The sequence below is a fragment of the Pelobates fuscus genome, chromosome 5 (assembly GCF_036172605.1).
Source record: "Pelobates fuscus isolate aPelFus1 chromosome 5, aPelFus1.pri, whole genome shotgun sequence".
NCBI classification, from domain to species: domain Eukaryota; kingdom Metazoa; phylum Chordata; class Amphibia; order Anura; family Pelobatidae; genus Pelobates; species Pelobates fuscus.
Window position 1 is genome coordinate 13,698,349 of NC_086321.1, and position 144,179 is coordinate 13,842,527.

Below are 144,179 nucleotides of genomic sequence, written 5' to 3' on the forward strand. Positions count from 1 at the left end.
CTTGTGTGGGGTGGGCGACTTGGGGACAGACAGTAGATAAAGACATGATAGTGACTAAGTTGCCGACTAGCCCTTATTGTAAGTCTATGGAATGCAACCCAGTCCATATACTTATTAATAACCCCGACAAGTTCCTAGATAAGTATGGAAATTTATTTGGGTTTCAGATATACGGGACGGGTTTAGATCCTGGGACATTATTGTTTATAGGAATAGAGACTGATACGGTATCCTCCCAGACTCATCAAGTATACCATTCCTTTTATGAAGAGATGAGTATAGATAATAAGATCCCCCATAACGCTAAAAACCTGTTCATTGACCTAGCTGAAAGTATTGCCGGTAGTCTTAATGTTACCAACTGCTATGTGTGTGGAGGTACTAACATGGGAGACCAATGGCCTTGGGAAGCAAAGGAGGTAATGTCCGGTTCTGAGGCAGTTGACCAACTAATATCTACACAAGCCGATTATCATTTGAGTGTTAGAGGTAAATCTGAGTGGAGATTAAAGACCTCCATCATAGGTTATGTTTGCATAGCAAGGAAAGGAATAATGTATAATACTTCTGTAGGAGAATTAACTTGTCTAGGGCAAAAAGCTTATGATGATGATACTAAAAATACAACTTGGTGGTCGGCTTCAAATGTCTCAGAACCATCTAACCCGTTTGCTAGATATGCCAGTTTAAAGGATGTGTGGTTTGATTTATCCATCACATCTACCTGGAGAGCCCCAGCAAATTTGTACTGGATCTGTGGTAAGAAAGCCTATTCGGAGTTGCCACAGGACTGGGAAGGGGCATGTGTGTTGGGTATGCTCAAACCATCCTTCTTCTTGTTACCGATTGAAACAGGTGAGACTTTAGGTGTTAAAGTGTATGATGTGAATCATAGGAAGAAAAGGGGACCCTTAGAGATAGGCACCTGGGAAGATAATGAATGGCCTCCCCAGCGTATCATAGATTATTATGGGCCAGCCACGTGGGCAGAAGATGGTACCTTTGGTTATAGAACCCCAATTTATATGCTCAACCGTATTATAAGATTACAGGCGGTGGTTGAGATTATTACTAATGAGACCTCACAAGCACTCAATCTTCTAGCGAAGCATAATACCAGGATGAGGACAGCAGTGTACCAAAATAGATTAGCCTTGGATTACCTTTTGGCAGTAGAGGGAGGTGTATGTGGGAAGTTTAACCTGAGCAATTGCTGTCTTCAAATAGATGACGAAGGGCAAGCAATAGCTGAGCTTACTAGCCATATGGTTAAACTAGTGCATGTGCCTACTCAGGTATGGAAAGGGTACAATCCAAGTAGTTGGTTTGGTAGCTGGTATGAGTGGTTTGGAGGGCTTAAGGCAGTGGTAGGTGGAGTCCTACTGATTTTACTGTTGTGTCTACTCCTACCGTGTCTTATACCCTTAGTAGTTAGGTCTGTGCAAAGCCTGATAGGAAGTATAGCAGAGAGGAAGGCTGCTGCACAGATAATGGCGATATATAAGTATAAGGCTCTAGATCAAGGAGAACCAATGCAGGAAGATGAGTGTTAAAAGATTCACATCATAAGATAAGTCTGGTCTGGTTCATGGTAACCTGAGGTATATGCAAACCAAGGTTAAGTGATGCCTCAAGTAATTGTGAAATATCAGAGGCATCAAAGGGGGGAATGTGATGTAATTCCAGTAAAATACAAGTTTAGCAGGCTAAGATTGCCACAAGGCATATGTATGTATATGTGTTTGTAGTATCAGTTAGTTAATTACACGTAGCTAAGATACTGTTATCACTGTACTGACCAGGTGCAGGAATGTAAGAACTGGAATTACGCGTCCCTCTCCTTTGTATCAGATGAGCCACGTGGTTAGACCGGATGGATGAGTTTAGACTCTATTTATTAAATAGGTTAAGGGTATGTGTGGGTGTAGTTAATTGTGGGAGGAGCTACAGTGCTATATAAGGAATGTACTCTATGTATTCAGTACTCAGACTTTGCTGTATTTTGGTGACGCTAGTCCCTCTGAGTCCCGATCGGTGATCCAATAAAGAATCTCTTCCTTCCTGAAGAAACCTGTGTCCATCTCTCTGTGCTTGGCTTCCGTCAGTTTCTCCGGTATCACTACAATGGACCTATCGCATTAATGGGCGCGATATTTAAACTAAAAACCCGGGACATGGGTTTCCCCTTGAAGAGCCGCTTACCGGCGAAACGCGCGTCGGGGCTCAAACCATTTTCCTGGCACTGCAGGTCCCCTCTCCCTCCCACCCCCTATCCCAAGTTGCTGAAGGGTTAAAACCCCTTCAGTGACTTACCTGTATCCAGCGCCGATGTCCCTCGGAGCTGGGTCAGAGTCCGCCCACGCTCCTCCCCCGCCGACGTCATCCGGCAGGGGAGACCTATTGAGCATGCGCGGCCGCCGGCGTGGGAGACTTAATGCGCATGTGAGGCAATGCCATGCACGCGCATAAGACCTCCCCATAGAAAAGCATTGAAAAATGCTTTCAATGCTTTCCTATGGGGATTGCAGCGACGCTGGAGGTCCTCACATAGCATGAGGACGTCCAGCGACTCTACAGCCCACAGAATGTGTGCCATCAATACGGAAGTGCCCTCTAGTGGCTGTGTAGTAGACAGCCACTAGAGGAGGAGTTAACCCTGCAAGGTAATTATTGCAGTTTATGAAAACTGCAATAATTACACTTCCAGGGTTAAGGGTAGTGGGAGTTGGCACCCAGACGACTCCAATGGGCAGAAGTGGTCGGGGTGCCTGGAGTGTTCCTTTAAAGCCTTATTTGTAAGTGGATCAAACTCGGATTTAAGACGGAATTTCTCTTTCATTTCCATTGGTGTCTGTGTTTTAGTTGTGTCTGGTCGGTCACCAATGTTCCATTTAAATTGGTTAGGACTGGCCGCAGGAACAAACGATAATCCCCGGCTCAATAAATCGGATTCTTCTGCACTTAATGGCCTATGGGACAAATTGAAAATAGGTATTACTTCTTGTGAGGTGGTCTGCCCCTCGGCACGCTTTGTGTTCTGCGTTTTCTCTTCCTCTTCCTCAGCTCCTGGTAGTGGTACCCATTTCTGGAGCCCTTAAAGGAGGATGGAGTAGGTTCATTGTTTATATCATTGTCAGAGGCAGACTTGCCTGACGTGATGTCAGTAGTTCTTATTTTAGGGTGTATTATTCTTCCGCGTTGTCGTCTTGATTTTCTCATATTGTCCCCCGTTAACCACTTGTAGACTCTATGGTCTTGGTAATCCTGTTGTACTCTCTCAAACTTTTAACCTTATATTAATGGCACCTGGAAGGAGTGCATGTTAGAGAGCACCTATTCTGTGCACTGCAACTCCCATCAATAGTAATGATTTAAAATGGATGGATGCCAGAAAAAGTCTATTCTTGTGTGCTGCTACTCCCATCAGGCAGGACATGAGCTGCATGCCAGAGGGTACCTGTCCTTACCTGTGTACTGCAACTCCTATCAGCCAGGACATGAGCTTCATGCCAGGTGACTTGTCCCTCCCTGTGTACTCCTACTCCCATCAGGCAGGACATGAGCTGCATGCCAGAGGGTACCTGTCCTTACCTGTGTACTGCAACTCCTATCAGCCAGGACATGAGCTTCATGCCAGGTGACTTGTCCCTCCCTGTGTACTCCTACTCCCATCAGCCAGGACATGAGATGCATGCCAGGTGACCTGTCCCTCCCTGTGTACTCCTACTCCCATCAGCCAGGACATGAGCTGCATGCCAGGTGACCTGTCCCTCCCTGTGTACTCCTACTCCCATCAGCCAGGACATGAGCTGCATGCCAGGTGACCTGTCCCTCCCTGTGTACTCCTACTCCCATCAGCCAGGACATGAGCTGCATGCCAGGTGACCTGTCCCTCCCTGTGTACTCCTACTCCCATCAGCCAGGACATGAGCTGCATGCCAGGTGACCTGTCCCTCCCTGTGTACTCCTACTCCCATCAGCCAGGACATGAGCTGCATGCCAGGTGACCTGTCCCTCCCTGTGTACTCCTACTCCCATCAGCCAGGACATGAGATGCATGCCCCAGGTCACTTGTACCTTTGCACTTCTACTCCCATCAGACAGGGCTGGAGTAGGATGCCAGTCTTGTTACTATGCCTGGCAGTGATAGGGTTACATTAATTACCGAGCTCTATATTATATTTATATATAATGAACATTAACAGCGACTCTGCCACCCCTTCCTGTACGAGCGGTACATGGAGTGAGGAGGCGGGGGAGGGATCATCTATGTACTAATACAGACCGGGAACAGTGCTCTGCAGAAAGTTATAGGAGCAGGGGGCTCTGCAGAAAGTTATAGGAGCAGGGGGATCTGCAGACCGTTATAGGAGCAGGAGGCTCTGCAGACAGTTATAGGAGCAGGGGGCTCTGCAGAAAGTTATAGGAGCAGGTAGCAGGAGGCTCTGCAGAAAGTTATAGGAGCAGGGGGCTCTGCAGAAAGTTATAGGAGCAGGTAGCAGGAGGCTCTGCAGAAAGTTATAGGAGCAGGGGGCTCTGCAGAAAGTTATAGGAGCAGGTAGCAGGAGGCTCTGCAGAAAGTTATAGGAGCAGGAGGCTCTGCAGAAAGTTATAGGAGCAGGAGGCTCTGCAGACAGTTATAGGAGCAGGGGGCTCTGCAGACAGTTATAGGAGCAGGGGGCTCTGCAGACAGTTATAGGAGCAGGGGGCTCTGCAGACAGTTATAGGAGCAGGGGGCTCTGCAGACAGTTATAGGAGCAGGGGGCTCTGCAGACAGGTATTACAGGGGCAGAGGGCTCTGCACGCAGGTATTACAGGGGCAGGGGGCTCTGCAGACAGTTTCCCCTCACAGCCAGCATGCCAGGACTGAGCTCTGCCTTGGGCATTGTGCTGTGCTGGCTCTACCTGGTGCTCCCCCATTTTGCTGGGGCCAGCTCGGGCCCCCCTAACATGGTGTTTGTCCTGGCCGATGACCTGGGATTTAATGATGTGGGCTTTCATGGCTCCGAGATCCGAACCCCGAACTTGGACTCCCTGTCTGCCCAGGGGGTGCGGCTGGAGGGTTATTACACCCAGCCCCTGTGCACCCCATCCCGGAGCCAGCTCCTGAGCGGCCGATACCAGGTGAGCACCCTCATAATACATATACTACCGGTTTATTTCATGGATGTGATCAATTCTGGGATTATTGTGTTCAAATGAGATCAATGCTGGGATTATTGGGTTTATCAATGAGATCAATGCTGGGATTATTGGGTTTATCAATGAGATCAATGCTGGGATTATTGTGTTCAATGATGAGATCAATGCTGGGATTAATGGGTTTAATAATGAGATCAATGCTGGGAATATTGTGTTCAATAATGAGATCAATGCTGGGATTATTGTGTTCAATAATGAGATCAATGCTGGGATTATTGGGTTCAATAATGAGATCAATGCTGGGGTTATTGGGTTTATCAATGAGATCAATGCTGGGAATATTGGGTTTATCAATGAGATCAATGCTGGGAATATTGGGTTCAATAATGAGATCAATGCTGGGATTATTAGGTTTAATAATGAGATCAACGCTGGGATTATTGGGATTATTAATTAGATCAACATTGGGATTATTAATGAGATCAATGCTGGGAATATTGAGTTTAATAATGAGATAAATGAAGGGATTATTGGGTTTAATAATGATCAATGCTGGGATTATTAATGAGATCAATGAAGGGATTATTGGGATTATTAATGAGATCAATGCTGGGAATATTGAGTTTAATAATGACATCAACATTGGGATTATTAATGAGATCAACGCTGGGATTGTTGGGTTTGATGAGTTGATGGGAATTGATACTTTGTATCCGCACTAGTTCAGTCTGACCATAGAATACCGTTTACCGGTCACATGACCGCGCATCACGTGACTGCCACTCTCTGCAAATCATGTGATCTTCCTTATATAAACACAACGTTATTCACTAAAGGGAGAATTCAAAGTAGTTGAACTGGAAGCAGAGCCACCTTGAATTGGATTTTTTTTTTTTCTTATAGGGGCTCTGCAGTGCCAGGAAAACAAATCTGTTTTATTGGCATTAGAGAATCCTATAGTCCTCCTCCTCCCTCCCCCCACCTCCCCATCCCATGTGGCTGAAGGGGTTAAAGACTGCAATATTTACAGTTGCAGGGTTAAGGGTGATGGGACTTGGCACCCAGCCCACTCCAATGGGCAGAAGTGGTCTGGGTGCCTGGAGTGTCCCTTTAAATGTGAAATTCCCTTTGAATGTCTGACAGTTCTCCATTTAGTAAATAACTCCTGATAGTGAATTGATATCCAGAATGGAAAAACTGAAGCTAAATATCCAAACTGCGACTGGAGCTTAGTTTTTCCAGAGCTGCTATTTCAGGCCCAGCATTGTAATTTGGGTTTTAATTTACTACAAACTGGAGTTTAGCTTGTAGGCCTGTGTGAGCATCCAGTAAATGTTCCCTCAGAGTACACCCTGCTAAATGATCCCTCACAATAACTGTATAAACATGTTTCTGAGTACAGAAAACATTACACAAGTAGGGTCAGCCCAGTCTAAATCAGCAGAACATTTTAACCATGAATTGACTCTGTTTAATAAAATGGCAGTCTGTCTGCAGGCCAGTTACACCTGTTTAAGGATGTGCTGTATGGGATTTAAGACATAAATTCAGTATTAAAAACGGGTTCTAGAGATGATGTGCAGACAGTAGCCGTGTACCCCTAGCTCTTCCACTGATTTGACTACAAGTCCCATAATGCTGCACAAGAGGTTTTTTATACATACCGAGTCAAAGGTAAGTGCTGCTGAGTGCTTACGGCTGTCACCTAGGTCAATTTAAGCACCATCATCACTACTTCTTGTCCTGGCGCCTCCACATTGTGAGTAGTTAAACCATTTTAGAACACTTTGACTTCGTCCTGGGGTCCACTGGGCTCCACTTTCTGACGATGTAGAGGCAGAATCCCTCAGTGTAGAGCAGGGCTCAGCCTATTGGCTGAGAGCAATCAACTCTGTAGTGGAGGTGTGGAGTGACACCCGGTTGACTCGAGGTGTCAAGTTTCAGAGCCAGTGAAGTCACGTCCAGATTGTTTGAGCACTCCTGTCAGTAAAACCGTTGGTTATAGTGCTTAGAGTGTGTGTGTTTTTTGTTGTTTTTTTTTTAACTCCTTAACCTCTTAAAGGACCACTATAGTGCCAGGAAAACACTCTCTTTTTCCTGGCATTATAGTGCCCTGAGGGTGCCTTCCCTCAGGGACCCCCTCCCGCCGGGCTGGATGGTGAGGAAGGGGTTAAAACTTACCTTTATTCCAGCGCCGGGCGGGGAGCTCTCCTCCTCCTCTCCGCCTCCGATCCTCCCTTTCGGCTGAATGCGCATGCGCGTCAAGAGCTGCGCGCGCATTCAGTTGGTCTCATAGGAAAGCATTTACAATGCTTTACTATGGACGCTTGCGTGCTCTCACTGTGATTTTCACGATTTTCACTGAGAATCACGCATGCGCCTCTAGCGGCTGTCAGTAAGACAGCCACTAGAGGATTTGGAGGCTGGCTTAACCCTCAGTATAAACATAGCAGTTTCTCTGAAACTGCTATGTTTATTTAAAAAAGGGTTAATCCTAGAGGGACCTGGCACCCAGACCACTTCATTAAGCTGAAGTGGTCTGGGTGCCTAGAGTGGTCCTTTAAGGACGGTGGGCGTTCTATGTCGTCCTTAAGGGGCCAGTCCTAAACACCAGAGTGCGGCATAGAATGACCCTGCCGTCATTTGTACTTACCCGGTTCCCCCCTGCCAGTGGTCGCAATAATGGAGACTGCCTGGGAGCCCAGGCCGTTCCCCAACTATTAGACACTTAAGGATTAACGTTTGTCTGATGTCTGAATGACAGCTGGCAGGGGGAGGAACACAGTTCAATTATAAAAGTTAAACGTGCCAGTTTCTATTGAAATCTGAAAGATTGAAACATTGAAAGAGGACACACTCTACACAGACAAAGCTAAACTGCTTTATGGGTATAGACTATCCCTTTAAAAGTAAACTAAAAACAGTAACCTTTATCTCCATTAGGTGGTCTGGGTGCAGTGGTCCTATCCTTTTAACCCTGAATTGTAAAACGTTGTTGTTTTTTTTTACAAACTGTCATTTTTACATTGCTAGGTTAAATCCACCTCTAGTGTCTGCCTTCCAGATAAGGAAACTTGATGTGCATCAGGTCCCCAGTGCTCCCCTGTGATAAGAAATGGTTTGGGCCAGATGTGGAGGAGACCATGCCTCCTTACTGACATCACAGGAGGTGGAGCCTCTGGCTCTGAAACGGTCAATTTCTTAATTTTTATGGCACATGGCATGAGGGACCAACAGATAATTAATACCGGGGGCACTATAAATTTAGTAATCCAGGTTTGTGTTTCTAACTCTAGCGTTCCTTTAAGGTTAACTATGGTTGATCTGCTAAACAGTGTATTGGTGGTATCACTGCTACTTTATAGGATTAGGATTAGAAGTCAAAGTCTAAATGGTTACTCCAACCGAAAATCATTGTTTTCATAAAAGTCCCCCATTCTGAGGTCTTCCACACCTCCTCCTTACAAATTTGCAAAGTCCAAGTTCTCACTGAAGTGAGATCCTCCTTGCCTTAACATTTTTTCGTTCACCAGAGAAGGAGAGCTGGGGCGAGGCAGGGGTGGTGCAAAGTGTGAGGGATCATGCCGCCATGAACTGTCTGGCACGAGCATGCTGTGCATGCTCACGTCCAATGCCGGTTTTACACAGAAGGCATTGACAGCACAGTATCTATCTCACCAAACCAAATTTGTGAAGAGTTATGGCAAGAGCTAGGTTTGAGACTAAGGCCCATTTTTACTTTGTTTGTAAATTGTTGGCCAGAAGAATATAACTAGAGGAACAGGAATGTTAAAAACAAAGTCTATATTTTCTATCAGAATAATCAGTTTTACAGATTAAATATATCTAAAGGAGCAAAGCGGGTTGGACTTTTGCTGTCTCTCCATTCTCAAAGGGACATGTAGCCCCAGGTAATGATGTATAAGTTGTAAAAGGCTACCTACAATCACCATAGCATCGTGCATGGTTGTATTTCAGACATGCCTATAGGGCGGGATTTAATTGTTTGCCAGTTTTGTTTAGCTAAATATTTATCAAACTAGAAATTATTAATTTTATGTATACTTGGTTAGTACTAGATTAATTCCATTTCCTCACACCCACATTCTAATAAACTGTGCACACGTAAGTCATCACAATCCATGGTAATATAACATGTACCATTGTCTGTGTGCAGTGTGTGTGATGGGGTGCGCCGGTGCCAACGCTGTAACAAGATAGTTTATAATGAATCCGTTAGTATTGAAATGTTTTTCTTTATCGTGACACGTAATCTACAAGATTATTGCATAGTTGGGAAATTCGATACTTCTCTTTTTACATTATCAGGGTTTATCTGAACTGAGCAGCTGGTTCTGTGTTTTCCTGAACACGTTATTCAGATCCTTAAACCCTTCACATGCTGGGGTTCACATATTGGGGTTGTATACATGGTCTGTGTTCTAGTTTTGCTGCTACCTTTATACAGAATATTGAGATATTAAAGGATTGAGTCTCTTTGAGTACATCACCATGATCCGAGAGTAATAATATAGTCTGCTATCATAGAGACTCTAGAGGGGTGCTGTATAGCTCTCTAATTAATCCCTGACCATTAGTACACTCTAACTTTAATTAACCCCAATCCATAAATTCAATCTCTGACCTTAAGTACCCTCTGTGATGGTCCGCCTGGAACCCCAACCGGGTACCTCCGTCAATCGCTGCTTTCTAGTAATCCTTGAGTACCAAATGCACCGCACCGGACACCATAACCACTGTAAACCCCACAAACCGCCGCAGCTTGGTTGGGGTCTCGCTGTCCTCCACCCACCCTGGACCCAAGACCAGGATCCAGCTTCCAGTGGGTAGACCTCTCCTAGTCCAGAGAGTGAAGCAGGCTGCTCTTACAAGAGCAATCGTTGTAAGCCAAGGGAGTGTAGTGATTATAGTAATCCCCAGAGTGAATATAGCTCTCCAATCCCCCAAACCTGAGCCTAGACTTCATGAAGGATAAAATGAATCTCTTTAATGGCAGCCACAACTGGCCTTATATGCAGGTCACCATGCAAGTGGCACTTCCCCCTGGAACTGAGAGTAGACTACAGTAAAAACATACACACAATTACATTGGTTCTCTGGTCCAGGTCACTCCCATACAAAACAAGATAATCCCTCCCCTGTGCCTGGGAGATAATTTAGTTAGCCACTGTATTAAACTCAATTATCTCCAGGCACAGAAAACATACATTTTTACAAAACCCCAAAAATGCCTTTAAACACACAACATCCCAACAAAGTTACATCTCGTGACAGCCCCGATCTCGGTGACCAACATATCCAAAAATCACCCAGAGGGGTTCAGGAATTTCCTGGAAGTCATAATTTGACCGACCGCACACATGGTCCCCTAAGGAAAATAGTTACATAGAATCACGGCTAAGTGCCGCTGGGGACTGACCAGTACCCGCAAAGTCTTCATGCCGAAAATAGTTCCAGGGCATTTGCGGCTAAGTCTCCCTGAAGTCTATTCGCAGTTTTGGTCCATGCGAACGGCCGCCAGGGAGCTAGCGTTTGTTCTATGCGCATGAATGGAAAGTGTCGAATCAGGGGACCTGGGGGAATAAAATATGGGTCTTTACAGTCACTGACCTGGCCCATAGTCGTTTGGTAAGAGGCTGGCCAGCAGGCCCCTCCAAGCACCCGTGACGAGCTTCAGTTCGTCACACCCTCTAACCTTAATTAACCCCAATCCATAGGTACAATCTCTGACACAAAGTACCCTCCAGCCTTAAGTACCCCATAACTATGTGTACCCTATAACTTTAGCAGCAATGCATTGCTCACACTTCAGTTCAGAAAATCAGGTTTTATAACAGTTTCTATCAATCAATCATTACATGAGTTAAACATTTAAAGTCTACGTTCGGATTGAATAATAGGATTCGGAAGCTGTTGTTTAAATAGTGGTATATCCAGATTTCATTGCTATTTTTGTCCTGTTTCCCCCCCCCCCCCCCCCTTTGGGATGGAACTCTGCGATTCTAGGTTCCCTTCCTGGAGATTGTCTCATAGCTTCGGAGGGGTCCTATCTTGTCGCATATTAAATACTATAAAACACGCATTAATAACTTACATGTGCAGAATAGGTTTAAGAAAAATAAAAAATTGGCAGGCAGATTTTTTAAAACATGATTACCTTTTGTTTTCCCTAGATACACACCGGGTTACAGCATCAGATAATATGGCCGTGTCAACCTCACTGCTTACCACTTGACGAAAAATTGCTGCCAGAACTCCTGAAAGAAGCTGGGTATATCACCCACATGGTGGGGAAATGGCACCTTGGCATGTATAGGAAGGAGTGCCTGCCAACACGCCGGGGATTTGACTCGTATTTTGGTAATATAAAAACTTTCCTGCCTCCCTGCTAGTAATGATATTTATAGACAAAGGTGTAATCACAATGGTATTAAAGGGTTAATCCAGCCGCCATGACCACTTCAGTGATTGGAAGTGGTCATGGTGGTGGAATCACTATGTGCTTTCTGCTTGAAACGCTGCACGTACATAGTAATCTGCGCTTGTGTTCGGGGCTAGTTACGTGTCTAGCCCTCTGTTCCGGGCTGCCTAATGTCCATTCTGGCATACTTTACTGCTTGCTGGCAACGGACGCATTGAGCTTCTCCCTTTCAGGCAGAGCATGAAAGGGGACGGGTTGATGTCCCTTCCCTCCCTCACCAAGATGAGTACTCACCGCCTTTCTATAATGTCACTATTGCTTGGGTTTTTTAAATTCTATATCCCTCCGTACCTCTCCTCATCGGCTCACATTGTGCGCAACCTCTCCTAAATCTGAGCCGGCGAAACGAGGTGGACCATGTGATGCCCTAGTTGACGTCCGGTGGAGGCGCAAAAGGCAGCGCCGGTACCTTTGACCAGCACTGGACTCCAGGTAATTAGAACAAAAACCTTTTTTGAAGGTTTAATGTAAAATTTAGGGTGGGGGGGACCTATTTAATAATGCCCAATGTGGCATGTTAAATGGAAAACCGCTGTTCCACTCCCCCCCCACAAGGATTGGGGCAACTCTTTCAGTATTGCAGAAAGAATTGCACGTTTATTGTTCATTTCAGTGTTCTTTGAATTCGATTTGGGAGACTTATCAAATTCCTGTGTTCAGTCTGAGGGGGCGGAGCCATGCACAGATCACGGTGTTCCGTCTGAGGGGGCGGGGCCATGCACAGATCACGGTGTTCCGTCTGAGGGGGCGGGGCCATGCACAGATCGCGATGTTTAGTCTGAGGGGGCGGGCCATGCACAGATCACTGTGTTCAGTCTGAGGGGCGGGCCATGCACAGATCACGGTGTTCCGTCTGAGGGGGCGGGGCCATGCACAGATCACGGTGTTCCGTCTGAGGGGGCTGGGCCATGCACAGATCACTGTGTTCAGTCTGAGGGGGCGGGGCCATGCACAGATCACGGTGTTCCGTCTGAGGGGGCGGGGCCATGCACAGATCACGATGTTCCGTCTGAGGGGGTGGGCCATGCACAGATCACGGTGTTCCGTCTGAGGGGGCTGGGCCATGCACAGATCACTGTGTTCAATCTGAGGGGGCTGGGCCATGCACAGATCACTGTGTTCAGTCTGAGGTGGCGGGGCCATACACAGATCGCGGTGTTCAGTCTGAGGGGGCGGGGCCATGCACAGATCACTGTGTTCAGTCTGAGGGGGCGGGGCCATGCACAGATCACTGTGTTCAGTCTGAGGGGGCGGGGCCATGCACAGATCACTGTGTTCAGTCTGAGGGGGCGGGGCCATGCACAGATCGCGGTGTTCAGTCTGAGGGGGCGGGGCCATGCACAGATCACGATGTTCAGTCTGAGGGGGCGGGGCCATGCACAGATCGCGGTGTTCAGTCTGAGGGGGCGGGGCCATGCACAGATCGCGGTGTTCAGTCTGAGGGGGCGGGGCCATGCACAGATTATGGTGTTCAGTCTAAGGGAGGAGGAGGGGGGGAACATGCACAGAACTGCGACCAAAGACTGGGAGCAGTTAGCTGACACTCTCAGCCAATGAATGAGCGGCAGGATCGACATCTTTAGAAGCCAGATATTGTAAACCTGCCTACAGAGGGGACCCACTGGGACCCATGTAAGAGGGCAAACCATGACATAGCAGGGGGCCTCATTACCTACAGCACTGGGGTACTCCTGTCACCATAACCACTACAGCAGGCTGCACTGTATGAAACACATGGACTGGCAAAACGCAGAAGAAAACGTCAGCCCTGATGAATCTGTTCATAACACGGTTATCCATTGTTAGATAGAATAGATTAGTAACATTTGTTGCAATTAATGTTCATTGTCTGCAATGTGTGACCAGGAACAATGAGATTATTTGGCCGGCAAGCTCACATTGCAGTCACTGCTTCCTCTTTCTGATCGCTCATTTTATCTCCGTTTTAGGGTATTTGACGGGCGGTGAAGATTACTATAGTCATCAAAGATGTTATGAAAATAAAACTTTAAATATATCAAGATGTGCTCTCGACCTCCGAGATGGAGAAGCTGCGGCTACTGGTTACTTGAATAAATATTCCACGCACCTATTTACAGAACGAGCCGTGGATCTTATCGCTAACCATCAGATCGAAAAGGTAAGCGCTTATTTAATGGCTATTACTGCACATTGATGATCTGTTTGGACATCTTGTAAAAATGACCTTTCTCTATAAGATGGAAACCTCTGGTTATAAATTACGATCCTAATTTTTCTTTGATGTTTCAAAATAATACAAAATAGACTAAACAGAATCAATAGAGTCAACTGCTTGCTGGTCGAAAATGGCGACCCTCTCAGGAAAATATGGTATCACACAGGAAAAGTCTTAGATGCACTTTTTGTGTTTTTAATAGAACATTGTATGCACAATATCCGCTATAACGTAGTAGTTATGGTGCAAAGATTCTTTGGTGCATTCCAGACAATTTCTGTAAAACAGTTTCAGAGCGATTTGACAAAAAGGCCTGGTTTCTTCCAGCACCGAAGCCCTTTGGCTGTAGTTTAGGTAATGGGTTTCACTTCCTTATTACTAGTCCAAGGCTGTCCAGACTTGAACAGCAATGACTGGGTGTGAGCGCTGGGGGCCGGTTTGCAGCTGGAAGTTGCACGCACTGGGACCTCCATGCTTGAGAGACTACGAGAGTATGGGGGTACAGGTTGCTCATTCTGGCTGTTCTTCCCCTTATAGTGACGGTGTGTGAGCATATTGCGGCAGCTGCCCAAACACCACCACAAAGTCACCAAAAAACAGTGCGCCGTGTCTGGGGCACCATTGCTGATTTTTAGATTCCTCCCCCATGTTTTGCAGCCTTTATTCCTCTACCTGGCTTACCAGGCGGTCCATGCTCCCCTGGAAGTTCCGGAGCCATACACACAACCCTACGCTTTCATCAAAGACAAGAACCGGCGTCTCTATGCTGGGATGGTGTCCGCTTTGGATGAAGCTGTGGGAAATGTCACCGATGCCTTGAAGAAGAAGGGAATCTGGGACAACACGGTTTTTATATTCTCTACCGGTAAGTTTGCAATATTTATTTATTAATGATAGGTATGTGATACTTGGATTCTGTTTAATAACCGTATTTTGTAATTCTTCTTTAGTTCTTCTACATAATACAGTTGCAATCGAAATTATCCAACCCCATTGAAAATCAGGTTTATTGTCAAAATGTACAGATTTTCAGCGGTTTGCATTGAACAAACCAAACAAAAGCAATTGAAATAGCGAAATAGCTCAACACAACGAATGCTTTAAGCGATTTCCCCAAATTCAAGTGAAAATACGACTTATAACGACTCTGTACTAAAGCATTCAAGCCTATATATAGATTTATATACTAATCGTACTCTTCACTCATCTCTTACCTATCGCTTTCACACACTGCGCTCTCACCCTGCACACTACATTCACACACTGCACACTACATTCACACACTGCACTCACACCGCACACTACATTCACACACTGCACTCACACCGCACACTACATTCACACAGTGCACACTGCACTCACACTGCACACTACATTCACACACTACACTCACACACTGCACACTGCACTCACACCGCACACTACATTCACACACTGTACATTGCACTAACACCCTGCACACTACATTCACACACTGCACATTGCACTAACACCCTGCACACTACATTCACACACTGCACTCACCTTGCACACTGCGCTCACACCCTGCACACTACATTCACACCCTGCACACTACATTCACACACTGCATTCACCCTGCACACTGCATTCACCCTGCACACTGCACTCACACACCGCACACTACATTCACACATCGCACTAACACTATGCACACTACATTCACACACTGCACACTGCGCTCACACACTGCACACTACATTCACACCCTGCACACTACATTCACACACTGCAGTCTGTGTGTTTCTCCCAAGCAATCTTTTCACTTACTAGTTAGAAAATTGGTGAAATAAGAACGTGTGTGTAGTTCTATGTAAAAGTTTTTTATATCGGGGGCGGAGCTTCGCGGCGAAACGAGCCGGACGCCATTACAGGCAGCTCCGTGCAAACAGCACACAATCCGCGGCATATCTGCCAAACCACACGCCATCCAGGCGAAAAACTACCGGCACACAATAGGGGAGACCATCCTGCACAACCCGATGCCATTTCGGTACACACCGAGGCAGGCAAAGCCCAAATCCAAAAACCGGGCCTACCTCACACCAAACTACCGCGGCCTGGAGTACCTGTGGGGCGGAGAAAGCCTGGGAGACTACAGCGACGATCCACTGCAGGACCTCGATCACATCCACAAGGAGATGGGGCGCAGATCGCAAAAACCACAGCAAGGTACAGCACAGCCAGACATAGGGGTAATGCTGCAAAAACACACCCCAGCCAAAATGGCGGCCGAACAGGGCCCTGACCTTCCACAGGCAGATCCCCCTCCAGCCCAAAACACCCAAGGGGAAACAGGGGAAACAGAGAAAACCCAGCAACCCACCCAGGCTATGACCCTCAAACCCACACCCCTGCTAGGAGCTGCAAACCCAGCCACCAAACAGGATCTGCAGCAGATGCAGACCATGCTGCAAGATATCCAAAGCCTGCTGGCAGCAGACTTACCAGCGCTCAAAATGAGCATGCAGCAGATCACAGAAAAAGTGACCAACACAGAGGGACAAGTCAAAACAATCCAGGGAGAAATCTCCACACTGCAAAACTCACTCCACCAACTACAACAAGACCACCAGCACATGGCAATCCAACTAGCAGTACAGGAGGACAAAAGCCGGCGTAACCATATCAAAATAAGAGGAATCCCGGCCTCGGTTAGCAATGACGACCTACCGCACTACGTGAGGCGACTCACACAATCTCTACTCCCTTTGGCAGTAACGAAGAAGCTCACCTTCGCAGGGATCTACCGACTGCCTACCCCACCCAGAGCAGCAGCAACACTAGCTGGAGACGTCATCATTCGCTGCGTCCTACCCCAAGATAAAGGGCACATCATGAGCGCGCTCAAGGGCAAAACCCCGCTTGATTTTGAAGAAGCCCAACTGACCTTTTACCAGGACTTATCCAAGGCCACTCTCCAATGGAGGAAATCGCTAACTGAACTCACCAGCCTATTACGCACGGCGGGAATACCATACAGGTGGGGAAACCCGCGCTCCTTACTTGTCACCCATCAGGGGGCAACACATAAACTCACCTCTGGGACTGAGGCTTCTGAACTTCTCACACAGTTGGGCCTACAGAACCTGCCTGCCCGGGGCACAACCCACGACTGGAACCCAGCGACCTCAGAAACATTTGTACCAAGAAGACAGAGAACCAATGCACAAGCCACCTGACGGACAGGGGGGGAGAAGTCTCCTGCTCCTGTCCGCTCAACGGCGACACTACTTTGCCATGTTTAAGGCTTCATGTATTATGTTTTCTCCCTACCCTCCACGCCCTATAACCACAAAGTTTAATGCACCTGGTTAGCACATACTAGCGGTAACGGCCGACGCAGACACACAACCGCAATACCAGCATATGGTATCCGCAGCTCCGGACGACACACCCCCCCCCCGACAGCCCCACGGTTAGGGCCGCCACCCCTCACGAGTAGTCTACACCGACACTGACCCACTAAACCCCCAAGGGGCATAGAAACACTCACTAGGACTACTCATGTGACTCACCAACCGACGACACAACTCTCACTGAACCAAGCCAGGCCCCCGAAACGCGCTACAACCTCACTCAATAAGTTAACAGCTTAGTTGGGCCCAGATATCCACTACAACCCAACACCTAGGTAACAAACCCGCGAAATACTAACTCATCTGCACTCCTACAAAACCACACACTATACCTAGGAGTACACACCAGTAACAAAAAATTGTGCTGAATCCGACTGAATGCATCAAACAACTACAATTGTAACCTGTTATATTCTCATGTGATGCATTTGCTGTACCATATTTATATCTCTCATGCACGCAAAAATAAAGAATTTAAAAAAAAAAAAAAAAAGTTTTTTATATCAATTAGTACCTGAACCATGTTTCTTTGAGACACTCAGTTTGTCTTCCCCAATGTTCTGTCCTCTGTACCTCACTGTCAGTCTATCATGCCTTCCTAGGTAAACTTATCAGCTCCCTTGGCTTGCGATGTAATTTCTCTGCAGATGACACAAATCTATCTGATCTCTCACCTTCCCTCTGTATTCGTGTTTTGGACAATTTCTAACTGGATGGCTGCTCACTTCCTGAAACTCGATCTCTCCAAAACAGAAATTCTGGTCTTTCCTCCCTCGAGCGTTGCTACCCCAGCATCTGTTTCCCTCCAAGTCAACCGCACTACCATCAGTTCTACCTCGCAGGCTCACTGACTGTATATTCTCTTTGATTCCACCCTCTCCTACACCCATCATGCCAGGACAATCTCCAAATCCTGACACTTCCATCTTAAAATCATAGCACGCATCCGCCCCTATCTAAGTCGCTACAGTGCTGGTCCATGCCGTTTTCATCTCTCATCTTGACTACTGCTATAGACTTCTCAGTAGTCCTATGTGTTCCCAACATTCCCCGCTATAGTCTATTTATAAATAATTATAATGAGTGCGACAGCGAGGCTCGTCTTCCTGCCCGCCTATGCCTCCCCCCTCTGTTGGTCTTTACACTGGCTTCCCATAAGAATATAGGGCTCAAATTAAAAGTCTCGTCTTTGCTTATGAATCTCTACATAACACTGCTCCTCACCTATCCTCATACACCAGTATTTCCTATCCAGGCCCCTACGCTTTGCCGAAGATCTGCGTCTATTCTCTGTTCATACTCTCACGTCCGCCTTCAAGGCTTCTCTAGGGCTGCACCGTTCCTATGGAACTCTGTTCCCTGCTTTATCAGGCTTTCACCCAGTCTCCAATCCAACAACTCATTGAAATCTCACATCATCAGGAAGGAATATCAATTAAACTGTTACTAGCTTTCCCTCCTGCACCTTGGTAACCCACCCTGCTTCCTCTCCTGCTACTGTGTTACTAATCTAATAATCTACTTTCACCATACATGAAATATCTTACCATTACCTCAATTTACCCCACTCCCCCTAGAGTGTAAGCTTGTTTGAGCAGCACCTTCAGCCCTTTCCCTATATGTCCAGCTTGTCTTACTGCACATTAGCGTCTGTTAGTCCACCTACTGAATAGCGTGATAGCTTTCCTATGTCATTCCACCCTGGGCACTCCCATCACACTCAGTCTGTCCTTGGTGTATATTTATATTTATGTATTTATGAACCTACCATATATTCCTTTATCAGATATTCAAGTTGGAGAAGGTCCGTATGTCAAATACGACCTAAAAACTAAACTAAACTGTCAAATACGACCTAAAAACTAAACTGTTGCAATATCTCCTTTATCATCCACCCTCTGGCTTTATGTAAATATGGTGATATGGGATTCCTAATTTCCTATGAATATCTTCACTTCCTCATGGGAACGACTAATTCTGAATAAGCTCAGGTTCATCACACAGCCTTAATGAAAATAGCCATAGGAGCTGTGACCTCTTCTAACCTTTTACTTTATAAAATATGGAACCAACATACTTTGACTATTCAATAACTACCCTCACTCTCCCTGTTCAGAGCCAGATCGCCCTCAAACCAGCCACTATTTACGGCCTGGTGGGGGTTTCTCAATTTCCTTGTCTCGCAGTTTTGCTTAAATGCAGCAGAATTTGCTGAATCTTTCTTAAAAACCTTAATTTTCACATAAAAAAAATGTTTCTGAAACATGAGAATTCTATGATGTGGTTCCTGTGGTTTAGTTAAAATATTACTTTTATTTGTTCATATATCATAAGAAAGAGTCCACTGCGTTAGTGTGAATTAGCCGTGTTGTCTGAATAATCCACCAGATTTCACCAGGACTGTATTCCTGTTACAATATTGGTTAGAAAAATAAACCCGGTCTATTTTCAATTCAGCGCTTAAATTGATGACTTCACACACATAGAGCTCTTCAGCTTGCTGTGTACGGAGTATCCCATCTTAGCACTTTAACACTTTATAAAAATAACTATTTCACTTTTATGATTTACAAAAATAAAAGTAAACAAACACACAATGATAAGTGATAAAATAATAAGCACAACGCGTTTCGACCGTAGCTGGTCTTCCTCAGGTGCATATTGTGCTTATTATTTTACCACTTATTGTGTGTTTGTTTACTTTTATTATTGTAATAAAATATATTACTTCCTTCCTGATCTTTATCATAACAACGGGGCCCATCGACTTAACAACACACTGAGTGGATATACAACACCTACCGAGTTCAGAGCCGACCTTAAGGGTTCTAAAATATGTGAGTGTTCTCCATATTTTGTTTTTAAGGAAACCATTTTTATACAGTCTGTGTATGTCGCTTTTATGTTTGTATTAATAAGTTTTATCCTGTATGTTGATGCCGAAGTGAAGTACGCTTACCATTTTGTGCGCTATCACCCTATTTTTTTCTCCAACATCTGCAGCTTTTGCAAACTGTTTTAGATGTACCCCCAATGAAAAAAGGGATAATTAAATGCATGCCTGTTTTCATTGTGGGTATATCTACTAAACAGTGATTTTTTTGAGCAGTGCAGTGTCCCTTTAATTTCACTCACAATAATTCTATGTTAATGTTACCCTCACACATACATAACAAACTATCCACACTCTGCATGCACATACTCTTCCTCCCACTAGCTGCATGCACTACCTACTCACATACATATTCACATTACTAGCCACTGACACATTCACATCATTCACATAACTACCCACTGACACATTCACATCATTCACATAACTATCCACTGACACACATTCATATCATTCACGTAACTAGCTACTGATATACTTAGCCAATCACTGACATAGATAACTAATCACACACATATACCTCGATATATAGGCACCCTGTGGGGATATTTATGGGATAATAATAGTAAACAGTTGAGAATTGCCCACTATTTCAATTCTCAGATCCCAAAGATCGTTATCGTGTAAGTGAAATGTATGCCATATAAATAAAATCACAATTTGTTATAAAAATAGATACAATTTATTGTGACATTTTAAATAATTATAATAAGTAACATGCGTGACAATAATCAATAAATATTTAGTATAACAGAGTATGCAATACAATATGGTAATGTAAAAACATCTCCCAATGGCTAACACAGTCTTAATTGTCAAGAAGTATTATGACAGTATTTCACAGAAAGAAAGTGAAAGTTTCACACAGAGAAAGCTTCCAGCGAATAGCCATAAAAACTTTAGCTGACAGTTAGAATAACCCTTTCAATGCTGGCTAGACCTCCTAAGTAATTAAGACCTATTCTCATGTAATTTTAAATAAAATAACAATTAAACCAGTTCATTAGTCATTTCTTGGAACCATCCAATAAGAGTAATCTACTATGTTCTATAACCAGAATTTTAACTTGCCTAAACAGATATTTTATCTTATTTTAGAGCAAATCAATACACCTGGATAAATATCACGATATGCTAACATGTGATATGTCACATTAAATACATAATTAATCTTTTCCCATCTGCAGATTGGGATGTCATAATTATATATTCTTTAGTAACTAAGATTTCTAAATATCGAAATCTGATCGTGATTTATCCAGTCATATATCATGCTATTAGAACATTTTAATTAATTTAGATTAATTAAATGAAGCCAGTATAATTACCAGTTGAGTAGATATTTTCATCAGATTAGTAGGTATTCTCAGGAATTTGAATGTCATGGGTCTCTTTCTCTGTCTCCTGACTTAGCCTGCTTCCAACTCTTTGCCCCTGACTGCTCACTCTCTTGCTTTCTCTGCATACCTCTCTCTTCCCTTTGTCTTAACTTTTAAGCACAAAGGAAAAATTCACTAGGTGATAGACCAATAGAAACACTGGAGGTGTGGTTACCTTCTAGATAACAATTTAAGTATTTGGTCTATAGAGGGCAGTTAACTTTTCCTGGTGGCTATTTTGACGTCATTTACCTTATCTTTATAGTTGTCTATAACTCAAGTTTTCTGTCAGTTCAAGAGTTTCTTCGAATTTTCTTCAGACTATGTGTCTGTTAAATTCGGCTATAATTTCTAATATGACAGTTATAATACTAAATATGACCCTTAAATTACAATAGGACTCTTATACATTATCGAAAGTAAAATTAAATTATTTAATCTTCTCTGTCACAAATGTCTGGGTTTTAGAATTAATTATATTCCATTAGCATTTAGCTAACAGTCTGTCCATCCCCCGTTCTCATTTCTTATCACTCGATTTGTATATACAAGCATTCCTTAGCTCTGGCAAAGTGGTTAGTTACAGAAAGGATAGCAATTTCGTGTCTCTTTGTTAGCTTGAAAATAACAAAATGGAGTCTGTTCTGTTCAGAGTGACTCAGAATATACACTTTTAATTTCTATCATAGCACAAAATGTCTGCCGATATAAATACCCTGACAACCCAATCATTCACACACATAGACAACTACACAACTCCCCAATCACTGAAGGTCCGTTACATCCAAACACATAGCTACCCGGTCACTCACACACATACACATTCAGACACTGTCACACATACTGTCAGTGTAATGAGTTCTCTCCTTCCTTGCAGGAGATCAGGGTACAGGGGTAGGACAGACAGGGGCTCAGGAGACACACCATTCTCTCCCTAATATCTAGAGTAATGATTTCTCAAGGAGAAGCGACTGCTTTAGGGCTTCCCTTGCCCTCCTGCGCAGCGTCCTGAATCACAGCTTTCAAAGGAAATAAAGACATAACATCTAGCTGTGAATCAGGGAGGGAAGGTAAGGGAGGTACCCGCTCCCCTGCATGGAATAGGGGTCAGCCATGGGAGAGCTTCTAATATCTTCAAAGTGACGGAGATATAAACTGTATGTTGGTGTGTTATGCAGAATGAAGCTGTTATACTCCGTTTCTGCCACAAGAGGTCACATGGCATCCATTGATTCCACATTATTATTATTATTATTATTATTATCGCATTTATGTAGCGCCAACAGATTCCGTAGCGCTTTACAATATTATGAGAAGGGGGATTTAACTATAAATAGGACAATGACAAGAAAACTTACAGGAACGATAGGTTGAAGAGGACCCTGCTCAAACGAGCTTACATTCTATAGGAGGTGGGGTATAAAACACAATAGGACAGGAAATATCAATCAAATAGGGTGGGAGTGAAGCAGAGCTGGAGGAGAGAGTAGAGTGCTGCCCTTTAGGAGAGAGCAAGAGACAGGTATGTGAGGTAGAGGTTACTCTGGGAGGCCATAAGCTTTCCTAAAGAGATCAGCTTTAAGGCACTTCTTAAACGATTGAAGATTAGAGGAGAGTCTGATGGCGGTAGACAGGCTATTCCATAGGAAGGGAGCTGCCCGCAAGAAGTCCTGCAAACGCGAGTTGGCCATACTGGTGCGAGCAGTGGACAGGAGAAGGTCACAGGCAGAGTGTAGAGACTGAGAAGGGGCATACCTATGGATCTGTGAAGAGAAATAAGAGGGGCTAGAATTGTTCAGTGCTTTATAGGTATGGGTTAGCACTTTGAAGCCAATGTAAGGACTGACAGAGGGGTGAGGTGTGAGAGAACCAACCAGAGAGGAAAATCAGTCTGGCGGCAGCATTCATTAAGGACTGTAGAGGGGCAATACGGCTTTTGAGAAGACCAATTAGGAGAGGGTTACAATAATCCATGCAGGAAACTACTAGAGCATGGACAAGCTCCTTGGTAGCATCTTGCGTAAGAAAGGGGTGTGTAACGGAACCGCTGGCACCCCGATCGGGTACCCTCCGCTGATGGATGCTCCTAGTGCTTTCCGAGGACTCCAAGCACTCTGCCCGACACCATAACCACTGCAGACCCCACGAAACGCCGCAGCTTGGTTGGGGTCTCACCGTCTCCACCCACTCTGGGCCCAAGACCAGGGTCCTCTCCGAATTCCAGAGAGCAGGAACAAAACCAAGCTCTTAGCAGAGCTTAGTGATTATACCCTGGGGAGTAGTCCCCAGAGTGTAGTTCTCCAATCCCCCAAACATGAGCCGAAACTTCATGAAGGTCCAAGATGATCTCAGGTGCTAGCACACCCAGTCTGGCTTTTATTACAGTTGTTGCAAATACAGGACCGCCCACAGGGAGGGATAAAATAACCAATCATATCACAGTTACATCCCACATATTCCCTCCCCTTATCCTGAGAGGAAACCCAATTATACATACAGTTAAAACATACTTTTTACCCAACTTTCATAACTCTAAAACCATACATCCAATCTCCATAAAGAGATTACATATTCAGACTCCGCATACTTTAAACATAAACATTCTCAAAAATCATACAAATCCCTCCAGTAGATAAAAAGTTACACGGAAGTCCTTTTATGACCGACCGCAAGCACATTTTCTTGCCCAAAACAGTTCCATGGGTTTGGGCTGTGCAATCGGTCAATTTCCTGCATAAAAAACGGCTAAGTCCCGTTCGAAGTGTTGCCGGTACTTCGACTTTAGTCGAAGTGTCAAAGCGGAGGCGATGGTAAGGGTCGGCGGTGTTCGACGTTAAAATGGCTGCCGCCACGTGGTCCTTTGTCCGATGCCGGTCACTTCGACTTCGACAACTTCGGTAACTTCGGCTTTAGTCGAAGTGTCGAAGTGGAGGCGATGGTAAGGGTCTGCGGTGTTCGACGTTAAAATGGCCGCCGCCACGTGGTCCTTTGTCCGATGACGGTCACTTCGACAACTTCGGTAACTTCGGCAACTTCGGCACTTCGGCTGCATCCGACGTGCTATATAAAAAGTGCCAATCCTTCTCCCACAGTAATTCAAGGGCCAGAATGAGTGACATACACTCTGTTAGGGCCGAACACTGTTTTTAAAGGGCCCAATCTCCCAGGGCCATAGTCCAAAGGCAGCATGCGGGCAACCAGGCTTCTCCAATGCCCAGTGGCGAGGTTGGTTTCGTCACAGGGTGGATGCGGGCTATGTTTTTAAGATGGAATCTACAGGATTTGGCAACATACTGGATGTGAGCCTCAAAGGTGAGGTCAGAGTCAAGTATGACGCCAGGACAGTGCGCTTGCATGGATGGACTACTAACTTGAAGGGAGAGCAAAAGAGGAGGATCAGCATTAGGAGGAGGAAAGACCAGGAGCTCAGTTTTAGAGAGATTGAGTTTCAGTAAGCAGGAGGACATCCAGTCAGAGATGGAAGATAGGCAAGCAGTAACACGTTGCAGGACGGCAGGGTGAGGTCCGGGGAGGAGAGATGTATCTGGGTGTCATCAGCGTACTGGTGGTACGAATCCAAAAGAGGGAATAAGTTTGCCAAGAGAGGCAGTATAAAGAGAAAATAGAAGGGGACCAAGGACAGAGCCTTGGGGGACTACAACCGAGGCAGGAAGAGGAATGAGCGTTGGGAGAGGTACGAGGAAAACCACGAGAGGTCAGCATCACAGAGACCAAGTGATTGAAGAGTTTGAAGAAGGAGAGCATGATCAAAGGTGTCAAAGGCAGGTCAAGAATAATTAGTATGGAGTAGTGGACTTTGGGTTTAGCTGCGATTTGGTCGTTAGTAACTTTGATAAGAGCAGTCTCAGTAGAGTAGAGAGGGCGGAAGCCAGATTGAAGAGGGTCAAGGAAAGAGTTGGAATTGAGAAAGTGAGACACACGGGTAAAGACAAGTCTTTCCAGAAGCTTTGAGGAAAAAGGGAGCAGGGATATGGGACGATAGTTAGAGGGGGAGGACGGATCAATAGATGTTTTTTTTTCTGGATAAGTACTATAGTGGCATGTTCAAGGACAATTCCAGAAAAGAGAGAAAAGTTGAAGATGTGTGTTAGGGAAGGCACAAGACTAGGGGAGAGAGATCTGATAAGGTGAGATGGGACAGGATCGAGCGGGCTAGTGGTGGGGCGAGAGGAAATGAGAAGCGCAGCCACCTCCTCTAGGTAGCATTGAGGCGTTAAAACAAAATCAGGAAAAAGCGGATGAAAGGGAATTTAAATTTAAGGCTATGAGGGAATGGCAGAGATCAGATAGGTAAAAGTCATAAATAGGGAACATCATAAATTAACAAGGCTTAGAGTGCAAGAACTAACACTAGCAAAACAAATATTTAACTAAACAAGAGTTAAGGATGGAGGGTGCAATAGTCCTCAGTTAAGCAGTAATAATGTCTACAATTTTCACTTGCAATTCAAATTCATTGATGTAATAAGAATGATCGACTTAAAATAATATAAGGAAAACTTGCTTTCTGGAAACTGGAAATGTTTGCAAATGGGAATTTGTGTATTGATCCTGAGTATATAAAGTGCAAATTACGCTTAATCAATTAACAACTATTTGTGTAAAACAAATGTCAAATGTGTGCGTGCGTACATGTGTTTGTGTATATGTATGTGTATGTATATATATACACACACTAATTCTGTATCTTTTTTGCAAGCATACTTTACATATTTTTCATTACACCTTAAGGGGACCTTCCGGGAACCCATACATTTTAGGTTCCCATACTAGGTTTGCCCCAAGCTATGCCAATTTATTCATGGCCGACAGGGAGTCCACAGCCATTTTCAATTTGCATACTTGGAGGGCAAACCTGGTCTCATATTTTAGATACATTGATGACCTCTTTTTTTTTTTTTTTTTGGGATGGATCCGAGGAAAACCTCATCTCTTTTATTGATAATCTTAACGTTAATAATAGAGGTATAATTTTAACATATGAATTTAGCAGAGAACAAATCAATTGTTTAGATTTAAATATACTTATTAAAAATGGGCAACTACATACAAAGACGTGTTTTTTTTTAAAGTTTGTGTAAATACGGCCATTGACAAATCAAGCATAACAAAACTGTATCTTTTTTCCCCACAAACTAAAGGTTTTTACAAATGTAAATCATGTATAGTATGCAAAACCACTGTACCATCCAAATTAACTCAATTCACTTCAAACATAACAAAAAAGACTTACAAAATCAATGAGTTTATTAACTGCAGTACTAAAAATTTTATTTATCTGCTTGAATGCCCATGTGGCTTCCAGTACGTCGGAATGACCACAAGGAGCTTATAAATAAGACTAAGCGAACACGGCAGAAATATAAAAAATGGATATCCAAATCATTCAGAATCCAAACATTTTATTAACCATAATAAATATCCCAAACTGTTAAAATGTACAGGTATCAAAAAATGCACTTTACCCTGGAGAGGAGGTGATCTAAAAAATGTTTTAGGGAAAAATAAAATGGACTGGGTCTATAAGTTACAGACTCTGATGCCCCAAGGGTTAAATGCAGAATTTGATTTATTCCATTTTTTATAAACATTTCATGTGTGTTTTTAATTTTATTTTTAATTTTTATTTTTACCTCCAATAAGATTATAACATATACATATATATACTCATATGTGTAACATATATATGCCAATATGATCTTTGCATTTACATCCGTGTTCCAGTTCATACAGAATTCATTTTAATTAAGTGTTTTTACTTTCATCTTACATATATTTACCTACCTAAATCTATTTCTATTTGCATATGTGTTTGATTTTCATTAGGATCCATGTTATGTATTTTTATTCTTATCGTATATGTTAATTAATTTATTTATTCTCTGCCAATTTTCTTTTATTCTGCCCCTCCCCCCTCCCCCCCCAATATGGCGGTCGCTTATTCCCCTACTAATATGTCTCCTATCCTATGCTTTAATGCTATCCTATGCTTTAACCCTCCCCCCTATTCTATTTCACTACATTTCCCATATCCCCTATTCTATGTTCTAACAACTCCTCCATGTCGGCTGCAGCTTCGTGCCCGCGTCAAACTCTATGTTTTACCACTCACTCCTTATCCCAAGTGTCGGCTGCAGCTTCGTGCACTCTTGCTACATTCCGCACAACACCCCCGGTATGACGCTTACACGTGTCTTCATTTTGATCCGTCTGCTTACATTTTCGCCGACTATACTAATAGCCTCAATAGCCCCAGTAGCCCTTGCGGCATATACATCACGTGAGTAAACTTTTCAGTGTATATCAGGCTCCCTACACCGCGTTTTTAAATATCTATTTACATGAATAAGCTCATACCCCATTAGATTTTCTGTAAATACCAACTACAATATGTTTTAAAGTGGTAAATAACGTTTTTTTATTTTATGCTTTCTGATTGACTGACGTTATTTTGGCGCCAATTTTAATTATCTGTACTCCTATTTAAACCCACATTGCCAGCTAATCTATTCTATTCCAGGGCTTCCCAAACTTTTATGGCCCGAGACCCACTTTTCAAAATGGTAATTTTTCGAGACCCACTTGCTTTTTTTAATGCATATTTTAAAAAGTGAACACCATGACATCCGCTTTAGAGGCATACAATTGGCACACCATAGCAATCCGCTTTAGATGTACACCATGGCAATTGCTTTTAGAGGCATAAATCTGGCACACCATGGCAAACAGCTTAAGAGGCATACAATTGGCACACTATAGCAATCCGCTTTAGATGTACACCATGGCAATTGCTTTTAGAGGCATAAATCTGGCACACCATAGCAAACAGCTTAAGAGGCATACAATTGGCACACTATAGCAATCCGCTTTAGAGGCATACAGTTGGCATACCATGGCAATCAGTTTTATAGGCTTACAATTGGCACACCATGGCAATCAGTTTTACAGGCATACAATTGGAACATTATGGCAGCTTTAGATGCATAAAATAGGCATACCGTGGCAATCAGTTTTAGAGGCATACAGTTGGCATACCATGGCAATCAGCTTTATAGGCTTACAATTGGCACACCATGGCAATCAGTTTTACAGGCATACAATTGGAACATTATGGCAGCTTTAGATGCATAAAATAGGCATACCGTGGCAATCAGTTTTAGAGGCATACAGTTGGGCATACCATGGCAATCAGCTTTACAGGCTTACAATTGGCACACCATGGCAATCAGCTTTACAGGCATACAATTGGAACATTATGGCAGCTTTAGATGCATAAAATTGCTACATTATGGCAATCAGTTTTACATGTATAAACTTGGCACATCATGGCAACTTTAGGTGCATAAAATTGGCACACCAGTGCAATCAGTTTTAGAGGCTTACAAATGGCACACTATGGCATCCAGGTTTAGAGGCATACAATTGGAACATCAGGGCAGCTTTAAATACATAAACTTGGCACACCATGGCAATCAGCTTTAGATGCATAAACTTGGCACACCATGGCAATCAGCTTTAGATGCATAAACTTGGCATATCATGGCAATCACTTTTAGATGCATAAACTTGGCATATCATGGCAATCACTTTTAGATGCATAAACTTGGTACATCATGGCAATCAGCTTTAGATGCATAAACTTGGCATATCATGGCAATCACTTTTAGATGCATAAACTTGGCACATCATGGCAATCAGCTTCAGAGGCATACAATTGGCAAACAGTCAGATGCATTAAATTGGCACTCCATGGCAATCAGCTTTAAAAGCATACAATTGGCACACCATGGCAATCAGCTTTAGATGCATAAAATTGGCATATCATGGCAGTTTTAGAGGCATAATTTGGCATATCATGGCAGTTTTAGATGCATAATGTTGATATATCATGGAGTTTTAGAGGCAGAAACTTTACATATCATGGCAATCAGTTTTAGAGGCATACAACTGCTTACTCACAGACTCAGTCAGAATCAGACGTTGTGTCCTGCTCATCCAGGCCCCTCACATTGATTATCCCAGTGGTGGAACTAATGTAGAGAGAGCCCTGGTGCAAGTATGCTTTCTGGGGCCCCCTCTAGTGCAAGTGTGGCCAAAAGGTAGATCTCCATCTGTCGGAGAACTTCAACAATGCTATGCCTGCTGGGAATCTACCATTTGCCCATCGTTGCAGGGTTATATTTGTGAGCAGTGTTTGAGCGTTTAAATGTAAGCATGTTTGTGTATTAAAGGACCACTATAGTGCCAGGAAAACAAACTCGTTTTCCTGGCACTAAAGTGCCCTGAGGGTGCCCCCACCCTCAGGGTCCCATTCCCGCCAGGCTGAAGGGAGAGAAAGGGGGTTAAAAACTCACCTTTCTCCAGCGCCGGGCTCTCTCCTCCTTTAGCCGTCATCGGCTGAATGCGCATGCGCAGCAAGTGCCGTGCGCGCATATAGCCAGTCCATAGGAAAGCATTCTCAATGCTTTCCTATGGACTCTGGCGTCTTCTCACTGAAAATCACAGTAAGAAGCGCTGAAGCGCCTCTAGCAGCTGTCAATGAGTCAGCCACTAGAGGCTGGATTAACCCATTTGTAAACATAGCAATTTATCTGAAACTGCTATGTTTACAGCAGGCAGGGTTAATCCTAGATGGACCTGGCACCCAGACCACTTCATTAAGCTGAAGTGGTCCTTTAAGTATGTGTGTGCAAGTATGGGAGTGTTTGTATGTACTGTTGCCATTGGAATGTAGTGGTGTACTTGTTTGTAATGTTTGCGTCTGAACGCAGGGGTGTTTGAATGTAGAGCTGGACTTTAAATGCAGGTGTGCTTTTTGTGTGTAGTGTCGGTGTTTGAATGAAGGGGTGTTTGTATATCATTTTAGTGTTTTAATACATGGGTGTTTTGTATGTAATGTTTGAGTTTGATTGCAGTGCGTGTGTAATGGATGCAGTGTGTGTATATTGTGAATATAAAATATACATATACACAATGTGTGTTTGGATGTAAGCATGTTTTTTGCATGGAGTATGTGTGCAGTGTATACACATACAGAGACACAAATACACACATACAGAGACACACACATACACATACTGACACAGCGATACACACACAATGACACTTATTTTCCTACACAAAGATACACATACACTCATGTAAACAGATACACACTGACACACAAATACACACACACTGACACAAAAGGAGACTCAGATACACATACATGCAGAGACAGGTGAGGGTGACCGTGTGGTAGGGAGTGTGTGTGCAGGTAACAGTGTAGGGGGGCAGGGTGAAAAAGGGTTACAGTGGGTGGGCAGGGGGAGAAAGTGTTACAGTGGGTGGGCAGGGGAGAGAAAGGGCTACAGTGTAGGGGGCAGGGGGAGAAAGGGCTACAGTGTAGGGGGCAGGGGGAGAAAGGGCTACAGTGTAGGGGGCAGGGGGAGAAAGGGCTACAGTGTAGGGGGCAGGGGGAGAGAGGGCTACAGTGGGGGGGCAGAGGGAGAGAGGGCTACAGTGGGGGGGCAGGGGGAGAGAGGGCTACAGTGGGGGGGCAGGGGGAGAGAAGGCTACAGTGGGGGGCAGGAAGAAAATGGGTTACAGAGGGGGAGCAGGGAGAGCAGGCGTTACCGTGTGGGGGGGCAGGGAGAGCAGGGGTTACAGTGGGGAGAGGGGGGCAGGGAGTGAAGGGGTTACAGTGTGGGGAGGGGGCAGGGAGTGAAGGGGTTACAGTGTGCGGAGGGGGGCAGGGAGTGAAGGGGTTACAGTGTAGGGAGGGGGGCAGGGAGTGAAGGGGTTACAGTGTGGGGAGGGGGGCAGGGAGTGAAGGGGTTACAGTGTGGGGAGGGGGCAGGGAGTGAAGGGGTTACAGGGTGGGGAGGGGGCAGTGAGTGAAGGGGTTACAGGGTGGGGAGGGGGCAGGGAGTGAAGGGGTTACAGGGTGGAGAGGGGGGCAGGGAGTGAAGGGGTTACAGCGTGGGGAGGGGGGCAGGGAGTGAAGGGGTTACAGGGTGGGGAAGGGGGCAGGGAGTGAAGGGGTTACAGGGTGGGGAGGGGGGCAGGGAGTGAAGGGGTTACAGGGTGGGGAGGGGGGCAGGGAGTGAAGGGGTTACAGGGTGGGGAGGGGGGCAGGGAGTGAAGGGGTTACAGGGTGGGGAGGGGGGCAGGGAGTGAAGGGTGGGGAGGGGGGCAGGGAGTGAAGGGGTTACAGGGTGGGGAGGGGGGCAGGGAGTGAATGGGTTACAGTGGGGGGGGGGGGGGGGTAGGGAGAAAATTATTTACATTAGGGGGCAGGATCTGGGGGCTGTGTCCTACCTTCATTAGACATCCCTGGTGGTCCAGTGTCTCCCTGGTAGTCCAGTGGGGTAACTCTCCGGTCTGAGCTCCGCCGGGTGCAGAGCTGCAGACAGTGTAATAAAAGTCTTGCGAGCTCCCTGAGTGTTGCCATGGTAACGCTCTGGGAGCTCGCGAGACTCCTATCACACTGTCTGCAGCTCTGCACCCGGCGGAGCTACAGACCGGAGCTGCTGGGCAGACTGACTGGAGGGAGCCCGGCGGCATACAGGGCAAACCGCCGGGCTCCCTCCTGGTGTCAGTCTGCTTGCCTGACTGCTCGGCGGCCCTGGATGTGTGGGTCAGCGCGACCCACTGGGAATCGCCCTGCGACCCACCAGTGGGTCGCGACCCACACTTTGGGAACCGCTGTTCTATTCCATTTTTAATAATGCCCTGTGTGGCGAAACACGTTAAAGGATTTTCATTTGTGTATTTTAACAATAAAAGTTTTTTTGGCTACTTTTAATTGTACGAATTCACTTTTTATTGTATTTTATATGCACATTTTACTGCTTGCATTTTTTTTTTTTACTGATCCTGGACTTAAAGAAATCCTAGGTGGGGATTATTCCACCAACGCTACTATAATAGAGCAGTACCTTCTGCTCTATACTTTTGAGTATATTTTATATACTACACTCCTTTTAAAATTGAGAGCACTATTGTTTTTTTTTAATATACCCTGGATACCTAAATCTGACTGATGGACACACCTCGCCATTGTATCCCGTAGTGGGGATTGTACCGCTAGACGCCATCCATTCCAGAGTTGGCTTAAGCTCTTTTAAATGTGAGTCTACTAGCTTTATTTTATCCATTTTACCCTAGGATCTCTGACGTATTTTACTATCGGCTGTCTGTCGTATCTCCCCTTGTCTCTACTCATTTACGGATATTTTATCATCCGGACGGATCAACTCCAGAGGATTGCACCCCTATTCTATCCTGTTATGTTACCGACACTTTTAGATGTATTTTACCATCCCGACGCATCAACCCTTAAAGATTGCACCACTATTTTAGCGAGATTCTATTACATTTTTTTACTTACATAGCCTCTTTTTATTATTGTATCATTTAGACCATTAGGTCGGTTTTCTAATTGGATATTTACTGTTACGAGACTTTGGGCGCAACCCTCACCTTCTTTCTGTTTTTACATCCTGTTTCTCAAAGGGTCTTAGAGGGACTCCCTTTTTGGGTTGCTGCCCTCCCATCCTGTTACTTAGCGCTGACTCTCCTTCCTGTTGTATTACCATTACATTTTAGGTGCAATGTGTAGCTTGTTAATTTTTTTATTCTTTTTTTTGTTGATTTGATTTATAAGCCCTCCCTTTATATTGCTATATGTGATGTCATGACAGTTTCTAGAATTTGTTGTTGCAACAGAATTACAACTCCAAGAAACCCAGCGTTTATTCACAGAGTTCAACTTACAGGATAAGCCCGGTACAACAATAAATAGTGTTTACTGAGTCACTTTGTAAGAGCCTGAGCTCAGTAGAGCCCGGGGAATTGCAGCAAAATGCAGGAATATTGAGAGTAGTATTATTTTTTGAATCCTCCTATGTAATTATTTAATCCTACCCTTCCCTGTAGCACTGGGATTTCCAGTAACATATTTACACATTTCTCGTACATCATTCTTAGATCACATGTGGTCTGCTCATCTCCTGAATCCCTTTCTCACCCAGTAACTGGTAACGCAAATCTCACATAATCTCCAAGCAACCCCTGCCTTGGGGTCTCAGGACGTCTTATCGGGGGTCCCTCTGCTATTGGGGTCTATGGGAAGTGGTGGAGAATGTAGTTACAGATATTTTTCTGGTTGCTTCCCTTGGCCTGTGAGGATATATCGGTCCTTATTCTCAATAACAGAACCACAAACCGCTCAGAACTACAAGTAACCTGCAGCTACATCTGGCTAAATGAGTATCAGTTCAGTAAATCTGCTATACACCTTATCCGTTATAGTGCTGTACAATTAAACCACCACTAGAGGGTGACCTATCCCCTCTCATCCACCTGCTCATTTTCCTTAAAATGAATCTGTCCCTCCCTCCTCCATGTCCGTGGTCCTAGCGGCCTCAATTTTAATACTGTTAAACTTTTTAAAAATAATTTCATACTTAATCATTTTGTAATAATTCAAAATGTTTATATATAAATATAGTGTGTATTTAATTTTTTTTTAAAACATATTTTCATATGTTGAAAAAAATCATTTAAAAAATGTTAAATAATTTGGAAAGCTTATCCAGCCATTTTTAAATCAAGCCCGAAGTTTCCAAAAATCCAGATTTGGGCTGACGGGGACCGTAGGTGGCTTTTAAACACCAGACAGGAGGAGGAGGAGGTGACTGTAGCAACCTGTGACACAGTACCAGTGCAGCCACATGTACTGTGAAGGGGTAAAACTAGTTTATATGAAAAGTCTCACTGATCTGAACCTTACATACTTTTCTAGCAAATAAAATCAAAATACTAAACTCCTAAAATAAAGCCAAGCAAGAACCATTTTAAGATGTATCACTAAAAACATACGAACAGTCTGATCTCTTTAACCAATCAGTGTAGCCTTGTAACCCTTCTGGGGCTATTCAATAAAATCCCAATTGTAGCTATCTGAAACCCGTTTGACAAAATGTGAGTTCAAATGGTCAAGCTGTAACTGTAGCTGTGTTTGAGAATTTTTCACGGTCAACTATTTTAGCTTAAATTTTGCCATTTGTTTCTGCGATTTGCTGCAGTTCAGAGTTAAGTGAATAAACCTCTATCTGCTCCAGGAATGCGCAATGCATGCCACCCCAGGGGCCCTTGGTAAGGCCCCAATTGCCGTGCAGTGACCAGCCTGCCTGTCCAGCATATGAGGGGTTACTGTTCCGGTCTGCACTGCCAGATGCTCGGAGAAGGATCAGATCATGTGAGCTCCATTTTTGGAGCTCACATCTTGCAGCTGGACGCGTGGGCGTTTAACTGCTTCTTCAGTAGCATTTATCTGGATGCAGAGAGAGAGCGGGGGATCCATCAAACAAGTGATAGCTGGTATTTTGCCTTAATAGTATAATGAGACATTGGCAGCTAAATTAGCATCCCCGCGAATTTACAATCTCCCGTCATAATGAAATCGGTCAAGTAAAGAGTCGGTATTTAGAGATCTTCTGCGGATAATGGCCGCAATTACTTCTGACAAAGAGGTAACGATTCATTGAAGCCATAAAAATATACTCCGCAATGATGGGAGAGAAAGAGAGAAGGTTCCTTTAATTTCTCAGAGCCGTGTCTTGGGAGATAATTGCAGAACGGCAAACTCTCCAGGGTTTATTCAATAAACACTGAATTACAGTGAATTATAGGAAAAACGAAAATCAAAATACTAAATTCATGCTAAAATAGACAAGCTGTGAATATAGTGGAACTTTGTCCATATTGTGTATTTTGCTGTAGAATTTGCAATGTTTTGTGAATAGACGCTTCTGGGCTAAAATGTTAAAGGAACACTATGGGCACCATAACAACTTCATCGCAATTAGGGAAAATTCTCCATTCTAGTCTACTCCAAGCAAAACTTTACTTTTTCAGTTCTCTACTTAAAGAGAAACGAAAGTGCCAGGAAAACAACTCGTGTTCCTTGCACTATAGCTTCCTCTTCTGTCAAGGCCCCTCCCGCGGTCCTGAAGGGGTTAATAACCCCTTCAGTGACTTACCTGAGTCCAGCACCGATGTCACTCGGCACTGGCTCAGTTCCGCCCACACTCCTCCCCGCCGACGTCCGCCAGCGGGGGAGACCTAATGCGCGGCTATGGCCGCGCTCGCATTAGTATCTCCCCATAGGAAAGCATTTCCCAATGCTTTCCTATGGGGATTCCGGTGACGCTGGAGGTCCTCATGCATATGGTAAGGACATCCAGCGTCGTTTAGACGACCAATAGTCGTCTGGTAGACAGACACTAGAGGAGGACTTAACCCTGCAAGGTCATTATTGCAGTTTATAAAAAACTGCAGGGTTAAGGGTGACGGGAGTTGGCACCCAGACCACTTCAATGAGCTGAACTGTATGAAAGTATACGTACACAGGGCAGATCCTGGCTATATATGGTCACAGGGCAGATCCTGGTTATATATGGTCACAGGGCAGATCCTGGCTATATATGATCACAGGGCAGATCCTGGTTATATATGATCACAGAGCAGATCCTGGTTATAAATGATCACAGAGCAGATCCTGGTTATATATGATCACAGGGCAGATCCTGGCTATATATGATCACAGGGCAGATCCTGGCTATATATGATCACAGGGCAGATCCTGGTTATATATGATCACAGGGCAGATCCTGGTTATATATGATCACAGAGCAGATCCTGGTTATATATGATCACAGGGCAGATCCTGGTTATATATGATCACAGGGCAGATCCTGGTTATATATGATCACAGGGCAGATCCTGGTTATATATGATCACAGGGCAGATCCTGGCTATATATGATCACAGGGCAGATCCTGGCTATATATGATCACAGGGCAGATCCTGGTTATATATGATCACAGAGCAGATCCTGGTTATATATGATCACAGAGCAGATCCTGGTTATATATGATCACAGGGCAGATCCTGGTTATATATGAACACAGGGCAGATCCTGGTTATATATGATCACAGGGCAAATCCTGGTTATATATGATCACAGGGCAGATCCTGGTTATATATGATCGCAGGGCAGATCCTGGTTACATATGATCACAGGGCAGATCCTGGTTACACATGATCACAGGGCAGATCCTGGTTACACATGATCACAGGGCAGATCCTGGCTATATATGATTACAGGGCAAATCCTGGTTACACATGATCACAGGGCAGATCCTGGTTATATATGATCGCAGGGCAGATCCTGGTTATATATGATCGCAGGGCAGATCCTGGTTACATATGATCACAGGGCAGATCCTGGTTACACATGATCACAGGGCAGATCCTGGTTACACATGATCACAGGGCAGATCCTGGCTATATATGATTACAGGGCAAATCCTGGTTACACATGATCACAGGGCAGATCCTGGTTATATATGATCGCAGGGCAGATCCTGGTTATATATGATCGCAGGGCAGATCCTGGTTATATATGATCACAGGGCAGATCCTGGTTATATATGATCACAGGGCAGATCCTGGCTATATATGATCACAGGACAGATCCTGGCTATATATGATCACAGGACAGATCCTGGCTATATATGATCACAGGGCAGATCCTGGCTATATATGATCACAGGGCAGATCCTGGCTATATATGATCACAGGGCAGATCCTGGCTATATATGATCACAGGGCAGATCCTGCTTATATATGATCACAGGGCAGATCCTGGTTATATATGATCACAGGGCAGATCCTGGCTATATATGATCACAGGGCAGATCCTGGCTATATATGATCACAGGGCAGATCCTGGCTATATATGGTCACAGGGCAGATCCTGGCTATGTATGATCGCAGGGCAGATCCTGGCTATGTATGATCGCAGGGCAGATCCTGGCTATATATGATCACAGGGCAGATCCTGGCTATATATGATCACAGGGCAGATCCTGGTTATAAATGATCACAGGGCAGATCCTGGTTACATATGGTCACAGGGCAGATCCTGGTTACACATGATCACAGGGCAGATCCTGGTTATATATGATTACAGGGCAGATCCTGGTTATATATGATCACAGGGCAGATCCTGGCTATATATGATCACAGGGCAGATCCTGGCTATATATGATCACAGGGCAGATCCTGGCTATATATGATCACAGGACAGATCCTGGCTATATATGATCACAGGGCAGATCCTGGCTATATATGATCACAGGGCAGATCCTGGTTATATATGATCACAGAGCAGATCCTGGTTATATATGATCACAGAGCAGATCCTGGTTATATATGATCACAGGGCAGATCCTGGTTATATATGATCACAGGGCAGATCCTGGTTATATATGATCGCAGGGCAGATCCTGGTTACATATGATCACAGGGCAGATCCTGGTTACACATGATCACAGGGCAGATCCTGGTTACACATGATCACAGGGCAGATCCTGGCTATATATGATTACAGGGCAAATCCTGGTTACACATGATCACAGGGCAGATCCTGGTTATATATGATCGCAGGGCAGATCCTGGTTATATATGATCGCAGGGCAGATCCTGGTTATATATGATCACAGGGCAGATCCTGGTTATATATGATCACAGGGCAGATCCTGGCTATATATGATCACAGGACAGATCCTGGCTATATATGATCACAGGGCAGATCCTGGCTATATATGATCACAGGGCAGATCCTGGCTATATATGATCACAGGGCAGATCCTGGCTATATATGATCACAGGGCAGATCCTGGCTATATATGATCACAGGGCAGATCCTGCTTATATATGATCACAGGGCAGATCCTGGTTATATATGATCACAGGGCAGATCCTGGCTATATATGATCACAGGGCAGATCCTGGCTATATATGATCACAGGGCAGATCCTGGCTATATATGGTCACAGGGCAGATCCTGGTTATATATGATCACAGGGCAGATCCTGGCTATGTATGATCGCAGGGCAGATCCTGGCTATATATGATCACAGGGCAGATCCTGGCTATATATGATCACAGGGCAGATCCTGCTTATATATGATCACAGGGCAGATCCTGGTTATATATGATCACAGGGCAGATCCTGGCTATATATGATCACAGGGCAGATCCTGGCTATATATGATCACAGGGCAGATCCTGGCTATATATGGTCACAGGGCAGATCCTGGTTATATATGATCACAGGGCAGATCCTGGCTATATATGATCGCAGGGCAGATCCTGGCTATATATGATCACAGGGCAGATCCTGGTTATAAATGATCACAGGGCAGATCCTGGTTACATATGGTCACAGGGCAGATCCTGGTTACACATGATCACAGGGCAGATCCTGGTTATATATGATTACAGGGCAGATCCTGGTTATATATGATCACAGGGCAGATCCTGGTTACACATGATCACAGGGCAGATCCTGGTTATATATGATTACAGGGCAGATCCTGGTTATATATGATCACAGGGCAGATCCTGGTTATATATGATCACAGGGCAGATCCTGGCTATATATGATCACAGGGCAGATCCTGGCTATATATGATCACAGGGCAGATCCTGGTTATATATGATCACAGGGCAGATCCTGGTTATATATGATCACAGGGCAGATCCTGGCTATATATGATCACAGGGCAAATCCTGGTTATATATGATCACAGGGCAAATCCTGGTTATATATGATCGCAGGGCAGATCCTGGTTACATATGATCACAGGGCAGATCCTGGTTACACATGATCACAGGGCAGATCCTGGTTACACATGATCACAGGGCAGATCCTGGCTATGTATGATTACAGGGCAAATCCTGGTTACACATGATCACAGGGCAGATCCTGGTTATATATGATCGCAGGGCAGATCCTGGTTATATATGATCGCAGGGCAGATCCTGGTTATATATGATCACAGGGCAGATCCTGGTTATATATGATCACAGGGCAGATCCTGGCTATATATGATCACAGGACAGATCCTGGCTATATATGATCACAGGGCAGATCCTGGCTATATATGATCACAGGGCAGATCCTGGCTATATATGATCACAGGGCAGATCCTGGCTATATATGATCACAGGGCAGATCCTGCTTATATATGATCACAGGGCAGATCCTGGTTATATATGATCACAGGGCAGATCCTGGCTATATATGATCACAGGGCAGATCCTGGCTATATATGATCACAGGGCAGATCCTGGCTATATATGGTCACAGGGCAGATCCTGGTTATATATGATCACAGGGCAGATCCTGGCTATGTATGATCGCAGGGCAGATCCTGGCTATATATGATCAAAGGGCAGATCCTGGTTATATATGATCAAAGGGCAGATCCTGGTTATATATGATCACAGGGCAGATCCTGGTTATATATGATCACAGGGCAGATCCTGGTTACATATGGTCACAGGGCAGATCCTGGTTATATATGATCACAGGGCAGATCCTGGTTACACATGATCACAGGGCAGATCCTGGCTATATATGATTACAGGGCAAATCCTGGTTATATATGATCACAGGGCAGATCCTGGTTATATATGATCACAGGGCAGATCCTGGCTATATATGATCACAGGGCAGATCCTGGTTATATATGATCACAGGGCAGATCCTGGTTATATATGATCACAGGGCAGATCCTGGCTATATATGATCACAGGGCAGATCCTGGCTATATATGATCACAGGGCAGATCCTGGTTATAAATGATCACAGGGCAGATCCTGGTTATATATGATCACAGGGCAGATCCTGGTTACATATGGTCACAGGGCAGATCCTGGTTACACATGATCACAGGGCAGATCCTGGTTATATATGATTACAGGGCAGATCCTGGTTATATATGATCACAGGGCAGATCCTGGTTATATATGATCACGGGGCAGATCCTGGCTATATATGATCACAGGGCAGATCCTGGCTATATATGATCACAGGGCAGATCCTGGCTATATATGATCACAGGGCAGATCCTGGTTATATATGATCACAGAGCAGATCCTGGTTATATATGATCACAGGGCAGATCCTGGTTATATATGATCACAGGGCAGATCCTGGTTATATATGATCACAGGGCAGATCCTGGCTATATATGATCACAGGGCAGATCCTGGCTATATATGATCACAGGGCAGATCCTGGCTATATATGATCACAGGGCAGATCCTGGCTATATATGATCACAGGACAGATCCTGGCTATATATGATCTCAGGGCAGATCCTGGCTATATATGATCACAGGACAGATCCTGGCTATATATGATCACAGGACAGATCCTGGCTATATATGATCACAGGACAGATCCTGGCTATATATGATCACAGGGCAGATCCTGGCTATATATGATCACAGGGCAGATCCTGGCTATATATGATCACAGGACAGATCCTGGCTATATATGATCACAGGGCAGATCCTGGTTATATATGATCACAGAGCAGATCCTGGTTATATATGATCACAGGGCAGATCCTGGTTATATATGATCACAGGGCAAATCCTGGTTATATATGATCGCAGGGCAGATCCTGGTTACATATGATCACAGGGCAGATCCTGGTTACACATGATCACAGGGCAGATCCTGGTTACACATGATCACAGGGCAGATCCTGGTTACACATGATCACAGGGCAGATCCTGGTTATATATGATCGCAGGGCAGATCCTGGTTATATATGATCACAGGGCAGATCCTGGTTATATATGATCACAGGGCAGATCCTGGCTATATATGATCACAGGACAGATCCTGGCTATATATGATCACAGGGCAGATCCTGGCTATATATGATCACAGGGCAGATCCTGGCTATATATGATCACAGGGCAGATCCTGGTTATATATGATCACAGGGCAGATCCTGGCTATATATGATCACAGGGCAGATCCTGGCTATATATGATCACAGGGCAGATCCTGGCTATATATGATCACAGGGCAGATCCTGGCTATATATGATCACAGGGCAGATCCTGGCTATATATGATCACAGGGCAGATCCTGGCTATATATGATCACAGGGCAGATCCTGCTTATATATGATCACAGGGCAGATCCTGGTTATATATGATCACAGGGCAGATCCTGGCTATATATGATCACAGGGCAGATCCTGGCTATATATGATCACAGGGCAGATCCTGGCTATATATGGTCACAGGGCAGATCCTGGCTATGTATGATCGCAGGGCAGATCCTGGCTATATATGATCACAGGGCAGATCCTGGCTATATATGATCACAGGGCAGATCCTGGTTATAAATGATCACAGGGCAGATCCTGGTTACATATGGTCACAGGGCAGATCCTGGTTACACATGATCACAGGGCAGATCCTGGTTATATATGATTACAGGGCAGATCCTGGTTATATATGATCACAGGGCAGATCCTGGCTATATATGATCACAGGGCAGATCCTGGCTATATATGATCACAGGGCAGATCCTGGCTATATATGATCACAGGACAGATCCTGGCTATATATGATCACAGGGCAGATCCTGGCTATATATGATCACAGGGCAGATCCTGGTTATATATGATCACAGAGCAGATCCTGGTTATATATGATCACAGGGCAGATCCTGGTTATATATGATCACAGGGCAAATCCTGGTTATATATGATCGCAGGGCAGATCCTGGTTACATATGATCACAGGGCAGATCCTGGTTACACATGATCACAGGGCAGATCCTGGTTACACATGATCACAGGGCAGATCCTGGCTATATATGATTACAGGGCAAATCCTGGTTACACATGATCACAGGGCAGATCCTGGTTATATATGATCGCAGGGCAGATCCTGGTTATATATGATCGCAGGGCAGATCCTGGTTATATATGATCACAGGGCAGATCCTGGTTATATATGATCACAGGGCAGATCCTGGCTATATATGATCACAGGACAGATCCTGGCTATATATGATCACAGGGCAGATCCTGGCTATATATGATCACAGGGCAGATCCTGGCTATATATGATCACAGGGCAGATCCTGGCTATATATGATCACAGGGCAGATCCTGGCTATATATGATCACAGGGCAGATCCTGCTTATATATGATCACAGGGCAGATCCTGGTTATATATGATCACAGGGCAGATCCTGGCTATATATGATCACAGGGCAGATCCTGGCTATATATGATCACAGGGCAGATCCTGGCTATATATGGTCACAGGGCAGATCCTGGTTATATATGATCACAGGGCAGATCCTGGCTATGTATGATCGCAGGGCAGATCCTGGCTATATATGATCACAGGGCAGATCCTGGCTATATATGATCACAGGGCAGATCCTGCTTATATATGATCACAGGGCAGATCCTGGTTATATATGATCACAGGGCAGATCCTGGCTATATATGATCACAGGGCAGATCCTGGCTATATATGATCACAGGGCAGATCCTGGCTATATATGGTCACAGGGCAGATCCTGGCTATATATGGTCACAGGGCAGATCCTGGTTATATATGATCGCAGGGCAGATCCTGGCTATATATGATCACAGGGCAGATCCTGGTTATAAATGATCACAGGGCAGATCCTGGTTACATATGGTCACAGGGCAGATCCTGGTTACACATGATCACAGGGCAGATCCTGGTTATATATGATTACAGGGCAGATCCTGGTTATATATGATCACAGGGCAGATCCTGGTTATATATGATCACAGGGCAGATCCTGGCTATATATGATCACAGGGCAGATCCTGGCTATATATGATCACAGGGCAGATCCTGGTTATATATGATCACAGGGCAGATCCTGGTTATATATGATCACAGGGCAGATCCTGGTTATATATGATCACAGGGCAGATCCTGGCTATATATGATCACAGGGCAGATCCTGGTTATATATGATCACAGGGCAGATCCTGGTTACATATGGTCACAGGGCAGATCCTGGTTACACATGATCACAGGGCAGATCCTGGTTATATATGATTACAGGGCAGATCCTGGTTATATATGATCACAGGGCAGATCCTGGTTATATATGATCACAGGGCAGATCCTGGCTATATATGATCACAGGGCAGATCCTGGCTATATATGATCACAGGGCAGATCCTGGCTATATATGATCACAGGGCAGATCCTGGTTATATATGATCACAGAGCAGATCCTGGTTATATATGATCACAGGGCAGATCCTGGTTATATATGATCACAGGGCAGATCCTGGTTATATATGATCACAGGGCAGATCCTGGCTATATATGATCACAGGGCAGATCCTGGCTATATATGATCACAGGGCAGATCCTGGCTATATATGATCACAGGGCAGATCCTGGCTATATATGATCACAGGACAGATCCTGGCTATATATGATCACAGGGCAGATCCTGGCTATATATGATCACAGGACAGATCCTGGCTATATATGATCACAGGGCAGATCCTGGCTATATATGATCACAGGACAGATCCTGGCTATATATGATCACAGGGCAGATCCTGGTTATATATGATCACAGAGCAGATCCTGGTTATATATGATCACAGGGCAGATCCTGGTTATATATGATCACAGGGCAAATCCTGGTTATATATGATCGCAGGGCAGATCCTGGTTACATATGATCACAGGGCAGATCCTGGTTACACATGATCACAGGGCAGATCCTGGTTACACATGATCACAGGGCAGATCCTGGCTATATATGATTACAGGGCAAATCCTGGTTACACATGATCACAGGGCAGATCCTGGTTATATATGATCGCAGGGCAGATCCTGGTTATATATGATCACAGGGCAGATCCTGGTTATATATGATCACAGGGCAGATCCTGGTTATATATGATCACAGGGCAGATCCTGGCTATGTATGATCGCAGGGCAGATCCTGGCTATATATGATCGCAGGGCAGATCCTGGCTATATATGATCACAGGACAGATCCTGGCTATATATGATCACAGGGCAGATCCTGGCTATATATGATCACAGGGCAGATCCTGGCTATATATGATCACAGGGCAGATCCTGGTTATATATGATCACAGGGCAGATCCTGGCTATATATGATCACAGGGCAGATCCTGGCTATATATGATCACAGGGCAGATCCTGGCTATATATGATCACAGGGCAGATCCTGGTTATATATGATCACAGGGCAGATCCTGGTTATATATGATCACAGGGCAGATCCTGGCTATATATGGTCACAGGGCAGATCCTGGCTATATATGATCACAGGACAGATCCTGGCTATATATGATCACAGGGCAGATCCTGGTTATATATGATCACAGGGCAGATCCTGGCTATATATGGTCACAGGGCAGATCCTGGCTATATATGATCACAGGGCAGATCCTGGCTATATATGATCACAGGGCAGATCCTGGCTATATATGATCACAGGACAGATCCTGGCTATATATGATCACAGGGCAGATCCTGGTTATATATGATCACAGGGCAGATCCTGGCTATATATGGTCACAGGGAAGATCCTGGCTTATTCTTGCTTTGCAGAGGTGGCCATCGCGAAGTCATTTTTGGTTGCCATCACCAAAGGCCCAGAGACACAAGCGCTAGATATCTCAATAACACTTTGGGCCGGTTTCAGCCGTGCAAATGTTAACATTATTCGCACGGCCGTCTCCTGGCCTTCAGCAGGTTTGGTTATGTGGGCTTAGTATTCATTGTATTTGGTCGGAAATCTGAGCTAATTAGACGGATAAAACATTGTCATGTTATTGAGTTAATTGTAATAATTGGATTATATCCCTGCTGGACATAAAGGCACGAGGCAATATTAGGCCAAAATTTCCAGTTTCATTTCCTCTTTTATTTATAATAAAATCTGACTGCACAGAACAGAAAACACATTGCGCTGGACACGTCTCAGAATCACCGTCGGTAGCGTGGGAAAATCCTGTATTAAAATACTGACAGACAGTCATTTCGAATGGTTTAAACTTGCCAAGTTAGCCGTGTGGTAATGGAGGAGATACAAATACGCCATTGATAGCGCAGTGCATGGAAGTCACAGCTCAATATATTTGATTTATTTTTCTGGAGAGGCTGAAGGTCCATAGATGCTTGCTGGTTAAGGATGTTGTTTCCCCATCTCTGCCAAATATAACACTTTTTATTACTAAAATACAGCTCAACGAGCATTCTATGATGTGTGCGGTCTTAATACCTGCCCGTAACATGTCCGAGCAAGTTTGAACGTCTCAAGGTTTGCGCAGTTTGTGCTTCCTTCTCGCCAGAATCATCTGACCCATTTAGAAGGCGCTGATTAGTTCCCGTACCTGGGAATATATACCTTATAACGAGGAAAGGATAAAGTGCTGGCTAATCGCGCTTCTTTAGTCCGGTTCTGAAATAGCCAGTCCTTAGACTGGTTAATAGAGACATGAAGTGGGATGGGTTTACGGTTCCCTGATGTTTTCTGTTTATGGGGAATTAGACAATGGTGTAAGTGAAGCCTTAATGTAAAGTCACTCTATAGGAAACGTACTGTGTTTCTTCTTTAACCCCTTAAGGACCAAACTTCTGGAATAAAAGGGAATCATGACATGTCACACATGTCGTGTCCTTAAGGGGTTAAAGGATCATCAAATGTGCTCAATGACTTTGTCTAAGCACTGTGTACCCCCCCCCCCCCCTCCTAAGGGGCCTCACAGACCGAGGTGGCACAACCTGAGAGAAAGACAAGAGGGCGTGTGCCACCATTGGGCACCAGTGTGTATCAGATGCCAGTTTTGCAGAGGATTGATATTAACAACTCTGGCTTATGCCCAGCGACACAGCAGAGAGGTTACTTACACGCCACGCATACAGACTCTAGGCACCATAACCACTTCAAATTACTGATGCTTGGAGTAACCAGTAACCATATTCCTACACATTCCATAATACATCTTACAATATCTTCATTAATCTTTGCTTCTCTTCAGTGGTGTCCGTGCCGCCATGAGTTATTGAGTGTTGCATTAATGTAACGCCCTCCCCTGGTCCCTTTTACCTTCCTCCCTACGGCGGCTTGATTGGCCATGTTTGAAAACATGTCCTCAAGAACCAAGTGACCTCTCTCATTTCGTTTCTTTATTCCCCCAGCAAGTGTGAGACGCGCTCGCTAGAGAAATATCATCGCAAGCCGGTCTAAATCCTGCAACTCCTTCCTTACTTTATCTGTAAATGCTAATGGTCGTTACGTGATTAAAGATATATCGGCCCGTTTCACTAGGACAGTGATGCGTCATTGTACGCAATCCAGCTGTTACCGACTATAGCACCCATGACGCACAGCCAGACATCTGCTGTCCGTAACTTCCAGATTCCCCAGGGTCAGGAGCAATCTATACTGCATATTATATTTAATAGTCTGTTTTATCACGACACCTTATCACATCCAAATCCAGAATATACTAATACAATTAGTTCTTGTAGTCTTGCTTTGTCTGTAATTTCCACGAGAATGAAACAAAAGCAAGATCTTGGCCCCAGAGACCGACATTATTCCTGTTATCTGCCGCTGTCTAGACTGGGGCCCGAGGATCAGATCTACATCTGCTGTGATCTTACTGCATCCATCCATCATCGGTCCCATCTCCAGATCTCTGTCTTCAATCTCACTGTCCTATACAAATGACCTGACGGTTCCTCTCACATTAGGTGTGGATAAAAAGAAATATACAGCCAGGACACCTTGCTAAAAAATAAATATTATATTTCTGTGATTCTCTGCATGCGCAGCAATTTCACGTTCCGATGAAAACGCAAAAAATGTGTTTTAAGTCAGATGTGTTGGGGTTTTTTTTTTGCAAAAGATTAGATCACTACAGTAAATTAATGTAAATGTTCCAGAATGAAATCTATGCTTGTGACCTAACCTTCAATGTAATGTACTGATAATGCATTAAAAAAAAGCAAAAGGAGTCATTCGAAATTAGAATTTTGTTTTATGAAAAATGAGCCATTCCCAGATCAGGAAATGGCTCCACCAATCAGGAGCGTCTTATTCTAGCCTGTGGGATCTGAGCGTATTACATAAATCTCTCTGCACCATGAACCACATAGCATTAAAGTAGCTCTAGATATAAGACTGGAATTACAGATAACATTCTGTATTATTGTTTTCATTCAGTCAATCGTGGCCAGTGAGTACACGTCCAATGCGTTATATGACCAGTCGAGAGCGTTACTTTTTATCTGCAAACAGTTATTTGTTGGTTTAATCACATCTGCTCATAAAACCTTCGTCTTGAATAATGTTTAACAAACGGTTTGCATTATAAATGCTGGCTTCATTGCTAGAACATCTAGGTCACTATAGTCGCTTGCTTGTTTTGTTGCTGCTGTGATGGATTGCAGGAGAACCTCCTGCAGAATGGTTCTCCTGCTCTTTCCTGTCTCTGAATTGTGATCAGCGAAGCCCTTTATTGCATTAGCATAGATAGATGTCTATACTAACAGCCAATTGACATTTGAGTTGACAGGGCATATATTAAAATACATTTTCTGAGAAAATCTGTACATTTGCTAGCACAATATATTAAATAGATTGTTTGTATGTTTTGTAATTTTTTTTATCATAAAAAGTTGTGTGTACTCTTCAAGGAAACTCACTAGATTAATTCGCACTTGGAGAAGGACAAACAGAGTGTAACACAGTGGGATCGCTGCCATATAGGAGAGTTATGAGGCCAGGAGTACTGTATTGGGGACTGGGGTCACAATTTAATATTTTTAGATATGTTTTTAAAATTATTTAAAAGAACACTATAGTGTCAGCAATACAAACATGTACTCTTGACACTATAGTTTGAAACCGCCGTTTCGGACCCCAGCCGCACCTTTTTAGTTTTTCCAGCACCATGCGGGTCTTGTTACAGCTGGCTCCACCTCCTTGGCTGAGATCATGAAACTTGATAATCTCAACCAATCCAATGCTTTCCAGTAGGAAAGCATTGAGAGGCTATTGCGCATGCATGGCAAAATGCCGCCCAGGTAAGTCAGCATCTCCTCATAAAATTAAATCAATGCATCTCTATGAGGAAAAATTCAGCGTGGAGACGCTGAACCAGCACTGACCCAGGAAGCACCGTGACCTCAGTAGTGGCCGCTACTAGAGGTGTTACAAGGGTGCAATGTAAACACTGCCTTTTCTCTGCATTAAGCTGTAGTTGTTCTGGTCACTATAGTGTCCCTTTAATATTTTGGATAAACTTTTTTTAAAGTGGTTTAGTATTATGAAAATGGCTTTATTTTTATAATTTTTTTTGAAATATTGGTATATTTTTAATGGTGATATTTTTTAAACTTTATTTCATTATTGCAAAAAAAATAAATGATTTAAAAAGCTGATCCAAAAACATTTAATTGAGGCCTAGGCATGTTCTGGTTTCACAATCCAGGATTTCTGGTCCCTAGAACGGATTTTGTTAGTATCTGATGCCATGGCTTTGGGATAAGATTTTAGAGTGTCATTGAACCACTAATGCTATATACGCCCTGTGCTGAGACCTCATAACTTCTACAAGGCCAATGGTAAGAGAGAGTCACCACCCTGATGATACTTTGCCTTTAAATCATTTTTCTCATCCTGAGATGTCCGTTCTAGTTTTTTTGAATGAGCTGCTGGCTGATGTCTTCAGATATCTTCGCTAATCTCTACCTTTCAGGCCTATCGAGTTTCACTCATTTCAAGAATGTCTCACTTGTTTGTTGCCTGACCGGTCACAGTGACCGCATATAATAATTATTCCATTAAAATATCTTTCCTATTGCGCCCAGAATTCTTTTGTCCAGATCATTGAGCCTTAACGTTCAGAAAATAATGATTCTGACAGCGGTAAAGTATAAAGATAAGACTGATTAGACATATCTCAAAGTGAGTCTGCTATAGAAATAGATAAATAATATACAGATATATTAAATATTATTGGTGGGAATTTTTACTTTATCCTCTATGATTCTAAGATGTTTGCGTGGGGCCCTTCTTCAGCTCTTGCCTTTGTTAATATTCTGCATGTCCGTTACTTGTTGTGAAATGTCCACCTTTCTATAATTGTAATATGATAAATGCACCAATATCTACTATAAGAACAACTCAAAGTAGTGTAATGGTTACAAGCATAGGAAATAAGGAATGGTAAATTATTCCACTCACAAACTCATTTTTGATAGAAGGCCTTTAACCATAAATGAAGAAGCTTGCATCTCTTCTGAATCTCAAGTGAACCATCTATGAAGAGAGGAAATGGACACATAGAGTAGATCCTAAAAGATTAAATCACTCCAAAGATTTTATTGCACCTACACAATTAAAAAAAGAGTGGTAGGCACATCACCATACAACTCTGGATCTTCCACAGCCAAACTCCAGGCAAAGAAAAAGCAAATATAAAAACAATACAACCAATAAAGTACGAATTAAAGGGACTCTCCAGTGCCAGGAAAACAATCCGTTTTCCTGGCACTGCAGGTCCCCTCTCCCTCCCACCTCGCAATCCCTGGTTGCTGAAGGGGTCAAAACCCTTTCAGTGACTTACCAGAGGCAGCGACGATGTCCCACGTAGCTGGTTCATCCTCCGCCCACGCTCCTCCCCTTCGTTACGTCATCCGGCGGGGGAGACTGATCCTGCCCACAGGCGGGGGAGACCTAATGAGACCTAATGGGGGTGAAACCTAAGTACAGTATAGTGCCAGGAAAACAAGTTTGTTTTCCTGGCACTATAGTGGTCCTTTAAAATTTTAAAAGATTTCCCTGTCTGGTTGCTGATAAAAGAGAAAGTTTCCTTTAACCCCTTAAGGACACATGACGTGTGAGACACGTCATGATTCCCTTTTATTCCAGAAGTTTGGTCCTTAAGGGGTTAAAAGCTGGGTCTGTTCTGAACTATCTTGTATATCGCTACAATTCCTGTATATGTGGGTAAATTGACTCTTCGGAACGCCTAACAACCATCTTCAATGATGGCCACTATTGATGTTAATGTGTCACTATACCCCACTCCCTCTAACATGTAAGCTCACTGAGCAGGGCCTCAATCCCTCTGTTACTGTGTCATTATACCCCACTCCCTCTAACATGTAAACTCACTGAGCAGGCCCTCAATCCCTCTGTTACTGTGTCACTATACCCCACTCCCTCCAACATGTAAACTCACTGAGCAGGGCCCTCAATCCCTCTGTTACTGTGTTACTATACCCCACTTCCTCTAACATGTAAACTCACTGAGCAGGGCCCTCAACCCCTCTGTTACTGTGTCACTATACCCCACTTCCTCTAACATGTAAACTTACTGAGCAGGACCCTCAACCCCTCTGTTACTGTGTCACTATACCCCACTTCCTCTAACATGTAAACTTACTGAGCAGGGCCCTCAATCCCTCTGTTACTGTGTCACTATACTTCACTCCCTCTAGCATGTAAGCTCACTGAGCAGGGCCCTCAATCCCTCTGTTACTGTGTCGCTATACCCACTCCCTCTAACATGTAAACTCACTGAGCAGGGCCCTCAATCCCTCTGTTACTGTCACTATACCCCACTCCCTCTAACATGTAAGCTCAATGAGCAGGCCCTCAATCCCTCTGTTACTGTGTCACTATACCCCACTCCCTCTAGCATGTAAACTCACTGAGCAGGCCCTCACTCCCTATGTTACTGTGTCACTATACCCCATTCCATCTAACATGTAAGCTCACTGAGCAGGGCCCTCAATCCCTCTGTTACTGTGTCACTATACCCCACTCCCTCTAACATGTAAGCTCACTGAGCAGGCCCTCAATCCCTCTGTTACTGTGTCACTATACCTCACTCCCTCTAACATGTAAACTCACTGAGCAGGACCTCAATCCCTCTGTTACTGTCACTATACACCACTCCCTCTAACATGTAAACTCACTGAGCAGGCCCTCAATCCCTCTGTTACTGTGTCACTATACCTCTCTCCCTCTAACATGTAAGCTCACTGAGCAGGGCTTCAATCCCTCTGTTACTGTCACTATAGCCCACTCCCTCTAGCATGTAAACTCACTGAGCAGGCCCTCAATCCCTATGTTATTGTGTCACTATACCCCACTGCCTCTAGCATGTAAGCTCACTGAGCAGGGCATCAATCCCTCTGTTACTGTGTCACTATACCCCACTCCCTCTAACATGTAAACTCACTGAGCAGGCCCTCAATCCCTCTGTTACTGTGTCACTATACCCCACTCCCTCTAATATGTAAACTCACTGAGCAGGGCCCTCAATCCCTCTGTTACTGTGTCACTATACCCCACTCCCTCTAACATGTAAACTCACTGAGCAGGACCCTCAATCCCTCTTACTGTGTCACTATACCCCACTCCCTCTAGCATGTAAACTCACTGAGCAGGGCCTCAATCCCTCTGTTACTGTGTCACTATACCCCACTTCCTCTAACATGTAAGCTCACTGAGCAGGGCCCTCAATCCCTCTGTTACTGTGTCACTATACCCCACTCCCTCTAACATGTAAACTCACTGAGCAGGCCCTCAATCCCTCTGTTACTGTGTCACTATACCCCACTCCCTCTAGCATGTAAGCTCACTGAGCAGGCCCTCAATCCCTCTGTTACTGTGTCACTATACCCCACTCCCTCTAACATGTAAACTCACTGAGCAGGCCCTCAATCCCTCTGTTACTGTGTCACTATACCCCACTCCCTCTAGCATGTAAGCTCACTGAGCAGGCCCTCAATCCCTCTGTTACTGTGTCACTATACCCCACTCCCTCTAGCATGTAAGCTCACTGAGCAGGCCCTCAATCCCTCTGTTACTGTGTCACTATACCCCACTCCCTCTAACATGTAAACTCACTGAGCAGGGCTCTCAATCCCTCTGTTACTGTGTCACTATACCCCACTCCATCTAGCATGTAAACTCACTGAGCAGGCCCCCAATCCCTCTGTTACTGTGTCACTATACCCACTCCCTCTAGCATGTAAGCTCACTGAGCAGGGCCCTCAATCCCTCTGTTACTGTGTCACTATACCCACTCCCTCTAGCATGTAAGCTCATTGAGCTGGGCCCTCAATCCCTCTGTTACTGTGTCACTATACCCCACTCCCTCTAGCACGTAAGCTCACTGAGCTGGGCCCTCAATCCCTCTGTTACTGTGTCACTATACCCCACTCCCTCTAGCATGTAAACTCACTGAGCAGGGCCTCAATCCCTCTGTTACTGTGTCACTATACCCCACTTCCTCTAACATGTAAGCTCACTGAGCAGGGCCCTCAATCCCTCTGTTACTGTGTCACTATACCCCACTCCCTCTAACATGTAAACTCACTGAGCAGGCCCTCAATCCCTCTGTTACTGTGTCACTATACCCCACTCCCTCTAGCATGTAAGCTCACTGAGCAGGCCCTCAATCCCTCTGTTACTGTGTCACTATACCCCACTCCCTCTAACATGTAAGCTCACTGAGCAGGCCCTCAATCCCTCTGTTACTGTGTCACTATACCCCACTCCCTCTAGCATGTAAGCTCACTGAGCAGGCCCTCAATCCCTCTGTTACTGTGTCACTATACCCCACTCCCTCTAACATGTAAACTCACTGAGCAGGGCCCTCAATCCCTCTGTTACTGTGTCACTATACCCCACTCCATCTAGCATGTAAACTCACTGAGCAGGCCCCCAATCCCTCTGTTACTGTGTCACTATACCCACTCCCTCTAGCATGTAAGCTCACTGAGCAGGGCCCTCAATCCCTCTGTTACTGTGTCACTATACCCACTCCCTCTAGCATGTAAGCTCATTGAGCAGGACCCTCAATCCCTCTGTTACTGTGTCACTATACCCCACTCCCTCTAGCATGTAAACTCACTGAGCAGGGCCCTCAATCCCTCTGTTACTGTGTCACTATACCCCACTCCCTCTAACATGTAAACTCACTGAGCAGGGCCCTCAATCCCTCTGTTACTGTGTCACTATACCCCACTCCCTCTAACATGTAAACTCACTGAGCAGGCCCCCAATCCCTCTGTTACTGTGTCACTATACCCCACTCCCTCTAGCATGTAAGCTCATTGAGCAGGGCCCTCAATCCCTCTGTTACTGTGTCACTATACCCCACTCCCTCTAACATGTAAACTCACTGAGCAGGGCCCTCAATCCCTCTGTTACTGTGTCACTATACCCCACTCCATCTAGCATGTAAACTCACTGAGCAGGCCCCCAATCCCTCTGTTACTGTGTCACTATACCCCACTCCCTCTAGCATGTAAGCTCATTGAGCAGGGCCCTCAATCCCTCTGTTACTGTGTCACTATACCCCACTCCCTCTAACATGTAAACTCACTGAGCAGGCCCTCAATCCCTCTGTTACTGTGTCACTATACCCCACTCCCTCTAGCATGTAAGCTCACTGAGCAGGCCCTCAATCCCTCTGTTACTGTGTCACTATACCCCACTCCCTCTAACATGTAAACTCACTGAGCAGGCCCTCAATCCCTCTGTTACTGTGTCACTATACCCCACTCCCTCTAGCATGTAAGCTCACTGAGCAGGCCCTCAATCCCTCTGTTACTGTGTCACTATACCCCACTCCCTCTAGCATGTAAGCTCACTGAGCAGGCCCTCAATCCCTCTGTTACTGTGTCACTATACCCCACTCCCTCTAACATGTAAACTCACTGAGCAGGGCCCTCAATCCCTCTGTTACTGTGTCACTATACCCCACTCCATCTAGCATGTAAACTCACTGAGCAGGCCCCCAATCCCTCTGTTACTGTGTCACTATACCCACTCCCTCTAGCATGTAAGCTCACTGAGCAGGGCCCTCAATCCCTCTGTTACTGTGTCACTATACCCACTCCCTCTAGCATGTAAGCTCATTGAGCAGGACCCTCAATCCCTCTGTTACTGTGTCACTATACCCCACTCCCTCTAGCATGTAAACTCACTGAGCAGGGCCCTCAATCCCTCTGTTACTGTGTCACTATACCCCACTCCCTCTAACATGTAAACACACTGAGCAGGGCCCTCAATCCCTCTGTTACTGTGTCACTATACCCCACTCCCTCTAACATGTAAACTCACTGAGCAGGGCCCTCAATCCCTCTGTTACTGTGTCACTATACCCCACTCCCTCTAGCATGTAAGCTCACTGAGCAGGCCCTCAATCCCTCTGTTACTGTGTCACTATACCCCACTCCCTCTAACATGTAAACTCACTGAGCAGGGCCCTCAATCCCTCTGTTACTGTGTCACTATACCCCACTCCATCTAGCATGTAAACTCACTGAGCAGGCCCCCAATCCCTCTGTTACTGTGTCACTATACCCACTCCCTCTAGCATGTAAGCTCACTGAGCAGGGCCCTCAATCCCTCTGTTACTGTGTCACTATACCCACTCCCTCTAGCATGTAAGCTCATTGAGCAGGACCCTCAATCCCTCTGTTACTGTGTCACTATACCCCACTCCCTCTAGCATGTAAACTCACTGAGCAGGGCCCTCAATCCCTCTGTTACTATGTCACTATACCCCACTCCCTCTAACATGTAAACTCACTGAGCTGGGCCCTCAATCCCTCTGTTACTGTGTCACTATACCCCACTCCCTCTAACATGTAAACTCACTGAGCAGGGCCCTCAATCCCTCTGTTACTGTGTCACTATACCCCACTCCCTCTAACATGTAAACTCACTGAGCAGGGCCCTCAATCCCTCTGTTACTGTGTCACTATACCCCACTCCCTCTAACATGTAAACTCACTGAGCAGGCCCTCAATCCCTCTGTTACTGTGTCACTATACCCCACTCCATCTAGCATGTAAACTCACTGAGCAGGGCCCTCAATCCCTCTGTTACTGTGTCACTATACCCCACTCCCTCTAACATGTAAACTCACTGAGCAGGGCCCTCAATCCCTCTGTTACTGTGTTACTATACCCCACTCCCTCTAACATGTAAACTCACTGAGCAGGCCCCCAATCCCTCTGTTACTGTGTCACTATACCCCACTCCCTCTAGCATGTAAGCTCATTGAGCAGGGCCCTCAATCCCTCTGTTACTGTGTCACTATACCCACTCCCTCTAGCATGTAAGCTCATTGAGCAGGGCCCTCAGAGCTCCTAGAAAAGATGGACATTAGGGTAGAAAAAAGGGACAGAGGGATTTTGGTCCAAAACAAGGACTGTCCCTCTTAAATATTAGAAATGCTTAAACTCCGAGTATTCCTGCTTATTGAAATGTATCAAAATAAACCTCCGAGCTTATTTTGTTCCCTCTTTTTCATACTATTAGAAATCGATAGATATTTTTTAATCACAGTTACTTTATAGAAGGATTTCTTCGACAGTGTGTATAGACCATCATATTGCTTTGGGTTGGCATTATTACTTTTCATCTCGAACATTGCGAGGTACAGTTAATGTGGTACTGTCACCGTCTGGGAGCTTTGCATAATTTGCAAAGACCCCCGTCGGTGACATCGCCGGGGGGGGAAGGGGGTAGGTGCAGGGAAACTTTTCTTCCAGCCGGTCCTAGCTCTTCAGCATGCGCAAGAGTCAGCAGTGAGGTCTATGGAGGATCCCACAAGGACGTAGGATTCGCCATGGATCCAGCTACTGTATCTGCAGCCGTCACTGGTGATGGTTGGGAGTTTGACACTTCTAGACGGCGGTAACTCCACCAAGTGTCTAGAAGTCAGGTGTTGGAAAAATAATGAGAGAAAGTAGTCATTACTATGTCTCAGCATATGTTTCGAGTAGGTTGTAATTTCAGTGAAATTCCATCATAGTCAGTACGAGTTTTTCGCTAAGATTTTATCTTTATTAAATACTCATCTAATTGGGATTGGTGATAATGCCGCTTTAATAGTTGCTGTTTATCGGTTGTTGGTCTGTTCTTTCTGTGTGTGATATCTCTGTTACTAATCGTTCCCGTGTATTCACACCTGATTAAAAGATTTCATTGTGTTACAGTGTTACAGCATTGTGCAACATGAAGGCATGTTGTAAAATCAGCCCGTAAAGGCATCTGTAATATTTCACTTCAGGCCCCATTAAAGCCTGTTTTCCAATAAATCCGTGAAAGCAGCCTGGAGATTGAAAGAACAGATGGTCCTGGCTTCCTATACAAGTCCGTTTCCTCCGCTCTCGAAATCCAACCACAGACGGTCTGGTATGACTGCTGGTCAGAGGGACTTGTGCTGGCTGTGAATGGGTTAATATATAAAGAAAGTCCTGGTGGTTATTCCATAGATCCACAGGATGACACTTTGGCTGACGGCACTACACAGCCTGTAAACCGTTCAGATGTATCAATTTAATAAGGATTCGCAGATAATTTAATAGTCACAGAGTGAATTGTCAAAAATTAAAACCATTTCAAATTTTATGCCAAAATGATTATTATTATTATTATTTCTATAGCACCAACATATTCTGCCATGCAGTACAATAGAGGGAATATGGACATAATGAACACAAAGACCCTGCCTGTGAGCTTACAATTTAGCAAATACAGTGCCTTTATACAAAGTTCTTAGCAAGATACCTCGCGAGCGGAGACGTGAGGGTGCAGGTGGAGACGCGAGGGTTGCGGGTGGAGACGTGTGGGTGTTTGAAGTTGATGGCCGTAGATCTAGGGACGTATGTCAATACTGACTAGCTTGTAAGGTAGTGAAAGAGTTAAGGTTAGAGGCAGCTGAGAGGACATGCTATAACCAAAGAGCCATGGTGGGCACCTCTTAAGGGTAGCAACATTTTTGACAATATCTACATTTGAAAGTTGGTGATTTTTGTTTTAATTTTATTTCAGCTATATTGGCCTAAATCTTGAGATTCATTTAGAATTTACATTGAATTCCTGCCAATTCACACTTTAGTCAATTAGCATAACACTGTTGAAGAATTGCTGTATACTGGTAGTTGAGGGCCCATGATTCAGAAGTCCTGCTTCAGGCCTTGAGTTCTGTACTGCCATCTAGTGGTGAATGTCTAGGTGGCAACCATTGCTGGGTGTCCATAAAGTCACACTAAGGGTTTGGAGTACACATCTGTATTGCTAATGCTATATTGTCCCCATTCCTACTCTTTTTCAGGGCCACCAACGCCAGTGCATTAAAAATAATGCATAAAAAATAAATGTTTTACTCCCTTTTTTTCCAGCACCGAGACTCCCTTGGTGCATCTCCTCACTCCACCTTTCACGACGTCATGGCCTCCACCGCCAATGTCCAACATAACGCATTGGGGACCTAATGTGCAGCAAGCACCCTGTGTGAATTCCCATAGGAAAGGTTTACTCGGTCCGTGCAGTGGAAGCTCCTTTAGTGGCAGTTATACCGACGGCCGCTATAGATGGACATAAAGGAACATTATACCATGTGGAATACAATGTGCATTGCTAACGCTATAGAGACCTTGTCACCATGACCAGGCCGCCTGTGATAACAGAAATCGATGATTTCAGCCAATCCGATGCTTTCTCATAGAACAGACCTGGACAAGTTTGCTTGGAATCTAGGAGCCAGTTTTTTTTTTTTTGTTTTTTACTTCTAAAGCTTTATTTTCAATGCAATGCAAAATACAATTCTTAAAAATACCCTATAGTCACCAGAACCGCTACAGCTTAATGCAATGGTTCTGATTTCCACATTGAAAACCTGCAGAGACAGGCTATAAACTTTTACATTGCTGCCTGTTAACTCCTCTAGTGACTGTCACTCAGTAACTACTAACTCCTCTAGGAACTGTCACTCAGTAACTAACTCCTCTCGTGACTGTCACTCAGCAACTACTAACTCCTCTAGTGACTGTCACTCAGTAACTACTAACTCCTCTAGTGACTGTCACTCAGTAACTAACTCCTCTAGTAACTGTCACTCAGTAACTACTAACTCCTCTAGTGACTGTCACTCAGTAACTACTAACTCCTCTAGTAACTGTCACTCAGTAACTAACTCCTCTCGTGACTGTCACTCAGATATATCTGCATGGAAGTATTGAATGTTCCCGTGGAGATGTATTGATTCAATGTATCTCTATTAGGAAACACTGATTGGCCAGGGCTGCGTTTTGTAGCGCATGCACAATATCCTCCCAATGTTTTCCTATGGGATTGATTATCTCCGCCACGGAGGCAGGGTCAGCCACAGCGAGACCAACACGGTGTGGGAATAAAGTGTGTGGCTGCTGTAATTTCCCTGTTCTACTTGCTCTGCTCCCTCGCGTGCTGTTTAGTGAAGCTTACGGCTCCCTCTCCGCTTGGTTCCGTTCTGCATACCCTAAACAGGCTGACAAACACCCAGGTGTCTGGACAAAATTCCTAGTTGCCATGGCAACCGGGTGCCTGGGATTTGTCGAGCCTTGTCCTAGGAAAACGCTGAGCCAATCAGATGGTCTCGCTAAGAACAGCTGACTGAAATAGTGGAGTTTTACTCAGTTTTCTCATGGAAGTGGCAGTCATTCATACTTACAGCCACTTGAGGCAGTTAACCCTGCAGATAAAACACAGCCATTCATGTAGAACAGGAATGTTTCCAGGTTTAGGGTTAAAACAGGGGGGAGGGGACATTGTATCCAGTCCAGTTCATTGTAACAATGTGGTCTGGGTGCCTATAGTGTCCCTTTAAATTTTACAAAAACTGTAACTTGTGTTTTTGTGGAGTTTGAACATTTCGCCCGTTGTCTCATATGAAAACAGTCCATGCGCCATGATACCACAGGTCTAAATGGAGACGTTTCTTAGGATGGATTAGTTGGCTGCCACCTGCAGTGTGTGACATCCGGAATGGGAATAATTGGAGCACACAATGTTTCCCCATGTTGGGGCTATACCAGGTGCATGTGGAGCCTGTTACTCGAGCACTTGTAATGGGTATTTTGTGGATCTTTACTTTGCATTGGTTCATCAGACCCACAGAAATAGGATGATCAATTTAGTATATTTTTCTTCTGTCAAATTACAGTTTGAAGTGGACAGATATTATTTGGACAACAGCCAAAGCTACGTGAAAGGTTTCACGTTAGTCAGCCACTGTCCCCTAACCTGATTGGTTAAAGTGCAATGTTAGCAGACAAAACTTCTGCAACATCTGTCCTGTGTTTCACACAAGTAAAAGCACCTTGTGTACATGTCAATGTTTACTTACTCTGTAATACAGTGGTTTCTTACAGCGTCTACTATGACAAATCTGGGATTTCATTCCTGACTCAATTCTTCTGATTTAAAGTGACTTTAATGGCCCATTAAAGTGGGCGCGTGTGCGTGTGTGTGCGTGTGTGTGTGTGTGTGTGTGCAGGTGCTCCAAATGAAATTTCCTAAATCACGGCAGGTAGCAAGAGGTGCAAATACCTCCCAATCGAAATCTTCCGTTCTGTGTGCTTTAATATGAATATGGGAAAATCATTACAATCATTTCACAAGAACGTCTCGTATTATACAGATTTATTTACTTCTTCATGAAATACAGATTTTAAAGATAATAGAAAATGTTGATGTTCCATCAGCTGGGTCTGTGTGTGTCTGTGGTTTTTCCATGCGTAATCCATTGCATTTGCTGTGTCATCATCAAAATTCCGCAGGGGATCACTTGTGTGTTCTGGACCGTGATTTGGATCCCAAGCCTCGCTCCCCACCCCGCTGTTATTGTTGGTCGAGTCTAAAGCTCATTGAGAACACAAACACGGCCCGTTTTGATTGGTCGGTGGAATTGTTGTCGGAATGGCTGTCAGCCGGCTGCCAAACTGTCTGCACAGCCTTCCTGTGCTCTTTGCTGCTAAGCTTCATACGCCAATTGTTCACGTTTAGCCTACTTTCTTTCTGTTTTACTTAAAATCTTTTCCAGCTGTATCCTGAGATGGCAACTGGCAAAAGCCTTAAATTGGGCCCAGATTGCTCTGTTTATTTTGCGTGAGATAAGCAACAAAATACCATAAAGTTACCGTTGTACTCCTTAAAGGAGTCGTGCAGTAAGGAAATCCAATCTGCTCGAGGGGATGTGGCCACTGACAGATTATTCCCATCGCTATATTTCTATCGAGATACTCCGTTCAGGCCTAAGAAATGCTGAATGCCTCTATGTTATTCCTGGTCAGACACATAATTAATCAAATGGTGGGCAGTGCTTGCATTATATTACAGATAAAATATCTTTTTATCTATTGTCCCGTAGTTAAATAAAGGCAAAACTGGGGGGGAATTCTCTTTACATTTTTGTTTCTTTTTGTGGATGGCATGCGGTGTGTACCTGGGATGGTAAGGTGACACTGTGTTCACTGAGAGGTTTGAATATCACCAGCCATGACAGCGCAATATATTTATAATTTACCTGTTAAAGGTTTGCTCTTCCAATGTGGCGTATCACATTTTCTGGGGTAGAGAAGTTTGGTTCCAAAACCGTAAATTGAGCGACATTGCCATGTTTAAGATTGTGAAATCTGGGATTTCTTGTAAAATGAGGTGGGGGTTGGCATGGTACAATAATAGGATGATGACTTTGAAGGTCATATCTGAGAATGTCTCTGTTTATAGAAACGTTATCCAATAAATAATGCCTATATAAAGCTGGTCCACAATGCTATCATCTCTCGCCTTGACCACAGCAATACGCTTCTCACTGGTCCTATGCATTCCCAGCTAGCCCTGTAACAGTTATCTCCTTACCGCAGATTCTTATACCAAAATTAGCCTTTTACAAGGAGAATGTCTGCTGCTTTGTGTATGTTATCCACAAACAGAACCAACTGCAGCCAAAACATTCGGCTACTGGCAGACAATCAGAGGAAGGCTCACAGAACAACTGCTACAGTTCTATTTACTGTTTTCCTGGAATAAACATCATTGAAAATCAAACCATTCGGGGACTTCGTGAAATATTCAATATTCAGTCTGAGATGAATTTTATTGTTAATTTATACATTGAATGAAACAGCCTGTGTGTAGTGAGGTCGACCTGGGGTTAATGGTGAGCCACTCACGGAAGCTATAATGAGACACACAGTTTGCAATGTACAATTTTATTATAAATGAGGTGACCTTTTAATGCTATGTGGGTGCATATATGTATTTTTTATTAAACGAACACGTTTTGCCCGAGTTTTTCACACACCTAAAATAAGCTAAATAAAAAAACATCACTGACTGTGTAAGAAGGTCATTATAACCATATGTACCGGAATGTGTACAGCTCTTCGGAGTGTCTCCGCTACATCATCCAGTGGCACACAAGCTTTCCAAGATATTTACTTTAAATATCCAACTGGTACAAACCTTTAACTACCATAATGCTTTGCCTCTGGATGTTCCACTAATTACTGATAACATGGTGTTTTATCGGTTGCCAAATGAGGTTCTTCCAGCTGAGACACGGCCGATCGTAATAGGGGTGAGAATGACTGCTTTACTGCAGATGACTGTTTTGATGTTCTACAGCATCAGCTAAGTTAATACACATTTCATGCATGGACTGTCCCTTTAATTCTGTCCGTGACTTGATTCTTGTTAATTATGCCAATTTTAATTTGCGTGAAATGTGACTTATACAATGAGGCTCATCTGTCTCAGTTGCCATTCGTTATTTGCTCCTACTGTATGGAAAAAATAATTTCCTGTATTTAAATATATATATATGTTTAATTTAATTTAAAATACCAGTCTGGACATGAAAATCTCCAGTCTGCTCATACATTCTGTAGTCATATCTAAATATTCAATCATACATACCTGCAGGTGCCTACCACCCACTCTGCCTGGTCATCTCCACTTACTAAACTCGACATGGCTGTAGTGGCCCACAATTTTTGAATATACTTTCACATTTATTCTGTTAATGGATCCTCAGAGTTCCCCTCCTCACGTAGCCTCAATCCTGATCTGTTTATACCAGTTATTTGTATTTTATGTATTTTTACGTCTTCCCACGTTCCAATACTACAGAACATAATAAGTAAGACACTCAAAAACAAGCAGTCTTTATAATATATGAGATTCCGATACCCTAGAATATGGATTGGGAGCCTAGGTGGACGTTGCCACTGATGAAACCCAATAATCTTGCAGGTGGACCTTTCTGAGGACCAAGTAGATGTTCTAAGGCACCTGGTGAATGGGGTAACCACCAATTAATCTGACTCGGCTAGAGAGGAGAATATCTGCAACATTCCACTTTGGAAGGTGCTTGGGGGATACCAGGAACATTTTGGAATTGTTGTCTTAACTGTAAAATATCTGATATGGAGAGGGTTAAGTGCATGCTGAGATTTAACTAAAAACTGGGTGATGAAGTGAGGGAGCTGGTAAGGAATTGGGAGGCAGAAGATGCAAGGGGGTCATTTAAACAAGGCAATGGGGCCAGCGAATAATTCTGTGATGGAAGGTTTTTAACTCTGCCAGATGGATTATTTGTTTCCAAGAATAAGACTGTCAAAACTAGAATTGGTACGTAAACCGAAATAAGAAGAATGGTCGTTAATCGTTTACTTATGAATTAATAATTAAAAACACAACACAAAACCATTTGACAGGAAACCAATGGAGGATAAATTGTTCTTTAAAGCCGTGGTGATGACAAGTTAGCGTTCAGGTACTTATACCGTTAATGTATGCGCTGTCCTGGAGATAACACCCCACCTCCAAAGAATGCGTACAGCGTCTCACAATCCTCGGTATGTGGCTGATCGCGAACGGTTGGGATTGTGCTGTATTAGTTGGGGGCTGGACGGCTCTATATGCAGCTGGTCCATTGCTGCTATGCCACTAACATAATGCTAACATCCCTGGAGGTCTAATAAATAAATACCAGGGCACCTTGAAATGTATGCACGTCCTATTCGTTTTAGCTAGAACAGTTCTTAAAAGAAGGATACAAATTAAAACCCTATTTAAAGCAGAATTGTCACCTCTCTGGATTGCTCCTTCACCCAATTAAAATTGTTTTCCTGACACTCTAGCTCCCTATAGTGCCCCCCGCCCTCTAATGCTTTCCTACGGGGTTTTGGGTGACTCTGGATGTCTTCATACTTACCGTGAGGACATCCAGCATCAGTTAGGCGAACAAAGGTCACCCAACGACCTGGAAATCCACAGCAACTAGATGTGGAGTTTACCCTCAAAGGTAATTATTGCAGTTTATTAAAAAGTGCAATAATTACAATTGAAGGGTAAAGGGACCTGGGGTAGTGCACCCAGCCCACTTCAATGAGCTGAAGTTGTCTGGGTGCCTATAGTGTCCATTTTTATAAATACATCTACTGGGGTAAGAAGCAGCAGAGGTAAGTAAAAACTAGGACAACACTTGGCACGGCAAAGGTTCAGCTAATTAACATGCCATGCCCTGACTGTGCCAGGACAGATAAACATGCAATTACAAATAAAACATATTGTGACAAAGGTAATTTCGTTTCTGTCAATGAACCACTAGCTGTGTTGGTGATGGAGTTATTAGATGGGAGCTTTCCTCATTGTCTCTGTCCAATCAGAGGTAAATGAACCTCGGGCAGTGCATCTGACAGGTACTGCAACTCATATAAAGCTCAGCGAGGTGTTGTTTGCAGCGGCTACTACAGAACACTTTTTAGAAATAGGACTTTACTGGTTTCATTTCTGACTGTATTGCCGGTGTGTTCATTGGCATTTTAACCTGGAAATGAAACAGGAAAAGTGATCAACACATGAATGCTCGAGGGACGAATTCCTGAGATGGGGAAATGGTTCTTGTAAACTGGGCAAGAATAACGTGGCCTCTTTATTATTATATCGTATAACATTTAGAATATGTCAGGCATTAAATAGAGCATAATGTGTAAAAGAAAACATGTAGCCGGTGTCAGTGACCCCCCACCCCCCACCAGTAGGAAATCTGGACGATACTGACACTGTATATCAAAATCACGCAGGATGAGAGAATACAAAAAATATATACTTTACCGTTTTTTTAGAGATTGTGCTGTTTTTGTGTTATTGCAAACAGAGAATGCATTGAAATAAAGAAAATATTTAGACTTTCCTGCGTTGGCTAAAGATACTGCTTTGCAATTAGTTACTCAGCATCTCCAGCCGTCTGTAACGGGAGGGACTAACCTGCAGGACTCATCATGACAAACGCATTTTTTTCTAAAAGAACTTATCATTAATCCTTAGCACGGCTACAAATAGATTTTTTTTTCTTAATGCAACACAATCCGGGAGACTGCACAGGCTGGAAGGGCATGGGGGTGCATAGATTATTTCTGTGACATCTGTGAGTGGGTTGGGTTAAATTTGCAATTTTTGAAAACGTATGCAGTTCAAATACTTCATTCACTAAAGTGTGAATTGTAAAATGTTCTATGATGTGGCTTAGATTAGATTTGCCAAGAGGACCACTTTAAGCAGTCATTCAATTAGCCTTCTCCAAACCCCCTGTAGTAAAACATCTTATTCTTTTGTTATTGGTGAAATTCTGGGACACAGGTCCACCAGGAGATACTCTGGCAATGCTTCGTATTTTGGAACTCTGGACTACACTGGAATTTGTTGTAACTGTTCCACATTTATGGCCTTCATGCTTTGCAGATAACGGTGGGCAGACATTGTCCGGAGGGAACAACTGGCCTCTTCGAGGAAGAAAGTGGACCCTTTGGGAAGGTGGCGTGAGAGGTGTTGGCTTTGTTACAAGTTCCCTGTTAAAACAGAAAGGAATAGCCAGTAAAGAACTGATCCATATCTCAGACTGGCTCCCCACCTTGGTGCACCTGGCTGGGGGCTCCACCAATGGCACAAAACCCCTAGATGGCTTCGATGTATGGAAAACTATCAGGTAATCTATTCCTAATTTCACATTACATTGTATCAATCAAATTAAATAACTACAAAAGGTGAGATGTGTCCCCTAGTCTTTGATTTTTTTACTGTAGACATTTAGCATGAAATATGCAAGTCAATAAAAGTCATTAACAGAGTAATTAGACCATAGTAGAATAGTGGAGTAAAATACATCCTAGTGCAAGTTCTGCTCTGATTATTTTGCAATATTTTCCCAATATTTGGATGTATTGATCGAAACCTGTTGTTGATTTGACACATTTTCCCTTTATTGAAATAAAATGTGTAATCGGATGGCAAGAATGAGCTATCGCAACAAGCGGGATATGAACATTTATGATTATGTAACTATAGAACCAATTTCTTTTTCCAGCATTTCCTACTTCCCTTTCTAAATATTAGGGCTGATTAGGATCTCTTTAATAAAAGAGACCTGAGTGTCCTAGAAGGACAGTAAATAAATGGTTATTTTCATTGGGAAAGGAATGTTTCTTAGACCTGTTTTGATCTCTCAGTAATATATGAGCACTTCCCAATAAGGACTTTTCAATCATTTCTCAGCAATTGTCTTTTCACATCCAAAAACAGTCATTCTGCACATCCGGGAAAAGTTTTTTTGTTTTGTTTTTTTGATCAGCTGAATCAACGATTCACTTTTTCCAAAACTGGAAAAAGTTTGAAGTTACCCCCTTTGTTATTTTTCTTTTAAAAAAAAAAAAAACAACTGTCAATATAAATAATAAGTTACAGTGAATATATTTGAGGAACTTGTAATGGAATAATTTCTGTATAAACATGAACCCCCTGGAGACAAAATGCTCCACAATGCTGTCATCGCCTTTATACCTTTATACCATGTGCCGAAATAGAATATTCTGCTTATTTAACTTAAGCAACTCCCTACAGCTTACACCCAAGTGTCCCTACTTAGGACAGACAGTCCATATTTTTGAGAGTTCATTCCAGTTTGGACTAGGATCCTTAAAAAAAGAATTCTTATGATGGCATACACTGTCAGGAAGGAGTTAATAAGGGTTTGACATTAGCAAAGGTAAGATTAAAATCTATAATAAATCAATGTATCTATAATAAATCTTGTGGGCAGTATGTTCATTTTCACAGGAATGCATTTGGAGTTTTTAAAAATAAATGAAAAATCACCTATACCCAAACCCCCCACATTCAGGCCAAGAGGCCGAACCCGACCCCCCAAACTTACACCTACCCTTCCCTATTTCCCCCACACCCCTTCCTCCTGATTCACACTCTCCCTCTACCCACACACCAACTCCACAGGGGGCGTGCGAGCCGCCTCGGCCGCGGTTGGGGAGCACGAGCAAGGGACACCCCGCTAAAACATATAAAACAGCCAATATAACCTGCATATCCATAAACGGTAAGGGCCTCAACAACCCTTCCAAGAGACATGAACTCATGAGGTGGGCCAACAGAACGGGCGCAGACTTGATACTCCTGCAGGAAACCCATTTTACCCAAGTAAAACCATTCCCCCTCCTGTACCGACACTATAAAGAAAGCCACACAGCCAACTCACCCCTAGGCAAACAAAATAAGGGTAACTATTTTTGTGCGCAAGGCGTGCCCAATAAACATAAAACAGGTAGTTAAAGGTTCATCACCATCTCCGGCCGTGCAGGCATGAACAACTACGCCGTCACCTCAATTTATGCACCAAACACCCGAGACAAACAGTTCTGGGAATTGCTGCAAGCGTACCTAGCCCTTTTCCCTCCCACTATAAAATACTAGGGGAAGACTTCAACACCACCATGTCCCCAGCACTAGACAGGCATCGCCCACGCATCAACCCACACCACCAACCACCCACAACCAAAGCAGACTGTGTGTTGCGGTCGCCAGCCCGCCGAGTCTCACGGCCGTGCCCGACCAGCACGACCGCGCCGACAACACGAGCTTACCTGCTCGTCGGCGAGCCGGGAACCGCTCCCGCAGGTCTTCTGGGGATCACGCCCAAATCCAAGATGGCGCCGACCGCGTGGTCGCGTCTCACTAGCCCCGCCCCCGGGAATTATACCAACGTGTGCGTGACGTCACGCCGTCAACGCACACGCACGTTTTGGGGTCAGAGGTCGCCCTCTGACCAATCAGTGCATAGAGAGGGATATTTAAATCACTAACTCACCCCAGTACTTTGCCATGTCGTGGTTTCCGTTTCCTGGTTTCCTGAGGAGTGCTCATTTTTCGTGTTTCTGATTTCCTGGTATCCTGATCTTGGCTTTTCCCTGGTTATTCAAAATTCTGGTTTCCCTGACTTGGCTTGTCTTTACGGTATTGTGTATTTTCTGGCTTCCCTGACCTCGGCTTTCCCTTTGACCATTCTCTGTCTCTAGCGTATTAGTCCGGCCATTCTAAGGTCCGGTTTACGCTCTGTCCTTTTATTTCCCTTTCCTTATATATGTATATGTTTACATAGTTTCTGCGTGCTGGACCACACTAGTAGTCGCGACATTACGACAGGGCCATGGATACTGCAGAACTATGCAAACATATGATTGCTTGTGAGAGTAGGGTGGAGGATATGGACCACAGGTTAGACCAATTTTCCCAGGCATTTCAGACCTTGCTCCAGAGGACTGCCTATTTAGAGGTCCCTCCTGTACCACCTGTGGTTCCTCCACCTGTAGTGGTTCCCGTACCACATAAACCACCGTCCATAACCCTTTCACCTCCCCCTCGTTATGGAGGTGATTCCAAAGAATTTAGAGGTTTTTTAAACCAAATTGAGTACCACTTCGAAGCCTCCCCAGGTTCATTCCCTACAGATAGATCAAAAATTGGCTATCTGATGAACCAATTAACAGGAAAGGCCTTAACCTGGGCTAACCCCTTATGGGAGAGTGGAGACGCAGTAGCCCGTGATTACAGTGTTTTCCTCACAGCTTTTAAGGCTACTTTTGAACCTAAAGGCAGGGAGAAGAACGCTGCCAAAGCCCTTATGAGAATAAAACAAGACAGTCGCTCTGTAGCCGATTACGCCATAGAGTTCAGAACACTGGCGTCCGAAGTTGACTGGACCAATAGTGGTCTGGTGGCTGCCTTCTCTGAAGGTCTAGTTGAGAGTATACAGGACGAGACCGCAGCTAGAGACCTTCCGGTTAATCTCAATGAGTTTATTGCGTACATGATAGAAATCGATAACAGGCTCAGAGAAAGAGAGAAAAACAAACAACGTAATAGACGTCCTAATTTGTCCATAGCCCCTCGTTTCTCTAATCCAGTGGTGAGTAGCCAAGCTCCTCCAGAACCTAAACCCATGCAATTGGGTAGTGCTAAACACACTGAGGCAGAGAGACAACACAGACGTAACGAAGGGCTATGTATGTATTGTGGCAAGAAGGGGCATCAAAGATTGTCATGCCCGGTTCGGCCGGAAAACTTGCACACCTAAGGCACGTACGGGGACCGACCTTAGGTGTGATGTATATGTCCCCTAAATTGACTAAGAACCGTTTCCTTGTCAGAGTTACCATGTCTTTTAAGAAAACCACTGTTCAGTGTGAGGCTATGATTGACTCTGGGGCAGCGGAGAATTTCCTAGACAAAGAATTCTCTGCAAAATATCTCCTGCCCTTAAGACAGAAAGAGAGACCTATAGCAGTCGAGGCCATTGATGGAAAGCCTCTTACCCAGCCTTTCATCACACACAAAACTCTGCCAATCACTGTCTCAGTGGGTATTCTTCACTCTGAAGAGATGGTCTTTCAAATCATATCTTCACCTACATGTCCGATAATACTCAGTTTCCCTTGGCTCCTGAAACACAATCCACGTTTGGATTGGGTTGAAGGAGAGATTGTGAGTTGGGGTGAGAGATGCAAAGGTGTTTGCTTAAAGCAGATACCACAACCAATTGGTACCATTAATGTTCCTATTGCATCTCCCCTGACCACACAGATACCGCCGCAGTATTTGGATTTAAAGGAGGTATTCAACAAAGCCCAGTCAGAGGGGTTACCTCCACATAGACCCTATGACTGTGCCATAAATGTATTACCAGGTACTATGCCTCCCAAGGGAGGAGTTTATGCTTTGTCCCCCCAAGAAAATCTTTGTTTAGAAGAGTATATAAAGGATGCTCTCAGAAAGGGTCATATCCGTAGGTCCTCCTCACCCGCCAGGGGTTGGGTTCTTCTTTGTCTCTAAAAAAGGAGACCTACGCCCCTGTATAGACTGTAGGGGTTTGAATAAGATTACGATAAAAAACGCCTACCCTATTCCCCTTATATCAGAGCTGTTTGACAGATTGAAAGGAGCTCGAGTCTTCACTAAACTCGATCTCAGAAGTGCGTACAACCTAGTCAGGATTAAGGACGGTCACGAATGGGTGACCGCATTTAACACAAGAATGGGACATTACGAATACCTGGTTATGCCGTTTGGATTATGCAACGCTCCAGCGGTATTCCAGGATTTTATTGACGATGTCCTAAGAGAGTACCTTCACATGTTCGTTCTAGTGAACCTGGACGACATTCTCATCTATTCTCCAGACCTAGAGACACACCACGAACATGTGAGAGTAGTACTTAAAACCCTGTTACAGAACGGTCTTTACTGTAAACTGGAGAAATGCCAGTTTGACCAAACGGAGATACAATTCCTTGGATATGTTATATCTCCGTCCGGTTTCCAGATGGATCCCCGCAAGCTGGAGGCAGTCTTACAGTGGCCGTTGCCCAAGGGCCTTAAAGCTACACAACGCTTTATAGGTTTTGCGAATTACTACCGCAAATTTATTAAAGGGTTTTCTTCTGTAATTTCTCCTATAACCAATTTAATCAAAAAAGGAGCAAATTGCATATCTTGGCCCAAAGAAGCAAGAGAGGCATTTGAACAGTTAAAATCTTTATTTTCCTCAGCACCTGTCCTGACCCATCCTGATCCAACCAAGCCATTTATCCTAGAAGTGGATGCGTCAGAAACAGGAGTTGGAGCCATTCTGTCTCAGAGAGAAAATCCTGATACGCCTTTACATCCCTGTGGATTTTACTCTCGCAAACTCAAACCTGCAGAGAAGAACTATGACATAGGGAATAGGGAACTTTTGGCCATTGTACTTGTCCTTAAGGAATGGAGGCATCTCTTGGAAGGTTCCAAAGAGCCACTTTTGATCTTCACTGATCATAAGAATTTGGCTTATATTGGGGACGCTAAGAGATTGTCCTCTCGTCAGGCTAGATGGTCATTGTTCCTCTCCCGATTCAATTTCGTAATTACTTATAGGCCTGGAACTAAAAACACAAAGGCAGATGCACTTTCTAGGCAGTTTGAGACAGATGAAGTTCCTGAACAAGAGAGATTTCCTATCATACCTCCAGAATGCCTCATTGCCACCACAGTTTCCGAAGTGTCTTCTCCACTCTTCTGTGCCATAATAGCAGATCAAACTCAGGCACCCGTGGGAAAACCTCCGGATAAACTGTATGTGTCACCTCCGTTAAGAAAAAAGGTACTTGATTTATTCCATGATAACCTCACAGCAGGTCATCCTGGAGTTCATAAAACCCTCTCCAGGAGGTTTTGGTGGCCTACTCTTAGGAACGATATCAAAGATTATGTGGGGGCATGTCAAATATGTGCCGTTTCTAAAGTTCCTCCTAGATCACCCCCTGGATTGTTACAACCACTGCCCGTACCTAATGCTCCATGGACCCATTTAGCCATGGATTTCATTGTGGATCTACCCAGTTCAAACAGGTTTAATACAGTCCTTATGGTCATCGATAGATTCTCGAAGATGGCACATTTTATTCCACTTAAAAAATTACCATCTGCTCAAGATCTAGTTCAGATATTCTTGAGAGAGATCTTTCGGTTGCACGGTGTACCCAAAAGCATAGTATCTGACAGAGGTACCCAATTTATTTCTAGGTTTTGGCGTTCCTTTTGTAAACAATTGGGCATCGAACTCTCCTTTTCGTCAGCTTATCATCCTCAAACAAATGGAGCAGCAGAGAGGGCTAATCAGTCTTTAGAAGCCTATTTACGTTGTTTTATCAATGCCAATCAGTCTAACTGGTATGAACTCTTACCCATGGCTGAGTTCGCCAGGAACAACGCGACTCATGAATCTTCTAATCATAGTCCATTCTTTGTAAATCAGGGTTATCACCCCACTATTTTCCCTTCTGAATTCTCAGACACGGACATCCCTGCTTTAAACGCCCATTTAGAATCTATTCATGATACTTGGGATTCCGTTCATTCAGCTCTGCAAAAGGCTTTGTTACGTGCAAAAGTCCAAGCTGACAAGAAACGGGGTGCCAATCCTGTCTATCATCCAGGTGACAAGGTGTGGCTCTCCACAAACTTAGGGTTCCGTCCATGAAATTTGCCCCTCGGTACATAGGTCCTTTTCGAGTCATCCGACGTATCAATCCAGTGACCTATTCCTTGGCACTTCCTGCTCATATGAGGATTGCCAATACATTTCATGTGTCTTTGCTCATGCCCCTTACTTGCAATCGATACACCAGGATATCTACACCTCCTCCACCCTTGGTAGTGGGTGACCAAGAGGAATACAAAGTTCGTTCTATAATGGATTCCAAAATGTCCAGAGGTATCTTGTTCTATCTTGTTGACTGGAAGGGTTATGGTCCCTGCTGACCGGGTTCATGCGCCCCGTCTTGTCCGGTCGTTTCACAACCGCTTTCCTCTTAAGCTGGGTCCTTCCCGCCCGGTGAGCGGTCTTCGAGTGGGGGGTACTGTTGCGGACGTCGGCCCGCCGAGTCTCACGGCCGTGCCCAACCGGCACGACCGCACCGACAACACGAGCTTACCTGCTCGTCGGCGAGCCGGGAACCGCTCCCCCAGGTCGCACGTTTTGTGGTCAGAGGTCGCCCTCTGACCAATCAGAGCATAGAGAGGGATATTTAAATCCCTAACTCACCCCAGTACTTTGCCCTGTCGTGGTTTCCGTTTCCTGGTTTCCTGAGAGTGCTAATTTTTCATGTTTCTGATTTCCTGGTATCCTGATCTTGGCTTTTCCCTGGTTATTCTAAATTCTGGTTTCCCTGACTTGGCTTGTCTTTACGGTATTGTGTATTTTCTTGCTTCCCTGACCTCGGCTTTCCCTTTGACCATTCTCTGTCTCTAGCGTATTAGTCCGGCCATTCTAAGGTCCGGTTTACGCTCTGTCCTTTTACTTCCCTTTCCTTATATATGTATATGTTTACATAGTTTCTGCGTGCTGGACCACACTAGTAGTCGTGACACTGTGGTGGACGGCCTGGCACCCAGAGCGGGTGCCTCCGCCAATCGCTGCTCCTAGTGCTCACCAAGTACTCCCAAGCACTCCACCAGACACCATCAGCACTGTAGTCCCCACTTCTAGCGCTACAGCTTGGTTGGGGTCTCGCTGTCCTCCACCCACCCTGGACCCAAGACCAGGATCCAGCTTCCAGTGGGTAGACCTCTCCTCAAAGAGAGTGTACCAATATGCTCTTAAAAGAGCAAGTGATTATAATCCATGGGGAGTATAGTGATATAGCAATCCCCAGAGTAAATATAGCTATCCCCTCCACACATGAGACGAGGCCCTATGTTGAGGGTGAAGAGGAACTAATTTATTGGTAGCCACAACTGGCCTTATATGCAAGTCCCCATGAAATGGGCCCTCCCCCCTGGACCTGAGAGTAAGCCACAGCAGAAACAAACACACAATTACATTGGCTGTCAGATCCAGGACACTCCCATACATAATAAGACAATCCCTCCCCTGTGCCTGGGAGATAATTTAGTCATGAACTGAACTAAACTCCATTATCTCCAGACACAAACACCACATTTTTATAAAACCCCCAAAATAAATTTAAACACGCAAAACCCCCACAAAACTTACATCCCATGATAGCCCTGATCTGGGTGACCAACATATCCAAAATTCACCCAGATCGGTTCAGGGGTTCAGGAATTTCCTGGAAGTCATTAATTTGACCGACTGCACGCATGGTCCCATGCCTAAAACATTTCCAGGAATCAGGGCTTGAAATCGGTCTAGTTCGGTAGTTTAAAAATAAACATACTACCTAACATAGTCAATGTTCTTACCCTGGAGCTTGTTCCCCTCATCCAGACGAACGATTCCACCAAACAGTGCCCTTCTAAATTGTATAGAACCGAACGCAGGTGATGATGGAAGTTCAGCGGTGTTCGGGAGTTTCTGTGTCCGATTTTGAGTTCCAGGAACTTGACGACCAAACACCACTGCCTGCGTTCATGCGAACAAGATGGCCGCCACCTCGTGGTCGTTCATGCAAACAGCGGACACCCAAACAGAAAATTAGAACACTGTGGTTAGAATCATTACTAAGTGTTAATAGGGTTAAACAAGCTCCCGGGTGGTCTCTGGTTCGCACGGCTGATCAGGAACCGAACCATATAATCCCAATTGCACGAACAGAGTATTTTTAAAGTATTTTAGCCAGGTCTATTGCAGGGGCCATAGTCCTGGGGCAGGAGGCTGGCAAGCAGGCTCCTCCAAAAGCCCGTGGTGAGGTTCTGTTCGCCACACAGACAAATTATTTGCTTCATTCGCAACACAACTTCCACTAGCAGACGTATGGAGGCTGTGCAACCCTGCCACCAGTGACTACAAATTCTACTCCCACCCACACAACTCCTACTCCCGGATAGATCTATTCCTCATCACCCCCTCCCTGTTACCCATGGTAAAATCGGCAACCATTGGCTCTATCTCTTGGTCAGACCATACGGAGACCACGTTGGAAGTATCGATCCCCAATATAGCCCGCCCCTGGTCCTGGCATCTTAAACCCACACTGCTACACAACCCACTTCTGAAAGAATCAATACACAAAGAAATAAGTGAATACTTTACCCTTAATAAGAACACAGTCTCCTCCGAGAGTATGTTATGGGCAGCACACAAGACAGTCCTGTGAGGAAAAACTCATCAGCATAGCATCCAAACACAAAAAAACACGGCTGGCCGAACTAGCACAATCCCTCACAAACCTTTGAACATTAGAAAGACGACACAAGGCCAACCCATCTCCGGACATAATGGCCCAAATGAAAACATGCAGGAACACTATAAGGGACTTCATGGCCAGAGACGCAACAAAAGCACTCCAATGGTCTAAACAATTATTCTATGAAAAATCTAACAATGCAGACACACTACTGGCTCGGAGACTAAAACGCAGAGGAGCACAAAAACGCATAAAACTAATACAGACCCACGACGGACAAACTCATACACTCCCAGCCAATAAACAGCAGAAATATTTCAAAATTACTTCACCACATTATATGACCACACCCCACTGCCAGACTGTAGCCATCGCAGACACCCCAATCCATAGAGGAATACCAAAATAACATACCACTGCCAGCCCTCACCCCAGCAATGACCAAAAGACTAGCTGAACTCATCATGATCGAGGAAGTAGCCAAAACCATTAAAACCATCAAGCCAAACAAAAGCCCAGGCCCAGACGGCTTCACAGGACTGTATTATAAAACCTTATCCATGCTACCACGACCTCATCTTTGCAACTTATTCAACTCGATGCTCCTGGGAGACTCGTTACCCCCAGGCATGCTCAGGGCCGACATATGCCTCCTACCCAAGCCAACGTTAAAATGTTCATGAAATTAATGGATAGACTCCACCCGTACCTACCCAAATTTAATATACCCAGACCAAGTGGGCTTCATCCCATCCAGACAGGTATATGACAACACCAGACGGACTTTTGACTTAGTATGAACAGCCTCATACAGACAGATCCCAACCCTGTTCCTATACTCTGGCCCTTTTTATTTGCTATCCTCTGCAAGATCCGAATCCCACAAACCTTCATTGTTGCACTCCAAACCCTATACTCTACACCAGTAGCAAACCTCCTCATATCAAACGCAAACCCTCCCTCCTTCAGAATCTAAAACAGGACCAGACAGGGATGCCGCCTCTCCCCACTCCTATTAGCGCTATCTTTAGAACCCCTCCTACAAGCACCCAGACTCAACCCAAACTTTAAGGAGCTACAAATGAGGAAGGAGGAATACAAGGTGGTGGGATATGCCGACAACCTTCTTCTCACCCTGACAGACCCCACACACCCCCTACCACCACTACTTCAAGCACTAGCCCAATACTCAGCAGTATCGGGATACCGACTAAATCTAGACAAGACAGAAGCACTACCAGTACAGATCCCCGCAGAGACCCTAACCACCCTCCAAGCACACTACCCATTCCATTTCAACTCCTCACCTATCCACTACCTGGGAACAAATCTGCTGGCAGACGTAACCCAAACTTACACCCTTAACTACACCCACCTCATACAGAAAGTGATGGGAGACATCACATCATGGGAAGGTCTCTTGATCTCATGGCTCGCCAGACTAGCCTCAATAAAAATCAACATACTCCCAAGGTTCCTATACCTATTTCATAGACTACCCATCTGTTTCTGTGTCCCTGACCTCGGTTAGTATTTTGACTATTCTTGGAGACATTAAGTCCGGCCATTCTAAGGTCCAGTTATACTTTATCCTTAGTCCTAGGTGTGACACATTTGTATGGGTACATAAAAGAGCAAGGATAGGAAGAGCCACAATGTACCTCCCGACGAGAGCAGGGAGACTGGACCTACTGCACATGCTACACTATTTCCACGCGGCACAACTCGCCCAGGTACAAACCCTACATGCTCCAGCTGGACTCAAGAGATGGGTAGACCTGGAGCATGATCTATTCGGCAGGGACTTCCCCTCCCTATGTATCTGGCTCCTGAAACAAGCCAGACAATCCCACAGACAACTCTGGCCCTCACAAATTTCATCAAAATATGGGACAAACTCGCACTTAAATAAACACTCACAACGCATCCGTCACCCCTAACCCCGATACTGCGAAACAAACACTTTGCACCAGGAATGGACCCCCACAACTTTACACATTATGAAGACAATGACCTAACATGAATATACCAGTATTACCGAAACCATCAACTAATCCCATTCACAGATCTACCGCGTAACACACCACTCACTACCAATGACTACTTCCGCTACATACAAATCAGAAATTTCATGGACACCACCACCTACAAATTAGCAGGACAAACCACACTCACGGCGTTTGAAAACAGATGCATGCAAAACCCAGTACACAAAGGACAGATATCACCCATCTACTCCCTCCTAGTCCACACAACGCCAGACACAACACTAACATATATCTTGGCCTGGGAAAGGGACCTGGGACCACCTGAAGAACCTGCAGACTGGGGGGACATTTGGGAAGCCACAGCAACAGTCACAATTTGCGTCAACCATAAAGTGCAGGTGTACAAGACATTCATGAGGTGGTACCTCACTCCTCTAAAATTGAAACAAATGAGGATATCCACAAGCGACCTCTGTTGGAAGGGCTGCGGACAAAAAGGGACATACTTCCACCTATGGTGGGACCGCCAACAAATAGCCCAAACGGAAATCACAAACCTAGCCTCCAAAATCTTATATACAAACATAGGGATGGACCCCTGGACATGATTACTATTTAAACCCCTAAAGGACACACCCGAGCACAAAACAAGCTCATAGCCAAAATGGAACTAGCCACCAGAAGAGCCATAGAATCGCACTGGGGAGCGGCAACAGTCCCAACCATAGGAGAAATCAAAAATAAAATAGAGGAAACCAGAAAAATTGATAGCCTCTCAGCCCTTCGACACGACATGACAAAACACTGCAACAAAATATGGGACCCTTGGCTGATCGAGTTCCCGACCCCTAACAAACGCCCGAGCCCCGGATGGGGCAGCGGCGCTTGCACCACATGTAAAATACCCTTTCACGGAGAAATTAATACACAACACCTATAATGGTCATCATCGCCAATCCACAGCCCAACCACACCCCCTCCCCCCCTAGGCCCACGCAACTCCCACACACACACCATCCCTAACTCTAGGGGGACAGCCTCTCATAAACTTCACAAGTGATAGCACTATGAGGTTCGAAAACCATAGCAGCACCTAGAAAACTGAACCAACTGGACCCCCAAAGGCGACACCCCACCCACATCAACACCTAGCACCCAAGGGCCCACCCAGCGCACCTCATAACTAACCAAAAGTCCTGGGGCACAGATAGAGCGCTACCAAATCAACCCCAATACAAACACGGCCAGTCCCCAAATCCGACTCAGAACCATAAGCAGAAATCCCGAATACCAGGTAAACAGACGAAAATACACAAGGAAACACCACAAATACACAAAATCTACTGACAACAGACAATCTCATCAGAAGTTACAAGGTAGAAACCTAAACAAACCACCCATTCTACCCGGGAATGAGGAAGCTCACAACCACCCTAACCCAAACCGACCACATATCTAGGCTGCCACTCAGCATGAAAAGACCACACAACCGAACCTATATACGTTCCAAGCTGTATGATTGTATGATTGTACTGTAACCCACCTGTTTGTTTACGTGACCAGCTGTAACATCCTGATACACCCCCTTACTACGGTGCATATACACCGATCGAATGTTGTACTGCTTTTCTATAACTCAATAATGCTGTAAAGAAAAATCATATATTCTACTAATAACCAGAACGAGTTGTTGTATAGTGTTTTCTAGTACAGGGATACGGCTAGCAGAGGCTTATTATACTCCCCTGCTGACTGGACCTCTACGATTGGTTGATTTTCAAAACTAAATAATTAATCTAACTAACCAATCATAGTATAGCCCCAGGCAAGTCTAACTAAAGGCGCACCAAAACCACTAAAGTCCTCTATAGTGGTAATAGTGCCAGGAGTCCTTTGGTGCCATCCCACAAGTTTGAACACATATCTGGGTCCCCGGCTGCCCACATCATTCTAATTCTGTGATATCACTAAAGTGTAAGATCCCATTCTCAGTTATGTCCAAATTTGGACACGAGTCCTAAAAGGGTCAAAACCAATATTGTTACAGCAGAATGGGAACGTATACCTAGTGATATCACAGAACTCTGGAAGAAAACCATGTTCACTGCTTACCATGGGCCAGCATCAGGGACTCCTGGCACCATAACCACTGCAGCACACTGTATTGCTTATGGTGTTTTGAGGTAAGACTTGTCTGCTAGTGCGTAAACAGATGTTGAGGAATAGGGCACCCAAGGGCTGTGAACCTTCACTCCTTTTCATATTATCACCTTCCATCCCACCACTCAAGATATTGTTTACTTATTTTGGGGTGATGTTACACTGGTTAGTAAATAACATCTCGGTGTAACGTAGCAGTGAATCCCAACACATCACCTCCCAGTCATTTGTTACTTACACATTGTGTATAGCTAATTCAATTAAAATAATCGTGCATAAATAATGCTTTTTCCCCCTTGTATATAAACATTTTATGCATGGTCAGTTTAATTGTTTTATGACATTTGAGACTTCGAAATGCAGATCCCTGACTAATCGTGCCTTTCTACATAATTCTGAGGATACCTGTTTTACCAATTGATGAAGACCAGAAACTGCTATTAATGCCATCAGAAATGAATCCACCCTCTTCTCGCTGTCACATGATTTCTATAGATGTCTATACGGCGTGTGCCGGGATTATCCTGTTATCATGTCCTGCTATGTCTAGCTCAGCTCTCAGATGTTGCTACATTGAATACGAGTTTCGCGGTAGATTGTTGATCTGTCAAATTAGTTATTTCCTAAAGTCTTAACATAAGGAAGTATTAAAAATGGAAAATGCAGTTAGCAGATGTTGGACACTGTAATGTTTTCCATTTCTTTATTCTGCTAGTGAAGGAAGCCCGTCTCCCAGGGTGGAACTGCTTCATAACATAGACCCTCTGTTTGATGATTCATTTCCATGTAAGTAGCCTTTTAACTTTGATTTTATTGTAACAAGGTAACTTTTTGTATCGATACTCATTTTATTAAAGGAACACTATAGCGTTATAATTACAAACCTGTTTTCGTACTGCTGTAGTGTCCCGGCCTCTAGTTTTGAAGGTCCCCCACCACCACCATTCGACGATTAAACCCTTTTGTACCTTAACTCTCTCCAGCGCCAAGGTTCCATCGGTGCTGGCTAGGTCTCCTTCTTCAGGCAATGGTGGGACCTAATGTGCATGAATGGGGAGTGTCGCCAACACATTCATACTTAACATATAGGAAAGCACTGAATCCATGGGGAGTATAGAAAATGTTACATGTCCTCATTAGGGCTGCATTTACCACAAGGCATTTTCCTAGGGCGGCACTTTCGGGGGTGGGGGGGGGCTGTGCCAAAAAAAAATCCCAATCTCCCAGGCAAATACCTTGTTTGCCCCCCCACCCCCCACCCCTGAGGTGTTAAACTACTACTAATATAAGGGAGTGCTGTCCTTCGCTCTTTTTGCTCTCTCACACGCCCTGAGCAAGAAGAGCTTGTTTCCCTCGCTGCCTCCATTAAGCGCCAGCCAGCCCATCCATCAGAGCCAGCCCATCCAGCAGCCCCAGCAGTGCTAGCCCAGCCAGCAGAGCCAGCAAGGAACCCACCCACCAGCTGTCAGGGAAAGGATCCACTCCAGCTCTCCCAAAGGTAGAGAGGCTGGGTGGATTTAAATTTAAAAAATATATATTAATAATTGGTGAGTGTATGAGAAAATGTATGTGTGTGTCACGGTCAGTGTGTGTGTATGACTGTGAGTGAGTGTAACTGTCAGGGTGTGTCTGTGAATGAGTGAAAGTGTGTGTATGTCATTTTATGTGTATCTGAGAGTGTATCTGGGCGGGGAGCTCTCTGCCTCCGATCCTCCTCCGTTCCGCCCCATCGGCTGAATGCGCACGCCCGGCAAGAGCTGCGCGCGCATTCAGCCGTTCTCATAGGAAAGCATTATCAATGCTTTCATATGGACGCTTGCGTGCTCTCACTGTGATTTTCACAGTGAGAATCACGCAAGCGCCTCTAGCGGCTGTCAATGAGACAGCAACTAGAGGATTTGGGGGAAGGCTTAACCCATTTATAAAAAAAAAAATATATAAATAAAAAATGTATACCTTTTATATCACTTCTTAACAACTAAGATATTCCACATTTTTATTATTAATATAGTCCACCTACAATAAGGCACCTTGTAGTGATTCATCTATTTGTATCAGCCTGGAAAGCATCGAACAAAACCCCCAGGACAACCATTTACTTCCTGTGGGATATTTCTCTGCGCATACGCCACCTCGTATTGTTTCCAATTAACATTTCTCAGTAGGGTAGATAAACATAAGATTCGAAGTGAGTCACCAATCGGCCTGTGATTCATCAAACTGGCTTCTGTCCTATATCAGGATCATGTTTAAAGCGATTACAAATCGGAAATTCCCCCGTACTGTTTACATATTTTTTTCTAAGTCTTTTATCGAAGTTTCTTGGGGGTAAAGTAATGTATACAATATTATGAGCACAGCATAGTTTAACAGCTCCAGGGGATTAATGCTAAGTAGCAAAATGGTAGTATGTTAAATGCTTTTATGAAACAACCAAATAATTTTTGTCAGTTTGTTTGCAAAATGTGTTTCAAGTCATTGCATGGATGGTGTTGCACATGGCCTTTACATTTTGATTCCCAGACACATGGACTATGGCCTTGAATATTCGTTAATCGTTTAAAGAGTCAGTGTGTTTGGCTAGTGGCTTTAGGGAGATTTTCCCAAAATGTTAATATGTGGCCTGTCCATTCTCACTTGTTCGTTGTTAATCCCTGCATTTCGTAGAAGGCACAGCTCTTACAGCCGCTGGGCACAGTGACACCCAAACTCTGCCCACTAACTCCGCATACTAAAATTCTCAGTCAACGCTGGTCAGAAATTCTCTGTTCAAGTTCCACTGCACAATGCAGAGTGACTGTAACTGTGATTATACCAGTTCTGTTTTTATTATGACAGTTCTTTTGTACTTAACCTGACTTCATGATTGGAATAAAATAATTCTGTTCTGGTTACTTTATGCATGTAACTTAGTGTCATCCAAACAAAAAGTTATTTTTTCATGCCCTGATCTCTTTACTGTATTGTTTTTGTCCATAAAGTGTAGTTAATACCTTTAATCTTAGTAAAAGGATAAAACAAATCCTCATTTCAATCAATTGCACGTGTTGGCATTACATTTCAGTCTCTCAACGTTCTGAACATTTGTTTTATTTTCTAATCATTTTTGAATAGTCCAAGGCAAATAAACCTTTTTAATAATCTTTCTGTAACCGGTAAAAAAACACACCTTTAAACGATCTCTTAAATAAGACAAACCAGGGGAAATAGAATGACCTGCCGCACGGAGTGATTCCATGTTATTTATTGTGTATATCCTGCGACTTGACACATTGTATCCCTCACTTAACCCCTTAAGGACACAACTTCTGGAATAAAAGGGAATCATGACGGAATATTTCCATCATGTGTCCTTAAGGGGTTAAAGAGACAGTATAGGCATCAGAATACGAGTTTACAGCTTAATGTAGTTCTGGGGCAAGGCAGCTGTCGATGCAGACCTTTTCTGAGAAAATGCAGTGTTTGCACTGCTCCCAAAGGTCACCTCCAGTGGTTGGCACTCGAACAGCCACAAATGAGGCTTTCTGGCTTTGGGCGTGCAAAGATGAGTGACCATGAATGCTCCTGCTAGAGATTCAGTGAGTCAGTGCAACTCAATGAGCACCCTCCTATTGCCCCCCTCCCCCCCATTATGTTGATTTACAGGGAAGCATTGGGTTTGCTGAGATCATCAGTATTGATGACCTCAGCCAGCGATGGCTCCTGTAAGATCTAAAATACTAAAGAAAAAAGGAGTTATGGCAGATGTACAAAAATAGGAAGTGTCATAGCCACATTGGTGTAAACTCATAGTTAAAGCAGCCTCATTTTTTGTTTGGAAAATAATAAAACAAGATAAAAATCACGTTTGGTTAACAAAGCCGATTGTGTGGTACAGGTAAAACATTTAATTGTTAGAAAGTTGCAACACATTGAGATAAACCAGCTCAGATCAATCAGGCTAAGTGAAGGATGTATACAAAAGATAGGGGGAAACCGCTGTCTATACCTATAAAAGATTAACAATACATAGTGAAGACCATAATATGCATGTTACACAAGACACGCTATAAGAAGCACTCACAAGATGTAGATAATAAATGTACATTCAGGGTGCCAACCCCTAATCCTATAGGGGGGTTAAACTGGATCCACTGGAGCAGGAACAAAAGTAGCAGTAGAAAAAATGTATTTATTAATAAAAGGCGTTTCGTTCAATTAGACCTTCTTCAGGGTCCTCTTAAGTTAAAATAGAAATTGAAATAATACAATACAGAAAAAATCTGTACAAAAAATTCCCGCTATACCCTCCCTCCCCCACAGTCCCAATATATAGGACAACTCCTATTCCTATTGGTGGTGTGGTGGGTGTGTTCACACTTGGTTCCGGACCGATCATCATTCTGCCGCATATCAGCTGTGCGAAGTTGATTTCCCCGCTTCCAGCTTCTTCCGCGTCACCGGAAGTGATGTCAGCCTTTCACACGGCACTTCCATGCGTTCCAGCGATGTCTTCACGTCAAACGTATATTAACTTCCATGTATTTCAATGGTTATTCTTGCGCATGCGTAGTTAGCAAATTCCTTTACTTATGAAAGTCCTCATTAGTCTTAGAGTAGTCATTGACACTAAAAATAAACATAATATCAATCAAAAAGCTCATAAGCTATATACCTGAATAACAATACAACTTAAATAGCTCTATATAAATTCCTTTGAATAGCAATATTGAGCCATTAAAAGGCTCTGCTTGAACGCCTTAATAACATACATAAAAATAGATACAGAAAAAATATAGGAAATAGATATAAAAATAATAAAAATGGAAAATATGAAAATATAAAAAATATATAAACTTAAAAACTCCACATACCCAAACAAACAAATAATGAAAAAATAATAAAAAAAATACTAATATAAAACACCAAAGCCACAGTATTAAAAATATATACATAATATTAAAGAAAGCAAACCAAATCTATATCCACATTTAACCCCTTCGGTTCCAATGTTCGCAATCGATGTATCCAATAGGTTTCTTTTTGACAGTTTTTTCAATCTATCTCCCCCTCTCCAATGGGGGGGTGTCAGGGTGGCGGTCCGGTGTCCGGAACCCAAACACAGTGTCCAGGCGGCGGTGCAGGGACCCAGTATGCCTGATGTTCAGAGTAGGAGTCACAGTGTGGAGGTGGATTAGCAGGGTCTGGTGCAGGGTAACCGCACGCCCCCTGGTGTTGAGCACCAGCGTTTGTGCAGCCACATACCAAGACCCTGAATCAGCTTCAGCGGATACCCGGAACTAGGAGCTTGGAAATTTAGCAGACCTCCCAGGAGCTGAATAGGGAGGCTCTGCAGCAAGATTGTATCCAGTACTAGAAACAAGACTAGACTAAAGATAGGCATTAAACATGAAAACAAGACAGAACTAATAGAACCCAGAACCAGAGAAGGATAGTAAGCTAAACCCAGAACATATACACAAGACATGAGGAAAACATGAACATAACATGGGCATGACTGGACAGGACTGTACATGGACTGGGGATACAAACTAAAACACGACAAGATAACATAGGCAAAACAAGAGGAGAAATAACTAAGTACTTCATATGGAAATCATGGGGATTTAGTCACACTATATGATCATACATTGCATAAGCCTGTCAACAACGTCAATGTACCCCATAACTGGCAGGTCCTACACTGCCTAATGTATACTAAAATAACCAAAATACATATATAGCACTGCAAGAAAGGGCAGAAGCCTTGAGGACCTGCCTGCAGGAACTCTGAAACAGAGTGACTGATGGAAAACAAACGGGTGTGGCAACATAAAACAAACATTTAAAGGAAACCTGGAGACTGGGAATCCCAGGGATGGATTACAGGAATGAACCCAGAAATCCCAGCATAAAGAAAACCAGACATAGAATAGAAAACCAAAAAACCAAGAAAAACTAAACAAGAATTGTAACAAGAGTACTGGATACCAGAAGCCAAGGCCAGACATCTTCACAGAACAGAGCAGGACATGACAGGGGGAAAGTGTTCAATACCTTTACACAAGAATTTCTTAAATTCAAAGGACACGATTGACAATGCACCGGAACCGAATGGGTAGTGAGACCTTTTTTTAATATTATTGAGATGTTCCATAATTCTGACTTTCAATAATCTTTTAGTACGTCCCACGTATTGCTTACCGCACGGACACTGTAGCAAATAAACCACAAAATCAGGGCTCATACATCTGGCCAGAGCGCTGGCTAGCTCCGCCCCCCTAAAGAGAATTATTTAAGGTGTGTCAGATATCTAAATAGTTAGTGTAACACTCATGTTTATATTCATACCTCTAGAGCAGGGGTCTTCAAACTCCGGCCCCCCAGATGTTGCTGAACTACAACTCCCATGATTCTCTGGCTATCTATGTAATTCAAAGAATCATGGGAGTTGTAGTTCAGCAACATTTGGGGGGCCGGAGTTTGAGGACCCCTGCTGTAGAGTGTACCTTTAAAATATCCACTGATCTATAGGTTCCATGACGTTCTAATATGCATACTACATTATTATTATGTCATAATAATACCATGTTCTAAAAGAATTATAGTGAATTGCAAACTGCAGGCCAAAATAACAGAATTGGATACATAGCTAGTCACAGCTCGGCTAATTTAGCCTGAAAGGAACATTTTTTTAATTCGCCAATATTAGCTGCTTTGTCTGTAAATGTCTTGTTGTGTTTCGTATTTCCTTTTACCCCGTTCTGTAGTGCTGACATACTCCATCCAGTCACTTATATAAATCCTATCACATTAGTAGCTGTGATACCTGTCTCAATTCTTTCATTTTAATGTGGTTTATACTAGGGTCAGGTTAGACAAGCACTCATTAAATTACATAGTGCAAGTTGTCATTACTAAACATATCCATTTATTGGTGCTAATTAATGTTTATTGATATTTAGTGCACTGTCTGGTGATATTTATTAATGCTTATTAGTGAAGGAGCATACAATGACATTAAAATAAAAAGAACCAGGGACAGACTGGCGAATAGATGCCATGATAAGCTGTACCGGCAGAGAATTCAGCAATATCTGGGAGAGAAATAGGGATAAATTTTAGGAGGACTAGTTTGTCTTATGGGACAAGCCAAGCTTGCCAAAACTTGAAAAAACACGAAGCTTTGTCCATCGTGGGATGTTCCATGGCTGTGACCAATTGGTATTTCTCCCCATTTATAGGCTGCGTTGTAAGGACCGCAGGATCCTGCGCATGTGTGATATATGGTTATAATTTACAATGTAGCAAATTGCTTGCTTTAACTTGAATTTGAAATATAAACTACATTTTAAAGTGTTAAGAAAGTGAAATGGAAAAAATAAAAGTAAAAATGTGTATACACTATTATGGTAGTATACATAAATCATTTATTGTAGATTGCAAGATTTTCCCTAAACAATAGAGCCACAATTGCTCACAGCCAGGTCCAATGTTACTGTGTTGCTACAACCACTTAGAGCTGTATGGCAAAGCTAAGCAAAGAATATACCCCATCAGTTATACAACTATACCTTCCATGAGCCTTACAGCTGGCCAAGTATCACTGGATTTGTAGGCCATGCCTTCCTAGGGCATTTATTAGAGTGCTTTTAAACTCCCCGCTCCTTGCACTTTGTTTATTTTATATTGTTAAGTCCACTGCTTTTTGAGTTTGATTCTTGTTTGTTTTAAGAGGATAGTGTGCAGATGACGGCCTCACACCTATATACCGTTATCAATAGACGTACAAGGAGCGTCGAACATTCAACAAGTTCACTAAAGCAGCGAAAAATACGTTAAGATGGTGAGCTCTTTGGGAAAGTCGTCTTTCATTGTCATTGTTTTGTAAGAAAATAGCATTGCTTTTGCAATAATATACTCCCAGAGGACACAGGAGGGGTCTGAAGTAATCTGTATATGTTAAGTTGCTTTCAACAATGTTAAATGTTATGTTTGAAGAACATTCGATGACCCTGGGCAAGGCCCATCGGGGACCATTCACAGCACAATGATTGGCCTTCTTCAAAGACGGTCGTTCTGCCCACTCCATACTCCCTATTGTGTTTCTGAATCACAAGACATTTTTCGTTCTTTTCTTTTGTTTAAGCAAACCACTTTAAATCCATTCTTACATCTGGAAAGAATTAGTTAGGAAACACTTTTTTTTTTTTTTTGCTTTCCCCCCATTTACCCTCCTTTGCATTTTTGAAAGTTGGGCCAATGCCTCTGAACTTAAACCTCGATTAACAGAGGTTGGTGGCCTACAAGGTTGGGCTGATATATTTGCTTAATACTTTGATGGTTTGTTTTATAGTACAACAACTCATTTAGCCGAGGTGTAAACCACTCACTTCAGTCTATCCACCAAAAAAACATTGTATTTATTTTGGCAAAGCTTGAAAAGACGAGTCACTTAATGGGTTCAAGAGCACAGCTTTAGCCTAGCGTAATCCGACCTCCTCCACTGCATTCTAATCATCCGAGAATAAAGACATGCTTATTTTATCCTGGCCTGACAATGACTTAAGCGTTTATTGTTTTTTAGTCTTTTAACTCACACAGCATTTAAATACGAAGTCAATGAATGATTTCCATTTATTTAACCTTAAAAAATAAAACCTTTTCAGCAAATGCAAAAATATGTTATCATTTCATTTAAGTGCCAATTTTTTCAGAGCGCTGTGCAAAGGTTAAACAAATCATACAAGTAATTGATGACAAATTTAAGTGAATGGGTACCGTATTGTCAAGAGCCCTATTCAAATGAGAAGGGAAGATAGACTGACAGTTTTAAAATCCATATTTAACTAAGCATTACATCTTTAAAATATGACATATACATTCGCTGTGAAGCAAAGCGATGTAATCCTGTACAAGACCTCAAGGATCCAAGACTCACAGCCAGACTTCTAGAGACAGACAAATATTAATTAATAATCAAAACATTCACTTAATTAGCCGTACCCTCACAGAGCCAAACTAACAGATTGCATTTGTGGGGCCGAATGCTTGGAAATTAATTTATTTTTTTGTATGTGTGTGCCTTTATTATGGGAAAATAATAACGTACTGCGTTCTGGAGACATCATAATTAACCATTGAATGTCACAATGGCATTATTTTTTCCAACTACACATTTTCGCATTATGTATCAAATAGCTGCACCCTGAAGTGCAACTCCCAATAACCTCAGGCAGGACAGTACATGTGTATTCTGGAGTTTCCCTCACATTATGAACTCTGCATTAAACATTGTCAGCCACACCGTGCCTTGTGGATCTTAATTTCTATTTTTCATTTAAGGTTTATTAAAAATAGCGGACTTTGTACAGTAACAGATAGCAGAAAGTTAATACATCGAGCACATCACAATATAAAACAATCAAACGCTAAAGTATTGAATATATATGTCTTATTACAGCTCCAACGGAGAGCTAATAAATCTGAAGGTTCGGTAAATGAATCAGGAACAGCCTAGACACATTAGGGAGGATTAACCCTGCATCGCCAGGTAACAACATGACTTGAGGACGAGAGGTGTACGGAGCAGGCACTTGGAGATCAAGAGAAGAGGCAGAATACAGCGTAATATGCTGTGAGGTCATGCCCGAAACAGTGTGGCAAAAATAAACCGAAAATTCCAAAACTCCCTTAAAAAAAACTCCACCCCATTTTTAAACCTGGTAAAAAATATATAATAATAATTTTTGAAAGACCATTCCCATTGCATCACTTTTTAGTTTACCGTTCGGTGCTGCAGATAGAGACCAGACCTGCAAACACCACAGTCCCAACAGTCAAAAAGTAACCTCTCTTCTACCACATCAGGCTAAATATAAAGTGTGTCTGGAACGCGGTTTGATCGTACATTCTATTTCATGATTGCTATAGATTCAGTTGTTTGCTTGTGAGTCATTGACACATATATCGAATTGTGCATCATCTCCAAATATAACCGTAACGGCAATGACTATCAAACTGTAATCTAATGATACATGGGTTTTGGAAATGTCACGAGAGGCACGTTGTGAGCTGTTATGCTGTTAAGTTAAGCAAATGTAACATTTAGGAGAAAGTTAAAGAGGGCAAGACGGTCAATCCATTAAATCTCCTGCCCATGGCCACTTCATTACTGCATCCTCAGGTGTGTTTTTGAACTCGGTTATTCTGAAAGTCACTTTTTATGCGACGGAGAAAAGTGATTTCTTCTTTCATAGAAATATTGTCATCCTATTAATAACCTTTACTGGTAACTTTATGATTCCGTTTCCTCCAGAACAGTAATATAAGTGATAAGGCGACATTGAGAGACTGCAGAGATCAAATCCATTTAACAGAAATATTTGCTAGCCTTTTTAGGGTGAACAAATGGTTACATTTTAAAATATTACTTTTGACTTATGTCTATTATTTTCGGGGTGAACTATGCATTTTTTAGAGCAAAACAATTTTGTTCCTAGCCGAGCTACCTTCTCTTATGTGGTCCACCAGCCGGCCAGTTTTATCAGGATCGGACCAAATCCATAGATCATCATATAAATAGAAACCTACTAATTGCAGAAGCTATGACAATAGCTGTAAAATCTTTATTTTTTTTTATTTTTTTATTTTTTACCAATTTATGTAATTTGTATTCCTAATCTAATTTTGGAGAATCTCAGCCAGTCACTTTAAAATAGTGTGTGATTATTTCATATCTGCGTCTCTGGCTTTTACAAACAAAAACATAAGTTTTGGTGCATGTGACGGACCGCCTGGCACCCCGACCAGGTGCCTCCACCAATCGCTGATTGCTGGTAATCCTTGAGTACCATAAGCACCACACTGGACACCATAACCACTTTAGTCCCCACAGCCAGCGTTACAGTTTTGTTGGGGTCTCGCTGTCCTCCACTCACCCTGGACCAAAGACCAGGATCCAGTTTTCAGTGGGTAGACCTCTCCCAATCCAAAGAGTAAAGCAGGATAGCTCTTACGAGAGCTAGTGATTATAATCCAGGGGAGTATAAGGAGTATAGCAGTCCCCAGAGTGAATTTAGCTCTTCCCTCCAAACATGAGACGAGGCTGTCTGTTGAGGGTAAAAAGGAACTCTTTTAATGGCAGCTACAACTGGCCTTATATGCAAGTCCCCATGTCCCCATGCTAGGTGTTTACTCTAACATATTCCAGGGGCATTCCCCACTGGACCTGAGAGGGGACTATGACAAAGAACACACTTTACTTACATTGGTTCTCAGGTCCAGGACACTCCCATACAAAACAAGATAATTACTCCCCTGTGCCTGGGAGATAATTGAGTCAGGAACTGTACTAAACTACCGGTAAATTATCTCAGGGAAAGAAAACATACATTTTAACAACACCGCAAAACACATGGAAACCCCACAAAAGTCACATCCCCTGATCTGGTTCAGAATTTCCCTGGAAGTCATAATTTTGACCGACTGTGCACATGGTCCTATGCCCAAAACAGTTCCATGAAATCAGTGCTAACAGTCGGTCAAGTTCGGTAGTTTAAAAACCAACAAACTACCAAACGGAATCCATAGTTCTACCTTGGAGCTTGTTCACCTTGTTCGTGGAAACGTTTCCACCGAACAGTGCCCTTCTAAGTCGTATAGAACCGAACGCAGGTGACGATGGAAGTCCAGCGGTGTTCTGGAGTTTCTGTGTCCGATTTTAGTTCCAAACACCGCTGCCTGCATTCATGTGAACAAGATGGCCGCCACCTCGTGATCGTTCATACGAATTGCGGCCACCCAGACTGAGTGTGCACTTCCTTTTAGTCCGGCCAGGTACAGGAAACAAAAGCTCCCTGTAACCGCGGACCATACAGAGCTCGGCCACACTACAACACAGGTAGGGGAGAGGGGAGGAAGAAATTAGTAGGGGAGGGGGGAGGAAGACATTGGTTGGGTTGGGGGGAGAAGGAAATTGGTAGGGGAGGGGAGGAAGAAATTGACAGGGAGGGTGAGGGAGGGACAGTGACATCCATCACACACACACAATCACACACAATGCACCCCTTATACACAGAAAAACACACAATGCATTACACACACAGACACACACACACTTTACTTTTGCCTAGGGCGGCAAAAATCCTTGCACCGGCCCTGGCCCCAGTCTCCTACAACTGCAGAGCAGCGCCTCACGCTTTCAGCCCTGAACCCTGAGCCCAGAGCACTGCTGGTGTCTTCAGTACTGTAAGTACAAGAAGATATATTACTTGTTTTATGGGGGTTAGGAGGCTAGGTGGTTGGAGGGGAGACGATTAGGGACGGGTGGATAGAGGGGTTAACCAGGAATATCATACTGATCACATGAAATGCTCACATCTAGCCAGGGATACCATACTGAGCACATGGAATGCTCACATCTAGCCAGGGATGCCATACTGAGCACATGGAATGCTCACATCTAGTCAGGGATATCATACTGAGCACATTGAATGCTCACATCTAGCCAGGGATACCATACTGAGAACATGGAATGCTCACATCTAGCCAGGGATGCCATACTGAGCACATGGAATGCTCACATCTAGCCAGGGATGCCATACTGAGAACATGGAATGCTCACATCCGGCCAGGGATATCATACTGAGCACATGGAATGCTCACATCTAGCCAGGGATGCCATACTGAGCACATGGAATGCTCACATCTAGCCAGGGATGCCATACTGAGCACATGGAATGCTCACATCTAGTCAGGGATACCATACTGAGCACATGGAATGCTCACATCTAGCCAGGGATATCATACTGAGCACATGAAATGCTCACATCTAGCCAGGGATGCCATACTGAGCACATGGAATGCTCACATCTAGCCAGGGATGCCATACTGAGAACATGGAATGCTCACATCCGGCCAGGGATATCATACTGAGCACATGGAATGCTCACATCTAGCCAGGGATGCCATACTGAGCACATGGAATGCTCACATCTAGCCAGGGATGCCATACTGAGCACATGGAATGCTCACATCTAGTCAGGGATACCATACTGAGCACATGGAATGCTCACATCTAGCCAGGGATATCATACTGAGCACATGAAATGCTCACATCTAGCCAGGGATGCCATACTGAGCACATGGAATGCTCACATCTAGCCAGGGATATCATACTGAGCACATGGAATGCTCACATCTAGCCAGGGATACCATACTGAGAACATGGAATGCTCACATCTAGCCAGGGATATCATACTGAGCACATGGAATGCTCACATCCGGCCAGGGATATCATACTGAGCACATGGAATGCTCACATCTAGCCAGGGATATCATACTGAGCACATGGAATGCTCACATCCGGCCAGGGATGCCATACTGAGCACATGGAATGCTCACATCGAGCCAGGGATACCATTCTGAGCACATGGAATGCTCACATCTAGCCAGGGATGCCATACTGAGAACATGGAATGCTCACATCCGGCCAGGGATATCATACTGAGCACATGGAATGCTCACATCTAGCCAGGGATATCATACTGAGCACATGGAATGCTCACATCTAGCCAGGGATGCCATACTGAGCACATGGAATGCTCACATCTAGCCAGGGATACCATACTGAGCACATGGAATGCTCACATCTAGCCAGGGATATCATACTGAGCACATGCAATGCTCACATCTAGCCAGGGATGCCATACTGAGCACATGGAATGCTCACATCCGGCCAGGGATATCATACTGAGCACATGGAATGCTCACATCTAGCCAGGGATACCATACTGAGCACATGGAATGCTCACATCCGGCCAGGGATATCATACTGAGCACATGGAATGCTCACATCTAGCCAGGGATGCCATACTGAGCACATGGAATGCTCACATCTAGCCAGGGATGCCATACTGAGCACATGGAATGCTCACATCTAGCCAGGGATACCATACTGAGCACATGGAATGCTCACATCCGGCCAGGGATATCATACTGAGCACATGGAATGCTCACATCTAGCCAGGGATGCCATACTGAGCACATGGAATGCTCACATCTAGCCAGGGATATCATACTGAGCACATGGAATGCTCACATCTAGCCAGGGATATCATACTGAGCACATGGAATGCTCACATCTAGCCAGGGATATCATACTGAGCACATGCAATGCTCACATCTAGCCAGGGATATCATACTGAGCACATGGAATGCTCACATCCGGCCAGGGATGCCATACTGAGCACATGGAATGCTCACATCTAGCCAGGGATATCATACTGAGCACATGGAATGCTCACATCTAGCCAGGGATATCATACTGAGCACATGCAATGCTCACATCTAGCCAGGGATATCATACTGAGCACATGGAATGCTCACATCCGGCCAGGGATATCATACTGAGCACATGGAATGCTCACATCCGGCCAGGGATACCATACTGAGCACATGGAATGCTCCCAGCCAGGGATATCATACTGAGCACATGGAATGCTCACATCTAGCCAGGGATGCCATACTGAGCACATGGAATGCTCACATCTAGCCAGGGATGCCATACTGAGCACATGGAATGCTCACATCTAGCCAGGGATACCATACTGAGCACATGGAATGCTCCCATCTAGCCAGGGATATCATACTGAGCACATGGAATGCTCACATCTAGCCAGGGATATCATACTGAGCACATGGTATGCTCACATCTAGCCAGGGATATCATACTGAGCACATGGAATGCTCACATCTAGCCAGGGATGCCATACTGAGCACATGGAATGCTCACATCTAGCCAGGGATGCCATACTGAGCACATGGAATGCTCACATCTAGCCAGGGATACCATACTGAGCACATGGAATGCTCACATCTAGCCAGGGATATCATACTGAGCACATGGAATGCTCACATCTAGCCAGGGATGCCATACTGAGGACATGGAATGCTCACATCTAGCCAGGGATGCCATACTGAGCACATGGAATGCTCACATCTAGCCAGGGATATCATACTGAGCACATGGAATGCTCACATCCAGCCAGGGATGCCATACTGAGGACATGGAATGCTCACATCTAGCCAGGGATGCCATACTGAGCACATGGAATGCTCACATCTAGCCAGGGATGCCATACTGAGGACATGGAATGCTCACATCTAGCCAGGGATGCCATACTGAGCACATGGAATGCTCACATCTAGCCAGGGATACCATACTGAGGACATGGAATGCTCACATCCGGCCAGGGATGCCATACTGAGCACATGGAATGCTCACATCTAACACTATAGTCACTAGAACCACAATGGCTAAACGTAGTAGTTTTGGTGTTTATAGCATGTCTCTGCAGGCTTTTTAATGTAAGCGCACTGCCTTTTCAGAAAAAGGCAATATTTACATTACTGCCGAGGAATACCTTATCAGGCGGCCACTAGAGGTGCTTCCTAGTCCAGTGTTGCACAACGTGCAGCACTAGCATTCACGCTGAACACTCCTCATAGAAATGCATTGATTCAACGCATCTCTGTGAGGAGATGCTGATTGGTGCAGCGAAATGTTTTGCCACGCATTGGGTTGGCTGATATATATTCAAACACTGTACATTCCTGTGCATTGTATTGATGAGGTGATCTCTAATACGCTCACAAACTGCACGTTCCTGTGAGTTATTTTGCTGTAGAGCTTGTGATACACTCACACACTGCACTTTCCCATGCATTTTATTGCTGAGGTGTTCTGTGATGTACTTGCACCTCACACATTACTGTCAGTTGTATTGCGGTGGCACTATGCGATACACTGATATGCTTCACATTATATTATTTCACACACACACACACACACACACTTAAAATTTAACATTATTATTATTATTATTTCATTATTTACATAGCGCCATCAAATTCAGTAGCGTTGTACAATGGGATAAACAACTCCCAGTTTACTGAATAAGAATATACCCGGCGAGTAAGAATGCTATCCCCCCAGATTTGTAGGGGTTCCTACGCCCATGATTGGGATGCCTGAGATTGGACAGCAATAGAAAGTCTGGGCCGGGTTACAAAAGGAGGGCTTGCAAAGACTGTAGACAAAAGATCTGTAGCTTTTACAGGCTGTTTTTAGATATAACTCCAAATAAAAAAAATGCATAATTAAATGCATGCAAGTTTTTTCATTTGGGGTATATGTGCTGAAAATTGATATTAATTTATTTTGTATTTGGGCACTGGAGTGTCCCTTAACCCGCAGCTCAAATTTGCCACCCAAATGTGGATGGTTTGTATGGATCCCCAGATATCCCCAGATGTTGTAGAACTACAACTCCCATGATGCTTTGCATGCCTTTAATATATTTTTCGAATGATAAACTATAATGGAAGTTATAGTTTTAAAACATCTGGGGGAATCTACCTATTGGGCACCCCTGGTATAGTTACTGCATACGTTTATGGAGTATTGTGTTTCGAACAAGAATTAGAGGTGGCCATCAACCCAAAAATAATTCAATCTGAGTTTGATCTAATCGTTGGTGTTGTACATGGATTCTGAACAGGTTTGTATTGTGTAAAACGCACGGGAAACTATTACACGTTTTGCATGGAAGTATTTGTGTATTTTACTTCAAACGCAAGGATTTCAACCACAAGGCTTCTAGTTCAGTCTGACCACAAGGCTGCTGCTCCAGATGAGATTTTAAGTGACTTCACGCTGGAGCCACCCAAGATTAGGGCCATAAATGCATATGATTTTATTTAGCAACTTGCAGCATCGGTTAAGGAATTTATATTTTTAACTTCAAAATCCCTCCAGTGAGAATTCTTACGACATAAATCCATGCCCTTTTACAGCATAATTACTTATGGTAAAATAGTCTGTTTTCATATATATATTTATAATTTTTAAATAGTTTCGCTGAGTTCAGAATAATGACCAAAGCTCCCATCAATCCCTCAAAGCTGCATCCAATTACCTCTTAAAATATGAAGGTCACGGCGATCTCTCACTTTTTATTTATTTCGATAAAGTTACAGGCAGTGACTGAGCTGCACATAAAATTCATTATCACCATAAAGCTTCGAAAGGTCAGAAAATGTCTCTCGATTGTTTAATAATTCATCTCCCCTGTTGAGACACACAGATGGTTAGCCGCAGATAATTGCACGACTTCGAAAAGGTTCGCAAATTGTCCTAAAAATGACAAACGAGAAGAAATAAAAAAACAAGGGAAAAATAAATACTGTTAGGTGCGATCAGTTCTTATAAATATACACTTTAAAGAAAAAGGAAAAATGAACGTGCCCAAGTGTAATGGTTTTGTCTTCAATTGTTTCAACATTTTCCATCATTCAGCACATTCGATGTTGAGTCATTTGAGTGTCCGCTATAATAAACTGCACAAATATAATTTAAAAAAATGGACTGGAATAGCAAAACGTGACTTTTTTTTTATATATATTTTTGCGCAATGCTTAAAAGGCTGTACGGTTCTGCCCAACAGTATGTGGAATTTATGTATTTCTGGCGTAAATCAGTTAATAATTACTAAGAGCTCAAAGGCTGCAAATAGATTTAATTCTGGCAGCATACTGTACGGCATGATTCCTGCTGTAGTGGTTATGGTATCAGAACTGCCTTCCAAGATGAGTAGTCGTTTGCAAATAGTTTGACAACTTACCTGGACACCACAAGGCTCTCGCCCCTGCCTCCTATGAAGCCAGACGTTCCTTGAGCTAAGCCGACTGGGCAGGGCCTGTTAATTGGCTGAGAGCACCTCCACACACCGCTGGGCTTAGCTCAGTGCAGATACCCCACGTAAGTTGTCAAACTGTTTTGCTACTTACCTGGGAGCACACAATGGCGCACCTGGCACCATAACCACAAGGTTGGAACCATAACCACTGCAAATGGCTGTAGTGTTTATTGTGCGTGGATTGTTCCTGTGATGATTTGATATTCCATCCTGCAGTATTTCAATTCTTCACACCGCAGGGAGCACTTTCCATTCCACCGATCTGTATGTGTAAGATGTTTCCAGACAAATCTATCCATTTCAAAGTGGATATCCACATAGAACATTTATTTATTTACCAGAAGTAGAAGATAAATGATGAGACTGTCCTGATGTTTAGATACATCCTGGATTCCATGTATAAATACAATGTCACGTTCACAGAGAGTTTGACTTTAAGACACATTTGATATTTTCTGGGAGGCTGTTCTAAATGGAGAAGGACGCGCGATCGGTGAATAGTGGCGAAATTAAAACTGAATTGCAAAGTATAGACCAAAGTAGCGGATTTAAATAAGTTGAATAACGTTTTTAAACGGACGTTATCATTAAAATGCCTGTGGGGGCTGTTTCAGCCTGCTAAATCGATAACTCACATTGCTTCCCCTGGCAAAGTGAAGGCCATCCATGACTTGGGGCATCTGTCTAACAGTACCCAAACATCATAGTTAAGGCGGCTCTGTCACGTTCAAGGTTTTGCTTTTAAATTATTATCATTTTAACAAAATCTTTTTTTATTTTTTTGTTTAGTTTTTTTAAATTCACCTTCACTTTTTACCTGTATTTAAGATAAAAACAGGGACTCCTTTTTCTCATGGGGAGCGTGATTTGGGGCAATGGGCGGAGCTTAAGCAACGTCCCATTTCAGTTACTAATTTACCCAGAATCCTTTCAGTCAAAAGAATCCCACAGAAGGCAAACTGCTGACATCATGGACAGGAGAACAAAATGGCGGTGCCCAGGTATTCTGATCTTGCGCAAGGATTTAAGGATAATAAATATAAATAAAGACAAGTGGCAAATGGGAGAGTATAATCATTAAGATATAAGGGGTAGAAAATAAACACTGGAAGACAGCGCAATAGAATTAAATGTATATACTATACTAAAAAAAGTGTATATATTCAATAGTAAAAATCAGCTAGATACAATAGAACCTTCCCAACTTCCAAAAAATATCAAATGACAAACAAACACAAATAGTATCAGTATCTTCTAAGAGATGTGAGGGGTGTAAGGAAAGGAAAACTGAAAGAAAAATCCAGGTTAGAGCGATTTAAACTTCAATAAATTTGAAATCCAGGAACAGGATTTTGGGAGTTTGCCGTCTCCCATGTTACTTGCTGCATTTCTTGTTTTAGCCATGAAGCGTTTCTTTAGAGACGGTAATTATAACATTTAAAGTACACTGCAAGTCGCTGTTTCTTTGTTACAATACTCTTTAATTACGCAGCGCTGCTTCCTGTGGTTGCAATGCCCATAGCCTTGTGTTGCTAATATTAGTTCCATTCTAGCTGGCAGCCATATGGCAACCATTTGGGGGAATCTTTGCCTTTAACACGAGGGATAGGTTTTCCTCACATCATAGCAGACCAAGCCAGCAATCAGATTCCAGAGATTGGACCACAGAGCAGAGACCGCAGCACGCCCAAAACACTTCCCATCCACAGATCTGATCTCTGTGGTCTTCAAATAACATGTTCGTTTAGGGAAAACCAGACTGTTTCATCTCTGTCCATCGGAGTAAAGTATATTACAGACACAAGGCGCTCCTCAACATGTTAATCACTGACTGCTTAATGAATATACTAAGTTTTATAACGTTTGTTCGATAAATGTACTATTATAAAATAATTACTACATCTTTAAAGCTATTTGTAGAGGCTCACACAAATACTCCTGCAGCCGTTTGAAGGAAGACCTCAAATGATTCACTTTGTCATGTGTTTCAGTACCACGATATCTCTGGTCCTTTAATCAATGTCAAATTAGAAATCGAGTTACTCGTAATGAGCCTCAGATGGTGAGATCAACAGGTTTTACCTGTAGAGAGTAGGAGACAATCTATCCCCTGCCAAACTCGGGCACGTTACATGGGCACAATATTCTCTTCCTGCTCCGTCACCTTCTAAAAATGTTACACTTTTCTTTAAAAAGAAGACAAAAAAGGTGGATGAAACAAAAAAACATTCTTTAGAGCTGATTCTTCCTGATCGATTGTCCTCCGGCCTATTGGCTTTCCCCCATCCATTACATGCACCTCACATTGTACCATGCTCCGGATCAAATCCCAATGCCTATTCCAGAATCCGCCAGTCCCCGTGTATTTTACTGGGAATACCCCGTTACCCAATACTGCCCATTTCCGATCCCTTTCTTGCCCCGTGGGCTTATTTTTAACTGTCACGCTGCCCAGAGAGACTTATGGACCTTTTAGCAGTTCAATTTATAGCTCCCTGAAACAATTCGCTGGCGGTATTCCAAATCTGAGAACCGGGACCGGTCCAGCAATTTCCCTGCACTAATTCTGCATCCTGTTATGTGTGTCCAGTCATTTAATGTTGGACTAAAACGTTTTATAATTGTTTCACTACCTCGGTCCAGGCAGGAAGGGTAAATATAGCCCTTGCTGGGTTTCTGTTTTGTTTGTTTGTTTTATTTTTAGATAGAATTAAAGTTAGTGTCATTTTTTCCAATATTTATTGGCCTTCACTTGGTTTCCGACAGTGGTTTTGTTTTCCTGCGTTATAATTTATTGATATATACATCACCCTGAGTCATCGTAAGAAGCAGCTATTGTGCAGTATGACTCCCATAAATCTCAGCCAATCTTCTGTAAACTTGGTTGCATCACAGTTTTCACACTTTTTTATGTCGCTAATAATGTTTTGTGAGTGCTGAAAATTGTTTGTAAAATAAATAATTATTTTGGGACAGTGATCAACTAAATATATGCACAAAATATAAGCAAGCAAAATAATTAAAAAAAAAAAAACACTAAATTGGGTGCAATCTCTGCCCTTTTAATCCCTTAGTGAAGTTATAACTCTGCAAAGATAAAGTGCAACAATCATCTAGCAAAATGTTTTTTTTCTGTGATGCAAAAAAACTGAGCATATGTTAAAAAATATATAGAAATAGCTGATCGTGAAACGCAAACGATAAAAAACAATGCACCCCTCTGTACCAGCACACAGCGAGTAGTAGAGCGAGGCACCGCCACCGTTTCAGCGAGGTGTGCTGGCCTTGTCAAGGGTTTGTGTTGTGTGCATTTCCCGTGTCAGTATTTTTATGTTCTTTACCATAAGCCAATAAAATACAATTACATGTAATATGGACTGCATTCTTTGAGCATTATATATTATATTAAATTTAATAATTTTCCACTAGGTTATTACACCTAGGGGACTGCTCAGTAAGAAATGCAATGAGACAGACACAGACCACATGGGTTTAACATAACAAATGACCATTACGGTTATTAGAAGGAATACGGTTACACCGTGACTGGTCAGTGAGGTTATCGGTCACTGTTATTACTGCATGTAACTGTTGTGTATGTCCATCTCAGGTCTGTCTCTTTGCCTGTCTTTTTATGTAATGATGTTTGTCCTTTGTCTATATGTTGATGCTTCAGTTAGACACATACCTGTGTCTGTTTGTCTGTACTGCCTTTGTTTGTCCTTTGCCCGTGTCTGTATCTTGGTGCCTCTGTTTAACCCATGCTTATTTCTATATGTCGGTACTCATGGTTGACACATGCATGTCTGTGCTGGTTGCCATTTCACACATACCTATATGTGTGTTTTAGCTGCCGTTTGACTCGCACCTGTCTGTACATTTGTATTGCTGTTTGACCTGTGTTTCTGTATGTGCTGCTGTTTGACCACTGCTGCTCTCTGTGTGTGCTGCTGTTTGACCATTGCTGCTCTCTGTATGTGCTGCTGTTTGACCAGCGCTGCTCTCTGTGTGGGCTGCTGTTTGACCACTGCTGCTCTCTGTATGTGCTGCTGTTTGACCAGCGCTGCTCTCTGTGTGTGCTGCTGTTTGACCTGTGTTTCTGTATGTGCTGCTGTTTGACCAGCGCTGCTCTCTGTGTGGGCTGCTGTTTGACCACTGCTGCTCTCTGTATGTGCTGCTGTTTGACCAGCGCTGCTCTCTGTGTGTGCTGCTGTTTGACCTGTGTTTCTATATGTGCTGCTGTTTGACCAGCGCTGCTCTCTGTGTGTGCTGCTGTTTCACCACTGCTGCTCTCTGTATGTGCTGCTGTTTGACCATTGCCGCTGTCTGTGTGTGCTGCTGTTTGGCCATTGCTGCTCTCTGTATGTGCTGCTGTTTGACCAGCGCTGCTGTCTGTGTGTGCTGCTGTTTGACCAGTGATGCTCTCTGTATGTGCTGCTGTTTGACCAGTGATGCTCTCTGTATGTGCTGCTGTTTGACCTGTGCTGCTCTCTGTGTGTGCTGATGTTTGACCAGCGCTGCTCTCTGTGTGTGCTGCTGTTTGACCAGTGCTGCTCTCTGTATGTGCTGCTGTTTGACCAGCACTGCTCTCTTTGTGTGCTGCTGTTTGGCCATTGCTGCTCTCTGTGTGTGCTGCTGTTTGACCAGCGCTGCTCTCTGTGTGTGCTGCTGTTTGACCAGCGCTGCTCTCTGTATATGCTGCTGTTTGACCAGTGCTGCTCTCTGTGTGTGCTGCTGTTTGACCAGCGCTGTTCTCTGTGTGTGCTGTTGTTTGACCAGCACTGCTCTCTGTGTGTGCTGCTGTTTGACCAGCGCTGCTCTCTGTATATGCTGCTGTTTGACCAGCGCTGCTCTCTGTGTGTGCTGCTGTTTGGCCATTGCTGCTCTCTGTGTGTGCTGCTGTTTGACCAGCGCTGTTCTCTGTATGTGCTGCTGTTTGACCAGCGCTGCTCTCTGTGTGTGCTGCTTTTTGACCAGCGCTGCTCTCTGTATGTGCTGCTGTTTGACCAGTGCTGCTCTCTGTATGTGCTGCTGTTTGACCTGTGCTGCTCTCTGTGTGTGCTGCTGTTTGACCATCGCTGCTGCCTGTGTGTGCTGCTGTTTGTCCATTGCCACTCTCTGTATATGCTGCTGTTTGACCAGCACTGCTCTCTGTGTGTGCTGCTGTTTGACCATTGCCGCTCTCTGTGTGTGCTGCTGTTTGACCACTGCTGCTCTCTGTATGTGCTGCTGTTTGACCAGCGCCGCTCTCTGTGTGTGCTGCTGTTTGACCATTGCCGCTCTCTGTATGTGCTGCTGTTTGACCAGCGCTGCTCTCTGTGTGTGCTGCTGTTTGACCACTGCTGCTCTCTGTATGTGCTGCTGTTTGACCAGCGCTGCTGTCTCTGTGTGCTGCTGTTTGACCATTGCCACTCTCTGTGTGTGCTGCTGTTTGACCATTGCCGCTCTCTGTATGTGCTGCTGTTTGACCAGCGCTGCTCTGTGTGTGCTGCTGTTTGACCATTGACGCTCTCTGTATGTGCTGCTGTTTGGCCATTGCTGCTCTCTGTGTGTGCTGCTGTTTGACCAGCACTGCTACCTGTGTGTGCTGCTGTTTGACCAGCGCTGCTGTCTGTGTGTGCTGCTGTTTGACCATTGCCGCTCTCTGTATATGCTGCTGTTTGACCTGTGCTGCTGTCTGTGTGTGCTGCTGTTTGACCATTGCCGCTCTCTGTATATGCTGCTGTTTGACCTGTGCTGCTCTCTGTATGTGCTGCTGTTTGACCAGTGCTACTCTCTGTGTGTGCTGCTGTTTGACCATTGCTGCTCTCTGTATGTGCTGCTTTTTGACCACTGCTGCTCTCTGTATGTGCTGCTGTTAGACCATTGCCGCTCTCTGTGTGTGCTGCTGTTTGACCTGTGCTGCTCTCTGTGTGTGCTGCTGTTTGACCTGTGCTGCTCTCTGTGTGTGCTGCTGTTTGACCATTGCCGATCTCTGTATATGCTGCTGTTTGACCTGAGCTGCTCTCTGTATGTGCTGTTGTTTGACCATTGCCGCTCTCTGTATGTGCTGCTGTTTGACCAGTAACGCTCTCTGTGTGTGCTGCTGTTTGACCAGTAACACTCTCTGTATGTGCTGCTGTTTGACCAGTAACGCTCTATGTGTGTGCTGCTGTTTGACCAGTAACGCTCTCTGTATGTGCTGCTGTTTGACCAGTAACGCTCTCTGTGTGTGCTGCTGTTTGACCAGTAACGCTCTCTGTGTGTGCTGCTGTTTGTCCCAGACAGAGAGGACACGTTGGAATGAGAGTGGACTAAATGTTTCAACAGAAAAAACAATGCAAGTGGTTTGGAAATCTGGCTGCCAGATACTTAGTCTCAAGCTAAAATTTAAATATATTCCTGGGGATTTGCCAGTGCTTGAGATTGGATGAGATTTGTAACATCTGGGGGGAGAGAAAATAGAACTGCAAGTGTGGAAGGAGACGGGAGACGTAACAGATGGGGCGACAAGGGCCCAATGTATGGGGAGGATAGGGGAGACACAAATATGGGAAGTAAGAAAGGGAGACTCGGTAGACGCGGAAAAAGGAAACTATAGACTGGTAAAGAGAAGGGAGATACATAGAACTATCCCTGTGCTTAGTACCTAGAACGTGATAAAATGGGAGAGGGAGGGGGAGTCGCTGTCAGGAATGGACACATATTGTGAGCAATCTGATACATGCGATCGAAACCATGTTAGCGGATGATCACCAATACCTGAGTTTTTGAGTTTGTGCAGTATTCATTGAATGCTTGCGGATTGATCAATTTCTGGCGGTGGAGCTCTGATTTCCGAGGTTGCCGTTAATGTTACAGAGTCGCATCTGTTCTTACCAATCGCAGGACATATCGTCTGTGAGGCGGGAGTTTAAATTTCTCCCGTAGGAGACGGTAAACACTACTTACCGACTCATTTCTGAATTAGAAGCCACCAAAATTAAAACCTGCCTCATCTGTCAGTTAAGTGAAAAACCACAAACTCGCCACACATCTTATAGGAAAAAAAATAAAAGTTATATATACAGGTCATTCAATTTAAACCTTTCTTATAGGATATAAACTACCAATAAAGTTAAAGACACATTCATTAAACAAATAAATCTTTATCTAAAAAAGTGCTAATATTTACCTATAAATCTGAATCACCACCCTGCCCTCTGTGTCTATCTTACTAAGAGAAATCCCAGGTGAGTGTTTCAAACAGTCCAGCTATGATTGCTAGAGCAATGGCCTATAAAGTGCAGCTATTTACCACTTTATGTTTGAATTGCTAACAGGCGAACGCTCAGATGCAGTATTTGTTGGTTCCATTTTGGCAGTCCGCTTTCACCAAGTATACAAATCGTTCACAAGCTCAATACACTGGATGTTTACCTGAAACCTGCTTTCTAAATAAGCTTACCACACTTCCACGTGTGTATTGTGTTGGAGACCACAATATTCTAGGTGGGAGATTAGCACAGATTAACATCTCTCGTGCTGGGCCTAGTGCAGTGCTCTGAATGGGATTGAATTTAGGGGGGGACATAATATCAGTCAGGTTTTATGGGCTTTGTTTTTTTAATTAACTGTAGGGTGATCTACAAGGTAGATGATTATAACAAACCTTGCAAAGCCTGTTTTATCCTGCCGGTCAAACGGATTCTGCCCCCCCCCAACCGTGCAGTGCGCCCTAAGGCAGCTGCCTGTGCCGCCTTAGGTTGCACCGGACCTGAGTCTTCACAGGCTGCAAGAAATAATTTGGCGGCCATATGATGTGTAGCACTGATTTAGTAGAGACATGTTGGATACCGCACCCACCAAATAACCCAGGTGCTCTGAAACCAGGGCTGGCCAGGCCTTCCTTCTAAGATATGCAGAATAAATGACGGTTCAGGCACTCCGGGATAACAAAAATAGCAACTTTATTGGGGCAAAAGCAGCAACGTTTCGACCCTACCAGATCTTTATCAAGTTTGTTAAAGGTAGGGTCGAAACATTGCTGCTTTTGCCCCAATACAGCTGCCATTTCTGTTTACTCGGAGTGCCTGAACCGTTATTTATTCTGCATAGCCCTGATTTAGGTCACTGGCCCTCCTGTCTGTGCTGTGAAAAGATGTTTAAACTCACCTTTTTTTTGCAACGCCTTGGTGGTCTCGCCATGGCTGGTCCTGCCTCCGTAGGAAATCATTGGGTGGCTATTGCGCACACGCTGGAAAACACAGTCTTGGCCAATCAGCATTCAATCAATGCATCTCTATGGGGAATGTTCAGCGCCTTCATGTATTATGCACAGGCCTGGACTGGCCATTGGGCATACCGGGGAAATGCCTGGTGGACCGCGATGGCCATGGGCCGAGGCCGGTAGTGGCGATCACAGGATCTCCCCTGCCATCCCATGCAGAGCCAGCACTATCCGAGCGCTGGCCCTGCTGTGTGCCTTTGTGGCCGGTGGGCACAGGCACTGACATGCACAGGCACTGACATGAGACCAACGGCTGGGGAGGGAGGGAGAAGAGGACACTGGGAGCTCTAGCCAGCAGCTCCACCAGGTTCCTCTCACAAGGTCAGCTCGTTGCCGCAGTTACTCAGGCTAGAGTTCACTCACCACTAGGACCACCAGGGATAGCAGCAAAGCACCCCTCGAAGGCAAAAGTTAAGAAGGGGGGGGGGGTATAAACTTTGTTTTTTTTAATTAAAAAAAAATACATATTTAATATATTTAACTTAATCTGTCTCCCCTCCAACACACACAATCCCACTAAACCTATTCACACACAGCACCCTCACACACACAGCCCCCTTTACACTCACAGCACCCTCACACACACAGCCCCCTTTACACTCACAGCACCCTCACACACACAGCCCCCTTTACACGCACAGCACTCACACACACACACACCACGATCACAGCACCCTCACACACATGCTGCAACCTTCACACATACACACGCAATCCCGCAAGCAGGCTCCAAACAGGGCCTTTTTCTCATGCTAGAGCTCTTCACCAGAGCTCTGCACATTGAACCAATATGCTGACTTTGAGAGGGATCATGACAAAACACACCCTCTCTGGCACTGCCCCCTTCTCAGGGGGCCGCTGTGATTGAAAAATGCCCGGGTCAAATTTTTTCCCAGTCCCGCCCTGATTGTGCAAATTGTGCAGCACTGAGATATGAAGCGCCTGTAGTGGCCGCCTGAGTGACTGCACCTAAAGGTGTTACTAGCCAGCAATGTTAACGCTGCCTTTTATCTTTAAGCTGTAGGGGTTCTGGTGACTTCAGTGTCCCTTTAATAACGAGCTTCAAGTCAGTCCAGTTACTATTAAGCATCTAAAAGGCGAAGATTTTAAAATAAATCAATATATATTATTTGGTTTCAGAAAGAAAAGCTATATATACATGCCTTTGAAAACCATTAACAATTTGATCCACGTGTTTAAATAAACAAGGAATGAAAATACGCTAATGAAGGCAATTTGTATGAAAAACAGTTGAGAGAGGTTTAAATCTCGCTCCCTAAATATTTACATTAATACAGCCCTGACTGAGTTACGTTCCGTGCAGTACTTCTTAAACTCTTACAAATTCTTTTACAGGCAGCACAAACAACGAAACCGAAAAATGGTCCTATAATCCCACCGCGCCTCACTGGGGACATCCATCTTTTAATACATCCATCCATGCCGCAATACGATATAAGAAGTGGAAACTCCTCACTGGCTATCCAGGTACCTCGTGTTGGTTTTATAAAGCGATTTATACAAAGCACGTACAGCATCATCTGGCATGAAAGGATTAACTGGGTTGTGGACCCATTTACAGTAGATCTATCGACCAATGATACCCAACTGTGCCACACAGAGATTTTTTGTTTCTCGTGATGTTTTGCAAACCTAAAGACTGCTGTTGCATCGAGGGAGATGTTGGCAAACTAAAGGCTGGAGTATTGGGGAGAGTAGTTTACAAACATCTGCGGTGCCATTGTCTTTTCTATGGACCCCAGATAATCTTAGAATGATTTTATTTTTGTACCAGATTACAAATTGCTCTGGCTTTGATTATTTTGAGCATACGTTCCTCAGAATTGAGATTTTAGCCCAAAATGTGGTATTTTCCAGATATTAACTATTGACAGGTACATTTGGGTTAATTGTATTCCATGTGAAGCATAAAACAAAATAGGAAGGCTGGACCACAGAAAGCTACCGTAAGTATCATTGTGGTGTTTAAGTGATATACCCATTTTACAATACGGTCTCAGCAGATTTATGTAAGCGCAGGGTGCATGGAAAGGGGAAAGTTTGATTGGTGCATTTAAAGAATTATTGTACAGACACACTTTTTTTTAGTTGTCCACGGTTTGGGTGGTTTAACATTCCTTGCCACTGAAGTAATATAAGCTAAAATGCTGCCTTTCTGGTCCTTGCCAATCAGGGTCTAAAAATCCAAACTTTTCAGTACAATAGCTCCATTGAGGTGCCCTTGTATTGCATGTGTAATAATTCGGTGACGGACATGGTGCCCTTAGAGACACGTTGACTTGGGGTTTATTCACTAAATATAAAATGATCCTGGCAAAAATAGCAAAATTGGAAACGTTGTCCAAGTTGTTCAAGTCACAGCAGAGCTATTTTAAGCCTACATTTTTTCAATTCCTTGTTTAGTGAATAAACGCTTTGTCAACAAAACAAGTTTCCCTGAGTACTAGAGAACATATTGCCCACAGACATGCATTCTATTTTAGAAATATGTTGGAGCCAGGTTTAGTATCTGATTCCAACATGTTAAAATTACTGTAGGACCCACAGAGATTGATTGTACTGTGACGTAGTGGTGGGCTTAACACAATATGGCCATATGGTGTAGCAAATCCCACATTTATCTGCCGAGATAGGTTATTTTAAGTAGCCTTGTTAAATGTAAAGCTGTATTTTTGTGTGTACTGTTCCTTAAGCATATAGACTAACATTACCACTGACATAGACTGGGACTGCCCTGGTAAAAGATGAGCCGTGCCACTAAAATATACCTATTTTTATCAGTCGACAGAATGCTTCTTATTCTAATCATTACTAATTTTTGCCCCTCTCACTCTGTTACAGGCTGCAGTCGCTGGTTTCCACCACCGTCACTTGGCTCAGATTTTGCGGCTCCCAATTCTGAAAATAAAACCCTATGGCTATTCAATATCGACGACGACCCAGAGGAGAGGAATGACTTGTCCCAGAACTATCCCGATGTGGTTGAAATTCTTCTCTCCCGGCTAGAACATTACTACAAGGATTCTGTGCCCATTGACTACCCAGATGATGACCCAAAATGTGATCCTGGACCATCTGGTGTCTGGGGACCTTGGGAATGAAACCGTGTTGGCAGCAATCTTTAACATAATTTTAGATGTTAATTTCTTTAAATATACAGAAAGCTGCACATCTACCATTCATAAAGTTATGGCACTTTTCTAAGACAACTAGACAGATTTCAGTCTGATCATCGTACTTTAAAATCCACAGCAGTGTGAAAAGTTTAATGCTCAGGAATAAATATATATGTACATTTTTACTAAGGTGAGAATTCAAAGTGAATTTCAATTTTGGATCAAGCAGCAACTCTGGAAACATTAGCCAGGTCCGTTATACTTCCATTTCGGTTACTCTGATGTTAAATCTGACATTCACTTTAAATTCTCATTTCAGTAAATCACCCGGTCTGTTTTCTAGTTCTCTCCAACATTATGATCATTAACCATAAGATAATTGTTCTTGTGCCTTTTTTTGCTTTCAGTTGTAAACAAATGGTGAAATTGGCTAAATTCCACAAACGGCAGTAAACGTATATTTGAATAGTAAAATTTAGGCAAAAATAATCAATATATGACAACAAATTTGTGAATGTTTCCAGATCAATATGTTGCCATTCAGATTTCAGTTCGATAGAGTTCAGGGACTATTGAATGAGTCCTTACCCATGTTTCCCACCAGAACCTATCAGTAATAGCAGGATAGAGCAGGAACGTTTTGTGTGGTCAGCACCTGAACTCGTAAGAGTCAATTCCCTGACTTGCTGGTGGTTTCCACCCCCAGCTATTATTAATAGTTCAGATTTTAACGGTTTCTACCTGCCATGTTTGGTGTCTAATTAATGGAGGTTGGCAGTGTTTAATTTGCAATTCTTACACACTCAGTCAATGACTTCCATCCAAACGTGGTCACTAATGCAGATTTAGCAACTTCTCTTTATTGATACATGAAGAGGGGGTTAGTCTGTGGTCCCCAGGGGACCCGAGTAAGTGTAAAAATGTTTTGAAGCTACCATGACTACTGCAGTGTGTTGAAGTGGTTTTGGTGCTTAGACTGAGCCATTAAGCAGTTGCACACTTGAAATGCAAGTATCTGTGTATTTGTGTAAAAATTTCCACAACGACAAATGTATTAAATTCTGTTAAATAGCAAGCGCTGGTTTTGGTTTATTTTGTCTTAATGTTTCTATATTTTTACAGCAGAAGTTAATTTTCTAATTTCAAGCCGTTTGTTTAGTATTGACATGAATGTGGGAAGGAGATGTGATCTGTACAGATCAGAGGTCACACAGTATGTGGAGTTTTATCCTCATACACTTCATTTATAATCAGGATAAGTGTTCTAGTATTGATAGACTTTGTGTGGGAATATAGCCGTATTAGTACAGGGTGAAGATGCCAAAATGAGAGAGTGTTGTGGTATATTTTCTTGGACTTACAAGGGTTTGGACATGTTTGAGAGTTTGGTTCTCTGTGCTAGTAGCCAGCTTTGTTTCTCTGTCTAAAAGTAGTAGTAATCTTGGATTATAGGTAACAAAGTGATTAAGGAGTCCCCAAAACAACTTTAGCTTAATGAAGCAGTGTTGGTGTATATATCATGCCCCTGCAGTCTCAATGCTCAATTCTCTGCCATTTAGGTTTCAAATCACTTTGTTTCTGTTTATGCAGCCCTAGCCATGCAGTACCCCAAAATGCGAGACTGTCTCTGCAAATATGGGAATGCTGGCACCGATACGCTGGGGAGCAATGACGTGGCATGGTTCTTTTAAATGAATTGGATCTCTGACTATGACTATCTCCCATTAAAGGGAAACTATAGTGCCAGGAAAACAAACTCGTGGGCTCAACTCCGCCCACGCTCCTTCCCTGCTGTCAACCAGCAGGGAAGACCAGATGTGCATGCGCGGCAATGGCTGCGGTCACATTAGGATTTCCCCATAGGAAACCATTATTTAATACTTTCCTATGGGGATTCTGGATACGCTGGAAGTCCCCATGCACAGTGTGAGGACGTCCAGCGCCAGGCGACCAAAAGGTGGAGTTAACCATCAAAGCTAATAAGTGCAGTAATTACCTGCTCAGGGTCAAGGGACCTGGAATAGTGCACCCAGCCCACTTCAATGAGCTGAAGTAGTCTGGGTGCCCATAGTGTTGCTTTAAGGCCTACGTATACATTCTTGCAGTTACAGCTCTGCAATCTCTGTACTTTAATGGTTTATTGTCTGTTTGCACTTACTCCGTTCCTGTAAACATTGGCCCTAAGTAGCATGCTTTAAACGGCATTAAATGGTTTGCCTTTTAACCCACGTCTGTGTAATCACTGCAGGAGCATCCAATCAGAAGCCATATATTAATCTCGAACAGCTGGATGAGCATTACAGTTCCATCTCCCAGTTCTAATAATAAGATGAATATGGCAGGCATGCAGCACACAATACGTTACATTGTACAGGCATGTGTCTCGCTGCACATATTGGACACATCCATGCCTTTGGCTAAGAATGATTCTCTGAGCTTCATCCTCTGCCAACTAGCAAGACAGACATTCAGCCATAAGAAATATCCAATGGAAAACATGAAGGAATCATTAAATATCACTCAAGCTCTCATACGAAAGCTCAAATTGTAACCCAGAAATGTACGTGCACCTCTCATCCATGGGTCTCAAGACTGAACAATCCATGATTTGTGAAAGGGAGACAGGCAGATCGTTCTTTTCAATCCTAATTCACTGGTTTATAGAAGATATTTGGTTGGTCAGCTCCCCGCCAGGGCTGGTAGAATGTATCTGTCCCAGTGTAGCGACCTCTTTGCCAGCTACGGAATGTGCGCTTGCTGCATTAGTGACTTGTAAAACCACAGGCTGCCACGTGACACATAACACATGGGTGGATTATTGCTAGAATACCAGAAGCTGCCCTTTCTGGGGCCATTGTTAGTTTCGTAAAATATCTGTGGCTATCAGTCTGTGTCTATATTACTAATTTCAACAAAACGCAAATACAAATGACCATATGGGCCATCTGCACATCCATGTGAATGGGGATCCCTGGCATGTATGAATGGTTACAATTTTGTATATTGAATAAAGTAGATTTTCCGGTTTGATCAAGCCACGTGTGGATACATTGACGCCAACTTGCTACCAAGTCTCTTTCACTCCAACTGGTTTATTTCACGTTCTGCACATATTTCCACATTGGGTTTTATTGGTGGACAGGGATGAGACTTGCACAACGCTTTAAGTAAACCTCCCCAGTTCCCCAGTATTATGTGAGCCGGTGTGTGTTGCCCTTACTTGTCCCACTATTTCCCCGTTGGTGGTAGGATCTCACTGTAATATTGCAGCTGCGATGGGTGCCTGCGCTGCGACTCTGTGAAGCCCTCTTCACATCTGGCTTCAATTTACTGCCTTCAATAACAGCGAGTAACATGAGCAGGAGGTTACGTATGGTGTCTTTGGATATATATGAGGTGGTTTTAAATAATAACCAGCATTAAGAAAAACTCCAAAAGTGCCAAAAGTTCCCTGGAAAAAAGTGGTCAAATTAGATGTTCCTCCTTATTAGCACACAATAACCTTGCTTTATGCCCGGCATCGTCTGATATTAGTTGCAGAAATACACATTGAAACATGTTAGTACTTTATAACCAACATAACTTTCTAACCTCAAAGAAACACGCTGAGCACCATAACTACTAAAATTCAATATCATAACGGCTTATTGTATCATAACGGCTTATTGTATTCTTACAGCTCATGGCATTACAAATCATTGTATCATTACAGCTTATTGTATGATTGTATCTGATTGCATACTTACAGTTTACTGTATTATTACATCTTATCGGATCATTACAGCTTATTGTATAATTACAATTTGCTTTCTTATAGCTTATTGTACCATTACAGGTTATTGTATAATTGCAGCTTATTGTTATTTTTACAGCTCTTTTTTTTAGTGGTGATGGTATACAGAGATCCTACATGCAGTTCCTCCATTTTTGTTTTCTCTGACCATTTTCTAGAGATGATTAAAGAAAACGAACATCCAGGCAGACGAAGCCCACTCACTCCTCTGCTGCCAAGATAATACAGAGATTTCACCTACTCGTTTTACGTACAAATCTATCCAAGTCTGGGTGGAAGTTACAGCCTGTAGGCACAGAGTCGACTTAACCTTTGGGTTTAGTAAATGTACATTTTAGTAAATTCAAAGTAGACATGGTGCACATCTTGCCTGGAGTCAGTCATTGGGTCGTAACACACTCCACCTTATATTGGGCTACTTGAATGATATAATATCTGGAATCGTTTGCTTTTTTTCCCCCCCACACGATTACTATACAGTTACTATCGATTTCCCCTGTAATGTAACATGTTCTATTCCTATAAGTAGACATAATGCGGTTGTGTGATCGTGTATTTAAAGCAATGTAAACGCGATGCCCTGGGGACTAGAACAATGGCCAATGTATGGTACATAAACCCGGTACACAACGCGTTCCGACCTGATTCGTACATTACAGTATTAACACTGCCAAAAATCTCCTAAAATACAATACATTGCTGCGGAGATCCCATAATCTGATTAGCATCCTTTAAAACCTTTTGTTTTCTTAGAAATAAAAATCTCATAGAAGCGGATATTACCCTGCAGACAAGGTCTTACTGAAGCCATATAGGGGAATATGTGAATTTCCTACTATTTTGTATTTTTTGATTTTAATGCATTCTTGCATCCTGTTTACTGTCTCAGTGCAGCTGTGCGAACGGAGCATTCTTAATCTATAGAGGAGCAACATGCATTCGATCCCCAAAGCAAATGACCATACCTTCCAACATGTCAAATGGACAAAGGGGGCGCTTTAAGTTTAGGGGTGTGACCAGGGCGGGCTGTAGTGAGACATTTTATGTGACTTGCTATTAACAGTTTATACAACTAAATTGTGATTTAGAAGAAGAACAATGTGACTTATTTACACAGACTGATTTCGAAACACATTTATTATTGTTTAAAGACACATTACTGGGAGTATTATTGCTGTGAAGCTCCGTTATACACTCAGACACATTACTGGGAGTATTATTGCTGTGGAGCTCTGTTATATACTCAGACACATTACTGGGAGTGTTATTGATGTGGGGCTCTGTTATACACTCAGACACATTACTGGGAGTATTATTGCTGTGGAGTTCTGTTATACACCCAGACACATTACTGGGAGTATTATTGCTGTGGAGCTCTGTTATACACTCAGACACATTACTGGGAGTATTATTGCTGTGGAGCTCTGTTATACACTCAGACACATTACTGGGAGTATTATTGCTGTGGAGCTCTGTTATACACTCAGACACATTACTGGGAGTATTATTGCTGTGGAGCTCTGTTATACACTCAGACACATTACTGGGAGTATTATTGCTGTGGAGCTCTGTTATACACCCAGACACATTACTGGGAGTACTATTGGTGTGGAGCTTTGTTATACACTCAGACACATTACTGGGAGTATTATTGCTGTGGAGTTCTGTTATACACCCAGACACATTACTGGGAGTATTATTGCTGTGGAGCTCTGTTATACACTCAGACACATTACTGGGAGTATTATTGCTGTGGAGCTCTGTTATACACTCAGACACATTACTGGGAGTATTATTGCTGTGGAGCTCTGTTATACACTCAGACACATTACTGGGAGTATTATTGCTGTGGAGCTCTGTTATACACTCAGACACATTACTGGGAGTATTATTGCTGTGGAGCTCTGTTATACACTCAGACACATTACTGGGAGTATTATTGCTGTGGAGCTCTGTTATACACCCAGACACATTACTGGGAGTACTATTGGTGTGGAGCTCTGTTATACACTCAGACACATTACTGGGAGTATTATTCATGTGGAGCTCTGTTATACACTCAGACACATTACTGGGAGTATTATTGCTGTGGAGCTCTGTTATACACTCAGACACATTACTGGGAGTATTATTGCTGTGGAGCTCTGTTATACACTCAGACACATTACTGGGAGTATTATTGCTGTGGAGCTCTGTTATACACTCAGACACATTACTGGGAGTATTATTGCTGTGGAGCTCAGTTATACACTCAGACACATTACTGGGAGTATTATTGCTGTGGAGCTCTGTTATACACTCAGACACATTACTGGGAGTATTATTGCTGTGGAGCTCTGTTATACACTCAGACACATTACTGGGAGTATTATTGCTGTGGAGCTCTGTTATACACTCAGACACATTACTGGGAGTATTATTGCTATGGGGCTCTGTTATACACCCAGACACATTACTGGGAGTATTATTGCTGTGGAACTCTGTTATACACTCAGACACATTACTGGGAGTATTATTGCTGTGGAGCTTTGTTATACACTCAGACACATTACTGGGAGTATTATTGCTATGGGGCTCTGTTATACACCCAGACACATTACTGGGAGTATTATTGCTGTGGAACTCTGTTATACACTCAGACACATTACTGGGATTATTATTGCTGTGGAGCTCTGTTATACACTCAGACACATTACTGGGAGTATTATTGCTATGGGGCTCTGTTATACACCCAGACACATTACTGGGAGTATTATTGCTGTGGAACTCTGTTATACACTCAGACACATTACTGGGAGTATTATTGCTGTGGAGCTCTGTTATATACTCAGACACATTACTGGGAGTATTATTGCTGTGGGGCTCTGTTATACACTCAGACACATTACTGGGAGTATTATTGCTGTGGAGCTCTGTTACACACTTAGACACATTACTGGGAGTATTATTGCTGTGGGGCTCTGTTATACACTCAGACACATTACTGGGAGTATTATTGCTGTGGAGCTCTGTTATACACTCAGACACATTACTGGGAGTATTATTGCTGTGGAGCTCTGTTATACACTCAGACACATTACTGGGAGTATTATTGCTGTGGAGCTCTGTTATATACTCAGACACATTACTGGGAGTATTATTGCTGTGGGGCTCTGTTATACACTCAGACACATTACTGGGAGTATTATTGCTGTGGAGCTCTGTTACACACTTAGACACATTACTGGGAGTATTATTGCTGTGGGGCTCTGTTATACACTCAGACACATTACTGGGAGTATTATTGCTGTGGAGCTCTGTTATACACTCAGACACATTACTGGGAGTATTATTGCTGTGGAGCTCTGTTATACACTCAGACACATTACTGGGAGTATTATTGCTGTAGAGCTCTGTTATACACTCAGTCACATTACTGGGAGTATTATTGCTGTGGGGCTCTGTTATACACTCAGACACATTACTGGGAGTATTATTGCTGTAGAGCTCTGTTTTACACTCACACAATATGTAGTTCCTAGTACAGAGAGACAGAGGGGTTTGACCCTAAAACAGGGACTGTCCCTCCTAACTAGGGACACTTGGGAGGTATGAATCATATCATCATGGTCCCCGGTAGCATGTGTTGCAGTTTTATTGTCTCAGGCATTTAATGCTTCTTTTTTCTATCACCATTTGTTACTAGGCATGGCAGGTATTGTAATGGTACAAGTGTTCTCCCATATCCTGTGCCAGGATTACACAATTTTCTATTTCCCTGATAGTTTTAAATGAATTCCATCTGTACCATTTATTCCTTTCATACAAATCATCTGTCCAAACACTAACAAATAGCATTTCATTACGATCTGCCCCTCGCTTAACTTCCTCGCGGCTGGACTAGCTTTTCAGCAACGTTTTGTCGGTTGCTCCACCACCCTGATTGCCAAGCTAATAAATGACACGCACCCTGAAACTACAAATGTGGATCAGGTCCCACTAAATCTGCAAAGGCCCAATATAGACAAGTTCGTTTTTAGACCTGTACCTGTTAGTGTCATTAAAAACATCTTAATAATCTAAAAATGAAAAACCAGTCCGGACCTGACCAAATCCCAGCAATGCTGTTGAAGCTCAGTGCGCCGGCAATTGCTCAACCCGTCGCAACCCTAATTAACAAACCCTTGGTGTCTGGATACATACCCAAGCTTTGGAAGACTGCCAGAGTAGTGCCTATCCATAAAAGTGGTGACATTACTTGGTTTCTAACTATCGCCCAATATCATTGCTCCCGGTATTGTCATAAATCTTAGAAAAATGTGTCCATACGCAACTATGTGAGTATTACCAACAATCAGACTACCTGACCCCTGATGAATCAGGCTTTAGCCAGAATCACTCCAGTACAACTGCCCTCTTAAAAGTTTGCAATGACATCCAGACTGGCATGGAACAAGGAGACCTAACTGGAGCTATTTTCCTTAATTTCGCTAAGGCTTTTGGCACAGTAGATCACGACATTCTACTGCACAAACTCAAAAACTCAGGTATTGGTGATCGTCCGCTAACCTGGTTTCGATCGTATGTATCGGATCTCTTGCAATATGTGTCCATTTCTGACAGCGACTCCCTCCCTCTCCCAGTCACGTGTGGTGTTCCCCAAGGTTCCATTCTCGGCCCCCTACTATTTACATTATTTATAAATGATCTGCCTAATGTCCGGAAATCCTCAAATGTACACATGTACGCAGACGACACAGTAATCTATGCAAGCAAATCCAATCTACCGCAGCTTGAGGCTGTGCTCCAAGACCAGTTTACAGAGGTAGAAAAGTGGATAGAAAAAACAAACTCTTCCTAAACACTGACAAAACGTCACAATGATCTTACCTAAGTTCAGGGCCGGTGCAAGGATTTTGCCACTCTAGGCAAAATAAAAAATTCCACCCTTCCACCCTCCCATGTGACATTGATACCGGAAGGAAGAGATTCTTTATTCGGTTCACCGATCGGGACTCAGAGGGACTAATGTCACCAAAATACAACAAGTTCTGAGCCCCGGACAATAGTGCAGGCTCCTTATACAGGCACATAACTCCTCCCATATTAAGCTCCACCCGCACATTCTCTTGACCAATCAATACAAATAAGAATTAACTTCCTGCTTGACCGCATGGCCTGTCCAGCACAATGGAGGAGGGGAATACTACATCCTGTATTCTTGCACATGCTCCGTACACTACTGATCGTATCTTGCCTCGTGCAACCAACTGATCGATACGTCAGCATATGCACGTACACATGCCACGTGGTAATCTCGGCCTACTAAATTTATTTTTACCGAGATTCCACCACATTCCCCCCTTTGATGCCTCTTGATATTTCACAATTACTTGAGGCATCACTTAACCTTGGTTTGCATACACCACAAGTTACCATGAACCAGACCAGACTTATCTATGATGTGAATCTTCAACACTCATCTTCCTGCATTGGTTCTCCCTGATCTAGAGCCTCATATTTATAAATTGCCATTATCTGTGCAGCAGCCTTTCTCTCTGCTATATTTTCTATCAGGCTTTGCACAGACCTAACTACTAAGGGTATAAGACATGGCAGGAGTAGACACAACATGAAAATCAGTAGGACTCCACCTACCAATGCCTTAAGCCCTCCAAACCACTCATACCAGCTACCAAACCAACTACTTGGATTATACCCTTTCCATACCTGAGTAGGCACATGTGCTAGTTTAACCATATGGCTAGTAAGCTCAGCTATTGCTTGCCCTTCATCATCTATTTGAAGACAGCAATTGCTCAGGTTAAACTTCCCACATACACCTCCCTCTACTGCCAATAGGTAATCCAAGGCTAATCTAATTTGGTATACTGCTGTCCTCATCCTGGTATTATGCTTCGCTAGAAGATTGAGCGCTTGTGATGTCTCATTAGTAATAATCTCAACCACTGCCTGTAATCTTATAATACGGTTAAGCATATAAATTGGGGTTCTATAACCAAAGGTACCATCCTCTGCCCACGTGGCTGGCCCATAGTAATCTATAATACGCTGGGGAGGCCATTCATCATCTTCCCAGGCGCCTATCTCTATGGGTCCCCTTTTCTTCCTATGATTCACATCATACACTTTAACACCTAAAGTCTCACCTGTTTCGATAGGTAACAAGAAGAAGGATGGCTTGAGCATACCCAACACACATGCCCCTTCCCAGTCCTGTGGCAACTCCGAATAGGCTTTCTTACCACAGATCCAGTACAAATTTGCTGGGGCTCTCCAATTAGATGTGATGGATAGATCAAACCACACATCCTTTAAATTGGCGTATCTTGCAAACGGGTTAGATGGTTCTGAGACATTTGAAGCCGACCACCAAGTTGTATTCTTTGTGTCATCATCATAAGCTTTTTGCCCTAGATAAGTTAATTCTCCTACAGAAGTATTATACATCATTCCTTTCCTTGCTATGCAAACATAACCTATGATGGAGGTCTTTAATCTCCACTCAGATTTACCTCTAACACTCATATGATAATCGGCTTGTGTAGATATTAATTGGTCAACTGCCTCAGAACCGGACATTACCTCCTTTGCTTCCCAAGGCCATTGGTCTCCCATGTTAGTACCTCCACACACATAGCAGTTGGTAACATTAAGACTACCGGCAATACTTTCAGCTAAATCAATGAACAGGTTTTTAGCATTATGGGGGATCTTATTATCTATACTCATTTCTTCATAGAAGGAATGATATACCTGATGAGTCTGGGAGGTTACCGTATCAGTCTCTATCCCTATAAACAATACTGTCCCAGGGTCTAAACCTGTCCCATATATTTGAAACCCAAATAAATTACCATATTTATCTAAAAACTTGTCGGGGTTATTTATAAGTATATGGATTGGATTGCATTCCATAGACTTACAGTATGGATTGGTAGGCAACTTAGTCACAATCATGTCCTTGTCTGCTGTCTGTCCCCAAGTTGCCCACCCCACACAAGACCAATATGGGCAAAAGTTATAATCTCTATTTGGGCATCTAGGACTCACATACTTATTTTTACTACTGGGACAAATATATTTATCGTTAGACCCATACGTTCTCTCCCATCTAAGATCCCCACATACATTCCACGGCTTTCTACCACTTGATATCGCTTTACACGCACCAAATAGCAGAACACCTGAAGAATATACGGATTCTAATACCGTTTTGTTAATTAGGGTCCCCTGAGGATCTCCATTCCTGAGAGTCAACCAAATTGTACGGGGTTGATACTCTGGACTGAAGCACCTAGGTTCTCCTACTCCTAAATGGCACACACTATATTCTATATTTAAGTATCTACACCTTGATACATCTCCTTTACACTCGTATTGTGAATGCCAAATTAGGGTCTGGGAAATATGGTTACCTGTTCTTGTAGTCTTAATGCATACCTCACAGCTAGGAGTGTCGGTACCTCTACCTTCCTGAATATAAAAATACACATATAAAAACATTATTAGAAACACATCTTTCGTCGTCATCCTCAGTCTTCGTCCGTGCGATGGCACCTCAGCTTCCAGGATGTAAGGGCTGCAGGGAATGGAGTTCTGCTCGTCTTCACAGGGGTCCCTTCGAGACTTTTCCTGACTTATATACTACACGTCGGTGAGCGGACAGGCTTTATTATCGCCTTCTCACTCACTTACCAATCTCTGAAACAATAAAATTTGTAATCCACAAGGTTCCTCGTCACTCCGACTGAGTCGTGCGCTTTAACCGGATCTTGCAGGGATTCTCTGGATCTGCTGTAGCTTGCCAAGAATCGACTGCTGCTGGTTTAACCCTGGAGTGATGTATCCACGGAGTCACTTCGGCCACTTTTATCGCTGTAGGGGTAGATAAAAGAAGAACATAAGGACCTCTCCACTTGGGCCCTAACGGTACATTATTCCACTCTTTAATCCACACTTGGTCTCCTGGGTGGTAACTATGAACTGGGGGATAAATATTCACAGGTAATCTATCTTGTACCCATTTCTGTACCTCCTCCATAGTCTTACCCAACTCTACAACCTGCTGCCGGATAATTCCTTCTCCCAACTGACTCAAATCCCCCCTTAAGTTACCAAGTACGGGAGGTGGTCGCCCATACATGATTTCAAAAGGAGAGAGGCCCATCCTTCTGGTAGGTGTACTGCGGATTCGCAATAGAGCTATGGGCAAGAGAACGTTCCACTTAGGTTGGGTTTTCTGACACATTTTAGCCAACTGATTCTTAATAGTTCTATTCATTCTCTCTACCTTACCAGAACTCTGGGGTCTATATGCCGTATGAAGCCTCCACTTTATACCAAGCATATGAGTCAGTTGTTGTAGGCACTGATGAACAAAAGCTGGACCATTGTCCGATCCTATAAAGCAGGGTAGTCCATATCGGGGTATTATTTCTCGTAGCAGGAATCTTACAACTTCTCCTGCTTTCTCTGTACGAGTAGGACATGCTTCTACCCAGCCTGAATAGGTGCACACAACTACCAGTAGGTAGCGATGTCCACCAGATTTAGGCATCACTGTATAGTCAATTTGTAGATCGGACATGGGGAGTCCCCCCATAAACTGAACTCCTGGTGGCTTTACTGGTCCTTGCCTTGCATTATTTTTAGCACACGTTACACATCTTTGTACAATGGCCTGAGTCAAGTTGGACAATCTTGGTATGTAGAAATGTTTTCTGAGAGATTCTTCTGTACTATCTCTCCCAGAATGTGTCCCGTTGTGATAGTTCTGGACAATTTCTACCGCTAGTGATGCTGGAATGACTATTCTTCCATCTTCTAACTGATACCATTTGTTCTCCAAATACTTTCCAGGTTCAGTCTTTAACCACTCCTCTTCCTGAGCTGTATAAACTGGAGTCCATTGAGACAGTGGAGTTGGTATAAGAGCAGCTATATGCTCCACATATTCCTGTCTTCCTGATTCAGCGGCACGCTTAGCTGCACTATCTGCCATCCGATTTCCTTTGGTTACATCACCATCTCCTCTCAGATGCGCTCGACAATGTATAATACCGACTTCTTTCGGCTCCCACACTGCTTCCAATAGTTGTAGGATTTCAGCTGCGTACTTGATTTCTTTGCCTTCTGAATTCAATAGTCCTCTTTCTTTATACAAAGCTCCGTGGGCATGAGTGGTTAAAAACGCATACTTGGAGTCCGTGTAGATGTTCACTCTTAAACCTTCAGCCAATTGTAACGCTCGTGTCAGTGCTATCAATTCCGCCTTTTGTGCTGATGTTCCTTTTGCCAGTGGCCGATCTTCTATCACCTTATCTATCGTTGTTACTGCATATCCTGCATAGCGGATCCCTTCTTTCACATAACTACTGCCGTCGGTGTAATATTGAACATCGGGGTTCTGGATGGGAAAATCACGAAGATCTGGTCTACTTGAAAATACTTCATCCATCACTTCCAAACAATCATGTTGACTTTCAGTAGGTTGTGGCAAAAGGGTAGCTGGATTTAAGGTATTTACAGTCTCTAAATGCACTCTTGGGTTTTCACACAACATTGCTTGATACTTGGTCATACGGCTGTTACTAAACCAATGATTTCCTTTGTAATCCAACAACGTCTGTACTGCATGTGGGACTCGTACATAAAGTTCTTGACCCAGAGTGAGTTTATCGGCTTCAGCTACTAGCAGGGCGGCTGCAGCTACGGCTCTTAGACAAGGTGGAAGTCCGCTGGCCACTGCATCCAGTTGCTTAGACATGTAGGCAACAGGTCTTTGCCATGATCCCAAGTACTGTGTCAATACTCCCACAGCCATTCTTCTTTGCTCATGTACATACAGGTAGAATGGTCGTGTGTGATCAGGTAGACCTAATGCTGGGGCACTCATCAAAGCCTTCTTCACATCTTCAAATGCCGTTTGCTGTTCTTGAGTACATAAGAAGGGGTCGTGCTCTGTACCTTTGATAGCTGCATACAGAGGTTTTGCCAGTATCGCGTAGCTGGGAATCCATATCCTACAGAAGCCTGCTGCCCCCAAGAATTCTCGCACTTGTCTTCTATTCTTGGGTATCGGTATTTGGCACACAGCTACTTTTCTCTCTGGCCCCATAATTCTTTGACCTTCAGAGATATGGAATCCCAGATATTTGACAGTTGGCAAACACAACTGAGCCTTCTTTCTAGACACCTTGTATCCTGCCTTCCAGAGAATGTGTAGTAGATCGTGCGTTGCTTGCTGACATATTTCCTTTGTAACTGCTGCTATCAACAAGTCATCTACATATTGTAACAATACACACTCTCCTGGGATGGACTCGAAATCCAGTAGATCTTGACTTAGAGCTGAACCAAATAGGGTAGGTGAATTTTTAAACCCTTGGGACAGTCTTGTCCAGGTCATTTGGCGTTTTGAGCCCGTCACAGCGTTTTCCCATTGGAAAGCGAAGATACATTGGCTTTCTGTGGCAATTCGGAGGCAAAAGAAGGCATCTTTGAGGTCTAAGACTGTAAAATAAGTAGCCCCGTCCGGAATTAAAGCAAGCAGGTTATATGGATTGGGCACAACTGGATGTATACTAACAACCGCATCATTGACTGCTCTCAAGTCCTGCACAGGTCGATACTCATCTGTACCGGGCTTTTGAACAGGCAGCAATGGGGTGTTCCAGGGGGAAGTACAAAATTTTAGGATACCATACCATATGAACTTATCCAGATAAGATTGGATGTTCTTCTTAGCCTTCTGCGGGATGTGATATTGCCGTAGGCTCACTGGATAAACCCCAAGTTTTAGTTCGATTTTAATAGGTGGAATATTGCGGGCCAGTCCTGGTGGGTTGTTCTCTGCCCAAACTCCTGGTATGTTGAATAAAGATTCATCACTTCTAGGGTTTTGGCTAGTCAACGCTGTATAAAGTCGCCACTCTTCTTCCTTTGGTACGGATAATGTCATAATACCTGAAGGTCCATTAAACTTTAAGGATGTTGTTCCATTTGGTAGGAACGTAATCTGTGCTTGTAATTTGGATAGCATATCACGTCCCAGCAATTGGACTGGACATTCAGGCATGTAAAGGAATTGATGTTTTACTACGTGGCCTCCCAATGTACAGAGTCGACTTTTAAGAACCGGTTTTGCAGCACTTCTTCCAGTTGCTCCTATTACAGTAATAGTTTTTCCAGATGCAGGAGCAACTAGGTTAGTCACCACCGAATGTTCAGCACCAGTGTCGATCATGAACGCACTCCTTTTTCCCCCTATTGATACATCGACCATAGGCTCTGCTCGACCAAGGGGGATGGAGCCCGGTCGGTATCAATAGTCCTCCATGACCGTGTCAGCCAATCCTACAAAGTCCCTACCTTCTCTATCGCGGGACCTTTGCGCTGCTGGATAGTACCTGTCTTCCCTTACACTTCCTCTGTTCCCATTACTTCCTCTATTACCATTGCTCCCTCCGGGGCCTCCTCTACCTCTCGCTCTGCCTCTAAAGTTTCCATAACCTGCCCTGGGTGGGTCTCTCTCGTACTGCTCTCTTTGCGGACACTCGCTTCTCCAATGCCCTTCTTCCCGGCAATACGCGCACTGATTCCTACTCAAGGGCTCCCTATTCCACCTACTATCGCCTCTATCTGGGCCCCGTCTATCTACGCCTGCGATCGCTACCGCTAGCATATCAGCCTTTTTACGCATCTTGCGCTCTTCCTCTTTCTTACTTTCTGACTCCCTATTCATGTACACCTAATTCGCTACCTCCATTAGTTGGGTGATAGACATACCTGCAAACCCTTCTAACTTTTGTAGCTTGCGCTTAATATCTCCGTAAGCTTGGCTGACAAAGGCGAAGTTTACCATTCGGGAATTATCAGCGTCTTCCGGATTAAAGGGGGTATACAAGCGGTATGCCTCCAATAATCGGTCATAAAAGACACTGGGCGCTTCATCACTTTTCTGAATCACCTCAACTGTCTTCGACTTATTAATGGCTTTCTTCCCTCCGGCTTTCATGCCAGCAATTATAGCGTCTCTATAGGCTTTTAGTTGAACCATATCTGCGCCATTAACATTCCAGTCGGGATCGGTGTTAGGATAATGTGTTGCGGCCCATGCTGCTGGATTGGCTTGATTTAAAGCACGGGCTTCATCCTCTAGCGCTTTAATGGCCGCTTGGTTAATCCTAGTCCTTTCCTCATTATTGAACAATGTCATTAATAACTGCTGGCAATCAGCCCATGTCGGATTATGTGTCTGAACTATTGAGGTGAACAGATCGGTCATAGCTTGTGGTTTCTCAGTGTACGAGGAATTGTGGGTCTTCCAATTCAAGAGATCGGTAGTCGTGAACGGGACATATACGAAGACTGGGTCAGCATATACCATTTGACCTGCGGCATCAAGATAGGCTGACCCAGGATTCAGACGAAGAGGCATCTGGTAATGTTTGGGTCGTTGGGTACCGGTCAGTTGTCGGGTTAGTATAGGGCTACGTAGAGAGGCGTCGGTTAGAGGTTCCGGTCGGGGGGTGGTAAGGCATGAGGATGTGGGAGCTTGATTTTGGGAAAGGTCGGTGAATAGAATATTCCCAGCCGAGCTAGAAGAAGCTTGACCGGAAGTTTGAAGTGGCGCCAAATCAGGATATTCAGATCTAACGGGGGTTGGTTCCGGAAGGGAAGGTTTAGTACGACGGGGGGTGGATTCTGCACTGGAGGAGGAAGCGGAAGTGGATGGGGCAATGGGGGAAGGGGTGTAGAACTTCCTGTACTCGTATCACTTCCTCCTAAAGGGAAGTAAGGGGGCGGCAAAGGGATCTCGGACTCAGGGGGCGTGTCCAAAATGGGCCTAACCATAGTCCTAGTGGACAAACAAGTCCTGGCCACCATGAGGCGACATTGCTCCTCGTGGCATATCCGAATCCATCTTGGTGAGTCGTTTACGGCCTGTCTCCAACAATCAATATATGGAAACTGTCCGTAAAGTTCAGGCCTACCTGATACAGCCACGTGTACACGCTGTACCAGAGTTGGATCCAAACTGCCACGTGGCGGCCATGCCGCAACCAAAGTAGGCCACTCCCTAGTGCACAAAGTGACCAAACGTACAGGGGACATTTTAACCCCAAAATCACATGTTGTAAATCCCTTTTTAAAATTCTTTACCATACAACCTAAGGGATCCAAAATCGTTGATTCCGACGCGCCCATACTTATCAATGGAGCGTCGTTGACAACGAATGCTATACACACACTCTATTCAACAGTCACACCCGTTTCTTCCGGCAACAGCACCACGTGGTACGGTTACCAAGTGAAACGTACACAATAACACAATAAACACTCAGGGAATTCCCGTACACACACAGCTGTTACACCAGTCACTAAATAATCAATATTATGCCCTTTGGCGAAACTATACAGTCACCCACACTATAATTCTCTATATATGAATTACCCGTCTAGAACACACCCCAGTAACATCGTCTTTTACAAATAGCGGTTACAGTACGGTTAGCCTAGGTCAAAGCACAATTTAAGGTCACAATACAATTATTAGTGGTTATGGTGTTAAACATGCAATAGACGACAATGATTAGTACTTATATACAGTGTCAGTAAATATACAGTGTAACGGATCGCCTGGCACCCCGACTGGGTACCTCCGTTAATGGATGCTCCTAGCGTTTTCTGAGGACTCCAAGCACTGCAGCAGACACCACAACCACTGAATCGGAGAAGCATATGAATGCTCTCAGGCATATGAATGCTGTATACAGCCGAATAGGAAAAACCATGCGAATAGGTTTACACTCCTAGCAGTCAAACTGGAACAGCATACAATAAATCCTCCCCCAATAATGAGACGACACTTCACTTTGAGGGTTAAGCAGGAACTGAGGCTGGCACTCCCAGCCTGGTTTTTATTACAGTTGTTGAGAATACAGGACCGCCCACAGGGAGGGACAAAACAACCAATCAATCTGTGCAATACACACAGACACTCCCACACAACATCCTCCCCTCTGCCTGTAATAGGATTACTGAACACAATGGGTAATCTCATTATCACAGGCAGAAGAATACAGTTTAATCGCCATAGAGCCAAAGTCTTTAATCACACGAATAGGCTCCATGGCATAGCTATCTGGGTTACCACAGCTCACACAGGGCAAGTACCAAATGACCCCACTGTATTTAAAGGGCCAGAATGAGTGACATACACTCTGGTATGGCCGCATACTGTTTTTAAAGGGCCCAATCTCCCAGGGCCATAGTCCAAAGGCAGCAGGCGGGCAGCCAGGCTTCTCCAATGCAATGTGGCGAGATTGCTCTCGTCACATCTCTCCCCTTTTCCAAACAGACTAACAGGGTATCTGACCTCCTGACGGTCAGTGCCCTTGTTAGTCCAGCAGCCCACCCACAAAACAGAAACAGCAGTACAGCCCACCCACAATAACTGGTTACTACACCTGGGTAGAGGAGAAATTTGTCCATGTCCAGGTGCCTCACCATGGCTGTGTGGGGGACTGGTAGGCTGCCTTGGTGGGTTGCTGAGTGGGCAGAGACCAGCGGTACTCTGCCCTGATGCCAGCACTACCACGGGAGTAGTCTGGTTGAAGCCTGGTTGCTGGAGACCGACTGTCTCCCCTTTAGCTGCATTGCTCTGCTGCTGGAGACCGACTGTCTCCCCTTTAGTTACACAGCTCTGCTGCTGGAGACCGACTGTCTCCCCTTTGGCTAAACAGCCCTGTCGTGGGGGGGCAGGACCGACCATCCCTACCCCCTGTGTGGTAAGTGCAGAGACCACGGTCCCATCTGCACCGGTGGGGGGCTTACAGTCTCCCCCTGGTACCTTAAGCTGCCGCTGGGGAGAGGGGGTAACAGGCTCCTCTCCCAATAGAACACTCTGCCGCTGGGGAAAGGAGACTGGGCTCTCTATTCCCTGCACATTACGGATCCACCGCTGGGGAGAGGAGGTAGCAAGCTCCTCTCCCATACATACTTTCCGCCTTTGTGGAGGGAGACCGACTGTCTATCCTCCCAATACAGTGTCCTGCTGCTGGGGAAAGGAGACTGGGCTCTCTATTCCCTGCTGGACACTCTGCCGCTGGGGAAAGGAGACTGGGCTCTCTATTCCCTGCACATCAATGATCCGCCGCTGGGGAGAGGTGGTAGCAAGCTCCTCTCCCATACATACTTTCCGCCTTTGTGGAGGGAGACCGACTGTCTCTCCTCCCAATACAGTGTCCGGCTGCTGGGGAAAGGAGACTGGGCTCTCTATTCCCTGCTCATCAATGATCCGCCGCTGGGGAGAGGTGGTAGCAAGCTCCTCTCCCATACATACTTCCATCCTCTGTGGAGGGAGACCGACTGTCTCTTCTCCCAATACAGTGTCCTGCTGCTGGGGAAAGGAGACTGGGCTCTCTATTCCCTGCTGGACACTCTGCCGCTGGGGAAAGGAGACTGGGCTCTCTATTCCCAAAAAATCACGCTGCTGCTGGGGGGTAGGACCAACTACCTCTGCCCCCTGTAACTCAGCCTGCCGCTGGGGAGGGAGGACGCTGCTCTCCTCTCCCTGCACTTCACACTGCCTTCCCGGCATATCACTCTGCTGTTGGGGGGTAGGACCAACTACCTCTGCCCCCTGTAACTCAGCCTGCCGCTGGGGAATGGAGACTGGGCTCCCAATTCCCTGCAGGACCGGTGGAGAGACCTCGGTCCCATCTCTACCGGCCACCTGGGGTTCTTCCCAGTAAATCTCCACAATATCTTCCCAGCGGAATGGGTCTGGATCTGGGTCTGTCACTTTACTGTCCTGCTGAGCCTTCCCAATGGAGTGGAAGAGATCTCGGTAGTCCTGCTCCAGTTCCCACTCCATGGTTGCTAGGTGAAGCAGGTCTTGCCCTACCTCATGGGGGTCATCCCAGTCATGCCTAGCCTCCCTTGTGTAGAAAATATCCTGAAGTCTGGTCTGGGCAGGGCTCCCGAAGTCCGTCTCTGCAAAGGACTCCCATAACAAGCCAGGACCATCAAACTCCTCTCCCTCTGGCTTGTCATGCTCGGCTGTCCAGGGTATATACTGTGCCATATACCACCAGAGTGCCTGGTAGGCATCTTCCAGCCAAATCTCCTGCCATACTCGGAGCTCCAATTCCTTCACCCATTCCTCCAGGGGCTGCTCTCCCAGGAAGGGCATCCGCAGGGCCACTTGCTTCTGCAACCGCTGCTCTTCACTGGGGAGACTCTCACCCCGCTGGTATTGTACATCCAGGGCCTGGTACCAGATGCTTTTCCTTAATGCATCCCGGCGATCCAGGTCCTCCTCCTCGTATAACACTGCTGGTTCCATTCTGTTGCTTTTAGAGTCGCTGTACTGGGACATGCGTTGCCCCCACTTCTAAATCCAAAGAAATGGTGTTTCCTGTAGCTGTCCTTCTGGCTGTAGGAACGATCCCGCCGCTTGCCACCAATGTAACGGATCGCCTGGCACCCCGACTGGGTACCTCCGTTAATGGATGCTCCTAGCGTTTTCTGAGGACTCCAAGCACTGCAGCAGACACCACAACCACCGAATCGGAGAAGCATATGAATGCTCTCAGGCATATGAATGCTGTATACAGCCGAATAGGAAAAACCATGCGAATAGGTTTACACTCCTAGCAGTCAAACTGGAACAGCATACAATAAATCCTCCCCCAATAATGAGACGACACTTCACTTTGAGGGTTAAGCAGGAACTGAGGCTGGCACTCCCAGCCTGGTTTTAATTACAGTTGTTGAGAATACAGGACCGCCCACAGGGAGGGACAAAACAACCAATCAATCTGTGCAATACACACAGACACTCCCACACAACATCCTCCCCTCTGCCTGTAATAGGATTACTGAACACAATGGGTAATCTCATTATCACAGGCAGAAGAATACAGTTTGGGGCGTGTCTTGGCCACCATCTTAGATGGCCACGTTTTAGAGAGGCTCCTGGACAAGGGGGGCAATTTAATTCATAAAGTGACAATTTAATTGAAATGGAGAAACTTTACCTTTAAATCATAACAGTTAATACAAGTCCTAACATGGAGAAGACGAAGAAAGCTGAAAAATCTGTACCTGCAATGAAGAAATCGGGAGCAGGAGCTGCTGGGGTGAGTAAGGGTGCCCAGGCTCACTCCCCTGCTTCAAAATCCGGCTCGCGGCTTGTTTCGCCGCTTAAAATCTCGTTGGTGGCGCCGGGGAAATCCCTCCCCACCTCCCTCCCGGTCTCCCATGCTAAATCGTATGCTTGTGCGGTCGCGACCCGCTCGCAGCATCCAGAGAGCGGCGGGACCGCGGCCGCACTGGCCGACACCTCTGTGTGCGGCTCAGAGTGCTCCGAGCACTCAGCATGCTCGGAGCACAAAGCTGTGTCTCCCGCGAGCGGCAAGGACCACCCAGCAAGCCGCTCGCGGTCTCAGCATAGAGCAGCCCGGTCGCTCACTTACAATAGTGACCGGGCTGCAAGTAAAGGGGAGGGTAGTGTGAGGTCTCGCTCCCCATCGGGATCCTCGGCCTCCAGGTTGTCGGTCCCGGTGGGGGGGGGCTCTGCTATCCGACCCAAAATTCTTAAAGGCACAGTAAGGGCTATGGAAAGCCCAGAAGTTCAAAACATGGAACTAGGAGCTGAAATGCTCCAAACAAGTACTTTCTCTGCACTACCACAGAGAAAAGGTCATGATGCCACAACAAAGATGGCTGCCAGACCAGACATTGTATATTCCACTCCCAAGATGGCCACTGCCACCTCCAATATGGCTACCACCACATTTATGGCTGCGACTTACAATCCTAATATGCCACCTGAATTGGCAGATGATCTGCCACCATCAGCTGGCATGATAATACAACTCATTAAAGATTTGAGAGTCGATCTGAAAAACGACTTTAAGAAAGACTTTGACACTTTATATGGAGCCATGGAGGGCATTAATCAGCGGACGGAAATAATAGAGAATAGATTGCACTCTCAAGAGCAATCTCACCTGGACTTGGTTGAAACTGTAAAAGAGCTTCAGAAGCAAGTACACCAACAAGCGGAAAAGTTAGCGGACGCCGAGGATAGAAGTAGGCGTAATAACCTAAGGATCAGGGGGATCCCTGAAAATATAGACTCTCTGGAATTACAAAGTTATTTCCAGGCAATGGTGAAGTCAGCTCTACCAACTGCTAAAAATACGGATCTGCTATTGGACCGCATCCATAGATTGCCTAAACCCGGTAATGCGCCTGCGGCTGCACCCAAAGATGTGATAGTGAGATTTCACTATTACCACATTAAAGAGGAATTTCTGGGTGCAGTACGCACGTCAGGTCTCACGGGGGACTACAGCGGTATGAAGGTCTTCCAAGACTTCTCTGCCCAAACAATGAGGCGACGCAGAGAATTTCAACTTTTTACCGCGGATCTAAGACGAAGAGGGATAAGATATAGATGGGGATTCCCGGTCAAAGTCCTTTTCCGCATGGATGGCAGGAATTTCATAATCACATCACCTGAGGAAGGAATGGAACTCTTCCAATCCATGAATAGAAGTCAGGTATCGCCTCATAGACTCTCGCCATCTACTCCTCTGCAGGCCAGCAAGGGAAGCAAATCGGACACTTCCTGAGTTTCCAGTTCATAGAGCTACAGCCTTCATTTTCCACGGTCGCAAATCGTTCGACACTTCAAGTTAAGATGTTCTTCCTATCTTTACTAAGCAGGGGCGGACTGACCGGTCGGGCACTTCGGACATAGTCCGAGGGCCCGGCCGGGAGGGGGGCCCGCCATCAGGGGGCCCGGCCGCCCCTTTAAATGCTGCAGCCGCCTGAGCGCTCTCCTAAGAGCGCTCAGGCGGCTGCAGCTTCTCACCTCCCCTGTAGCGTGGCCGAGCGGCTTTCCGGTCCGCGGTGCCCGGCCGGAATGATAGGAAGGTGCACACTGAGTGTGCACCTTCCTGTCAGTCCGGCCGGGTACAGGAAACAGAAACTCCTGTTCCGCGCGGAACAGAAGTTTCTGTTTCCTGTACCCGGCCGGACTGACAGGAAGGTGCACAGTGTGCACCTTCCTATCACTCCGGCCGCGGACCGGAAAGCCGCTCATCCGCGCTAAAGGGGAGGGGGTAAAAAGAGAGAGGGAGGGGGGGTTGAGAGAGGGAGGGTGGGGGTTAAAAGAGAGAGGGAGGGTGGGGGTTAAAAGAGAGAGGGAGGGTGGGGGTTAAAAGAGAGAGGGAGGGGGGTTGAGAGGGGGAGGGGGGGGTTAAAAGAGAGAGGAGGGGGGTTAAAAGAGAGGGAAGGTGGGGGTTAAAAGAGAGGGAAGGTGGGGGTTAAAAGAGAGAGGGAGGGGGGGTTAAAAGAGAGAGGGAGGGGGGTTAAAAGAGAGGGGGGGTGTTAAAAGAGAGAGGGAGGGGGGGTTAAAAGAGAGAGGGAGGGTGGGGGTTAAAAGAGAGAGGGGGTTAAAAGAGAGAGGGAGGGGGAGGGGGGATGAGAGGAGGAGGGGGGTTAAAAGAGAGAGAGAGGGTGGGTTAAAAGAGAGGGAAGGTGGGGGTTAAAAGAGAGAGGGAGGGGGGTTAAAAGAGAGAGGGAGGGGGGTTAAAAGAGAGGGGGGGTTAAAATAGAGGGGGTAAAAGAGAGAGGGAGGGTGGGGGTTAAAAGAGAGAGGGAAGGTGGGGGTTAAAAGAGAGAGGGGGTTAAAAGAGAGAGGGAGGGGGGGGTTAAAAGAGAGGGGGGTTAAAAGAGAGAGGGTTAAAAGAGAGGGGGGTTAAAAGAGAGAGGGGATTAAAAGAGAGAGGGGATTAAAAGAGAGAGGGGGTTAAAAGAGAGAGGGGGGTTAAAAGAGAGAGGGAGGTAAGAAGAGAGGGAGGGAGGTAAGAAGAGAGGGAGGGGGGTAAGAAGAGGGGGAGGGGGGGTAAGAAGAGGGGGAGGGGGGGTAAGAAGAGGGGGAGGGGGGAGTAAGAGGAGGGCAATTGCCCCCTTCCCTGTCCGCAGGCACCGTGCGGGCAGCCGGCAGGGGAGGGAGGAAGAGAGGACCCGGGAGTTCAGCCTGCAGCTCCTCTGGGTCCTTCTTGCGCGAGCACAGATCGTTGCCGCGGTTACCACGGCAACGTTACGGCTCTTGCGAGAGTAAACTCTAGCCCTGGAGCTACGGGCTAGAGTTCACTCTCAACACTGTGACCACCAGGTATTCCTGGTGGTCGCAGTGGTGAGAGTGAACTCTAGCCCAATAAACACACTGCCCCCACACACCATACACATTCACACACTGCCCCCTATACACACACACACACTGCCCCCACACAGACCATACACACATTGCCTCACACACACACATACACTGCCCACCCATACACACACAGCCCCCCATACTAACATTGCCACACACATACACAGCCCCCTCGTACACACATTGCCCCACACACCCTACACATTCACACACTACACCCCCTCACACACACTGAACCTTTCACACACACACACTGCACCCCTTACACATTGCACCACTGCTCCTATACCCTACTACAGCCTCATATCCCAGCAGACCCCAGGTAAGTTTTCAAACTGTTCTTAAACGGTTTGACTACTTACTCTAGGAGGGGGGCCCGGCCCGGCCCTCCTGGCACCATAACGACTACACAGAGCAGTAGTGGTTATTGTGCATGGTTAATAGCCAGCCCACAGGCCACCAGTTAGGCTTAAAGCCAGCAAGCCACAGCCTGCCAGCCAGCAAGCCACAGCCAGCAAGCCACAGCCTGCCAGCCGCAGCCAGCAAGCCCACAGCCTGCCGGCAGTAGCCAGCAAGCCCACAGCCTGCCAGCAAGCCCACAGCCTGCCAGCCGCAGCCATTAAGCCCACAGCCTTCCAGCAAGCCCACAGACTGCCAGCCAGCAACAGTAATTAAGGTAAGAGGAGCCAACTTGGCCTAGGTATCAGCAAGCTATGTTGTGTTGCTATATTGTGAATAGGAACCAGAGTGTTGGAGAGACCCCCCTCCAGGCCCCATTAGACTCCATTGTAGTCTCTAATGGGACCTGGAGGGTATTCTTTCTAACACACTCTCTAAAGGACACTGAGATAGCCTCTGCTAGAAAGACCCCCCTTCATGGCCCATTAGCCCTCAATTGTAGTCTCTACTGGGGCCTTGAAGGGATTATTGCACTTTTGTTCCTTGTGTCTAAAGATTGTGTAGGGTGTGGCTGGAGGCGGTGCATGGAGGCGGGACATGGGTGGCGCTTGCTGCGGAGTATGGGTGGGGCCTGTAAGGGGGCCCTTGATTTATTTTGCCCGGGGGCCCTGAGGGTTCTCAGTCCGCCCCTGTTACTAAGGATTTTCTTTTTATATATACACGTTTATTTTCATGATTTTTTTTTTTCTCTATTGATTTTTATGGCTTGGTTCTGAGAAAACTTTATCTCTGCAACAGGCTTTCGAGTCCTGCTCCAGTCTGGAGATTTAGCGGGATTACTTTGAATTTTGACTTGTTTCTCCTGGTTATGACCTTCCTTAGAATTTGCACACCAATGATTATATGATATGCGACTTAACGGTTTCTATCAGAAACCGATTGGACCACTTAAATCTTTCCAAATTTTTACATTCAATATTATTTTATGGTCCCTTGGTTTTTTTTACACATCATTTCGTATTTAATTTTATTATTTTTTTATTGTTCTGTGATTTTTTTTTTATATTTTTTTTTTTTTTTTGTTTATTTATATTGCTCCCCTTGTATCCAGCAGCCTTCTCTCCCCCCAACCTGGGCCTAATACCCTGAGATGAAGAAACTTTTTTTGCTCTCCCTCATGGCCCTTTTTCACTGTTTGTTTGTTTCCCCTGATAGGGGTATATACCCAAGTTTTTTGTACCCCGTTGATATTTTTATTTTTCTATTTTCTTTGACCATCCATCCTTTAAAATTTGGTAGAAATGTTTCCAGACCACGAATCACAGAAATGCCTCATACAAAAATGCATATTATGTGGCATCAGCGACTTGCACAAATGTTTTTGTTTTTGTTTATTTATTCCTGTACACACATGTACACATCTTGAGTTTGTTGTGACGTTATTGTTGAATGTTTCTTTATTGGAAGGCGGCTGTTCGGACTCTCACAAAGTTGAATATTCCTTTACTCTTTATCAAGCATTGCTGTTCCATAAATTATGGTTTTAAAATATATGTCATTTAATGTGAGAGGCCTGAACACCGCCCACAAAAGACGCTTACTATTCAAAGAAGCAAAATCCAACAAATCAGATGTCATCTGTGTACAGGAAACGCATTTTAAAAATGATAAAACACATAAGATTATGTCAAAGCTTTTCCCAGTCCAATATCATAGCACTTATAAATCCAAGTCTAGAGGTACATCGATTTTCTTCCACAGGAATGTAGCATGTTCGACGAACAAAGTCATGACGGATGATGAAGGGAGGTATTTAATATGGATAGGTTCACTTAACACTATTGAATATACCATAGTGAACGTGTATTTTCCCAACACCGGTCAGTTGCAGTTCTTTAGGAAATTGATGGACTTAGTGGGTGAGAATGTGAGAGGCAGCTTGATAATGTGTGGCGATACGAATTTTGTTATGGACGGTGAATTGGATAACGCTAGGGAAGACAATGATCAACAACATAGAGGGGACAGCGACAGATTAGCTAACAAATGTTCCAGATACATGACTGAATGTGGTTTATATGATTCCTGGAGACTGATGCATGAGAATGAAAGAGATTTTACGTATTATTCTGTATCTAAAAATATGTATTCCAGGCTGGACAGGTTTATGGTCCAGAGCGCTTTAATCCCGCACATCTTGAAATCTGATATCTTAGACATTAACTGGTCTGACCATGCTCCAATCATAATGCATATTGACGAGATTGTTTCCTCAGCCCCGAATAGATCCTGGAAGTTAGGCGATTATTTATTAAACGATGTTGTGAACAGATCATTGGCGGAGAAAGCCTTGAGCGATTATTTTTTGGAAAATGCCTCACCCGAGGTTCCTGGCGAGGTGTCTTGGAATGCGCATAAGGCTGTATTAAGAGGTCATTTTATTTCTAGAGCGTCTCACCTGAAGAAACTTAATAGCAATAATTTAAGAACATTGGAAAAAGAATTGTACAATTTGAATCAGGCTAATAAATTTGGTCCCTCGTCTTCCCTATCAGCAATGATAGGAGAAATTAAGGCTAAAATTAACAAAATTAATTTAGATCGTACATCTCTTATGGTGAGACGTCTCAGGAAAACATTTTACTTAAAAGGCAACAGGGCCTCTACTCTTTTGGCATCCAAACTCCGGCATGTGAATGCACAATCAAAAATAGCGTATTTACTTGATGATCAGGGGCGAAAAGTGTTTCATCCTACTAAAATCAGTGACATGTTTGCAGAGTATTATAGTAAACTTTATAATTTAGAATGTGATTCGAACCTTACCCAGCCTTCTGCAACAACCATTGATAAATTTTTAGACAGAGTGACATTGCCTCGGCTGTCTCTAGGACACTTAGAAAGCTTAGAATGTGAAATATCAGCAAAAGAGATAGCTGAGGCGATCAAACTTATGCCATCCGGAAAAGCCCCTGGTCCCGATGGATTCACTATTTTATATTATAAAACTTTTCAAGAAATTTTAATTCCCCACATGACCAAATTATTCAATTCCTATAAGTCCGGGGGAACGATGCCAGAGGAGTCCTTGTGCGCACGAATAGTCACCTTGCCAAAACCGGGAAAAACTCCTGATAGATGCCACAATTTTAGACCCATTTCTCTAATCAATAATGACTCATAGATTTATTCTAAAGTTCTCGCAAATAGATTAACCAAATTAATCCCATTGCTAATAAATAAGGATCAAGTGGGTTTTGTAAAGGATAGACAGGCGCCCGACGGGACTAGAAAATTCATAAACTTGATTCAGCACAACAATATGACCAAAACGCCTTCATTGCTTCTATCTCTAGACGCAGAGAAGGCGTTTGACAGGATACATTGGGGATATTTATGGAGAACGTTAGAAAGATTCAACATACCATCATCTTTTATCACAGCAATTAAGGCACTATATTGTGCTACAACACACATCAGCCCCAATATATAGTAAAAACCAAAGAAAAGAAAATGTTACTTGCGCTTTTTCCTTAATCCCTATGTATATTTAGACAAATGGAGGTCATTTAGTTGCTCCAATGGCCATTGGAGGGATGCCCGCCTGCCAACGTCAAGGCAGACCCCCCCTAAGCGGGTCCTAACACTGACCCTTCAGCCTGCTTCCTTGAGCTTCTGGCAAAGATATCTCTAATGAGACAGAAAGGGGTATTTTTTATATACACCCCTTTACTTATTAACCCTTAATAGGGAACACATGGGATGGGTAGCAGCATTGTAACCAGGCTGTGTGATACAAAGTAAATACAAATACAAAAAGAGAAGTCCTGCGCTTAAGCAGCAAGGACTACAACACACATCAGCCCCAATATATAGTAAAAACCAAAGAAAAGAAAATGTTACTTGCGCTTTTTCCTTAATCCCTATGTATATTTAGACAAATGGAGGTCATTTAGTTGCTCCAATGGCCATTGGAGGGATGCCCGCCTGCCAACGTCAAGGCAGACCCCCCCTAAGCGGGTCCTAACACTGACCCTTCAGCCTGCTTCCTTGAGCTTCTGGCAAAGATATCTCTAATGAGACAGAAAGGGGTATTTTTTATATACACCCCTTTACTTATTAACCCTTAATAGGGAACACATGGGATGGGTAGCAGCATTGTAACCAGGCTGTGTGATACAAAGTAAATACAAATACAAAAAGAGAAGTCCTGCGCTTAAGCAGCAAGGACTACAACACACATCAGCCCCAATATATAGTAAAAACCAAAGAAAAGAAAATGTTACTTGCGCTTTTTCCTTAATCCCTATGTATATTTAGACAAATGGAGGTCATTTAGTTGCTCCAATGGCCATTGGAGGGATGCCCGACCTGCCAACGTCAAGGCAGACCCCCCCTAAGCGGGTCCTAACACTGACCCTTCAGCCTGCTTCCTTGAGCTTCTGGCAAAGATATCTCTAATGAGACAGAAAGGGGTATTTTTTATATACACCCCTTTACTTATTAACCCTTAATAGGGAACACATGGGATGGGTAGCAGCATTGTAACCAGGCTGTGTGATACAAAGTAAATACAAATACAAAAAGAGAAGTCCTGCGCTTAAGCAGCAAGGACTACAACACACATCAGCCCCAATATATAGTAAAAACCAAAGAAAAGAAAATGTTACTTGCGCTTTTTCCTTAATCCCTATGTATATTTAGACAAATGGAGGTCATTTAGTTGCTCCAATGGCCATTGGAGGGATGCCCGCCTGCCAACGTCAAGGCAGACCCCCCCTAAGCGGGTCCTAACACTGACCCTTCAGCCTGCTTCCTTGAGCTTCTGGCAAAGATATCTCTAATGAGACAGAAAGGGGTATTTTTTATATACACCCCTTTACTTATTAACCCTTAATAGGGAACACATGGGATGGGTAGCAGCATTGTAACCAGGCTGTGTGATACAAAGTAAATACAAATACAAAAAGAGAAGTCCTGCGCTTAAGCAGCAAGGACTACAACACACATCAGCCCCAATATATAGTAAAAACCAAAGAAAAGAAAATGTTACTTGCGCTTTTTCCTTAATCCCTATGTATATTTAGACAAATGGAGGTCATTTAGTTGCTCCAATGGCCATTGGAGGGATGCCCGCCTGCCAACGTCAAGGCAGACCCCCCCTAAGCGGGTCCTAACACTGACCCTTCAGCCTGCTTCCTTGAGCTTCTGGCAAAGATATCTCTAATGAGACAGAAAGGGGTATTTTTTATATACACCCCTTTACTTATTAACCCTTAATAGGGAACACATGGGATGGGTAGCAGCATTGTAACCAGGCTGTGTGATACAAAGTAAATACAAATACAAAAAGAGAAGTCCTGCGCTTAAGCAGCAAGGACTACAACACACATCAGCCCCAATATATAGTAAAAACCAAAGAAAAGAAAATGTTACTTGCGCTTTTTCCTTAATCCCTATGTATATTTAGACAAATGGAGGTCATTTAGTTGCTCCAATGGCCATTGGAGGGATGCCCGCCTGCCAACGTCAAGGCAGACCCCCCCTAAGCGGGTCCTAACACTGACCCTTCAGCCTGCTTCCTTGAGCTTCTGGCAAAGATATCTCTAATGAGACAGAAAGGGGTATTTTTTATATACACCCCTTTACTTATTAACCCTTAATAGGGAACACATGGGATGGGTAGCAGCATTGTAACCAGGCTGTGTGATACAAAGTAAATACAAATACAAAAAGAGAAGTCCTGCGCTTAAGCAGCAAGGACTACAACACACATCAGCCCCAATATATAGTAAAAACCAAAGAAAAGAAAATGTTACTTGCGCTTTTTCCTTAATCCCTATGTATATTTAGACAAATGGAGGTCATTTAGTTGCTCCAATGGCCATTGGAGGGATGCCCGCCTGCCAACGTCAAGGCAGACCCCCCCTAAGCGGGTCCTAACACTGACCCTTCAGCCTGCTTCTGTCAGTGTTAGGACCCGCTTAGGGGGGGTCTGCCTTGACGTTGGCAGGCGGGCATCCCTCCAATGGCCATTGGAGCAACTAAATGACCTCCATTTGTCTAAATATACATAGGGATTAAGGAAAAAGCGCAAGTAACATTTTCTTTTCTTTGGTTTTTACTATATATTGGGGCTGATGTGTGTTGTAGTCCTTGCTGCTTAAGCGCAGGACTTCTCTTTTTGTATTTGTATTTACTTTGTATCACACAGCCTGGTTACAATGCTGCTACCCATCCCATGTGTTCCCTATTAAGGGTTAATAAGTAAAGGGGTGTATATAAAAAATACCCCTTTCTGTCTCATTAGAGATATCTTTGCCAGAAGCTCAAGGAAGCAGGCTGAAGGGTCAGTGTTAGGACCCGCTTAGGGGGGGTCTGCCTTGACGTTGGCAGGCGGGCATCCCTCCAATGGCCATTGGAGCAACTAAATGACCTCCATTTGTCTAAATATACATAGGGATTAAGGAAAAAGCGCAAGTAACATTTTCTTTTCTTTGGTTTTTGCTATATTGTGCACCTTCCGCCCATGTCTCAGCTTCCGGTTTCACATCTAAAACGTTTTCTCTAACCAATGGGACGAGACAGGGGTGCCCTTTATCTCCAATTCTATTTGTTTTAGCAATAGAACCCCTGGCTGAACTAATTAGAACAACCCCACAAACTGCAGGAATTGTTGTTAAAGAATCCGCTCACAAAATTGGCCTGTTTGCAGATGACATAATTCTAGCTGTCAAACACCCAAAAGAATCTTTGAGCCACCTCAAAGACATTTTAACTCAATTTGGCGAGATATCATACTACAAATTAAATGAGTCTAAGTCTCAGGCCCTCCCATTTCATTTAAAAAATTCGGAAACCATTGCCCTTAAGAAATTATATTTATTTGATTGGAGAGCTGACTACATGGAATACCTTGGCATTAATTTATGCAAAAATTTGGTAAATATGCATAATCACAACTTGAGGAAAGCATGGTCGGACCTACAAAAGGAGATGGAGAGATGGGGCGGAATGGAACTTTCCTGGCTGGGGAGGGTCGCATCTGTTAAAATGACGATACTACCAAAAATTCTATATTTTTTTAGGACCATCCCTTTGTCCATCCCATTATCATGTTTTAATAAAGTTCATTCGACAATGATGAAGTTCATCTGGGGGAATAAGCCTGCTCGAGTGAAGCTCACTTCCTTGCAGCACCACAAATCGAATGGCGGTATCGGTGTTCCCGATATCCGCAAATATTATTTCGCCACTAACGCTGCAGTGGCTGTGAGATTTAATAATCAGGTTGATAAACCCAGATGGATGGAAATAGAAGAATCAAACATTTTACCGGTTAGATTGTCAGAATTACCCTGGTTAAATTCTAAGAAAAGACCTGGAATTACAAAGTTATTTTTATCTACCAAGACTACACTTAAGGCCTGGGATATTGTTTTTAAAAATGATCATTCTCCCAGCTTATATAGAGCAATGCCTATTGAGTTATTGAAAGATTATATCCCATCCTTAAAAATAGAACTGTTGAAGGAATGCTCTATAACTAATCTTGACAATTTTTTTCACGGCAATGCTATTCTTTCTTTGGAAAAATTGAAACTTAAGTATGGATTAACGAATGTATGTGAGTTGGATTGTAAGGTAATCATTGACAAATTGAAAGAACTATATAAGGTACCTGAAATGGATAAAAATTATAAAACGCTTGAGATGTCTCCATTAGAGAAAGCTTTTTTATGCAGCCCCACTAGTAAAGGCATGATATCCTTATGCTACTCGTTTTATAACGCCAAGCCCCTAGTTAAATTAAAACACATGTTGTCATGGGAGACAGAGTTGTGTGCCCAGTACGATCTAGAAGAATGGTTCGGTTTTTTTAAAGCTTTAAAAGGTATTTCGTATTGCACCGACCACTTTGAAAATCATTATAAAATTTTATATCGTTGGTACCTGGCCCCGTCTAGATTGCACAACATGAACAATATGTATTCTGACCGGTGTTGGAGGGATTGTGGGGGTGTGGGCAATATGGCCCATATTTGGTGGTTCTGTCCTAAATTAACTAAATATTGGAAATTGATTCACGACCTAATTATTAAAGTGGACAGAACCATTAGCATTTTAACCTCGGAACTAGCCTTATTTAAAAAACTCCCGGAGTCCATTAATAGATCAGACAAAATAATCATAGGTCACATTTTGATCGCTGCTTCATCCTGTTTACCTAGACATTGGAAGTCCCAAGATGTGCCATCTCTCAGGGAAGTTTTTAATTTGATTCTAGAAAACAAGGCACACAAATTATCCCATAGAGCTCATATGCGTGGTTTCACAATCTTAAAATATAATTGGGATAAGTGGGAAGAAAAAATCAAAACAGCATATGGTCTTTGACATATTTGTTATTAAAGTGCATTGATGTAAAAACATATTTTTTTTATTTATTTTTTTGCCATATACACTGGTATGCCTATTTTAATACTGGATGGTTATTCTCTTCCATTTCCAAGTTCCCCTTCCCTTCCTACCCCAAATACAATGTTTATATTCTTGTTGTTATACAAATATGTAAAACTTTAATAAAAATTATTTGAAAAAGAAGAATACAGTTTTATGAAACATATCACAGGGACCCCAAAACATGCAATAACCGCATATAAAGTATATCCTCAGAACCAGGGGATCTGGGTGAACCACATATTCAAAATTCACCCAGATCCATTCAGTAGTTTGGAAGATACAGTTTAATGCAGATTCCGCAGAACATATACAGATTATATAAAACATAATTACTGTATAATGTGTCCCCTGTTGTATAGTTTAAAACTACTGCACGATGTCGTTGTGTACCAAATACCGGCGAGATGGCACTGTGTAGAAAAGTCACAACAATGTCTGTGAGTTAAAATGGCCGCCATCCATTGTTCTCACCATGTGCTTCATCCATTGTTCTCACCATGGACCTCTGATACATGAAATGGTGGCCACCCAGTAACTCCACAGTATGTCCCCAGATGGTTTTTAAAGGGCCAGCAGCAGCACCATACAAATCCAATATGCCCAAATATTGTACTTGAAGGGCCAAATAACCCAGGGGCCATAGTCAGCAGGTAGGAGGCGGGCAAACAGGCTTCTCCAATGCCCAGTGGCGAGGTCGGTTTCGCCACATACAGGGTTATGGTACCGTGCACTATGATACAGCAACACACTATTAACACTCTCGCTAGACGGCTGAGCTCGCGCTATCTAACAAGATATACACTTTACTAACAATCTTTAACACATATACAATCCCAACTAAACTATTGGCCAGCACCTTGAATGGACTACCTAAAACTATCTACATCCGTTTTGGTTAGCCACACTGCCCAAGCACCACATATAGCGAACTAGAGGGCGGAATTTACAACAGAACCCTTTTAGTCTTTCTACTCTATCAATAGTCTAGTGGGTTCCAAATTTACACGCCTTCCCACTTAGCCAAGATAGGTTGAGATCTAGCAAACGATAATGTACATCAGAGTCTGCTTAGTCTCCCGGTCCCTCCGACCTAGCGAACGAATTGTACACCCTAGAACGCTAGTCTAGACAAGACACCGGTGTCCGGCTAGGGCTATTTACACCAGAACCCCGCCTGACTCCAAACCAAATCAAACGGTCTTACTAAAGAGCGTTCGATTGAGCGGTGCGCCTTCGCTCCTTCCCTCCGACAGAGGGGGCAGATTCCATACACAAATTTAACCCCTTATGGGCCTACCGCACAATCGGTATACCCCTAGTGGGTCTGCCGTCTAAAACAGCAGTCGTCTTACCTCCTCGTTCCTGAACCTGAGTTCACACTCATCGACGGGGACACCCCAGCACTTCTTACGTAGAGGCCGATGATCTCCTGGACAACAGACCAGTGGCGCCGAGGCGAAGGGAGGTCCACGCAGAAGTTCAGGGGTGCAGCCGTAGAGAACGTGGGCAAAGATAGACCGTCTCACGCCTCTGCCTCTCAGCTACCGTTGAACGATGAGCTTCCCGGCCAATGCACCAAATGATACTGGAGAAACTGACGGAAGCCAAGCACAGAGAGATGGACACAGGTTTCTTCAGGAAGGAAGAGATTCTTTATTCGGTTCACCGATCGGGACTCAGAGGGACTAATGTCACCAAAATACAACAAGTTCTGAGCCCCGGACAATAGTGCAGGCTCCTTATATAGGCACATAACTCCTCCCATATTAAGCTCCAGGGCCGGCCTTAGGGGTGTGCGAGCTGTGCGGCCGCACAGGGCGCCATGGACCAGGGGGCGCCCTGTGGCTGACACAGCTCGCACTTTCTCCTAGTGACAGCCTGTGAAGGAGAGCTCAGAGCTCTCCCCTAATACAGGCTGCGCTGTGTAGCGTGGCCGCGCTCCGCCCCCCTGCCTCTTAATGCTGCCCTCACTGATAGTCCCCAGACTCCCCACTCGGATCTCAGTGAGAGAAAGGGGGCGGGGTTAAATGCCGATCGGAGGCGGAGCTACATGGGAAGCGGGGCGGAGCTACAGGCAGGCGAACCCTCTGGTAAGTTAGGGGAAGCAGGAAGGAGTTCCTGTTCCCCCATCTACCACCACACTGCTCCCCCATCCACCCTAACCGTGCCCCCTGCTCCCCCCCTACCCTAACTGTGCTCCCTGCTCCCCACCTACTCTAACTGTGCCCCCTGCTCCCCCTACCCTAACTGTGCTCCCTGCTCCCCCTACCCTAACTGTGCTCCCTGCTCCCCCCTACCCTAACTGTGCCCCCTGATCCCCATTCCCCACCTACTCTAACTGTGCCCCCTGCTCCCCCTACCATAACTGTGCTTCCTGCTCCCCCTACCCTAACTGTGCTCCCTGCTCCCCCCTACCCTAACTGTGCCCCCTGCTTCCCCACCTACCCTAACTGTGCCCCCTGCCCACCACCTACCCTAACTGTGCCCCCTGCCCACCACCTACCCTAACTGTGCCTCCTGCTCCCCACCTACCCTAACTGTGCCTCCTGCCCACCACCTACCCTAACTGTGCCTCCTGCTCCCCACCTACCCTAACTGTGCCTCCTGCCCACCACCTACCCTAACTGTGCCTCCTGCTCCCCACCTACCCTAACTGTGCCCCCTGCTTCCCCACCTACCCTAACTGTGCCCATTGCTCCCCCACCTATCCACTGTGCCCTAGCTACCATAACTGTGCCCCTTGCTCTCCCACCTACCCACTGTGCCCCTTGCTTCCCCACCTACCCAGCTACCACCATTGTGCCCTCTCTCCCCCAGCTACCACCACTGTGCCCCCTCTACCCCAGCTACCACCGCTGTGCCCCCTCGCCCCCAGCAAGCTTATCTGTGCACTGCGCCCCAGCTACCCACTGTGCCCCCCTGCTTCCCCACCTAGCCTAACCGTGCTCCTGCTCCCCCAGCTACCCACTGTGCCCCTGCTGCCCACCTAGCCTAACTGTGCCCCCATGCTCCCCACCTACCCACTATGCCCCACCTACCCACTGTGCCCCTTAATCGCCCACCTACTCACTGTGCCCCTTGCTCCCCCACCTACCCGCTGTGCCCCTTGCTCCTCAGCTACCACCACTGTGCTCCAGCTACCACCACTGTGCCCCCACTCTCCCAGCTACCACCACTGTGCCCCCTCTACCCCAGCTACCACCGCTGTGCCCCCTCGCCCCCAGCAAGCTTATCTGTGCACTGCGCCCCAGCTACCCACTGTGCCCCCCTGCTTCCCCACCTAGCCTAACCGTGCTCCTGCTCCCCCAGCTACCCACTGTGCCCCTGCTGCCCACCTAGCCTAACTGTGCCCCCATGCTCCCCACCTACCCACTATGCCCCACCTACCCACTGTGCCCCTTACTCGCCCACCTACTCACTGTGCCCCTTGCTCCCCCACCTACCCGCTGTGCCCCTTGCTCCTCAGCTACCACCACTGTGCTCCAGCTACCACCACTGTGCCCCCACTCTCCCAGCTGCCACCGCTGTGCCTTCTCACCTCCAGATGGCTTAACTGTGCCCCTGCTCCCCCAGCTACCCACTGTGCCCCTGCTCCCCCAGCTACCCACTGTGCCCCTGCTTCCCCACCTAGCCTAACTGTGCCCCTGCTCCCCAGCTACCCACAGTGCCCCTGCTCCCCACCTAGCCTAACTGTGCCCCCTGCCCCCCCACCTAGCCTATCAGTGCCCCTGCTCCCCC

General features: G+C 44.4%; 1 protein-coding gene across 3 annotated transcripts; it reads left to right on the forward strand.

The window, feature by feature from the left end:
• The first annotated feature begins 4,539 nt into the window (after positions 1–4,539).
• On the forward strand, positions 4,540–110,086 carry ARSB (arylsulfatase B). 3 transcript variants are annotated; one of them, XM_063453587.1, is made up of 9 exons: positions 4,540–4,558; positions 4,759–5,124; positions 11,337–11,523; positions 13,594–13,784; positions 14,499–14,706; positions 65,047–65,290; positions 79,137–79,207; positions 105,764–105,895; positions 107,270–108,604. In XM_063453587.1, the coding sequence occupies exons 2-9, from the start codon at positions 4,858–4,860 to the stop codon at positions 107,527–107,529; spliced, it is 1,560 nt and encodes a 519-aa protein (XP_063309657.1). In that variant the 5' UTR covers positions 4,540–4,558; positions 4,759–4,857; the 3' UTR covers positions 107,530–108,604. The 3 variants fall into 3 exon arrangements, with proteins under 3 accessions (XP_063309657.1, XP_063309658.1, XP_063309656.1); XM_063453586.1 differs by lacking the exon at positions 4,540–4,558 and having other exon boundaries at positions 4,727–5,124; XM_063453588.1 differs by lacking the exons at positions 4,540–4,558; positions 105,764–105,895; positions 107,270–108,604 and adding an exon at positions 109,793–110,086 and having other exon boundaries at positions 4,724–5,124.
• Positions 110,087–144,179: the final 34,093 nt, after the last annotated feature.

Bases quoted from the DNA above. Each gene is read 5' to 3' on its own strand.
- ARSB (XM_063453587.1), top strand. From the start codon at position 4,858: ATGCCAGGACTGAGCTCTGCCTTGGGCATTGTGCTGTGCTGGCTCTAC. The intron at 13,785-14,498 runs GTAAGCGCTTAT...CATGTTTTGCAG, and splicing joins CTAACCATCAGATCGAAAAG to CCTTTATTCCTCTACCTGGC. The intron at 79,208-105,763 runs GTAAGTAGCCTT...ATTCTTTTACAG, and splicing joins GTTTGATGATTCATTTCCAT to GCAGCACAAACAACGAAACC.